This window comes from Alligator mississippiensis, chromosome 1 (genome assembly GCF_030867095.1).
Source record: "Alligator mississippiensis isolate rAllMis1 chromosome 1, rAllMis1, whole genome shotgun sequence".
Lineage (NCBI taxonomy): Eukaryota > Metazoa > Chordata > Crocodylia > Alligatoridae > Alligator > Alligator mississippiensis.
The window spans coordinates 110,731,151-110,872,345 of NC_081824.1; the positions used below are offsets into that span (position 1 = coordinate 110,731,151).

General features: G+C 43.7%; 1 protein-coding gene across 5 annotated transcripts; it reads right to left on the reverse strand.

The window, feature by feature from the left end:
- Positions 1–37,128: 37,128 nt before the first annotated feature.
- Positions 37,129–110,274, reverse strand: MTCL3 (MTCL family member 3). 5 transcript variants are annotated; one of them, XM_059712884.1, is made up of 11 exons: positions 109,549–110,274; positions 108,929–109,058; positions 105,774–106,649; positions 104,905–105,129; positions 100,655–100,813; positions 71,939–72,010; positions 70,071–71,246; positions 65,916–66,251; positions 52,428–52,543; positions 51,191–51,304; positions 48,034–48,135 (listed from the first exon to the last, which is right to left on the reverse strand). In XM_059712884.1, exons 3-8 carry the CDS (start codon positions 106,599–106,601, stop codon positions 66,141–66,143), a joined length of 2,571 nt encoding a protein of 856 aa, XP_059568867.1. In that variant the 5' UTR covers positions 106,602–106,649; positions 108,929–109,058; positions 109,549–110,274; the 3' UTR covers positions 48,034–48,135; positions 51,191–51,304; positions 52,428–52,543; positions 65,916–66,140. The 5 variants fall into 5 exon arrangements, with proteins under 5 accessions (XP_019335128.1, XP_059568872.1, XP_059568867.1 ...); XM_059712877.1 differs by having other exon boundaries at positions 48,034–48,139; XM_019479586.2 differs by lacking the exon at positions 109,549–110,274 and having other exon boundaries at positions 48,034–48,139; positions 108,929–109,126.
- Positions 110,275–141,195: the final 30,921 nt, after the last annotated feature.

A 141,195-nucleotide genomic window follows, 5' to 3' on the forward strand; every position in this document is an offset into this window, starting at 1 on the left:
CTGACCCTTTCAGAGGAGTGAAGCTATTCCTAAAAAAATTTACTATTGTGCAGAAAAGTGATAATGCATTAGGTGAGTCTTGAATCCAAAGACCATCACAGACCATAGCCAATGGGCATGCCAAACATGTTTCCCAGTTCAGGAGGTATAATTATAAATCTCTCACATTATCATGCCAGGGTTTATTGCTCCTGGGTACCACGTTTACATATGCACCTGGGACTGCAGCATGTTGAGCCAGACTGGAGCAGTCCCAGCTGGTAGGGGCCCGGGGGTCAGCTTGCCAGGCAAGGGCTGATCTGCCCCAACTCAATGTGCTGCAGAAGGGCTGACTAGGGCATGAGAGTGCTCCAGTGTGGGGCTAGTCAGCAGGCAGCCCCACACTAAAGCACCCTCATGCCCTAGCCAGCCCTATCAAGTGTTTACATGTGCATTGCTGTGGAGTAAAGTAATCTGTTGCAGGATAGTATTTGTATTTACTCCAGCTTAATAGTGTCACACACTTAGACACTGAGACTTGACTGTGGAGGGAATTACTCAGCTCTGCATTAAATGGCTTGTGTAGATGCTCCCTTTATGTAGCAAAAACATCTACAAGTGATGGGTGCAACCGGTGAAAGCAACCAGCTGCATGATGACTGAGAGTTAAGCCATAGTGAGGAATTTCATTGCTTGCAAACATAAAGGCTAAGATATGTGTTAAAGGTTATGTGGTGGGAGAGAGAAAACCAGGAAAGAATCTTATGTGGCTTTAAGAGGCAGCACAAAGACTGGGATTCATGGGCTCAGAGCTTGCTGGAGTGGCAGACTTGGGAATTTCTGAACAAGGAAACTGTCTCCTGTTGTTTCTACAGTGTTCAGGGTAACAGGGATTTGCACATTTTTGATAAATAAACAGGATTATACCAGAAACTGTACTTGATGCATGGTACTAATTTTTCCCGTAATGTAAATAATCCTGAAAGATCTTGCATGTTGACTAACTCTGGGTCTTTTCTTTCAACACCTCAGTCACCTCCTCCCATTCATGCACCAAACCAAGCAAATCTAAGGAAGTAACGTTATTTTGTCTTGAAACATGTTTTAAATGTTCTATCTCAAATTCATAATGAAACACCCTGAGGGTTTTGTTGAAGATCAGAAAGTAGGCTTTTCACAAATATTTTAATATTTATACAATTGTTTTATTAGACAACAATATGTCACTTAACAACTGGGACTTTATAATTGTGTGATGACGTAATGGTGAGACAGATCACAGCTTCTTCGAATGAATCATAGCTCTTTGGCTATGAAAACTGGGATCCTACATTATTAGGAGAATAAAGGAACTTCATGATTCTTGCTTATATCTCCATTGCAGTTTGAAATGAACATCCAAATAAAGAGTTTCTTTGCCACCAAGCAACAACCTGGTAAAACTACAGCTGGAAGACAGAAATACTACAGGCCAGGGATGTCAAATGCACCTGGCCGAGTGAGCCAGACACGTGGTGCAGAATAGGTCCCTGGGCCAGATGAATGAAGTGGGATTGACTTGCAAGCCAGATTGGACCCATGGACCTCCTCCCCTCCCCCTCCCACATGCCGTATCCAGTGCCCATGGTGCTTACTTTGGCCAGATCAGGATGTAAGTCGCACATGGCATCCACTCCAGCCAGTCTAGGGCAGGTGCCACATGCAGCGCTCGTCCCCAACCTATTGGAGTGACTACTGCATGCAGCGTAGCCCTAAACTGACCAGAGCAGGCACTGGATCCAGCATGCAGGGGGATCCAAAGATCTCACCTTCTGCAATCTGGATCCAGTATCTGCTCTGGTTGGTCTGGGGCTGCACTGCATGTAGCACCCACTCCAGAACCTACGCTGCACATGGTGCCCAGCTGGAGTGGGCATAACATGAGGCTTGCATCCCAGATTAGTCAGAGTGGGTACTGCATGTGGCATAGTCCCAGACCAGCCAAAGTGGGCACTGGATCCAATATGCAGGGACACTTCAGACTGGTCCTGCTCATGTGCTGTGTGCAGCACAGGTCCTAGAGTGGGCACTACATGAGCTGTGTCCTAGGCCTTTCACACACTGTATGTGGGTCACCTGGAGACCCAAGGCCAGAACTGAGAGCTAGATGATGTGGCTTGGCAGGCTGGATCTGGCCTTCAGGCTGTATCTTTGACTCCCATGCTGTAGGCCAACATGTCCTCCCAGTTTGACCAGCAATAAATCCAGAAGAACTCAGTTAAGGTCACTGGAGCTGCTCCAGATAGATAGTGGTGCTCATGAGAGCAGTGTCTGTCCATGTATGGATGTCTGTGTATTTGCTTTCTTACAGCAACATGTATCTTGCTCTACAAAGAAATAAAACTATAAAGCAAACTGGCATACGCAGGTTATTTTTGTCCTAACTTGGCAATTTTTCCTGGGGTTGCTGCCACTATTGAATTTTTCCCTTTGCTGCTCCAGCATTGGAGACCACCCTTAGCTCCACCTGGGATGTGTTTGGCAGCTGCAGTAACATATATGCCAATTGGACTATGTTTTATATCAGCGGCAGCATCTGGAACAGTGTCCAACTTTGGCTGCCTCCCTGCATGATCTGAGCCTCTGCTCAAGTTCTAGCGCTCGTTCGCCTGTTTGCTTAGGACACCAGTCAGCCAGCAGTACAACTGACAAATCCTGTTCTGTTGCCTTCCAAAGAGATAGCAATTATCTTTTTCACATGGGTTTGTGCACTGTGAAAAGTTTCCTTCCTGATAGGGACTCAATCATGTTCCTATTGAACCCAATGGAAGTTGTGCCATTAGCTTCAATTATTACAGGCTTGGATCCAATGTAAGACTATTACATCTGTTTTTGCTCAAGACATGCACTAACATGGTTTGAGGTCTAGTTGGCCATGACCCCAAAGATAACTGAAGTCCCTGCACAGGAACTGCTCCTCTGATGAATCCTCAACTGAATATTGCTTCAAACAAGGCAGGAAGAAACTGTGGCCACAATCTCATTTCCTCTCTATACAGGCTGCTCCATAATGGTGCAGTCCCTTGCTGAGCTCACCCTAGAGTAGAACAGGTCCAGGCCAACAAGTCAATGACAACTGATATCTTTATTCTATTACTTTATTAAAAAAAATCCTCCATTCCCTTCCTTCCAATATATTTGCTGTGGGAATGTGTGCACTGTCTAATCCCTCCTCCCACAAGCATGCACAGACAGCAAGCCTGTTATACTTCTCTCTATGACTCAGAAACAATACACATGCTTTTCTCTGACTCATTCTTTTTCCTTGACCCTGGAGCCCTCCTTACAGCCAGAAGCTCATAATGCAACACGATCATTGAAAACTTCAGTTGGTGGGAGGGCAAAACCACAGCACATCAGAGACTGGCCCTAGTCACAGATGTGATGGAGAACACTGGGGCAATCATGCCTGTGCCTGGTCTGCCTAACAGGTAAAGCTGAGCAATGTGTCTGACCTGCAGACTGGAACACATGGGCCAGGTCCAGATGAGCAGGAGTGTGTGGTTTGTGGCACCAAAAACCTCTTTGGTGCCACAAACCACACACAAGGAATGTTAAAATGTGGGGCCAAAATTTGTCACCAGGAAAACCTGGTAGCAAAAAAAAAAAACCAAAAAAAAGCTCTCGGAAAAAATGTGGCACAGCGCATGTAACTGGAGCATGCATCTGAAAACACAGGCGTGGTCCTCCAGGGAGATGCTTTGTCTGCTGGCCAGATCATTTTCACCCCTTCAGTTGTGCCCCAGCTCCTCCAGCATCCCAGGAGCAGGGAGGAGCTGGTCAAGGGCAGTTTGCCCAAAGCAGGACAGTTTGTCCTTACACAAAGTGCACATGCAGAGGCATTCACTGCAGTAAAAAGTGTTTTTGCTGCTGCAAGCACACGCCTCTGCACATCTGGATGTGTCCATAGGGCCATAGGGCCTGGATGTGGCCATAGGGCCATACGGTCTAATTCTCATTTGTACTGGCAATGCAAAAAGGCCTTACAGTGGGTCTACATGATATTTAATTGTGTTTTGCAGCCAGAACTGTTTTACTGTAAATGAGTATCAGATTCCAAATTTCTGAGACAGCATTACAAAGAGATGAATATCTTTTTACACAGCACAACACCATGGGCTGAAGGTTACCTCCAGGACTCCCACCAAAATGCAGACACCTGTAAAGTAAATCACATTCCTTTAGGACACAGGCATGTTACAGGACAGGAGAAGTAACAGAAAATAGGGGTGTGCAAAATCATCCATATTCGATTTGGATTCAGCCCAAATCAGGGACAGTGATTTGATTCATTGATTCAGATCACTGTCCTGATTCAATTCAGCTGAATCCTAATCTGAAGATTCGATGCTGATTCAGAGAATCAGCAGTTCGGCCATACACACAGCTTTGTTTTTTTTACATAGCTCAAGGTACCAGGCATGGCTCGTGAATGCTGTAATGGTAGGGTGGTCCCACAGGAGTGGTGGGGGCCCCATACATGCTCGGCAGCAGGCCCAGAAGTGGACCAGAAGTGGACCCCCCATGCCCCCCCTGGCTTGGCAATCGGCTGTGGGGGGGGACCCCAGATGCCCCCCCCCCAGACCCAGGAGGCACCAGTGGCCGAGCTGGGGGATGGGGGGAGGTCCCCTGAGCACTCCCTGGCAGACCCAGAAATGGACCAGAAGTGCTTCTGGTCCATTTCCAGGTCTGTTGCTGATTTGGAGATTCCATGTTTGTTGCGGATTTGGAGATTCAGCTGCTGAATCGGGCCAAATCTCTGCCAAATCAAATCAGCAACCAGAGCTTTGGACAGCCCTAACAGAAAACTCTTTCTAAGCTGAAGGACAGAGAAGGTTTCTTAACTGTTTCTAGCACTGTGCAATCTTTTTTGGTTGAGAGCTTTTCTGACATCACATGCTGCACTCTTTGGCCCCCATTCAGCAAAGCACTTAAGTACAATGTATAACTTCAAGCAGTTAATTATGTGCTTAAATGCTTTGCAGAATTGGGACCTTAATTCTTGGTTACCCCCACATCTCTATGAAAGGCTCTGTATTATAGTAACCGTCTCTCTAAACCTCCCCCTAGGACATATCAAGCTACTTAAATCATTAGCCAAAAGAGATTTGCTGGACAGCATTACAAGCTGCTCTCCCTTCCCAGGATCCAAGTATACTGCCATGGCATCACTCCTGGTTCTTGTCTTTTCTAGGTTTCTCTCAATTTTATGCACTTGCCATGTCAAATGGTATCTGTATCACAGGCACAGTGCCATGTTGTGTTGCCACAAACCTACTGTAATGACTCAGGTGAGGAGGCTTTATAACTAGAGCACTTGAATCACGACCTAGGTGTATCAATTTATCCATGTTCTTTGGTGCAGTTGAAATGTATTAGGATAAACTAAATGACCAATTATGAACCACATTTCAATATTCACAATATTTAACTGGCATGTGTTTTTCTACTTTCTTGTAATGGCTAAATATGAAAGTGTTAGGCCAAAGCACAGGTCTTTTTTCTTCCTTACACATATTTCAGACATACTCCCTTTGGGTCTGCAGGTTCATCACGTTTCTGGAGGGAAAACTGCAGAGCTGGGCACAAAGCCACATCTACAAGAGAAAAGACTCATGCAGTGGCATCTGCCCTAAAAATGTCTTTGTCAACGTGGAAACATGTAGCATATATTAAGAATGAAACACTCACATAAAAACTGGCACCCACAATAAAGCCTTTGTTGCTCTGTGACTCATTTGGTTTGATTAGATTCTTTCAGAAATGCTCTTTTTTTTTGCTAAATTCCCTAAATGTTTTTATTTCTTGCCACTTAGAGACAAACACTAGTGTACTTACTAGAATGTGTATTTAACATTGTGTTCATAATTGCACAAATGAGTTAAGAAAGCCTTCATAACTGGCATACAATGTATGCTATAAAATAGAGTACATAGGAAAAGACACTCTGTAATGTAATAATATAATGTATTCTTGTCAATAAGAACAAGTTGACTCTGATTGTATTTGCTTTCTGACAGGAAAAAAAAAATGTATTTACAATTTAGAGTTGGCTCTATCCATTGCAGTGTCTTAGTTAGGGACTGAAATAATTTAATAATACTTCAGACTAATGGCTGCTGTTTTTAAAAGGCACATTTTTAAAGGCCTGCAGGCTCAGACATTGCAGGCACTGTCAATGGTACTCTTTGTAGGTGCTCGTCTCTAAAGCTACATGTGAAACTTATCAGCTTTTTTGCCTTCCAAAGTGCACTTTGGTCAGGTACAGATGTTACGCTTTTAGTGGTATAAGTGATTGGAAACCAGTCTACACCCATAACAGAACAGAAGTTCAACACACACAAACTGGTTTAAAAATGGCGGAACCCAGTCTAAGATTTGCTTCTCCCCACCACAGGGCGAATGAGTGTTGTGTTCACTACCAATCTAAACTAAGCCACTTACAGAAAGCCACATAACTTAAATCAATTCCACTTTGGGCTTTTTGAATGTCTGTACTTAGCCTTTGAGAGTTCTTTGAATGAACAAGTGCACAACAAACAAATGCACACATGTAAAGAATGAACAATTCTTCCCCAAGCACAGCCTAGAGACTCCAGCCCAAATTAGCACCTCTTTGGTTTAAACACTGTGCAAGCATGCAGTAAAAGATAACCTCTGCCCTGAAAATGTTATAATATAAATAAGCCAGTCAAACAAAAGATAGGAAGCAAAGCAGCAGCCAAACTGGCCAAGTGACTTTTCCAAATTTTCATAATACAGGACTTACAACATAGTTGGTTCCTGAAAACCGTGTCTTAAGTCAAAACATTGCAACTCAGAACCATTTTTCCCATAGGAAACAATGTTATAAATGGGGATTGGTTCCTGAACCAAGGCCTGATACCCTGTTTTCACCAAAAATAACCCAGAATTTTGTACTCAATCAATTATAGATGAGTAATATAGCTACACTAATGCATTTATATTAAATAGCAATCAAATTGATTTGGAAGAACTTCTTTGAGGTGACTTTGCTAGACTTTTTGAAGGGCTCTTGGTTGGACTTTTTGAAGGGTTCTTGGCTGGAGTCTTCTTAGGAGTCTTGGCTGCAGGTTTTTCTGGATTCTTGTCTGCTTTCTTAAAGAAAGTGTCCAAGCAACTTTGGACAGATGTTCTTCAGGAACATGGGTGATGCAGTGAACTTGTTCACTGTTGTGGCATCGCGTCAGATCAAGCTTTATAAAATCAAAACTGACATCAGAAAGTTGAAATAGGGTGTCAATTTAAAAACACTGTAAGTACGAAACATTGTAACTCGAAATGTTGTAAGTCGAGGACTGCCTGTAAATCAGTGACAGAGATAAGAGAACCCAGGTGCCCTGATTCCTGGGCTATTAGAGCCTGTAGCCTGTGTCCCTTGCAGTTTAGCTGAGGCTGTTAGCCCATGCCATCCAATGAATACTTTTTTTAGATGTGCATTTGTCAATGTAAGGTAATCCTCTGCAGAATGTGCTCAGTCTTCAGTTTTCAAATGCTCACAACTTCAATGAATCAAAAAAATCAAACAAGTGCCTTAGTTATTAGAGAGGACTATGTCTACACCAAGCGTGTATGTGAGTGGTGCTGCAGGCATGATCTGTCCTGCAATGAATGGGAGCTCAGGCCTCTGAAGTGCCAGCTTTTCAGATTGGACAGCTTGACCCTCAGCATGTCTCACCAACTGAAATTGACCCTCTTGTCTTCTGCCACGCCTTGATCTTGGATACTGCTGTGAGGGTTTCTGGTCATCAATTGGAGTTTGTGTTGATTGCATGCAAGGGCACTGCGTGGGGCTGTACCTCCGCTTCCACTTCTTCCACATGCCAACCAAGTATAAAGAAGTTGCCTAATGTCCTTCCCACAAAATGGTACAACTCTGATGTTAGCTCACTGGATGTTATTAATATGATTCCAGTGAGGGTGTTTTGGTGCTTCCTTTCCCCACCACTTCTCCAAGGGCTTGGGTAACTGCTGTCGGGTATTCCTTCAAGCTCTTGGACCATGGAGGTTCTCCCCTTGTCAGTTCTGTTGGCATTTGCTTGATTCTTACAGCTGTGTGAATCCATGTGCCGTCTTCCCATCACTCTCTCTCCTCCCTTTGCCTGTGCCGGACATCTGGTTATACAGCTGGCTTCTGAGTGTCCTCCAATATGGATAGAACAACAGCTTATGAATCATGGCTCCTGCTTTTTCTGTCATTCACCCACTGCCACCATTCCTGTAAGGATGCAGGAGGACTCTCCAGCTCTTAATAGGCTATGCTGTTTCACCCAGGTACTGGGGGGAAATTTCTAAGAGTGCCTACTCTCAGGTTCCCCTACTTCCACAGTGTATTTTCAATCTTCAACCACTGTCTCCATAACCCCTCTTATAACAGTATAGCCAGAATTTTAGTCTTTCTTCTAAAATGGTTTGAAGGAGTTGGCTCAAGCATGAAAAGAAAAAAAAAAATCACCTACATTCAGAGACCAGTCATAAATTGGAAACATATGGAAGCTGTAATTTAGTGAGCGAAATGAGGATGTTGATGATGATTTTTATATATTTGTTTGCATAGCACTTTCTATATATCTAATTATTGCAGATCACCTGGCAGTACTGACATTCTGTGAGGCCCACTTGTTGGTAGACTAGAATATATTTCATGCTACAGGAAAACATGACCATCTGTGTGATAGTTGCCTATGGTAACTAGTGGTACATGAAGAGAAAAGAAATCTCAAAGTGACAAATCCCTAGATACCAATCTTGCCTTTATCCTACCTCCTTTATTTACTACAGGGTAAAGTGAAGAAAAATAAAGAGAAGAAAGGTGGGATTCTGAGACTAAAAAGTGTAAAGAGGAGTCAAAGATGGAAAAAGGTCACTTGCCTCCTAGAGATTGTCAGCCTTTGGATAAGAGCATATCAACCACAGCATTGAACTATAACCATCATAAACTAGGGCCTGTCAATATGTCCTAGCAGAGTGCTAGCAGGATTAAATAAAAATGTGTATGTTTCCTTTTGAGCAATAGGGAACTAGCACGTTGTTATGCCATGCTTTAAAGCGGAAAATGTATGGAAGTGCTGCAACTCCCTGATCCATGCTAACCTGGGGGTCATGGCAACATCTGGAGCCTATATTCTACTGTATCTACATACTTTTGGGACCAGAATCAGATTTTGTGCTACTGCAGCCATACTGCAGAGCCAGAAACTGATTTTTTGCTGCAGAGAACTCTTGGTAATAGTTACATAGTTATGAGTGCTGAATATTGCAATGCACGCACTGTCATACAACAGATATTTTCATATCATCTAATATTCTTTGGGCACGTCTACACATGAATTTGTGTGTGTCTAAACTTAATGCACATTACCCTAGGGTGCATTAAAGTGATTTAAGCACTTGTCTACACATGCACGTCTTAAGGCACCTTAAAGCAGTTGACTGTGTGAACGTGTTTACAGCCTGCCCTGGGCAGCACCCAAGTCAGTCAGCACACCAACAGGTACCACTGCTGCCAGAACCTCCAGCTCTAGCGTGTGTGTCTTAGAGAATAGCACCCGCTGCTTCTTCTTGGTGGTGCCCAGTGGCAGCACAGGGCCTCATAGGCTTGGCTCCAGCCCGCTCAGTCGACATACACAGCACTAAGTTGCCTTAAGACATCTATATGTCCCTTAAGATGCCTTAAATATTCATGCCTAAATTTGATATCTGCTTTATGCTGGTATAAAATTTAGGCATGATTAGGCTAAAATCACCATTTTTAAGGCACACTAAGGGCACACACATGTAAACCCATGCCCTTAATGTGCCTCAAAAATGGCTAAAGTGCCTTAAATCAGCACATGTGCACACGCCCTTTAAGTAACATTTCCTTAACATTTTTACAGTGCTTCGAAGATCTAAAATGCCATGCAATGCTGTGTCAGGTATTACAATGTATCGGTGCCATAGTATGTTGCATAATAATAAGTATTTATTGGCTGTATGAACTCTGGATGTACAAGCGGTGCTCATGTCTCTGTGGGTAAACAGTATCACCAGAGTAAATATGTCAATCACACTGTTAGGAGGTGGTGACACATGGCATGCTCAATACCATCCTATATGATTTAGTCATTAAGGCATAACATACTGCTGATTTCTTGAACTTGTTAGCTCTCAGAACTGCTTTGAAACACATTTCATCTCACTGTGGATCAAGGTGTTTCTTAGTTATTTGTCTGCATAGGTAGAAAAAGACCAGGACATGTAATTCTTTTTGGTGCAATACATATGCCATAGTGTTAGGGGAAGCATTAATTCTCTCTCTCTCTCTCTGTATATATATATATATAGAGAGAGAGAGAGAGAGAGAGAGACAGAATTAATGCTTCCCCTAACACTATGGCATATGTATTATGGCATATATATATATAGAGAGAGAGAGAGAGAGAAAGAGAGAGAACGATCTATATACGTATATATATATAGTGATCTATCTATCTAGATATAGATATAAATATAGATATAGATATATAGATATAGACTAGCAAATTGCCCATCAAGCATGTTGGGGATCTGGCAGGGATGGAGCCCAGCCTCTGGCCCTGCACCCCTGCTCCCCCCGACCTCGTCCAGCCCCACCCCCATTGCTTCAGGCCTGACCCCATTCCCCCCCAGCAGTCTGGGTCTGGGCCCACTCTCCTCTGTCCCTTCCTACCCACTGCTGCAGGCCCTACCCCCCCACCCCCAGCACCATGGCCCAACCCTATTCCCCCCCTCTGGCGCAGCAGACCTGACCCCATTCCTGCCCCTGGCACAGTGGGCCCAACCCCGTCCCCGCCCCGCCCCCCGGTGGCCTGACGGTTCTCCCCCACAGCATGGCAGGCCCAACCCCATTCTCACCTCCCAGTGTGGCAGACCCATCCCCATTCCCTTGCCCACTACTATGGCCCTGACCCGATTTCCCCCCTGACTGCAGTGGCCTGACCCAGTTTCCCCCCCAGTGTAGCAGGTCTGACCTTGTTCCGCCCTGACACGGCAGACCCAACACTGTTCCCCCTTGGCCCCTCTCCACTGTGGCAAGTATGACCTCATTCCCCCCCAGCACCGGCATGGTGCTGTTGCCTCCATCCCCCTTGGCCAGCACCCTGTCCCACTATTGCCTCCAGGGAGCAGGGCTGGTGGGGGGGCGAGGCCAGCAGTAGTGGCCTTGGTTTCCCCCCCCCTCCCCCCACTCCATCCTCTCTGTCCTTGCCGTCATGGTGGTGCTCTGCTGTGCAGCATTAACAAGTCCACTGTGTGATACATTAAGAAAAAAGTCTATCTCCATCCCCCTCCCCTGCCACTAACGGTGCCACTGGCAGCTGCAGGAGCTCCCAGCTTACCACCACCACACTTCTGCAGCTGCTGCCATGCTCCTGCTGTTGATCCCAGTATTCGCAGATGTCCCCATTCATGGGGATCTCTAGAGCGTATCCCCCGCAAATGGTGAGGGTCTCCTGTATTTCATTGAGATAGACAGACAAAAAAAGGATAAAGGAATTCATTATACAATAGCTCCTTGAGTTGGGGGAGTGTTTCCATTCACATTTTTCAATGTTTGCTGTTGATCCTGGTTCAGGTCTCTGGGTACTATTTCAATATAAATGTTAAATTATAATAATAAGCAGTATGTTAATGCAGTTTTGTAAATAATGTGCTATTAATGATACTTAGTTTTTGACTGCTTGCTCTATTTTCTTTAGAGTAGTGTTAATTTTTTTTTTAATGGGTTTAGATTTCTAAAGGCTTAATTTAGTATACTACCAAGATGATCCACATATACATGCTTTGGTAAAGCAAGAACAGGATCCTCAGTACCTCACTAGATTGAGACCTAAGTATATAGCTCCTGAGTACTGCACTCCTATATTTTGTTTAATTTATTAACAAATATAATTATTAACAAATATGCTTGTGATATATTATGTATAACATAATATATCACAAGCATAGGTGCTGACTCCATGGTTGCTCCAAGGCTCAGGCACCCACTGAAAAAATTAGCAGGTGCTCAGCTCCCACTGGGCTGCTTGTAGACCTTAAAAAAAAAAGTGCTTTATCAAAAGACAGCACATTACTTCAGTCTACCTTTGCAGTGTCTGTAAAGATCTGGTACTTCAGCAGGGCTTTTTAGCAGTTTTAGCTAAAGCCAAGTCAATCAGCTATTAGATAAAAGCTCCAAGAAAGCCCCACTAAAGTGCCTGATCTTTACAGATGTCAGGCAAGCCAGGTTAAAGTAATACACTACCTCTTCTCAGCATGCCTGGGAATTCACCATTTTGGGATTTTTTTTTTACATCTGCAAGCACACACCAGCAAAAACTAAAGTTGGTGCCTATGATCACAAACACTTGCTCAGTTAAAAACAATTTAGCCAGTTCCAGTTACATTATAAGTATAGTTGCTTGTTTACTTTTTGGAGACTTTTTTTTTTAAGTCTGACTTTCAGATGTATTTTCTTCACACATTTGTGATGCTTGTTCCTATCACTCATGGTACTTCTACTAGTGATTGGCAGAATTCTTGTGGACTTCAGAGGAGAGCTGAATTAGGCTCTAGAAAGAGATATATTATTTAACCTACATAATGGGTCAAAGCTTTTCAGTGTCTGCTGATATACAAAGTGAAACAACAAGCTTGTTTAAGAAAAAACCTGTTCATTTGTAGAAATATTTCCCAACTATATAACTAATGCATAACTGCAGTAATATTGCTTCTTGTTAAATGAGTTACCAGTGGAATAAATGTAAAAGCGAAGTGGTTTATAGTGAGGATTTTACAATGAACAATGCACCATCAGTGCTGACAAGCTTCTGCAAAACCTTCAGGGCTTGATAACAAGGACCCTGGTGTTGATCACACAATTATGCAGTGCTAAAATGAGTCAGCAACAGCAACAAAATGATATCAGAGTGCCTAACAATCTTGTTCATCATACCCATCAGTGCTGCTAATACATACTTTGCTGAATTATTTTGCAATAGGGATTTCTCTAGACATAGATGAAAAATACAGTGCAAGTGTAAAGCACATGGTATAGCTTACAATCACAATGTCATTCACATGAGAGACGGGGTCACGCAAATTGTTATGGACTGACATAGAGGGCACTAGATTCAAGAAGGGAATTAGGCACAGCAACACTGAGGCCTTGTCTGCACCACCTCTGTATCAGTGTAAATCCCACTCGCTCCTGCTTTATGTATACCAAATGCCAGATATGAGTCAATGTTGCCACCTTAGAGCAGCTTTGAGTGTAGATTAATAAGCATGCTTAAGAAATGGACCTCACAGCAGTGTGGGGTCCCAGGCTCAGGAGTGTTTCAAGGAAACTATATTGCTTCATTTCTGGAATTTGAAGCATTTAGTGTGGGAGAGAGCAGGCAAGGTGTGCTTCATGGCATTGCTCCCAGGTTTGGCAAAGAGGCTAGGTACAGCACATGTGGCTACCTTGTGTGATGCATGCCACAAGTGTCACAAGCAGCCTTTGTGTGTGGCATAGAAGCAGATAGGGCAGGGAGCACAGGGCAGGAATCAGAAAGCAGAACATCAGATCGGACAGAGGAAGGGGATTGGGGTGGCACTCGAGTAGGGTGTGGGGATAATTTGTGGCACACATGTCAAAAAGGTTGGTCCCCACTGGTGCAGACAAGCCTTGAGTGTTACAAGACTGGGGTGAAACCAGAGGGGATGCAGAGCATGGTCACACCTACCTTTGGCAGCATCACATGTGAACTCTTGGCCCAGGGTCTGCTCAGAGCGCTTGTTTTTGTGTGGCCCTGAAGTCCACAGGAGAATTCCTGCCGTCTCTGCTTGTCCCCTCCTTTTCCCTGATGCTAAATTCATTGGAGAAGGGAAGGGATTCCAGTTAGACCCCGCTCCCATCCGCTGGCGTCCTCAGAGCTCACTGCTTATGTGCAATTCCAGAGGAGCCTGTGCTGACCAGGCAGTGAGCTTAGAGCTCACTGTGCATATGTGGTACAGCCAAAGTATGTGTGTGTGGGGCATTGCACTTGCTTTCCCTGCTATTTCTGGATGCACTACAGTACAAGGGCTAACTCTGAGATTCCTCATAGTGAATCCAGAGTCCTGTGTCAGCTCAGCTCCCTGTATATGCATGATGAAATTTAGTTGTCTTAGAATGGGATCTACAAAAGGCAGCATGCTGAGTAGGGAGCAGCCTAATATCACTGGACATCTTTACACATGCGGTGAGGTGGGGTGCTTTAATTAGGGTGGCTCTCGGGAGCCACTCAAATTAAAATGCCCTCAGCATCTCATGTATTCTGTTTCTGGCACTTCAAAATGGCAGTGGTTGCACTTTAACTAAATCTTGTTCAACGAGCTTCAGTAAAAGAGCCCCCACCACCATTTTGAAGCATGGGAATGCTGAATACATGTAAGGCTGAGGCTACTGGAGTGTGTTAATTATCATGCTTCAGCAGACTTGATTAATTCAGAGTACTCTGACACGTGCTAATTAGGTTTCCGGTATCATGCAGGGATCCAGATTTTCTATTCACCATGGAAAAATATGAGGAACTGCAGGTGTCCCCTTGCAGGCGGGCAGAGTTGCAGCCTGCTAGGGGCTGCTTGAGGCTGGAGGGAGTGGGGTGTGGGGTGAAATGTACACGTGTGCCTGTGCATACATGCACGTGGCTAGCAATACAGCCTGGCAGTGATGGAGAGCAGCTCCCTGAAGGTAAGTCTATGGGAGGAGGGGACATAGAATGGTTGGAGGGGTGCAGATTGAGGTCCCCATGGTGAGGGAGGGAGTGGAGCAGGGGTTGGGGATGGGAGTGCTGCCCAGTTGGGGCAGCAGGCAGGGCTTGGGGCCAGGGTGGGAATGCGTGGCCACAGGGCCCTGGAAGGGAGTGGGACAGAGCCATGGGTGGCTTGTCTGGAGGGTGGTGGAGGAGCTGTCTCCCCACTGCTGCATGCACCCCAGGAGAAGGGGGGAAATGGTGGCATGTGGCCCCCCATGATTTACGCATGGGGCAGGGGAGGATGCGGGCTGCCTGCTGCAGGCTCAGGCTTCCTTGGATATAATTTGGTATTTTTCAGGCCTCCTTCCCCCTGGGGGCTCCAGATGAGAGGCTCAGTTCTGCTGCTGCTGAATGTTCCTCACTGCCACGGCAAGGCACCCCTGCCTGCCTGGCAGCAGCAAGGGTAGCAGGACAGACACCTCACCATGGCGGCACATCTGGCACAGGCTCCTGGGGAGAGGGCACCATGGCGAAGAGCCCAGAGCCCACAGCAGGCAGCCTGCATGCTGCCCTCCATGCCCCACCTCCAGACTCCTTTTGGTGGGGAGACAAACATGTGTCCTGCCTTTCCATTTTGAAAAGGTGGTCACCCTACATGGGTCTAGCTGCCTACTTCTCACAGCTAAGACCCCAACAGGGTCTCCTGGAGCAAAGTCTCTTGCTGCTAGTTTTTTCCTCTATGATACATACAGTATATGTTTCCCATCCTAACCATTTGCTAGTGTTAGCTTTTCTAGCCTTCTTCAACAGGAGCTCTTATATCCCTCTAATGGCAGGGATTCCTAGTCTGTTTTGTTCTTCTTAAAGGGTCCTTTCAAGTTTTCCTTGTAATGGGGACTGATGGACCCTTGTTACAGACAGAAGCAGAACTTTGAGTGCCAGGAGAATTTCAGTCTCAAAAATTGAGGCACCAGTGGAGTTCAGGCACCACTACAGTTGGGCAGCTGCTGAGCATGAGTTCTCAGGATTCTAATATAATAAAAGGTTTAGTACTTCTATCCACCTGTCCGTAACACTGGGGGTCAACTATACATGCACCCTGGTGAGCACAGCCGGCAATTGGCTGCATGGGCCCCACCGCCATGGGCAGGGAGCTGGAGGTGGAGGGAGCCCTTAGGCTTTAAAACTGTATTGACTTGCCCCATCTCCTGTCAAAGCTGATAGGAATCAGAGGCAGTAGGACCCAGGAGGAACCTCAGCAGGACTGGGCAGCCCATCCCCAGCAATTGCACTCCCTGCCTGCCAGTACTGTCCGCACCACATGGCCCACCTGCATCACAGGAGCAGGGAGCATGGTAGGATGTGCGCATCTGGTAGTGGGGTATGGTATGGGTGTGTGTGGGGTGTGTGTTGTGTATGCATCCAGGGGCAGAGAGGGTAGGTGGGTGTGGTTGTGAAGCCAGGAGCACAGTGTGTGGATGGGTGTGGTTGAATAGCCAGGGGCACAGTGGGTGTGTGGATATGGGTGTGCAGCCAGAGGCTGAGTGTGTGTGTGTGTGTATGTGTAGCCAGGAGCAGAGTGGGTGGGTGGGTGCTGTTATGGAGCCAGGGGTGGGGTGGGTGGGTATGTTTGTGGAGCTAGGGGCACAGTGGGTGGGTGGGTGCAGTTGTGGAGCTGCAGGCAAAGTGTGTGGGTGGGTGTTGATGTGGAGCCAGGGACAGAGTGGATCGGTGGGTGTGGGTGTAGGTGTAGGTGCACAGCCACAGGCAAAGTGCATGGGTGTTTGTGTGTGTTCACAGGATGAGTCCCACACCCTTTATATGTACATGCACATGCCACCATACACACGCAACCCTTGCATTGCCATACACACTGGCCCTCACAAGCACGCCCCCTCACACAGCCCAAGCACCCACTCCCCACAAACCCCACACCCATCCACACCCCACATATCCACACACACACACCTACATGCTCCCTCATCCCATATACCCACACACCCACATCCCCCCACAAACCTATACCCACCCCCCACAATATACAAGAATAAAACTTCATTTTAAGCTATTGTACAATCACCTCTATGTGCACTACACAAACACATGTAAATCAGGACAAAAATATTTTTTGAAATCAAATTAATGAATGCTTCAGACATTTTCTTTTAGGATATAATTTGGTATTTTTCTGGTTCCAAGATGGCACAACACCTTGCTGAAAGGAGTACTTCTGGGTGCAAGGGGACGGACTTCTGGTGGCAGAGGTCAGGAGTTAGGGGGTGGGACTTCCGGTCACAAGACAGTGACCAGCGGGTAGGGCACCTGCCAAGGGGTGGAGCTACCCATGTGGCCTTTGGCAGCTTGGCAAAACTTGGTAAGTGGCCCTCCACCCAAAATAATTGCCTACCCCTGGTTTAAGTGGCCGTCCCCAAAGGGTGTGTGGTGGGGGGGCATGTAAGCTTTCCCTGAAACACTCTGTCATTCATGGCGGGGAATTGGATACTCACAAAAGAATCTGCCTAGGTTCTGTTCAAGGTCCTAAGTCCTTTTGGGTATGGTCTATGTGTACTAATGCACCATGAATGTATAATTAAGAAGTGTTTCCAGCGTTTCATCAGCCATTGCTCACAACTGCTGATAAAGGCTGTACAAACCTTATGTATAACTCCTTGACTTCAGGAAAGTCAACTCTGACAAGCTCAGCAGGCTTGTCAGTGAAGCCCTAAGGACCACAACCCCACAGGGAGGGGAGTCCAGGAAGAGTGGTTGCTCCTCAAGGGAGCGATCCTCAATGCACAAGCTAATTCTATTCCATCTCGGAGGAAAGGCAGCAAAAGGGCACAGCACCCCCCTGGCTCTCCAGGGATCTAGCAGACCTCCTGAGGCGGAGGATGGGATTCACCTCCAAGGAGGAATATTCTGCACTGATCTGGTCCTGCAAGGAACAAACCAGGAAAGCCAAGGCTACAACTGGACTCCAAATAGCTTCGAGCATCAAGGACAATAAAAAGTCCTTTTTCAGATATGTGGGGAGCCGGAGGAAAAGCAAGGGCAACATTGGACCCCTGCTGAACCAGATGGGACAACTGACAACTCACACCCAGGAAAAAGCCAACCTATTAAATGGGTACTTTGTGGCGGTCTTTCATCAGTCCCATGGGATGCCCATGTCCACTACAGGACAGGGAGGTCTGGGTGAGGGAGATCCTCTGCCCTCTATCAATGCTGGAACACCTTGAGAGACTGGATACCTTCAAGTCAGCCGGCCCTGACAATCTACACCTCAGGGTACTCAAGGAGCTGGTGAACATCATAGCCCAGGCTCTGGCATGGATCTTTGAAAACTCCTGGTGCTCTGGAGTAGTTCCCAATGACTGGAAGAAGGCCAATGTGGTACCTATCTTCAAGAAAGGGAGGAAAGTGGATCCAGCTAACTGTAGGCCCATCAGCCTGACTTCTTTCCTGGGGAAGATCTTAGAAAAGTTTATTAAAGAGGCCATCCTTAATGCCAACATTTTGAGGGATAGCCAGCATGAGTTTGTTGCGGTAGGCCTTGCTTGACCAATCTCATTTCCTTTTATGACCAGGTGACCTATCACCTGGACAAGGGAGAAGAGATTGATGTCATATATCTTGACTTCAAAAAAGCCTTTGATCTGGTATCCCATGATGACCTCTTGGTGAAACTGGCCAATTGTGGCCTTGGGTCAACCACAATCTGCTGGCTCGGAAATTGGCTCTGTGGTCAGACCCAGAGGGTAGTAAATGATGGAAGTCAATAATCATGGTGCCCTGTGACCAGTGGGGTCCCTCAAGGCTCTGTCCTTGGACCCATATTGTTCAACATCTTCATTAATGATGTGGACATTGGCATCAGAAGCAGACTGGCCAAGTTCGCCAATGACACCAAACTTTGGGGCAAAGCCTCTACACCAGAAGACAGGAGAGCGATCCAGGCTGACCTGGACAGGCTCAGGAAATGGGCAGATGAGAACCTGATGGTGTTTAACACTGAAAAATGCAAGGTTCTCCATCTGGGAGGAAAAACCTGCAGCATCCTTATAGGTTTGGCAGTGCTCCACTGGCTAACACTATGGAAGAAAGAGAATTGAGGTCATCATTGACCACAAGATGAACATGAGCCTTCAATGGGATGCTGCAGCTAGTGAAGTGACCAGAACACTGGCTTGCATCCATAGATGCTTCTCAAGCAAATCCCGGGATGTCATTCTCCCCTTGTACTCAGCCTTGGTGAGGCCACAGTTGGAGTACTGCGTCCAGTTTTGGGCTCCACAATTCAAAAAGGATGTGGAGAAGCTTGAGAGAGTCCAGAGAAGAGCCACGCGCATGATCAGAGGTCAGGAAAACAGACCTTATGATGACAGGCTGAGAGCCATGGGGCTCTTAACCTGGAAAAGCGCAGGCTCAGGGGTGATCTGATGGCCACCTATAAGTTTATCAGGGGTGACCATCAGTATCTGGGGGAACATTTGTTCACCAGAGTGCCCTAAGGGATGACGAGGTCAAACCGTTACAAACTACTGCAAGACTGATTCAGGCTGAATATAAGGAAGAATTTCTTTACTGTCCGAGCCCCCAAGGTCTGGAACAGCCTGCCATCTGAGGTTGTTCAAGCACCTACATTGAATACCTTCAAGAGTAAATTGGATGCTTATCTTATCCTATGACCCCAGCTGACTTCCTGCCCTTCGGGCAGGGGGCTGGACTTGATGATCTTCTGAGGTCCCTTCCAGCCCTAATATCTATGAAATCTATGAATCTATAAGCGTGTTTCAGAAAGTAACAGAAAGTTCAAAATAAAACCATTTTGTGTGCAATGATCATTTACTGGACCACATCACTTCTTTACATAGTCATAAACAACAGGTGCATTTGACAATGCTGCCATTAGTTTTCCCCACTGCTGTGTAGTTTCTCACTCATTGCATATAAAATCATGTTATTTCAAAATTGATGTTGCTTTTGTAAACATCTTTTTATATGCCATACATTCAACTACTATTCAGTGTATCTTCATAAAACATATATTTAGGAACCTGACATTCAGGTTAGACAACCACGTAACATTCTGCTGAATTTGGCTTTTCACTGGCTAACAGGTTTTCACGTGAAGAGAAGGGCCTTCATAAAAAACAACTTTAGGGACTAGCTCTTTGGAATTCTCTGCCATTCTTTTCTGCAGCTAGGCACAGGCAGTTTGACTGACACTTGTGCTCCAACCAAATGTATAACAACAAGGTCTAAGCATAAACACAAAGAGCAGGACAAAATTCTAACTTTACCCACCACTGGAGTGGATTTTGGCTTCACTATGGTTTTACTACAGAGCACATGAAGTTAGAATATGAAGCTCTATATGTACCACTTTAACCACTGCTTGGGCTGGACCTGCACCCTGGTGGAGTGTGCCTTCAGCTGTCTCAAGAGACACTGGTGCACCCTCACTGCCTGCCTCGAGTTTGCTGAGGACAACCTGCAAATGCAGGTATCAAATTTACTTTTGGTTAGGGGTTTTTACAGCCCAGTAAGCATGTGCACATGTATGCCAGAGAGCAGTGATCAGGGCTGCCTTTTGAAGAGGGCTGGCAGCAAATCTGCTCCCACTTCCCTGAACGTGTAAACACTTGCCTGGCACTGTTTACTTGCGAGTAATTTACTCATGAGTAAACTGATGCTGTAGCAAATGCACGCGTAGATGTGCCCTTATTGTTTTAAATTAGCTGTAGCAACACAAGGAAAAGACTTGTGTGTCACTGTGGACAGCTTACTGAAAACCATGGCTCAGTGTTCATCAATGCTGAACAAAGCAGACAAAATACAGAAAGACTGGGATAGAGAATAATATGGAATATATTATATTACACTGTCATTATGTATAGCAGTGATATGCTCTCACCTGAGCTGAGTGTTCAGCTTTGGTCAAACCTGCCTTAGAATCAATTGAGCAGACAGAACAAGCTCTCGTATGTAAAAGGAATTAAAAAATTGGAACTATTTGTCTTAGAGGGAGGAGGAAAACATAAAAATAATGACCATGTCACAGAAGGTAGGTCAGAAAATTCTATTCACTCTGCCTCATACCAGGGCCATTCAATGACATGTCAAAAACATAAATTCCAATCAGAGAAAAGAATAATTTTTTTCCTAGTTAACCTGTGAGATTCATTGCAATATGGTGCTATTGAACCAAATATTAGTAAAGATTCAAACATGAGATAAATGTCCATTTAGCTAACAAGAATGTCCAGAGTCAAAACAGGAAAAGTAAATAGAAGTTTGGAAGGGATATAAGCTCTTCATTGTTCATGGAATAAACTAAATTCTAGTTCTGGTGTGTAGCAGGGAGTCTATTCTAGGCCCTGCTATGCTTGCCACTCTGGGCAAGCTTGACCTGGAAGTCCGGCTTCAGATGGCTACCGACTAAGATATGAAACAGTTAAATTAAGCATCTCCCAACTTGGCAAAGGGGAGGCAAATTCCCAGAAGGCCCTGAGAGTTCTGGTCATTCTGGGGAGGCAGACCGCAGAAGGCCCCCAGGCTGGGGTTGTCCCCCCGAAAGGGGCAAAACAGGGATCATTATCCTGGACCACGTGGTACAATGGCCTGATGGCTGTCTAAGACCCTGGAAGACTTTACTTACTGGGACAGTGAAGAGGTGAATGCTGAGGCCACTGCTGTGTAGGATGACATCACCAACTGGTAGAAAAAATGGTCCTGTAGGTAGAGGGGGTTGGGAATACCAACCTAAGAGAGAAAATGGACTACCCCTGGGAAAGGGGAAATCCAGTGTACTTACGTGGGGTGTGCACGGAGGCGTAGACCAGATGCTGATATCTTGAGCCATGAACTTCAGGCACTGCAGGAGTCAAAAGGCGTAACCTGTGTCAGTGACTCTGGACATGATTTGGGCAGTAAAGGGAGCACAGATGTCCAACTCCAACTCTGGGGGGAAGTGGGTGGCCCTGAAAGGGAAGAGAAAGGAAGAAAGAAATGAGTCTGCTGTAGAATTAGGTGAAAGTGTTTTGGCAGTTTGACCCTAATAAGGCCATTAACTGAAACTAAGTGAGGCCCTGGGGGCAGATTGATTGATCGGAATACAAACTGTGTTGGACACAGCTTGGAGGGTAGTCCATCAAGCAATCCATGGACTGTACCAGAGAAGGCTTGTGGGGGAAGAGTCCTTACTTGAGCTTGAGAGTAGAAAGATGAATTAATTAAGCACTTGGAGTGCAGGTGTTGCTCTGAGGATTCTGAGAGACGGTTGTTGGCTCAAGGTTTGTACTTTGGTAAAAGAACCTGGGAGTCCTTGAGCTTAGGTAAAAATATATAGGAGAATAATTGATCAAGAGGACAGACTCCATTGAGGGGAACTCTGAAGTGTTATAAGAGGAATAGAGGGTGAGGTGAAGATTATCAGGAATGTGACCTGGATCACTGAGAAAGTCTGATGTTGACTGAGCCTGAATTGTGATGTGGAAGTTGCTGAAGAGGTGTACAAAGAGGTCCTACTCAATAATTTCTGTTTTGATTGAATTTGTACATTTGTGGGATCATCCCTGATCAAGATAAACCAGGGGGAATCCCGGTCAAAAGAAAAGGCATTTGAGAGGGTAAATATTAAGATCCATAATTATGAGTGTTGGTGAGTGATGGGCCAAGGTGTAGGGGAGGAGGATCCCTGGAAAAGCCCAATTGTAAAAACTAGCAGGGAGTAATCTCTCTCAAGCCAACGTTCCTTTTGTCCACAATAATAACAGCAAAGTGTCATGAGCAATAAATTAAAAGACAGTGGAGTGTTAACCCTAGCTTGGAGATTGAGTGGGTGATCAGTCAATATCCCTGCTACATGGTGGTTTATGAGAAATGAAGCTCCCGTGGCTGAGATAATAAGTGGGCTCAGTTCACAGGTCTGGCACAAATTTCAATTTGTTTTTGGGAAAGTCACTTAGGGCCATTACATTTTGTGACAAGTCCACATACAGATGTAACAGGAACCATTACAAGTATCTAAGATAAATATAAGGAAAATTACCTGGGGGCTGGTGTCTTTTTCGTTCCTCTGAAACATGTGGTGTTAATCACTATGAATAACAGGGCACATCTACACATGCATCAATGTGCCATTGCTACTGTGTATTAAGTTTAGTACCTGTAATATAAGGTACTAACTAAATACACAGTAGCTGGTGCTATTGCACAGTAGCATTGTCACGTGGTCTTTTTGTGATGCTTAATGCATAGTAGACTAAATCTACTTCATATTAGCCTGGCTTTTGCTGTGATGTGCTAATGTACAGTCGAATGACTCTACTGCGCATTAAGAGTCTTGTATAGAGGTGCCCACTGGATCCTAGAGGACGTGGACTATGGGTATTGCAGTTCTCATGTGCTTCATACCTCCATGTTGGGTGTCTCTTTGGGATATTCCTTAAGGACTGCTCACTGTATTCTCTATTATTAATTTATATCTCAGCTTCTTCCACTGTTTCTTGAATGGTAAATCTTAAATATTGAAGCATTAGAGCAGCAGTCTTAGAGTGAATCCCATGGACCAAATATTCCTATGGAATTCTCAAATGGTGCCTGTAGCTCTCTGTGCCTTCAGTATGGAAGAACAGCTAAGAACTATATCCCCAGCATGCACTATCGTAATGCACTCAAAGGGTACATCTACACAAGATACTTTACTGTGCCGCAGACTAATTTGCTGTGCAATAAAATGCCACCATCTACACATGCATGGCCATTAGGGTACAGAAAACTAACTTACTGTGCTGTTGGATAGTCCTGCCAGATACAATGAGTATCCAGTAGAGCAGTAAATTACTGTGCATAAATGCATATGTAGACAGTGATGTTGGGATTAGTTTACTCTGGCTCAAATTGGGCAGGAGTATGTTCAGTTAGATTAATTGAACATGTAGATGTGCCCAAAATGGAACATATTACACATATCAGAACCCATTATCTCTGCAAACAAACATTTGTATTAATGACCAGGCAGATCAGATTTGATCTTCAGGTTCCCAGCAAATTTTTAATGGTGCTTTTGGCACAGCAAAGTTTGGATAACACTGTATTACATTGTAATAGACAAATTATAAGAACGGGAGGCAACTATATTTTTGACTGTCCAGTCTGCACAAAATCTGTATATAAATCACATGGCAAAATCACAAGACACTGTCTGGCATTATGTTTTACTGCACTTGGATAATCAGGTCATTCTCATTTGTTCATGTTCCAACCCCTTGAACAAATACCAGCATCCTTGTGTCACTCCAGTTCAGGCTGGCCCATCACCATATACAATTTGGCAGCTTTCTCTTAAGTTAGGAAATGTCAACAGGGAAGGGGAGGGGAGAAAAGAAGAGAAGAAGAAAGACAAAAACTTTTCTAGCTGTTGGCTTCTCTTCTTTTGTGGCATGCTCTGTGTGAGCTCTGTTGGCAATCCCCAGAGCTTCATTTCACTAAAACATATGACTCTGTTAACTGTGCCTGCTTGGCACTTGATTAAAGATGTGCTGAGAAGAGCACAATTAAGTTTAAAAGTTGTGTGTATCCAAACTCTTAATTAGAGCAGGAGAATAAGTATTGTAGATTTGGTACCTACTGCATTGAATATGGCAAAAACAATTGACGAAAAGAACCCAGGTCTTCCTCCTTCCAGTTCAGTATTCTGGGCAATATATTCTCTTATTTGCTCTATCTCTCTAGTTCTGTGGCCCATGCACTCTTGGCTGTAAAATGGCCCAACTTCAGTATAAGGGGCAGAGAATGCCCCATGCTGAGTGATTAGTGTGTTCTCCTTAGGCCAAAGTAACATGCCTTCATGAAAGCACTGAGCTCAGCCACTAAGCTATTCTCCCCCAGGCAGGCACAAGCAAGTGGCTGGCTATGTTTTCTAATTAAAATTGTCATGGATGTTGTGATTTGTGCTAACCTCAATGCTGCCAGGCAGTATTAAGTGCCCTCTCAGAATGTATACCATATTTATGGTGTCTCCTGAGAAAGCATATCATATTTGTACCATTCAGGGATCTCAGACACAGGACAGTAAAAATTGTGAATCTCAACCAGCTTTAGGCACAGGAGTTTTAGGTGCTTAGGGGATACCTCAAACAAGATGGCAGTTCCTCTGGGCATATGTAGGAGCAGAACTTCAGGGATGCAAGTAGCTTTTCTGCTGAAAACTTACGCAGCCATAAACTCTCAGGTGCTTAAGTGTAGTACTTGTAGATCATTTACTCGGATTTACATGCCCAAATTCCACCAGGGTTGACCTTCAGATGCCTAAGTGCTTCTGGGGATGGAGCCTGTGTGCCCATTAGAAAGAGCTTGAATTTCAAATTTTGGAGTAAAAAGAGTGAAAGCATCTCCCATGCCATTGGCCTACAGACCATAGGCTGAAATAGGCTTGCACAAAATGGTCATAAAGTTAAATCATATCAAACAGCTTTTCCTTGGAATTTTGTTAAAGCCAACAGTTATTCGTTGCTACTGTGCAGTAGCATCAGCATCAAGGTTTGTGACTGCTGACACTATGTCACCATAACAACAAGCTATGTCACTTTAGCTTGTCACTATGGCAATGTAGCATCTGGTGTAGAGATGCCCACTGTGAAGTAATTTGCCTAATTATAAACTGAACAAATCTGTTGCCCTGTGGCTGCAATCAGGATAACATAGCTTTTAAATATATTCATATATAATAATGGAGAGAAGAGTGTAAAGGCACTGATATACCATGGTGATGAACAAGGTGTACAACTTGGATTTGATACATAGGACAGCTTCTCATCTCCTCAATGACCTAGGCCCATTCAATACAGGCCAGATTTGGTCACTCTTTGTTCATGGTGATTAGCGTCCTGCACTCTTAGTAGTGTGCTGAGAATCTACCTTGTTGCCCCTGTGCCTCATTTCCCTTCAGCTGAGAAGTGGGAGCATCAGGGCTAAGACCTGCTTCAAAGGGGTGTGGAGATGAGCTACCTAGCACTGCTCTTATGAAAAACCTTGTGTCAGTGCATAGTGCAATGATTTAATATCTGATAGAGTTTCTTTTCTGAGAACCATGGCCAGTTGATGCAGGGAGGTTGACTCAATGATCCTGTGGTCTTTTCTGTTTTTAGGTTTATAACTTCTCCATGGATCACTGTAATTTATTCCATCTTCAAAACAAAGTCTAGGTATTAGATATCCTTCTTATGTGACAACAGAAAATAACTTTGCAGTCCAGCACCTGTCAAAAAATTATGGAAAGGGAAGAATGTCCTGCTTATATTCATCCAATGGAAAGCAATGAACAGTATGTTTTTAAGCTATATTAAATCCAAAGAAAATGAAGACCAAGCCTTATGTATTTCTGCCAAATAACTAAGGAATTCAGGAATGGTATTTCCTTTTTTCATTCCTGCTGCAGCTAGCCTTTCTGTTATATTCAATTAGTCAACAAAAGATCATGCCATTGTCGTGAACAACATTTTTCTTTTTTTGCTGCCAGTTACATATTACTTACAGAAAGAAACTCAGCTAGAGCAGAGGTGAGGTTGCATTTTAGCAGTGTCACTGCAATAGTTAAGCTAATGAAAAATCTACTATCCCTGTTCAATAAATGTTAAATCAATTAAACAGGGGACTGCCCAGGTATCCTTTCAAGGTAAAAAGGGTTCCATAAACTAGTGGCTTCTGTCACATAGCCTAACTAGATGCTGGGAACCAATGGGAAATCTCCATTCCTTGAGTACTACAGAGAACATTTCAATATAGATTCATACATTCTTCTTTCTACACAAGAACTTGGTGTAGTGCTGGGAATTTAGTAATGACTAGAGAATAATTCCATTAATACCTTTTTTTATATTTCCCATTGATCAGAATGTTTATTTGAAGCCTAACAGTGCAAGTGTTAGCTCTTTCACTAAGTTGGCAGAAATCCTTAGCATGCAGGTGGAGCTTGTCCAGAATACTGCCACTTCTTCAACTTTAGCTATCAGGTGCAAACCTGCAAGCACATTGATTTCATGAGTTAGGCCTTGTAGGTTAGGAGGATGTGAAACGTTTGCAGAGAATCCTGCACCAGGCAAAATGTTTCAAGTTTCTTTACAAGCTCTAAACCCTGACAATATTTGTTAAAAGGTGTCCAATTCTTGGCTTCACTTCAAAATTATATAAAGTTCAGCTTCAGCCAGGGAAGCCAGGACACACTTGGCAGCTTGACTGGAGGTCTGCTTTGAGATTTTAGGCTGATTCAAACACACTCCCTGTCTAAAAAATGACAGAATTAAAGAGGGACCTAACCACAGCCCTGGAATTAAGTACTCCTTTCCTTCCAAACTGATCCAAATGTGGAACTAAGCTTTACAGCTGGATCCTGTTTACATAATGAAGTGAATCAAAACTCTGCATCCACTCACCTGGATTTGGAATAATTTAAATCTGTCTCCAAATGACCTGTTTGTCTTCAAAATCAAAGCAAAACTCAAGCTAGGAGCAGGTGCAAATAATCAAAATGGCACCAGTGAAGCGTATTGTCTGACCCATTGTGAAACAAATTCACAATGTTTCACAGGGATCTAATGTAGATATACTCATGTGTCAGTAACTGGAGAGAACACAGCACTATAGCTGCCAGTGCCATACATGTACTGTGGATAATTGGAGGGGCTGACCCACTGGAGTCAATGAAATTACTCCCATTCACATGATCTTTGATTTGGTTAAACAGATTTTAGTCACATGTTAGGCTGTACTGAAATCATGAGATATTATTTTTATACTTGGATAAATTGTCAGTGAAAGCAACAGATACCCACATGATGCTCGTCAAAGGGCAATCCTGGGGTTATTTGTGCAACAGAGAACGTCAGAAGCATTCTGAAAAGGCACTTACTTGCAAGACACCTGGATTTGTGAGCTGTTGTTAAGAAGTAAGGCCTCTATGTGGCACTGAGTTCTGTATAAACAGGTCTCCGTAAAACCCCTGTGCAGGCAGTTAATGGGTCAGTACAGAGAGCTCCCTAGAGCTCAGCACAGGTTGTTACTTACAGGACTTAACCTTCTTATAACTTTCTGACTTGACTTAAGAGTTTCTACATGAAAGGAAAAAAGAAGGGAAACAATAGAACATATAGTGTGAGTGTGTGTGTGTATGTGGGGCAGTATGGAGAGAAAGCACATTGAAATACTAAACTATTCTTTTCTTATATATCACAGAACATCATGTGCTGCCTCCAGCATTACATCAGACAGCTTCTCTGGGGCTTACTTCAGTGCATGTCTCCTATTAAACCAAGCAGTCTAGACAAAAATAAAAAGGATGTGCTAATGTTGAATGGCATCTCCTAGGAGAGAAAAAAAAAAGTAGTTGGCTTTTAGCTGTTAATAGGAGGCCTGATGACCAAGATGATTTTTCCTAATCATGAGACCACTGCTATTCTTAGTTTCCAAATATTTCAAATTACTTTCATTGCCCATTTTCCACATGTAAAAAAAAAAAAAAAAAAGGAAGGCAAAAAATCTTGTTTGTTTCTCAGAGAAAAGCTTAAAGAAAAAGTGTTGTTAGAAAAGTCGTGATCAATCTCTTTGGGGATTTTAAATGGTTCCCTTCTCCTCTACTATACTTACTGCCCAGCTTGGCTTGCTGCACTGTGCACATAGCTTAGCTTTCGGTTGAATAAGGAATTCTTCCCACTTGTGCTAGGCTGTCATGAAGTCTTGCTGTGTGCTAAAGCTGCAGAACTCCATCCAAACGGTGCTTGTATTTCAATGGTGGGTGCGGTGATCCCTGCACATAAAAGAGAAAATAATCTCCTCTTGTTTAAGATGAAAAAGCAGTAACAAGCATGCAACAGTAAGTGCTTAATATTGGGGGGAAGACCTTAACCAGCAGTATTCCCTCGGACATAGAAGATACCATGCATTCTAGAGTCTGAGTGCTTGGGGTGGGTGAGGCAATGGAGAGGAGGAAGGGCAGGGCCAGGTGGAGAAGTTGATCCAGCTGATTGCTTTAAGCTCATTCCCTTGCTGACCTCTGGAAATTCCTGTAAGTATTTAAGCTCCACAAAATGACTCTGAGATTTCTGACCTCTAGTGGCAGGAGGAGGAAGCACAGCTTCTAAAGGAATCATGCCAGTTACTCACACGAGTAGTGCTATTCTGGTTGTACTGGGATAACAAAGGGGAAGTCAACCTGTACTCGACCCATGATGGAATGACATTGCATAGACTCTGTAGTGTCTACACACAAAGATTTCTGGGTCTTATCTCCCTAAGTTTTTTTTTCCATACAAGAGGCAAAACCAGGGTCAGAGCTAGTACTTTTAGCCTTCTTTAAGAGGAACTGGTTTATTTGTGAATATAGACACATAATAGATCATATGTCTGTACTAAATGGGGCTTGATAGTGATACTTGCATATGCACACAATGGTATCTTGCACCATGAGTAGCTTTATCAGATATAATGGACTTTTTGTGGAGAGAGGTGCTAAATAGTGTGCCTATCAGCACTGCAAATGTACATCTAGGCCACAGCAAATACACAGGACATTGGAAATTCTAAAGGGCCAGGCTGTGCATCCTTTACTTTCACTGATAGTTACTCACATGAGTAGTCTTATTGACTTTAGAGGAACCATGTATAGCATATCTCACCAGCAAAAGTAAGGGATTTCCAATCTAGCTCAGACTGAATTTGAAAAAAATAATTGGATACAGGGGACAAAAAAGGTCCTCCCATTGGTATGTGCGTATCTGCCTATAAGGGGACTTTGATCTTCAGTTTTCCATTATTTTCCAAAATTCTGCACTATTTCAGTCTCTTTTAACACTAAGGCTGGTGACCTTTTGGGAGCATGGCATGCTGGTAGAAGTAGAACTAGTGGCTCTGCATGGTCTTCTGTATTAGTACCATGCCCACTGTTTGTAGAATGTATATCAGACAACTAAAAGAAATGAGGTTTTTATTGAAAATCCTTTCCTGCTACAAATCTGGTTTAGCTGATTCCAACTGTGGTAATTGCTTCAATGGAGGGAACTTTTCCTTAAATGCATTGTTCAATGATGATGCAATGAACCCATGGCCCAATACATAGAGAAACTACCAGATGTCTGCAAGGATCAAATGTGAAACCTTATGTACCAGAAACACAGGGCAACCTGTTGAGTTATAGGCCCCCCCATCAGTACTGACGAAACAGCTGCTTATGTCATTACTAAGGCCAAACACTAAAGGAGACACAATCCCATGCATTGGATAAGTGCATTTTGTATTTTCCTCCACTAGACAATTTTATCTGGGATGCTCAGATGTTTATGTCCTGTCTCAGGTCACATTTTGTAATGAGTCCTGGCTGTGTACATACAAATAAGCCATCAGCAGGGAACCAACCCCAGGCACCTTTACTGCCCAAAACATAAGTTTTTGTCACCTGAGTTAAATAAAAACACAGCAGCTCATAGTTAGCTGTTGGGAGAAATCATGAAAAAAACTGGAAACCTTTGTATTACAGTTGCACATTTTCTTTTCATTCTCTTTTGCCTAGCAACTAGCATAGAATTTAATACAAAATGACACGTATGTGATCCCAATTTACTATTTCAAATAATAATAACAGATCTCATCATAACAGATCCTGCCATTTGAATGTGATTATTTCTCCAAGTTCATTTCCTGCTCTCTCTGCAAACAATTAAGTATGATAGTACTTGCTGAAAAAGTAACTGAAATCCGTTGCTGGCCATTGATTCAGGCCTATGTATATTTACTATAATTTCAGTTTCATAAGAAAAATCTTAATATAACTATTCTTGCTGTAACTCCCCTGGTGACTCCAACTGCCTCATGAGAGAATAAGTACAAGGTAGTGTTTGTGCTATCTTGAGGAGCAACAAGAGCCACTTAAAAGGAGTGCCTTGAAGGAGCCATACTGCCTCATCCTTGAGTGGGGAAAAGCAAATCAAATACCCTCTACACAGTGAACCAACCTTATCCCATGACAACTCCTGCTACTTCTTAGCCACTTTATGGTGGCTGTTGTCTCTAGGAAAACTACCAGGGAAAAAGTCTTTCCTAGAAGAAAGCTCAGGCATTGCAACAGTGTCCCCATGTAGAAGAGGGTAGCATAGATTTGGCATGAAGCCAAAATCACTGAAGCCTTTCCTCCCTCACTACCTGCCATGACCAATATTTCAGTCCTTAGCATAGTGGAGCAAAATACTCATCACATGACACTTTATAGGAATGCCCATACTTTGCGGTACTAAAAGACTCTTCCCTGTGCAGTGCTGTTTCCTGTGGATGAAAAGGGAGTTCTGGTAAAACAAGGATGTCACTGAAAGGATTTATAATCTACATGCAGAACAAAATGCCTATTCTTACATTGTCAATGTTAATTTTGAAAATATGAGCATTGATTATTTTGTATTTACTTATGCAACAATGTGCTGCAATGAAGAAGTAAAACTGCAATTTGGGGTCTAAAAGAGGTATCTGTGGAAGAAAAAACATACTACTGGAAATTTCACATGACAGTTTATACAGTATAAAGGAGTCTTTTCTTAGGAGTGAAGAATTAGCCACAACATTAACTACTAAATGGGTGTGTCTACATGAGATGCTAACTGTGCAGCAGCCTAATAACACTGCTTAGTAGTGTGCCAGGCAACAACCTTGCTAATATACTACTGCGCAGTAGTATTAGGTTATTGTGCAGCTAGTGTCCATAAAAACCCATGTGCTGATGCTACTGCACAGTAGCACCAGTTACTACACATTGATTTAGAACTTAGTTATGCAAGTACTAAACTTAATGTGCAGTAACTACAGGTTTCCCTTGCTTTATGCTGTACTTGTGTTCCTGGAAAACAGGGCATAACTCAAATTCACATAAAGGGAACCCACTTTACAATGTAACAAATAGGGATACATTCCAAACCCTCGACTGTACTAACCCCCAGGCCCATTTCTACCACTTTTACAAGACAATTTTGGTGCTCACCAACAGCAGACAGACACTACACACAAGCACAGGGCACTATCATAATCGGGATGGCAACTACAGAAACATGTGTCACAGGCAATGAGCATGGGGCACCTATCCATACAGGAGACTATATTTTGGTGTGCATCAATCCCACAGTGCACTGAAAAAAGCAGCTGACTGTGGGCTTCAGCTACACTGATTGCATAAGAATGAATTTACCTCGCATATAAGAAATTTTTGGTATAAAAAGGGTCATTGCATAAGAGCGAATTCACACATACAGAACCCACATAAAGCAAGGGAAACCTGTACAGTGCATTAATGAATGTGTAGATGCACCCAGTGGGTCTACATGACATGCTCATAGTGATGAGCTATGGCAATGTATCTTATCGCTATGGCTATGTAGCATTGGCAGGCACTAACTGTGAAACAATCCATGTGCCACTAGGACTGCACAGTACTAGCGGGTACAGCAAGTACTAAATGACTGTGCAGTACCAACTGCAGAGTGGGGCACATCTGTACATGCACCCACTGTGTAGCATCTTGATATTAGTTCCTCTATTCTCTGATTTTTATTTGTACATTTTGATTTTGGTCACATTGTTCAGGTTGTCTTTCTCCATGGAAATTCCAGTACAATACTGTTTTGAGTAACATGACATCAAAGCACTGTAAGTGAGAACTCCCCTTGCCACATATCTACTGAGTGAACCATATACATTAGGAACACATTTCTGCTAATGCAGGTAACTTTGTAAAGGAGGAAAGAGGAGAGAAAGTAAACCTCAGAAACAGACAGATTATCATTTCAAAGTATGAGAGTAACAAGTTTTATATAGTATATGACATTAACAGTTGATGAAGAAAGTTCATTTCCAGTAATGTAAAACAAGATCTAATATAGTTGTTGATGGCAACAGTTATTTCAAGAGGCTTAAGAACAAGATGTGCTGGGAAAAAATACTTTGACTGCAGTACAAAGAGAAAATCCTACAGTATGGCATATGCATACAGACCAAAGGCAAGGGCCTACATGGAAAATATACATCCACTGGGAATCAAGAAGTTGTAGAAAAGGACAGATGCAAAACGTTTCTTAATTTTAGCGGAGGAAAATAAATGCCTTCCACCTTTCATTTTAAAGAGTGAGTACACAAAGAGAATATTACAGATTATTCCTGTAGAGAATATTGACAGTATATTAGGTAGAATTGTATATTACAGGCCTCAATACCAAAGAAATTATTTGAATAGAAACACTGAGAAAATTGCATTCACTTTTTCATGCTAGGAAATTTTGGGTTGGTTCATAAATTAAATATGGGATGGAACTGACCTGCCTGCTTTGTATGCTGTGGAATTTGGCAAAAAGTGATACTGAAGCCGTTTGGAATCAAGATCCCTATTTACAGAAACACATTCTTAAACTGACAGTTGTGTACATACTTAACAAAATGAAAGGATAATAGAAAGACAACAGTTCTCAGAAGAGCACTAGCAAATTATATTACACTACCTGGCATTTATAGCAGCCAAACAGTAATTATAATGACCCTCCTACAGCATGCACAGTGGACACAGTTAATTCTGCTGCCAACAAACAACTAACAAAGTACTGGTTTCATCACTTTTGTGTCATTTAAAATGTACTCTTTATATGAAGACTATCACAAACACAGCAATGATAAACCATCTGCTGGAAATCTATCACAAGTTAAAGGAAGAGGGAGGATATGTGAAGATTTCTTTGGAAGAGACTTCCCCTCCATTTTTTTCTCTCCCTGTTGGAGGCTTCTGTCTCTCAGCCAAAATGGTTGGTCAAGGATAGTCTCCCTTTCTAAGGCCTGGTCTACAAATTGATTTTGCCCTAATTTAACACAATTGGTTTAGAAATTCATGTAGGAAAATTTGTGCAACTTTTATGCATATACACAAGGCTTCAGGCCTGTTTCTGTGTGTTTTATGTCCATAATAAAATCAGATGGAAATAGAATTATTACTTTGCACTACGTAACAGAAAAAATACCTTCCCTTTAGGAACTAACTATCCAGGAAGAGAGGCAGCTGATTTGTAGAGATAGACACATTTTTCAGTACTTAGGAAGTGCTTGACTCCTCTTTGTTCGAGGGGATGAAATTTAAAGTATTCCTTTCCTGTTGCCATTTATTTATTAGCGATCTTAGGCTTTTATGATGTTGAAAACCCTCTGGATTTATTTCTGAGACAAATAAACAAGCCAGTGCCCTCAATTCAAGCAGTATGGAGACTCTTACAACAGTTCAAGAATCCTCAACAAGAGAGCACAAGTCTACCTTCAGACTTTAACCAACATATGGAACAATAACATTAAAGCTGTCATTTTGACAAAAAGGTTCACAAAAAAGCAATGGAGACAATGCCCCACTCAGGTGACTTATAGTTCTTTGCTGGGGAATATCTTCTCCCACCCCACATCCACCCTGTTCCCACACCCCACCAGTCTTCTCAACTACACCTAAAGTGGGAGAAGTGGAAGCAAACTGCCTTTTTGCAGCTTCAATAGTGTACACCATATCATTAAGGTTGCTTAAGAGGGCTGCTGAACTGTGGATATCACTACAGTGGTTACAGCTACAAAGAAGGCATCTCTAAAATACGTTCTAAAATCAATAGCTAGGTATATAAATATAGCACAAAATCATTGTGGTATCTAAATGTCAAAATTAAGGTATATGCACCAGAGGGATGTGCAAGATCTTGACAAAGCAGACTTACCCGTGACCTGTTAGTTCATCTCCATAACCTTCTTTCAACTAAAGTTACATATGTGAGGGCATGGTGTAGGATTTGGTTCCTTTCTAGGTTATTCAACAAACTGATGTAGATTGCAAGTGGGAGAAAAATTAATTAAACTGAAGAAATATCCTAACTGGCTTGTAAAAGGGGAAATTGATCATCTATGCTGCTTGCTTCAAACAAAAGCGCACACTTATTGTTCAAACTAATACGGAAACTTCATTTAAATTGATTGATCTCAACCTGAAGGGAACTTGAGGAGCATAACCTGCTAGATTAGAAATATGAGTGTACAGAACTTTCTTATACAAACTCACCTTATCTTCAGCTTTAGCACCACAGAGGCATGTTAAAGGTGAATTTGCAAAGATACTTTGGGGACTTGCACAATTAGATTCAATGTTTTCTTCTAAAGCATCCGGAAAGTTGTAGCTGTAGGGAATTAACAGAAGCCCAAACTAGAATTAGGACAAATAGGAATAGTCTATAGGTCTCTTAACCTTTTTTTATTTATTCATACATATTATTATTCTGCCCCCATGCATTTTCTGTGTGATTTCGCTGCAAGATATTTTGTCCTCCAATACAGTGGCCACAAGTCCTACTCATCAACCTCTAGGTAAAGTTTGCGGAAAGAGGTATATGACTGCAGTGTTTAAATATTGTTATGATGTTTCCTTCCTTTTGGTCATGTAACAGACCAGCAAGGCTATACCAGTAAAGTACTCTGAGCACAGCTTTTGCCACATAGGCAGCTTCCTTGTGGATGGAACACTAGCTTTATGGCTAGAATGTCTTCTCCTTCTGATAACTCTTAGTGTCCAGGAAGCTACTGTTTCTACTGCCTGGGCTGCAGTGCTACAGAACATGCCCTGGCCTCTTGTTTTCTCAGGCTTAAAATACCCAGTTGTGAAGAAGGATTGAAGGGTAAAATCCTTTTGAGAAATGACAGCCTTCATATTTTGGATCTTCATGTGCCAAGAGGACAGTAAATCACTACCAGGATAAGCCCATTCATGCTCCCCATGGTACCATATGAACAATTGCACCAATATGTTACCAAAAGTCTATACTCTCTCTGAAATCCTGTTAAGGGTATGTAAGAAAAGGTGTAGTTTTAATGGATTGTGGGATTTTCCTTGAAATTCCCATATGTGTACTGCATTGTTTCAGAGGAAGGGGAAAAAAGTGCAAGATACTTAGCCCACATCCAGCTCACCTTTGGACACATAAATGGCACTTACAGGGTTAACTTTAGGCTTTTGGGCCAAAAGATGGGAGGGTCATCTTCCTCTTCCACCTCTGCTATCAGGCAGTCACTAGTCTGTGACTTATACTTCAGGGGCTTATGCAAAGTTATCTGACTTCCCTGGTGGATTACAACACCACACAAGTGGCTGCAGCCACTCTTGAACATGCTCAGAAGGGTAAAGTGAATTGCACGGGGGAGTATGGTCTAAAGTCTAAGTAGCCTAAAATACCACATTTGTAGCTAAAGGTAGATATCTGATCTGATATTCCATTCAAAATACAAGCAAATCAAGGAGGAGGTCATTCAAAAGCAATTCTCTGAAAGCAATGCTAAATGAGATTTGTCAGATGTGGAAGAAGCATCTTTTTGTTCCTTAGAAACTGTGCTTGTTATTCAAGGACAGTGCCGCTATGCCTCCTGCAAATCACTTTAGCATGGGTACAAAAAACTCAGAAACAAAAGCATTGAAGAAGAGTGCTGAGTAGTGTTGATATTTCATTCAGATGGTAGGAGGGAATAAGCCAGGCTACACACGTAGCATTCTAACAGCCAATAATATAGACAGATGATGGCAAAAACATACTTCTAATGCCATCAGTCTAGGATTTCTGGCACCACAGTGATCACATCTCTCCTTCAGCTCCTGATGTAATATTTATGTACTGTGTGTAAGTGGTTGCCAGAATGCAAGTAAACTTCATAACTGACTGCCACTTATATCATTCACGGGAGCAGTAAGTTAGCAGTTGACTTATACATTTAAGTCTAGTAGCAGAGTAAGAAAGAATATAACTACAGCATTTGGTAATCACAATGTTCCTTGTTTTCCTGCCTTTACTAAAAATAAACACACTAAATTTTCTCTGCCTTAGCCAAACTTTAAATATAGAAATAGAAAGAAAAAAGTTTGAAAGAAATGAGCATGAGCCACCCTTTCCTTCCCTCCATAAATTGTATGCTACACTAAATGAAATTACTAAAGTTCAATCTCTACAGTCTGCAGGATGCTAAATTAAATGGCACATGTAAGCATCTAGGGTAGCTCACTGTTTCAGGAATGTCTGGGGTGTTGAAAAGGTTAATGTCATACAAATCATGTAACATTTTAATTCAGAAAAACTATTTCCAGCTATATTGACCTAGCATAGTAAGGGTTAGAAAACTTAGCAAGAAAGTTATCAAGCTTGACCGCAGAATCCACTGAGCTAGTCTGTTTCTGAAACATATTGTACAAGGTGTTTTCTTGCAGTTATAGTCACAAAAAGGCTTATTTAGTTTGATACATCAAATGCTATGCCTATGAACCTATGTAAAAGATATACAAAATATGTGTTGTTAGGACTGTATATTTTCAAACTTTGAAAATAAACACAAAGTATATATAGACATATATGTTGTAATGTCAATGTCAACACTAGCACATAGTCTGTCTCTTCTAAATACAGACCTGTTTACTTCCTATTCCAACACATGCACCTACAAACACATGATCATGCATACAGCTTTACATTCTGCTGTTTGCAGAAAAGTCAGAATATACAGCACTATACATTGTGTCAACTTAAATATATTGGCAAAACAAGAAGGATGTCATTCAAAAGAAATTCATCATGCCCTAGAAGAAAAACAGAAGAAAATTGGGGTCATAGTTATTTCATCAATAAAAACACTGAAGACTGTGATGATGATCTAAGATTCCAAATGCTTTGTCCATCAAGTCAAGTGACAGGGTTACTTTTGGACAATATACAACAGTGTAGAACTGGTTGCTATAACAAATACAGAACACACAGCTATAATGAGGCATGGAGCTTTCATGTCACCACTTAATTCATCCTTGAGTTCAGACTACTGAGTTCTCTAACCGAAGTGAGACAGAATAATTGTACGCAGTCCTTCTCACAGCAGGTGGTGCTGATGGTGATCTGGACGCCCATCTAGAAGGTAAGCGTCGGTTTGCTGGTCGAGCTGGCCGAGAGAAGCCTTTTCCAGATGAATATTTAGCTGGCACAGATATCTAGAACACAAATGAAACTTCTTGCCTTAACAAGCTATGATATAAAAAAGTCTTTCATGGAATAAAGTAACTTACACTAGGTGATCTCAGAACAGGTGGCCTTGGTCTGTTAAAAGGAACTGAGGATGTATATGTATAGCAGTGTATAGGATGTAAAAGAACAAACACTTCTATCTATAGAAATTTTCACATCAGTTACAGTCTGAGATATATGGAGACAAATTTCACACAAAAAGAAATGTAAGAAACTTTTAACTCATGCAAACTGTGAATTCATTAACTCTGAAGCTTCCTTTTTATTTTTTGGATACACTTTTTTAATGCTGCGCCATCAATGTAACCCAAACTGCAACCACACCGAAGCATGATTCCACGTACTTTTCAGGGATCTTTTGACGAATCCCCTTGCAGCAATCAGGTTTCATTAAACAGCATTGTGTTTCCATTAATGTGACATGTTGATGTACCTCATATGTTATTAATGACAACTAATTAGGAACACAGTGCTATAGCTGTGTTGAGAGCTTCACAGACACAGAAAAGGCCAGATTTAGATCTGGTCTTCAGGAGTAAATCTGCTGTCAATTTGGAGCATTTAAATATGGCCTGGTTCTTCAGTCCATGCACCATGTGCCATGTAGAATTATTTAACTCTCCACAGTGTGAGAGAAGATGGATCTGAAATACTTCCTGTGTAATTAGCATTTATATACATTTGATGTAGGACTAAATGACAATCAGGCAGTGGAGAATCAGGCCTCTTGCTTTAGGAGAGTTATTCTAGATTTACATCAATATTAAAAAAAGCATTATCTTGCTCAATGTTTTAGCTTAGGGTTTCCCTGCTGAAAATTAATTTTCCCATCAGACTTTCACAGAGTGTTTAAAAAAAAAAAAAGATAAAGGAAAAAAGGTGCTTCAGCTTTTTGTCACTATGGTAAAAAAAAAAGTTGCTTCTACTAAATATGATTATGTACTATGACAAAACTGATGCAAAAGTACACAGAAAGCAATCTCTAGTCGGATCCTCAACTGTTTAATTCAAGTTTAGCTCCACTAGTATCAATAGTGTTGTGCCAATTGGAATTATACCACCTGAACATTGGGCGCATCCCCACAAGTGCATGTGTGCAAGGGCATGCTTTTTGTTTGGGACAAATAGCAGTGGGACAAGAGACCTGGATGGGGTAGGGGAGGCTGAGGCCAGCACCCATGCTGGCCCCAGCAGCCTTACCTGAGGTCCTGGGTGCCTCCCAGGGCAGCAGGGTGCCAAGCCGGCCACTTGGAGCCTGGCCAGCAGCCAGATTGTGACTCTGACTGGCCAGGCTTGGGTTTCAGGCAGTGCCACCCCCCATAGAGTTGCTGAGCTTTAAATGAGTTAAGCTGTAATTTGTGAGGCACTTGAAGCTACATGAGGTATGCTTTGTGGTGTTCTAATAAATAGGTTGCCTGGGAAGATAGCAGTCACTGGCAGCGTCTGCAACTTCAAATACTTTTTCTGTAAAACATCTGTTTTGTTTCCGTTTATTTTGTTTCAGAATTTGAGAAAAGGACAAAAAAAACTATATTTTGCCTGTAAACTATAACCAGATATAAAATGTGTCTACCCTCCCATCTTTCCTTCTTTTGAATCAATGCTGAAAAGATTTAGATTTGAAGAATGCATGAAAGAATGCTCCACTTCATCAATTTTGAAATTTAAAGAAGCCAACTCCTTTCCACCAATGGCAGCTTCATGTGATTCATGGCCCAGGGAGAAATATCTCTCTGAAGAATGATGTTCTAACTCTCACAGGCTTTGCCACAACAGAGCATGTTAAAGCCCTTTGAATAGGCTTTACAAGCACTAGTCATATAAGGAAAGAAATGCACCAGATTCTGATGTAAGTTACACCCGTGCTAATCTTACATAACTATGCCTAGGCAAGTGCAGGTAGCAAATTAACTGTGGAGAAGTTACTGTGCAGTAACACATGTGTAGATGGCTGACTGGGAGCAAATCTGCCCTTGAGAGCTGCCTGCTGCTGGAGTGGGCTCAGAGCTCAGAGCCTGGCAGAGACAATGTCTCCCTGCCCCAGCAGCAGACAGCTCCTGGCCCTGGCTCTGTGTTCAGAGTGGAGGCTAGGAGACTGCTCCCTGCCCCCAGGAGCTGCCTGATGCTGGGACAGGTTCTGAGTTCACTTTGGCAACAGATATCTCTCAGGGGCAAGAAGATTGTGAAGCTGATTTGCAGCTGGGTCCGGGAGCTCCCTGTATGGGGAGAGTTCCCCACTGAGCCTGGACCTGCCCCAGACTGGGACAGTTCCCCACCAGCCCCAGGCTGCACAGGGAAGTTTGCATGTGCAGCCCAGAGCTGGCTGGGAACTGTCCCATTTCAGGGCAGGTTTCAGCCAAACTGCAACTGCACACTTTCCTGCACAGTCTGGGGCTGGTCATGAACTGCCCTGGTCTGGGCCAGGTCCCAACCCCACAGCTCTTGCCCAGCTCCATGCCACAATCAGGCAATCAGGGCATGGGGTTTGGAAAGACCTGTGGGGGAGAGGCAGGTCCCAGCCCCCTGCCCTGATCTGCCTGTGGGGCAGGTAGCAGCAAGCCCTGAGCTGGGCAGAGGTTCCCCACACAGCCTGGGGCTTATTGCTAGCTGCCCCACCAGTGGAACAGCTCCTAGCCACCCCAAGCTGAGCAGGAATTCCCTGCCCAGCTGGGGGCTCCCAATGTGTATAGGGAAGTAGACAGCTGTCTTTTGTTCCTGTGATCCCTGCCAGCCCCTGAGCTAGCACCCAGGGGGAGCCTGGAGCTCCCCATGGCTGCTGCAGGGGAGCAGAGCAGGGTGGGAGCAGCCCTCTCCTGGCTACTCCCATTGGGAGCATGTGTAGATATGCTCCCCAGTAGGCTTACTGCACAGTATTTTTACTGCGCAGTAAGCCTACTTCAAATTAATTGCATGTGTAGACACATCCACAGCGATCTAAATGTGGCACACAAGACTTTACTGGGGTCTTACTTATACTTCAGTGAAACTGCTGCTGTTTTATCCATGTGTAAAAAAAGATCAGGATGCAGCCCAAAGCATCTTATTTTTCACAAATACATCAAATATCATTTTGGTCTGTCCCTGGCAAATGTTTGAAGTTTGTTTGAAAATTAAGTTCATTTACTTTTGTCAGCCTTATAAAATATTACCTCTGGTAATTTCTGTCTCTCTTTCCCTTGTTTGATCTGCTGTCTGATATGCCTGGATGAATTCTTCTGAAGCTCTTGCTTTCCTTGCTCTGTCTGGAGTGTTTCTAAATACTGGTTTAATCCCCGCTCTGTACACTCAGATTCTGACTGTGTCCACTTATCTTTGCAGCCTTTTGTCTCACACAGAGAAGTCACTGTTGATTTTTCATAGTTTTTCAACAGCTTTTCAACAACACCATAGTTTGACCTTGAGTCAGCTGAACGAGGACGACCAGATAAATTACTTGGCCTCCAGTCATGCTCATGAAACATGTGCCGATAGCCACTGCTGCTTGGAAGTCCATTTATTTGCTTCTCTCGCCCTGTTGTTTTGACTGTTTTGTTGGGATTGAAGTATTCCTTCTCCTTTGCTGTGGTGAGCCTGGGATTTGAGTCACAAGCTGGATTTACAGTTTCTGTTCTGTTAACAACAGAATCACACTGTGGGCTACCAGGTTTCTGATTTTCTGACGATAGTGCTTGAAGCTTTGTATTTTCCTGAAAAGAAATGTTGCATTTATCTGTATGAAATACAGTCCTATTAAACTCATCAATCTTTGCTGCCAATGTCTCATTTCTTTGGGTCTTATCAAGACTATATCCAGAGTTTCCTATATGGTCATCGTGCAATGTTGTAGGAGCATAAAAGTCACTACTGTGCTGCAGACCATGTTGAGGTGTAGGATAGTATCTCTGGTGTGTTTTCTCACTTGGCACCATATTGCTATCTGAACAGCTTTTCTGGGCTGACAATGGGGAAGACCCATTCTTAGTACTTTTTCCAAACTTGCCCACATCACATCCCCACGTCTTGTGACAAAAGCTTATCAGTCGATTGCAATCAGAGACTCTCTCTTTATTGGCTACATCTACTGAAGCAGTCACCAGTGTGGGGCCTTTCACAGACTTTCCTTCATCTACACATGCCCCTGGAGTGTCATTCTGTTTTGCACAAGTTTTAATGATGTTTTTTTCACTCCTGCACTCCTGAAGTCTCCCGTTACTTCTTTTGCCTGAATCTTTCGTTGGTACTTCGGAAACTTGTACAATTGCAGACAGCGAGTTGGTCAGATGCCGAGAAGTGCTTCGTGGAGGGACAGGTGGGGCTTCTTTCCTTTGACAGGGCATGAAGTCTATTCCTCCACTGCCAGTAAGAGTACTACTGGAGCTCACACTCCTGTTGGAGCTCATCAGATTCTTCCTGTTATTTTGTTCCTCTGTTTCAAAAGGTAGTGAAGCCATTTGAGGTTCATTGCTGAACACATGGTTCCTTTCAGGCATACTTACTGTGTTTTGCATTTCTTCAGATTCTCCCAGAAAAGAAAGTGACTTAATTCTGGAGAAGCATAAAAGGAGAAGCATTTTTAGGGATGAATGATGAGGCTATTTCCCCAGGGAAGCTCAGCAGAGCTTCCTACTCTCCCCTGCACAGGTGCTTAGAGGAAGGACTGTAAGACTGGTAGCTTAGAGAAGGGAGTCATTGCTATAATATAACTTACTCAGGAAAGACTTCCCACCCAATCAGCACAGAATCTGGAGGCAGCTCAGCAAAGGGAAGCTTGTGCGATGTATCCTTGCCCTTTTGCCCCCTTTCCTCATGCTTTATTTTTTGTAGGAAGGAAAATGGGGCCTCTTATTTTGACTGACTTCAGTAGAAGTTTGCCTAAATTAGCAGAGCTCCAGATATAGCCCTTGGCTTGTGTAAATTTCTTAAAATCCACTGTAGCAATTCAAACATGTCCTCATGGTTCTGTTAAATAACCACATTTTCCATCATGCATTAACCCACTCTACACATTCTGTGACTCTATTTCCTTAATAGACATGGATGCTAAAATAATTGCACTTTGATCCACAGATCACATAGGGATATGCCAGGAAAAAAGACCATAAAGGGCTCCTCCATGCTTCTTGAGCCTGAGCAAGCTCCTGGCACAATGGGCACAGGTACCTAATATGGAAAAAGTATATGTTGTTTGGAAAAAGGTAAAGTAAGCTGCCACAGCAGACTGTGTTTCCCACTATCACCAAAGAACTCAAGCAAAATTCTTCCATGATGCCCTGATGAGCATCCTTTTTAGAGGGCTGCCATGCTAAGGCACAATCTCTGCATTTTACGTAACGACTATCTCTGTATATTATGTACAGTCCTGTGCAAAGAGCAGTGCATGGCTGAAGGCCCTCTATTTGCAGTGCATAGGAGGAATACTGTGCTTCAGTTCTTTTCAGGCTGCAGCTTACTTTCCTCCTAAATGATCAGCAGTCTCCAAAACTTGTGTGTCTGAAACAGGGCAGAGCATCACAGAGCAATGGTTCTTCCTACTCCCTGCCCTCATGTTTCTTCTGATGTGCCACTGGCACTCTGCCCATGAAGTTACCCCAACACCTGTACAAAGATTTGTTTTTAAAGCAATGAAACCCTAACATGGCCAAACGCAAGGAGTGTGGGAGGGGATGGAGGCAGATATGGGTATTTATTCCTTTCTGTTCCCTCGCAAGGATTTGTTAAAGCTATGTACAATCCAAGTTTATATTTTGTGTAGATAAAGCTGGATTTTTTACAAGGAAAAAAGACTGAAGCATTGTTCTGTTTTAATTTCTTATACTGTATAAAGAGAAATTAGAGAAGTTAGGACCTAGAAGTACATTCTATAGCAAAATTCTTTTTATTCTGAATGGAACAAGTTTGGACTTTTTGTTCCTTTCCTTCCGCTGATCTAAAGAAGCCAAATGTAGTTTACCTTCTGTGGTTGGACTTCTTTCGAATTTCCTCTTGATAGCTGCATAATTCTTCACTGACTTTAGCGAGTTCTTTAAGAGCCTTTACAAATACAAATAATGTTATTTTAGCATAAACATGTTTTTAAACAACACCTCCAGAATTATTCAAACACAGTCCTGATATACAAGTCAGAGTCCTATGCAGAAGAAAGTAGGAGTGAAAGATACAGAAATGTCTGCAGGTGGTAAACGACATGTGATTTATGCATTTATTAAATGTCATTAAACTCATCAGTAACAAAATGAGGGGGAAGGAGATACTTTCCCCAGCTGCAATATTATTGCACTATCAGAAGCAAGGGATAGATATACTTTGGGTGGGTATAAGTGGAGGGAAAGATATCAGCCTCTTTTGTAGAGTAGTAATTGAAACACACTACTGTTTGTACTTACTACATTGAGATCACTGGTAGAAATCTTGGCATCCTTAGGAGTTTTCAGGCTCAGACAGACTTCAGATTCCTCAGGGTCCTCAAAGGTCAGATTGTCCCTTACTAAAGCACTGTTTTTCTTCTTGGTTCTAGTGTCTTTCCACTCTTCTCCTGTTTTACTGAGTGAACTCTCTCCTTCCATCCTGTCATTTGCTTTGTGTTCATGGTTCAGTTCTGCTGTGTCATTCTGTTCTGAAGCAGGAGAATATACTGACAGCTGCAGCATCTTGCTATGAATGGCCTTGTTATCATGGGCATTCATATTGTTCTCCCTCCTAAGTTTTACCTCCTGGTAAAGCTGAAAATACAATAAAAACCACTATTAAGTGATAGTAGTGTTATAACCTTGTAGATTGAAGGGCTACATTTATATTCTGTTTTAACTTGTGTTATAAAGCTCAAAACATTGTGATTGAGGAGAATCATTGTGGAGTGAACTACACATCTACATTTTATAGTAGAGGATGCTGAGTGGTATGGCCAACTGGCTGTTCTACTGTTGCAGATGTGGAGAGGGGTGATTACAGTTATCAAAATCTTTTGCTCTGTTGTTAATCTCTGGCTTTGAGCCACGGGATGGTGTGCCTGCTGATCTTACAAGTAAAACACTTGTGGGCTGTGTCAGTACTTGATGGCAGTCCTCCAGGGAAAATCAATGTACTACAGCAAATTCTGTTGAAATAAAAACAAGGTTCAGGAATGCTAGTGGTAGGTTCATAAGTTTATGGTCATATAAGTTACCCACAGGTCATTTCACTTTTTGTGGTTCAACTAAATATAAATCAATGTGCTCCGAGACTTACATACACATGGTGTACTCACCACATGCAAGTGTATGATAGCATAAATGTCAATGAATACATAAAATATCCATGACACTTTTTTTACCATAGAATCATAGAAAATTAGGGTTGGAAGGGACCTCAGGAGGTCTAGTTCAACCCCCTGCTCAAAGCAGGACCATCCCCAATTAGATCATCTCAGCCAAAGCTTTGTCTAACCATGTCTTGAAAACTTCCAAGGATGGAGATTCCACTACCTCTCTGGGTAACTTATTCCAGTGTTTTTCTGCCCTTATAATGAAAACATTCTTCCTCTTATCTAACCTAAACTTCCCTTGCTGTAATTTAAGACCGTTGCTCCTTGTTCTGTCACCTGCTACCACTGAGAACAGTCTAGCTCCATCCTCTTTTGAACCCCCTTCAGGTAGTTCAAGACTTCTATTAAATCCCCCCTCAGTATTCTCTTCTCTAGACTAAATAAGCCCAGTTCCCTCAGCCTGTTCTCATAAGTTATGTGCCCCAGCCTCCTCACTATTTTTGTTGCCCTCCTCTGGACTGTTTCCAATTTGTCCACATCCTTTCTATAGTAGGGGGCCCAAAACGGGACACAGTAATCCAGATGTGGCCTTACCAGTGCAGAACAGAGTAGAATACTCACTTCCCTTGATGTGCTGGCAACATTCCTACTAATGCAGCTCAGTATGCTGTTAGCCTCTTGGCAACAAGAGCACACTGCTGACTCATATCAAGCTTATTATCTACTGTAACCCCCAGGTCCTTTTCTGCAGACCTGCTGCTAAACCTGTCAGGCCCCAGGCTGCAGCAGTGCATGAGATTATTGTGTCCAAAGTGCAGGACTTTGCACTTGTCCTTATTAAACCTCATGATATTTATTTGGCCCAATCCTCCAATTTGTCTAGGTCACTTTGAATCCTAGCCCTACCCTCCAGCATATCTACTACACCCTCACCAAGCTTGGTGTCATCTGAGAACTTGCTGAGGATGCAAACCATCCCATCTTCGAGATGGTTAATAAAGATATTGAACAAAACTTGCCCCAGGACTGACCCCTGGGGCTCCCCACTTGATACCAGCTGCCAAGTAGACATTGCGCCATTGATTACTACCCACTGAGCCTGATAATCTAGCCAGCTTTCTATCTACCTTCCAGTCCATTCATCCAACCCATACTTTCTCAGGTTGTTTGCAAAAATGCTGTGGGAGACAGTATCAAAACCCTTGCTAAAGTCAAGGTATATTATGTCCACTACTATCCCCACATCCACAAAGCCAGTAATTCATCATAAAAGAAAACCAGGTTGATCAGGCATGACTTGCCCCAAGTGAATCTATGCTGACTGTTCCTAATCACCTTCTTCTCCTCCAAGTGCTTAGAAATCGATTTATTCTACTCTTTTAAAGTAGAATAATATAAAACACAACATTTTAGTGTTTTGTGTAGGGAAAGAGTTGATTTGCTGGCAAGCCAGAGTGACAAGGATATAGGAAGAACAAAGTGCAAAAAGGTTACAGGAAGGAAAGAGTAAAAAGCTGGGAGTATTAGGAGGTGACTGGAAAAGAAGACGCAAGACAACTGAGCAGTTACTTGATAGTTATTAAGTGGAGTACAGTTGTTATATTAGTAGGAGGTGATCAGTAGGGGCTGCTGACTGAAGAGTGCCCACTTCTGGTTTTGTCTTGTCCATGCTTTCAAGTTCCATATCCCTGCTGCTGGGAATATCTTCGAGTGAATATCGCTCACTCTGGTGAAATGAGGTGATTGCTTAAACAAAGCCCAGCAACTTCACAACATACAAGCAGAAACCTGAGGTGAATATCATTCTCAAACTTAATAGAAGCTAAAGGGGAAATACATAGAAACAAACATCATGGATATGGATATGGATATGATTTATTTGGCTTTATTTTCTTTTTCCATTCATTATTTCCCTGTCATGTGAGAAGTCTCTCTTATTCCTACATAGCTCAGCTACAGGATGGTGTTGGCAGAAAGTATTTTCATGTGCATATTAGAATACAAAATATGGAAGATGCATTGGGTAAATTGCCACCAGGTAGCTTAACCTGTGCATTAACAAGTGGGTGGAGGATTTTGTTGAGAGGATTGCTGTGATTAAAAAGAACAATAAATAATTACAAAAAAAGGTCTCAGGAAGGAAGCACTGTAGACGTGACAAAGGCTGAGCATTTGCTACTGGGTATTAATATTATTTGTGTTTAGGTTTTGGCATGTTGTTTATTATAGACATTTTTTACTAAACGTCATTCGTAAATATAGCAAGTCCATGCCTGAATAAATCTCTCACATCCTGTGCCACTTACTGCTTGATGCATGGCATTTCTGTTGATGTTAATGAATAAAGTAGCATACAGTTTATCCCAGTGGGCATGGTGCATGCAGTTCTTTACTGCTGGAGATTTATATGTGACAATGTCCATACTGGAATTGTGTTAATAAATGTGCATACAATGAAGCCTCACACAGATCTGCCTGAAGACAGTATCCTTACTTTTCTAAAAATTCACTCATTTAATGCCCACTGCAGTTTGTGCCCAAATTGTCTGGCAAGATTATATACTGCCAGCAATATCATGGCAAATTTGATGGGGGACCAATGCTTCAAAGTGACACTCAAGTCCTTCCTCTGTGCCTTTGGGTATAAAATAAGCAATTTCTCAAATGCTGAGTCAGCCCAGACCATGTAGCTGACCTTCAGTCTCTACAAATACATAGTAGCAAACAATGTACAGGCTAGTGATTCAAGGAGAAAAATCAAAAGACTTCACAATAATGTAAATGTTAACCAGGCTGTAAACACTCAGCAAGTGTAAGTACCTCTTCTATCTTCATCTGCATGACCTTCCATTGGCATTCCCATTCCTTTCTTTCATTGTCAAATCTCTCCAGCAGTTCCATCTTCTCTTTATTCCAGTTTCTCTCAGTATTCTCCAGTTGTTTACGTAGGTCCATTGCTGCAGTCTGAGGATCAGCTAAAAGATGTTTCTGCTCCTCTTTCTTTCCTGAATATTTCTTGGAAGTTAGGAGCAAACTTAATCAGAAGAAGTCCTATATGCCTTTGATTCTAGCTTCAAGGAAAGAAATAAAGCAAATAGAACAGACAGGCAATGAATTCCAGTTATGCTGAAACTGGTTTGCAGGAGACAGCACCAGGGTTGTAATTATAAACACACACTATAGTACAGATACGTGGAAGAGCTTGGCAACAGGAGGAAAAAGAGCTCAAACTATCCTAAATGTGATATCAGATATCACACTGAGTCTGTTACTCTGCACACTTCAACTACCCAGCATAAGAGCAAAGGAAATGTACACAAATGGGTAATATTCAAACTTACTGAAATAAAACAGTGGTGCTATGTTAGCACTTGATATTACTAGGTAGTGAGAGCCTGTTGCAAGCTGCTGTGCACCTTTAATTTCTCTCGCAGTGAATTGCAGAGCAATGCCCTAGAATCTTGCAAGATCTGTCCTTTAGGCAGAGTGGCCAAGTATGCTGTCTATAGTTGTCACAAGACAGCTCAGCTACAAATCTAAAGATAGTAAGTTTGCTCAGAATAATGCAGACTTTATACCGCCACGTGTAAAATAAGTCCTACTAGTATATATATTTGTATATAGTATATAGTCTGTGAGTGTATCTATATAACACAGGATTGTGGGTTTATCTATTATACACATAATTATGTATATAATTACTTACAGATAAAAATCTCAAAATTTCACTCACACATCTTCATATTTATGTGTATGTTAGAATGGAGTGTTCTCTGTTAGGTAAAACCACTTTCACACATAAAGTCATCATGTATTTTGGTTTTACAAATGTAATTAAATTAGAGTATATATTCCCAAGTCACAGGTCTCAGAGACAAGGGAACTAGGTCTTATCCTCACCTCTGACACAAATGTAGTATAAGACTTTGAGTAAATCATTTCTCTCTGTACTTCAATTTCCCCATGTTTAACAAATGTAAGTTATGGCACTCAACACCTTATAAAAACTTTGGATGAAAATGTATTAAGAAGCGCTCTTGTATTATGGTTTACATGTACAGGAAAGCTTTTTTTCCTGAAGCTTTCATGGGCATGATACTCCTCTTACTTTCACAAATTATACAGCAGTATTTCATTCACATCAGCAAATGTATTGCTGATCTATACCCATGTAAGTGACATTATAATTCATTCTTAGAAGCAGGAGTTCAGTATCCTTGCATGACATAATGTCTGCTATGCACTGGCATGTAGGTTTTTAAGATTTGGTTTTTAGAACAGACTGTTATGTTCTCTAGGTAAACAGAAATACCTGTGTCACTTCACAATATACTTACAAATTGTATTAGTCAATTAAGAGAGGCTGAGACTATGTTACTTCTCAGGTCACAACAATTATTCATTTTATAGACACGTTTTCTTTGATATGGTGATTACTCACCTCTATAAGCCTCTGCAATTCCCTTTTGAGTCACATGCAAACCTTTGACCAAAGCACCTTTTATTGGGCAAAGCATGTTGGCTCAGCTGTGGCTACTATGTGATCATTGAGTATCAGCATCTGTTTTATTTCAGCCACATACTAAGCTAATGCCAAATACTAAGCTAATGAGCTTCTTTCATTAGCAAGTGAGCTGAAGTCCAATATGTTAACGGCATCTCTCAATCAGATGAAGTCCTGCCTCAATACATTACACTGACACCAGTGAAGGTCCCTCAAGGGATGTTGGCACTTTAGAAGGCAGTATCTCAGTGAACACTGAACCTCCCTGTCACTGTTTTTCAAGATCACAGTAATGTAATGGAATTCTTCACCTGTCCAGTGCAATGTATGAGCTTAGCTCTTTCAAAGTCCCACTCAGATGTGTCACTGGAAAATTGTAAGAGCAACCCGTTTCCTCTTCTCTTTTCCTCTTTTCAGCTCTACCTGAACCACTTCCAAAACAGGCTTCACATCCAGCAAGATCCTGGACGTGGAGGATTTCACCTGCCTAGAAACATTTAAGTCAGCTTAAAAAAATGAAGATCTGTACAACTAACAGAGCTGCTCAAGGACAATGCAGCATTCTCAACATAAAGTCCAGTTTGAGTTTGCTGCTTCAGCCAAGTTCACAGCTTCATATGGAAGCCAACTTGAGTATAGAGCCTGCTTCTCTCCAGGGCCAAAACTCCAGTTTGGCATTCAGGACTGCAATAAATGTTGATCAAAAACAACACTGCACTTCCCAGAAGAGCTGTTGTAATTGAGACATCTTGTTGTTCCAGCCCTTTCGGTGTTTTTACATTTCACTAGAGCAAAGGTTGCAGTTCTTCATTTGGTACACTGCTAATGCCCTTTTTTGCTGTCTTCTTTTTTTATAGACCTTCTAAGCCCCACCCAAGTGAAATCAGAGAAATTAAGTAAAATAATCTCTCTAGTTCCTCACTTAATTCCTCCTTCAAATGTTTATAGCAAAGAACCATCCAAAGGCATAAGCTAGAGACAGGGATACATTCACCTTATTGTTTGCAAAACTACCTTTGTGATAATTACTGCAATTCAATCAGAATCAATGAATAAATATTACTGGAAAAATGTGAAAGCCATATGCTTCAGTTTAATATTTATAGAATGCTCTCCTTTCCTGCATGCATTGACAAAGCAGCTTAGCATATCAAAAGTCTCACAATGCTTTTTTAGGGACATTCCTGATTACTCCTTTGTTCACATCCATCTTCAAAATTTACTATCTGCCTCATATAAGTGGTCCTTTATAAAAATAGACTGGAGACCACCAGAATATAAGCAAGATCTGAAAAAGTTTACTTACCACTATTTACTTGTAGCTCTACAGCTGCCCTCAAAAATGCTTCTTTAGACCCTACTACACATGCAAATTAAAGCTGGATAGAAAAAGCAGCTAGAAATGTATTACACATGTTCCAGCTCTGGACGGACCTTTATATGGTGTGATAGCTAATTTGCGCTTGTAGTCAGCCTAAATTAATTGTACAATTAGCTGGTAAATTGTTTGGTACATGTAACGTGTAGAAGGGGCCAGTTTTTCTCATTCTGCCTTCCTTTTCTTCCTCACATTGCTGTTTGTACTGTTAAAATTTCCCTATCAAGTGCAAATACTCACAGTTTTCTTGAATGACTGGATCACCATATAATTTTGCTGTTACTGCTGTTGCTGGGGCTATGGTGATTAAGTTCCTCAAAGGCCTTTGATTCTTATCTTTTAACTCTTTTCTCCCTGAGAACCAAGAATCACAATTTCTGGTACTGCTAATATAACCACAGCCTGTATAAACCACTGGCCTGTTGCTACAGGCATTCCACAAGGCTTGAGCAGCAGCACAAACACATGGAAAGCCAGTGCTCCTCTTTTTTTATATATTTTTTCCTCTGTAAATTCCTATATTCTAAAGGCTCCCAAATTTTAGTTTGCCATGTGTGGATTGGCACATTGTTTGTTCTCTTGCGGTATTGGCACTTTCCACATGTCCTAGACAAGGTCAGAGGCTCATTACAGGAATTGACTTTAAACACATAATCAATTTTGTCTATATCAACTATATTTCCCTTCTACTTTCATTGGATCCCTCCCCCTCTCAAAGAAAAAAAAAACACTGAGGCTATTCCTAGTCTCTAATGTTACTCATTTTACCCTCCTCTGTGCATATATAAAAAATGAAAAATAGTATGAAATAAATCTCTATCAGATGTATGGCAACTGCTAAAAATAAGCTGCTGTGACATCAAAAGAGAAGGTGTTATTTTTCCACAGAGACTAACTAGAGTGTATGTGCCCAGCTATTCAGACATACAAATCTTCCTCTGATTTACAAGCGAGTGATTAATTCACAAGTATGGATAAAATGCGAGGTAGATGTGAGCAGATGCGGCTACAACCTACAACCCTGGATAAGATGCAAGCTTTTGGATGGATAATGAATGAACTGATATATTTTTATTTTCTTTAAAGAAGGAACAGGCATTGAAGATAGTACACACTTATAACTTGTGAAGACATCAAGCTTCAATATATGGTTTAAAAAACAAATGAAATATCAAGTTTACAAAAAACAGGTTGTCACCTCTCTTGTTAACAAATCAGGTACAGTTTGGAAATCTGCCTGAACCAATGAGCAGCTCTTCCTTGAGGGTAAAAAACTATTACATACTTGGGTGATTACTGACCTACATACAAATATAAACATTAGGCAAATGTTTAAATAACTCTCTGGTCAAACTGTTTATCATTCTTGTAACATTCATTACCCTTATTTTCTATTTTACAAGTTCTGCCAAAAGTCATCAAGAAACACTGTGAGCCTAAAACAAACAAACAAAAGAAAACCCAACAAAAACTATACCTTTTGTGAATTAAGAAGTCCTTTGGAAGTTTTTCAGTCCATTTCGAATGTAGCAGTGAAAGCGGTGAAATGCATAGCTAGCTGGGATAAAGAGTTCCAGTTCTGCAAATCTCAATCTTTAAAAGAAACAAGAAAACCAGGGGAGAGATGGAAACACTTTATCTGGGACAGCATTTGCAACTCTGTTTGATTAACTCCACAACTTTCACAAACTGAAAAACAGTTCCGTTTAGCATCATCCCAGCAGCTGGTTTCTATGTGACGTCAGTACCCGGAGGATGGCTTTAAAGCCATCTCTTCCAACCCCCAGCTCTGTAACTTTATCTCTGCTCATATTTTGTGTAAACAACTTCAAGTCCAGGACATATTTAGGTTTTATGGCACAGCCCAGTATTTAAAGCTTGCCAAGGCAGACAGTGTTAGTATAAAGCTATGACAATGGACATTTTTAGATTTCTTTTATTAGTTGAAGCTAACTCTCTGTTTTAAAGAAGGATTCTTTTATCCATTCTACACCCAGTTTGCAGGCTGCGTTTGACGTTCTTTTGAAGCTGTACAGCTTGATCCCCACACTGAAAAGGAAAGGGCTTTGTTTACAGAGGCAACCTTTGATGATGGCTCACAGCTTGTCTAAAACTCCCACCCTCCCCTGCACTAAACTCATTTCTGTATTCAAATATATATCAGCGGTAGTGAAGTAAAGCATCACTAGCCATTGTGTAATCTTATTTGATGTGTATTCTGGAAATGATGACAAATGCCTTGTTCAGGATATATACAAACACTTCTACTATTTCATAAGGATATGGGATTCTGATTCTTCGGTCTATTAAATCCACTTAACACCTCTCAGCAGAGCAAAGTGGATTTAAATTGACCAGGTATATAGCCCACAGAAATTCTCCCTGCCCATGGGGTGTTCTGGCAAAGATGTGGACATCTCCTGTTCCAGCCATGCCTATTAACCCCGATATAAGCAGGCATATCAAGGACTGGGAACAGATTGATGGACTTGATTTCTGTCACAGATGCAAAGTCAGTGAAGGACTGTATGTCAGCATAACCAATTCGAGCTGCCTGCTGCAGCTTTGATGCACACCAGGACCGGGGCAGCAGAGATCAGGGCACTGCATCCAGCTCCCTGCACCTCCCTTCTCGACAGGGCCTCAGTCAGGATAGAAAGTACAGCCCGTAGTGTCAAATGTTTTTCTTTGCATATCCAGGTGGATTTTATTGTTAACACTTTGTGACAGGTTACAAATTCCATGTACATTCAGTACAGACAGGCCTAAACTTCTTACAGTGCAGATCTAAGCTCTCTCTGAGGGTCCTGTTTGCCTCACAGACTCCCCCTGGTGCACACAGTGGATATGTGCACATCAGCAACAGTGGCATGGGTATAGGGCCATGCCCCTTCTTGTCCCCACTTGCAATTGTAGATGGAGATTATTTGTGTGCTCAGGTGTATTTATGAATTATAACTGCAACTGGTTGCTGTCAGAGGATTCAGGTTACGGGGAAAGACTCCTTCTGCGCATCTGTCGGAGAGGGGAGAGCAGGCATCAGCAGTGTGACCCAGGCTCTGGAAGGACAGTTAGTTTCCATTCAAGCTGACCAAAAGACCAATGGCTAAATTCTACCCTGAAATGCATGAGTACAAATGCCTGGAGTAGGACCCACGTATGGATAGGCATTGATCAACTGATAACAGAAGTTTCTAGTAGGATTGAGAATGTAATGTGTGCCTCCAGGGGCTGCTTTGTTTACTTGGCTTTGCTCCTCTGCCCCTTCCCATCTTCTGTGAGGAACAATAAATGTGCCCATGCTAGAGTTCATGTACAGTAGAAGGGTTTTAGCTCAGGGTGCATTTATAGTAAACATTTAAGTATGTTGCAGGGAAAACACATTTTTTTCCTTAAATGGTCTGAGTGTAAGTCCTATTGAATACATTACTTGCGTACTTTTTCTCCTCCGGTGTGAGATATCCAATGGGACTTGGGTTGTTTATAAGCGTTTCAAAAGCCACTTAGAAAAAGAATAAAGATGCCTGATTACATGACAGAATATTCCCAAAGAAAATCATTGGCCCATTCATTCAAAAAGCCTTCTTTTGTAAAACCTCAGAACTGCTCTCTGCCCTACGTTATACCCAGACAGCCCAGCTGACATCAAGGGCCATTTTTACATGCCACAAAATTGGCCTTTAAAATGACTTAATGCCCTGTTGTAGCTGTTTGCACGTGTTGGTGGCATAATGCGTTTTAATGGTGAGCTGTTTGCACATGTTGGCAGTGTAACGCGCATTAAATGACTTTGGGACACAGCAAAATAAAATATCTCTGAGGTGGTTTAGTTTGCTGCAGAAGGAAGCACTGGGCTCCATGCATCTCAGGGGCTGTGCAGGTAGCCCATGCAGGCAGCCTAGCAGCAGCTTATCCAGGCAGGTTCCACTGAAGGAAAAAAAACAAAAAACTGGCGAGCCTGATTTTTTTTTTCTCCCTGGAGCCTGCCTGCCTGCTTGAGCTGTGCAAGGACCCGGTGCTTCCCTCTGTACCTGTGGTGCCCTCTGGGTCATAGATTTCATAGTTTTCATAGACATTAGGGCTGGAAGGGACCTCGGAAGATCATCGAGTCCAGCCCCCTGCCCGAAGGGCAGGAAGTCAGCTGGGGTCATAGGATCCCAGCAAGATAAGCATCCAAATTTCTCTTGAAGGTGTTCAATGTAGGTGCTTGAACCACCTCCAATGGCAGGCTATTCCAGACCTTGGGGGCTCAGACAGTAAAGAAATTCTTCCTTATATCCAGCCTGAAATGGTCTTGCAGTAGTTTATAACCATTCGACTTTGTCATCCCTTGGGGCGCTCTGGTGAACAAATGTTCTCCCAGGTACTAGTGGTCACCCCTAATAAACTTGTAGGTGGCCATCAGATCACCCCTGAGCCTATGCTTTTCCAGGTTAAAGAGCCTCATAGATCTCAGCCTGTCATCGTAAGGTCGGTCTTCCTGACCTCTGATCATGAGATTGGCTCTTTTCTGGACTCTCTCAAGCTTTTCCACATCCTTTTTGAATTGTGGGGCCCAAAACTGGATTCAGTACTCCAGCTGCGACCTCACTAAGGCCGAATACAAGGGGAGAATGACGTCTCTGGATTTGCTTGAGAAGCATCTACGGATGCAAGCCAGTGTTTTGGTTGCTTTACTAGCCTCAGTATCGCATTGCAGGCTCATGTTCATCTTGTGGTCAGTGATGACCCCCAAGTCTGTTTCTTCCATAGTGCTAGCCAGTGTAGCACTGCCGGGCCTATAAGGGTGCTGCAGGTTTTTCCTCCCAGATGGAGAACCTTGCATTTTTCAGTATTAAACACCATCAGGTTCTCGTCCGCCCATTTGCTGAGCCTGTCCAGATCAGCCTGGATTGCCCTCCTGACTTCAGGTGTGGATACTTTGCGCCAAAGTTTGGTGTCATCGGCGAACTTGGCCAGTCCATTTCTGACTCCAATGTCCACATCATTAATGAAGATGTTAAACAATATGGGTCTAAAAACAGAGCCTTGGGGGACCCCACTGGTCACAGGGCACCATGACAATTGACTTCCATCAATTATCACCCTCTGGGTCCAACCATGGAGCAATTTCCCAGCCAGCAGATTGTGGTGGGCCCAAGGCCACAATTGGCTAGTTTCGCCAAGAGGTCATCATAGGATACCAAATCGAAGGCTTTTTTGAAGTCAAGATATATGACATCAATCTCTTCTCCCTTGTCCAGGTGATAGGTCACTTGGTCATAAAAGGAAATGAGATTGGTCAAGCAAGATCTACCTGCTACAAACCCGTGCTGACTATCCCTCAGGATGTCGGCATCGGTCAGTCCATTAAGGATGGCCTCTTTAATAAACTTTTCTAAGATCTTCCCCGGGATAGAGGTCAGGCTGATGGGCCTGTAGTTTGTGAGATCCACTTTCCTCCCTTTCTTGAAGATAGGCACCACATTGGTTTTCTTCCAGTCTTCGGGCACTTCACCAGAATGCCAGGGTCCGCTTGGGCCAGGTGCTTGTGGGCAGGTGCTGCCTGGGGGGGCACTGCTGCCATGGAAGGAAGCACCAGCCCCCCCCCACCCCCCCCCCGAGAGGCAGGTAAGGGTCAGGCCCGACCCTTGTGTACACATCACGGAAGTTTGCTTTGCCCTAAATTGAAGCGGTGTTTTTAAAGACCCACTGCTTCAATTTAGGGAGAATTAAACTGAAATATACTACCGTGGCGTGTACAAATGCCCTGTGTCCTGGTAACTTAGAGAAGACCTGTACCTCAAATTGGTTTGAGGTAAAAAACTCCTCTTATAACACTATTGCCTCAATGAATTCAACAAGGTTGCATTATGATGAATGAGGGAAGAATATGACCTTACTACTTTTTACTCTGGTGCTTTCTTTAAACATTAACTTTAATACTAATGTATTTATTCAATGCTATTACACTTTGTTTTGAAGTGTGGAATAAAACATTAAACAATGACCAGGACAAAGCCTAAATTAATGTTGTCACTCAGGCAATCTTCACATTCATTTCAGTACCAGCAAGGCTGGAATGAAAACTGAGTAAAGGCTTCAGGATCAGGCCTATGAGGAAAGTTATGCTACTTGGTAGGAGACCAGATCCAAAGCCCACCAAAATCAGTGGGTATATTTTGGACACCTTCAACAGGCATTGCTCCAGGTGTTCCTGGCACTGTAGAGAGAACTGTATAAGGTATTTTACTTGCTGTAGAGCCTGTCCAGGAGTTCAAAGATTGGAAAGACTATTTATTGGGTTGAGAAGGAGCTGGTTTCTAGGCCACCCTTGCCCTCAGCATGTGCAACTGTCACTGAAGTCAAATTGGCATATTTGCCTGAGTAATGGCATAATTTGACCTGTACCTTTTATTTTTAGAGGGCAGTTTTGCTTAGAATGTGACTATTTTAAACTGACAGTTTCCTACTCAACAGAAATTATCCCTGTGTGGTTTCAAGGTCAAACTAGCTGGCAGATAATGCCTGACCTTTATGTGGGTGAGCTTTGTCAGGAGAATACAAAAGGCTTTTCCTGTTCCTTAAACTTTGTGTGTCTAAGCTGCCTTGTTACCTGCTCTGAGTGATTTTCTTTGGTAAACTGTTGACCTGCCGGTGCATGGAGTGGGCATTTAGCTTTTAGACTGATATATCACCTTCCCCATAAAAGGCTCAGGGCAGCTTACATTAAAAAAAATACTCTTAAGATAAATTTGCATTATATAATGTAAAAAAATCAGAGATGATCAACCCAGTTCTGGCCTGTGCCACTATGTAATCTGGCCCACAGGACTACACATAGCTCTAGAAATTTGGCAGCAGGAGGGTGGTGACACCACTACCATGCTGCCAAATTTCCACACTCATGGGAAGCCCTGAGCCCTGCATTCTGGATTGAGTGCCCAATCCCTGTGCACAGAGATGGCCTGGGTGACACTGGGCTCCAGGGCCCAATCCTGGTGGAGAGGGGCCAAGAGGGAGGAGTACCAGGCTCCTGGATCCCAATCCTGGCACGTAGGGGTGGAAGGGGGCAGCATCAAGCTCTCAGGGTCCAATGCCAGTGTATGGGGCAAGAAGGGGGTAGTACTGGGCCCCAGGGCCTGATCCAGCTTGTGGACTGGCCCTGTATCACTCATCTGGCCTGTAGGGCAAGAAGGTTGCACACCACTGGAAAAAGCAGATAAAACTTCAAAATAGAGCTGTGTGTAATAAACAAAGTCCCCAAACAGTGTCCAAACACATAACTCCTCCTGCTCAAAGCCTGCCCATATGAAAAGTCTGACAATGCCTCCTGAAGATGCCCAGGCTCAGGTTCTGACAGGCTGCAAAGGAGAGGGGGTCCAGAGCTGAGGTGCTACCATCAACAATAATCGTCTATGTGTTTTCACCAGATGAATTTGGTGTGCAGATGGCATGAGTGGGCAGGACTTGTTTTTCAACAACTTGTTTAGGCTTGCTCAGGAGGTGTGCTGGACATACCCATGGGTGGATCTAGGATTTAGTAAAGTAGTGTTGTGGCAATCCACCCCATAGACCATCGTTAAATGGGGATGAAGTCTGGTTGGAGCCCCCAGTAGACAGCAGGGTGCCAGGCATGGAGCAGGCTCACAAAGCGGAAGGGGAGGGGTATCTGCCACCATACCAACATTGCTGCCGCTATCCCTGGCTGACCTGAGAGTAGCATAGAGGAGTTCTAAAGCTGCTCCTGTTCTGCTCTAGGTGGGAGCTGTGGGGAGCAGCTGCATGGAGTGCCAGGCTTGACCAAGGACAGTGGTAGCAGTGCACAATTTCCTCCTTCCAGTGCCTGCTCCTGGTCAGAATATAAACCTTAAGGATCTGGAGCAAGGATTCTTACACTTACAATACAATCCTAAAACTGTAGCCACGGAAATCAATAGAGGCAGACTCAACCCTTACTCCAGCCTGGTACAATACCAGCCCTATGACAAGAATAACAGAATTCCCCTGGTTGTCACCTACAGCCCCCAGCTTGAACACCATGGACACATCATTGATGACTTCCAACACCTCCTGGAAAATGACGATCATCTTGAGGTAGCCATGGGGGGGAAAAACCTGTCCTGGCTTACAGGCAGCTCCCCAGCCTCAAACAGCATGTCTCCAGCCACAGACTATCTAACTCCTATTGTCACCAAGGCACCAGGCCTTGCAGTGGACCCAGATGTCAGTTGTGCCCCCTTATTAGCACAGACTACATCATCATTGGAACAAATAACACAGAATATAACATTCAAGGTTCATTCACCTGCTCCTCTACCAGCATGATATACACCATCACCTATACACAGTGCCTCCTTGCTGTCTATATTGGACAGATGGGGTAATCCCTACATGACAGATGCATGGACATTAAGCAGACATCAAGTCCACAAATGTACAAAAACTGTGTTAAAACACTTCAGCTCCCCTGGACATTCTCCCGCTGACTTCAGAGAAGCTGTTATTAAACAATGGAATTTTAAAAATAGACTTAAATAGTAAATTGCAGAACAAGAAATCATCTAGACAGGATTGTGTTAAATATGGTCATAATAGGGACTGGAGATTCTTATTGTATTACCTGGATTCGTTTTTATGTCCCTATAGTTTTCATGGTTTATTGTTCTCTCCAACCTCCTCTGACTCTCAGCATTGCCCTCTCTCCCTCTTTCTCCCTCCTTCCCTGTTTTTTGTATTTATATTGCTAATTCCACTTGATAGCCTGCTCTGTGCATGTTTTTTTCCAAACAACTAATGAAGTAAACTGTGACTCACAAAAGCGTATGCACCTCTGATTCAGTTAGTATGAGGTGCACTCTAGCTTTCTTCCTGACTTTATACTAACAAGGCTAATACCTCTCTCTGGTGATTAGAGGAAATGATGTGCTAAATTTAAAGGCTCTGCTTATTTGTGTAAACAACTCCTGAAGTTCATGTACAGTTCAGCTTGTTTTATAATACATGTTCAGACAGTCATGCTTTTAGCAATTTTATATTTTCCAACTGCTGGGTGTATTTCTGCATCATGGCTTCTGCTTTCTCCTAGTTCTGATTCTGAAGCATTGGTGACATGTGTCAGCAGACACTTATCTTGTTATAGCTGTAACCTAGAGCTGGGGGCACAGATATTTTCAGATGAAAGATATATCCCTGTTCCTGAAGATGCTTCTTCAAGGCAATGCTTCTTTTTCATACACCTAAGTAACTTAGTAGCAAGAATTTAGGAAACATTGCGGTTGTTTATAATTCAAAGGTCTTAAAAGATATGACTCTTAAACAAAAACAGACTTAATTAAGATTCTCTGGGGACATGTCTACATGTACATTTACTTCAGCTTAAATTTACTGCACAGTAAAATACTGTGCAGTAAGCAGGAATAGACCGGCATCTACAAGAGCAGGCATTAAAGCGCATTAACACTGCATGTGGACTGACTTGGGACTGAAATTAGTCCCAAGTCAGTCCACACACACAATGTAACTGCGCAGTAAGGCATCTACACATGCGTTATGGCGCAGTAACTAATCGGGCATAAGTTTGATACTTGCATAATGCAGGTATCAAATTTACGCTCAAGTAGGCATAAGTCACCATATTTACTGTGTAGTATGGGCATGCATATGTAGACACAAGCCAGTACTGTGCAGTAATTTTGGTTACTGCACAGCAAACACACACGTGTAGATATGCCCTGGTTGTATTAAAAGAAACGTATATCCAGAATCTGCTCTGGTGGAAATTTGTGTAAGGTTAGAAAATGGCCTAAAAATGTTGCAATGAAGAATCATAGAATCATAGAAAATGAACGTTGGAAGGGACCTCAGGAGGTCATCTAATCCAACCCCTTACTCATACAGGACCATCCCCAACTAGATCATCCCAACAGAGACTTTGTCTACCCAGCTGTTAAAAACCTCTAAAGATGGAGACTCCACAACCTCTCCAGATAACCTGTTCTAGTACTTTACTACCCTACTAGTGAGAAATGCTTCCATCGCTAATGTCTATGAAATCTAAGACTTTCCTAATATCTAACCTAAACTTCTCTTGCTGCAACTTGAGGCCATTGTTCCATCCTCTTTGTAACCACCCTTCTGGTAGTTGAAGGCTGTTATTAACCTCCCCCCCCCCGGGTCTTTTCTTCTCCAAACTAAATAAGCCCAGGTCCCTCAGACTCTCCTCATAAGTCATGTTCCCCAGCTCTGTTTTTGTTGCCCTCCACTGGACTCTCCAATTTGTCTCATATCCTTTCTGTAGTGGGGGACACAAAACTGGACACAGTACTCCAGATGTGGCCTCACCAGTGCCAAATAGATGAGAACACTGCTGGAAACACTCCTACTAACACAGCCCAGTATACTGTTAGCCTTCTTGGCAACAAGGGCACACTGCTGGCTCATATTCAGCTTATTGTCCACTGTAACACCCAGGTCCTTTTCTGCAGAGCTGCTGCTTAGCCAGTCAGCCCCCAGTCTGTACCACTGCATGGAGTTGTTCCTTCCTAAGCGCAAGACATTGCACTTGTCCTTAATAAACTTCATGAGCTTTCTTTTGGTCCAGTCCTCCAATAGTCCAATTTGATCCAATCCTCCAAATGTCTATTAATTATATTCCCCTATAAACATTTCTTTTGTTGCTTGACTTGGTTCTGTGACACTGTGGGCACATCTACATGTGCACAGTTACTGCTTAGTAATGTAGGTTTTTTGTAACTTAGGTTACTGCGCAGTGTGTATGCCTGTACTGTGCAGTAACTAGGACAACTTACGCTGACTTGGGCCTCAGTAGTTACTGCAAAGTAAGGCACATGTAGACATCTTACTGAGCAGTAACCCTGTGTGTTTGGACTGACTTGGGACTTTACTGCACTGTAACGCCTGCATGTGTAGATACTGGCATAGAAACTGCTTACTGAGCAGTAAGTTACTGCACAGTAAATGCATGTGTAGACATGGGCAGTGTTTAGCACTGTGCTCATGGTATTACAGCAGTTCCACACTTTTTTTTTCATTTTCTTTTTCAACATCAATGACTGAGAAGCTGATGACTTAGCTACCCTAGATTCTTCTAGCTTCTTGGTCTCCCTCCAATCTAGAGTTAGACTTGGGCATGACATGGAGACTGCGCTTCTTTGGTTGGACATTAGCTTTGATAGTGAAGTAAGTAATGGGGTGGGGGAGGGGGGCTATAAACTTATCTGCTGACACATGGTGAATACAAGATCAGTGTACCATTCATCCTTCCTGGGGGGAGCAGGGGCAGAAACATGCAACGGACATCTGCTTGTTCTTCTTAAAGACTTCTATGTGCAAAGTCCTTCAGAGTTCCACCTCATCATCCCCTTTGTTACACACACACACACACACACACACACACACACATGGCCTCTGGAAAGATCATTAGATGATTTGGATTACCATATGTTATGTTGATGATATTCAGTTCTATAGGCCCGGTCCTTAGCTGGCATAAAGCAGTACTTTACAGAATCTGAACATACATTTGTTTCCTAGTCCCTAATTGAGTTAGAGCATTAAATGATCTAATCTCAGTTCAAAACAAAATTGGCACAATACTGGCAAGCCAGGGAAAGCATCAAGAGAAATTGATGGAGCCATAAATTCTCTGGATATGGAGAGCATTCCCATCCCTTGATTCAATGGTTTGCAATTTCAAGGTATCATTAGATCCCTCACTATTCCTGAATTCTAAAGGAGCAAATCATTTCCAAATCACTTCTGAAGCACATTCAATGGAACTGTGTGAACTTAACTTTGGTAGTAAGGACACTAATACACTGGGGTTTTTTTGTAAGCATAGTAATAGTATAGAAACCCTGGCACATTGTTTACTAGGATATATAGTATTTTGGAGTACTGTGATATAAAACTTAACAGGAACATGAAATATACACCAATCAAGAAAATTCATAGTTAAGGTAATGATTTCCTAAACCAGATTTTGCTTTCACACCAATGACATCTAAGAAGAGTTTAGAATCAGGCCCTCTATACCTGTCTGACATCCTTGTTAAATAAGAGATGTAGGTAGCCATACTTTACAATAGTCCAGTTGCTCAGAATTTCAGAGACCGATTCAAATTTAAATTTGAATTTGTTTATGGGATTAAGTCAGTAATACTTAAAACAGACAGATGATTTCCCCTAATGCAAAATATGAAATTTAAAACAAAAAGAAAGCCCTTTGTGCTAAATTCCTTTTGCACAAGGTTCAGCCTGGATAGGTTTTTGTAACTGCAAACATGAGAAAAAATGTTTCTCAGAAAGTTAACAGAGAAAAAGAAAGGGGACCCTTTAGAATGATATTCCTAGGCCAAAATAAAAAATAAAATATTCCAAGTCCTAAGTGACTGTCCGTTTGAAAATGATGTTTTCCTCAACTGGGGGTAGAGAAGAAGAGCATCTCCAGAACCAGCAACCCTTGATGAAATATTTTCTTGGGCCAAAGAACCCGAGTTGTCCATGCAACTATATCCTTCCCTGGTGCACATTCCAGAGAATCTACAGACCTCTCAATAACTTAGGATGGGAAAACACATAACAACTTGAACTATTGCAAGAATGTCACTGACTGGGGACTAGTTTACAACTGTCACAGTTCAGAGATGGCCATATGTACACTACCAGGGGTTTCAAGTAAAATGGTCACCTTGCAGACTTTGCAGTACTGTCAAACTGCCCCAGGGGGTGGAAGTGAGTACCCACCCCAGCATGCCTCACAGTGGCCAGCGCCTGGGGTTTTGGCTGGACTGGGTAGGGCCTTCTGGACCCTTACTTCTACATTTCAAGGGTGATTGGGTATTCCAGGAGCTACCCAAGATCTCTGTCTCATGCTGCACCTTTAAAATGACTATCCCTAGGAAGACTCTTAATTTTGATTCACCTCCACAGACACACTGTGAGGGAAGGTGAGTGGGTGCATCTTTAATGGTAACAGCAATCGATTGCTAGTGAGAAAAAGTGAGCCACTGCACAATGAGCATTTAATACCACAGAATGACTGTCCATTCTATGCTTAGTCAATATGAACTGGCCCATTAACTGTTATTGTTGCCCAGAATCAAGGGCAACTATTTCTAGATCAACCAGTTGCCTTGCAGGGAATTAGGCTTTAGGGGGGCAAAGGAGGGTTCTGAAGAGCATTGCAGTGTGGGCTATTCAGACTACTGACCAGACACCGGTCATGGGAAGTTTGGCATCTGCACATAACACTGAACTGGTTCACAGAGAAGTGGCTCAAAATAATACCAAATTATCCAGGTATAGTTTTATATGTTCTTGGAGGTTTAAATGACTCTAAATTGGCTTGTAGGTCTGGAAACTTGTGGTTTGAATTGTATTTAAATAATCTAAGTGTGTCCACATCCTTAAAAAGCAATGGCAAAAAGTATCTCCATAATTAAGAGTACATTTCTAGATTAGATTAGGTTAGGAGTTTTGATTGAAATGGGCTTTGTTATGCTTTGTTATTGTTGTACATGTATATGATAAGGGCTCTTGCAGCAAAGTTCTTTCATACTTTGGTATGTCCTCCTCTTGTGACTCAGTTCCACTGGCCACCAGTTCCTGATTTTATCCTTAATCCTAGAACTGGGAAAGTATGTCATATTGAAAAGTCAAGCCACAGTGAAGTGAGCCAGCAGCAAGTTTGCAGAAAAGGTAAGCGGCAAAGGGCAAGGGTCAATGACCAACAGAAAAGGCACAACAGGATAAGGCTGATGGGCGTTCACTAGAGAATCACTGGCATAGGGCAGAGGAACCTTCCACAGACCCACTACTGATTTAGCCAAGTTTTAAAAAAAAAATTGTATTATTTTGCATCACCCTAATTTTAACTCACCCCATGGCTCCACAATATCACCACAGTAACAGGGTACAAATATCACATAAAAAGGCTGTTCCTGAAAAAAGCTGGGCACCCACTACCTTGAGTAGTTTTAATGGGTGCTGAAAGTGTTTCTCTCTTCTCAGGTGACACCCATACAAGTGTGATAGACTAAATGCAAAATTCCTACTCAGTGGCTGTATCTACATGAGACACTGACTGCGCAGTAGCCTGCTACTACTGCGCAGTAGTGTCATGTGGCAACAACCGTGACACAACGCTACTGCACAGTAGCATTAGGCTACTGCGCGGTAGTGTCACAAAAAGGTGTTCATTGGTGCTACAGAGCAGTAACTGGGGTTACTGAGCAGTCATTTTGTACTTGTATAAACAAGTACAAAACAACTGCGCAGTAACGACCGTGCAGTCAGCATCTCATGTAGACATGGACAGTGGTTCTCAATTTTTTTAGACTCAAGGCATCCCTCGATAGATTCAAGGTCCCCTTTGCAAAATGCCAGTTCTTAGTTTTCACTCTTTTTTCAACTACAGAAAAATAATAGAGCAATTCTTCAGTTGCAAAAAACTCAAGAGAGACCACAACAGGTCAGAATGTTTTAATATTATAGATTCCTATTCGAAAACTCTGGGTTTATCTTGTGAATCATGTCTGCACACCTGACAGCACTAACACTGTGTGGCACCACGTAGCATCCTTGAAAGGGTCTCAAGGCACTCTGGGGTGCCACAGAACCTTGGCTGAGAATCACTGTTCCTACTAGTGCTAGCAGTATTTGGGTATCAAACACGTATTACACAGTGCTGTGAAACTCCACTGTCCTATAGTTGCAAAACTATACAACCTGCACAAAAGCAGTGTAGTACAATCACAGAATACATATTAAGGTTAGCTTAGATGTTCATTTGTGTTTATGAACCAAATTTTTTAGGGGAAAATGTAAAGTGACCCTAGCAATTCGGTTTTGCTTCTATTTCCATAAGATCTAATAAAGATTAGATATATTGGCTTAATTTCTCAATAACATTTTTATTCCAAAATATAAAACCAGAAAAAAAATCTACTTTCTACTAGCTTACCTGTAATATCTTGGTGAGAAGAATTCTTATTCAGTTGGGTGGCTTTTTTTGGTTTGGTTTTGCTTTTTTGGTTTGGTTTGGTTTGGTTTGGTTTTTCTGCAAACAAGTAGTCTTCAGTGTTTTTACAGCAGTGGCTATTACAGAAACTATATCTCTGATCTTGGAGGGTGAACAAAATAAACAAACTGAAAATAATACTACAATGAACAGTAAATGATGAAAGGTTTACAGTACAAAAAATAGTGTAAAGAGGAAGACAAGTTTAAATATTGTTGTGTAAGAAAGGGATGAAAATAATACAAGGATGAGAATAAGTAAAATGATAGGCTGGAACATCTGGGAAAGTAAATACAGAGAGAAAGAGAACAGTTAATTTATGAAACAGCAAGTCTAATGTTTTAACAGAGTAAGCAGTGAATCTGATCCTAAACCTGTGAATGCACTTTGCATCAACGTCCCATTTGCTTTCTACATGCAACCCATTTGCAAGGGCAAGTTCCAAAATGACTAAATCTAAACAGCTGCATTTGTTATTTTAGAGAAAATTCTCAGTAATTTTATACTGCATGAGGCTAGTCCTTCAAAAGCTCTATGCAGCAGTCATCCTTTAGGTTTATGGGAACTCTATGAGCACAGACCATTTGCTAGATCAGGCCATGAACATGCTATGCTTTTTTCTTTTGATCTCATGCAGGGCACTTATAGCTTTAAATTCACCGGGTGCATCCAGATGTGCATGAATGTTTACTTCCCTGGGGACACGTAGCGGCAGTGCACCTTGTGCCACTGCTACTTGTCCCCAGGGAATGCCAGTGCCATGTGTACTTTGGTGCACAACAAGTTTCCCCGGGTGGGGTAGGGGAGGCTGGGGCCAGCACTGGGCTGGCCCCAGCAGCCTCACCTGGGGTCCTGGGGGCCTCCAGGGGTTGCAGCCATGGCAATCCTGCCAGGTGGAGCCCGGCCAGTAGCCACGGCACAGCTCCAAGCAGCCCAGCTCCACTTTTCAGCAGCTCATGCTGCCCAAGCATGTGCTGCTTTGGGTTATTTTTCTGTGGGTTTTTTTGACCCCTAGATATCCAGGGATCAAAAGAAACACACAGAAAAAAACCAGAGCAGTACACACTCAGGCAGCACACTCTTGCAGCATGGAGAACACCAGACTGTGTGTTATGTGGTGCTGCAAACATGTTTGCGGCACCACATACCGCACAAACGCACTCATTTGGATGTGCCCGTTGGGTGTATCTACAGGAGATGCAACAAGTGCAATAGACTAATTCTACTGTGCTTTAGTGTGGCAGATAGTGCTAATGCAATAACGCGCAGTGGAATTAGTTTACTGTGCATTAGCATCAAAAACGTGTGCACTGGCACTACTGCACATTAAGGCATATATGTAAATGTGTCCACTATGCCTGTGGCTTTCTCATATAAAGAAATAAAAACCTAATTAGTCGGTATACAAAAAAGAAAAAAAATACTTTCAGCTTTCCATAGCAACAGTTTTGATGGTACAACTAGTAGGACTGCATAAAGTTGCCAAAACATAATAAGAGACTTACTAGAAAATCTGGACAATGCTATTTGTAATAACAACATTTGTATGATAAGATGCATGCATGCTAAGATAAAAGTAGTTAGATTTTATTCATCAGGTCATAAGATGATAATCATGAGGATCACCAAGGAATTTCCTCCCCAGATTCTGTATGGAACAATACTGTGGGCGCATCTACACGAGATGCTTTACTCATGATTAGAGCAAATTACTGTGCAGTAAGCATCACCATCTACACATTCAGACTCTTACAGCACAGTAATTTGCTCTGATCATGAGTAAATTTACTACCTGTAAATACAAGTAGCAAATTTACTTGCGATTAGTTCATGCGCAGTACGGCATATATGGATGGCTGATTGGGAGCAAACATGCTTCTGGTCAGCCAGGCAATAGGGGGTGGGAGATTTCTCCCTGCCTCCAGGAGCTGCCTACTACCAGGGCAGGCTCCACCACTGGAGCCAGGGTGGGGACAATGTCCTCCTGCCCCAGAAGCAGGGAGTTCCCAGCCCCCACTCTGCAACTGCAATCACAGAGTGGGGGCTGGGAACAATCTCCCAGCCTGGCTGGGACCTGCTCCTGACCAGAACAGTTTCTGGCCAGCCCCAGGCTGCATGGAAAAGTCTGGATGTGCAGCCCAGAGCTAGCCAGGGACCGCCCATGCAGCCCAGAGCTGGCTGAGAACTATATTGGTCAGGGACAGGTCCCAGCCCTGTGTCCTGACTGGGTGATTGAGGTGTAGGGCTTGGGAGGAGCTGTGGGGGTAGATCCCAGCCCCCTGCCCTGATCTGCCAGTAAGGCAGCTAGCAGTGGACCCCGCTACAGCTCTTTCCAAGCCTCCTGACCCCAATCAGGGGCCAGGAGCTCCCTGCTGCTGGGGCAGAAGGACATTGTCCCCACCTGGCACCTGGCACCCTGACAGCAGGCAGCTCCCAAGTACAGGGAGCAATCTCCCAACCCCCACCAGGAGATAGCAGTCTCCTGGCCCCATGTTCCCTGCCAGCCCCTGGGCTAGTACCCAAGGGGAGCCTAGAGCTCCCCCTGGCTACTTCAGGGGCCGGTGCAGGGCCAGAGAGGGCAGGACCAAACTGCTGCCAGGAGCAACAAATCTGCTTTCTCACCCCCACATGTGTAGATAGATGCCCACCTGGGGTGGGTTTACTCTAGAGTCAATTACTGCAATGCAAACCCACCATAGGCAGGTGTCTACACACGTGAGGATGTGGGGTAAGATTTGCTATAAAGTAAACCCACCCAACAGCTCTTGCATGTGTAGATGCACCCTGTATGTAATATGCAGGATTTTGGTTGCACTGGTTTTGTTCTTCTTCTACTGTTGAGTCGGAATTGGCCATTAATAGATGCAAATTACACTTGATGAACTAACAGGCTAAGCTATTATCAAAACATCTCTGTTCATCTCCTACAATACCCTTCTGTGCATCTGGAAAGTAATTTTTCATGTTAATTAATCCCTGTTGTTTGATATACACTCTTATAATTGTGGCAATAAACTTTTCTCCCCTGGTAATGTCTCCATTTGCTTCTTTTCTTGACGGTTTCTTCCTGTTTTTCAGTAGGAGCTGATACTAAAATGGTTGTTTTTCTTATCATCAGCAGGCAAGGTTCTCTGGGCAGATGTGATATCTTTTATTAGACCAACGGCACTATTATTAAATACTGTCCTCTAACACAAAAGAATATTTGCTCCATGTCCTTACTAGTGATGATGGTGCAACTCTGGCAAGTGCTTGTACAAGCCAAAAAAAATTGCCAAAGGAGACAAATTTGCTGTTTCTGGGTGCATCTTTACTGCACAGTTGACTAATTAACTGCTTAGTAAACATCTTGGCACCTACATATATACCCTTATTAAGCTGGAGTAAACTAATTTACTAAATAGCTCCACCACAGGGCGCATGTAGATGCTGCCCTGGGTAGCTGGGACATGAGTGTGCTTCAGTGCGGAAGCTGCCTGCTAGTTAGCAGGCTAGCTGGTGGGAGTTGCCTGCTGGCTACATTAAAGTACCCTCATGCCCCCGCCAGCCCCTCCACAACACATTGAGCCGGGGGGAGCATCTCTGAGCTGGCAGGCTGACCCCTTGGGTTCCCTGCCACCTGGGGTTGCTCCATCCCAGCTCAGTGTGTTGTACTTCTGGGCATGCATTCAAATGGCAGTAAACTCCACAGTTTATTGCCCTAGAATTTATTACTCCCAGGAGCACATTCAAATGGCACACCCACGACCAATAATCTTGAGAGCAATAAATTCAGGAGTTTACTGATTCACATTAATTGCATATGTAAACACGCCCTTCTACAGCAATAGTATCTTCAGTTATATTTTTTTAATGTAAAACCAATCCTACAATCACATAAAATAGCCATTACTCACATGAGTAGCCCAAATGACTCCATTTGTAGAGTGAGGTCCCTTGTGGTAGACTGGGAGATTTAAAATTAAACCACAGATATTTAGAAACAAGAGACTCTGCCCATGATACTATCATAAATTTAAGGTGCCATAGATGAAATTTTTGGTTGAAATTGTTTGGCAGTCCCTTTTTACCTGTAGGCCATAATAAGTAAAAGTCTACCTGACTCACTGACAAAGGTTCGTCTGAACTTCGGTCATCTGATGATTTTGGAACTTCTAGTCTGTCGATGAAAGTCTGGAGTTCTTTCCTAAATGCCTTCATCTGTGCATTGATCCGATAAAGAAGCTCATGCTCCCGTATTCTGCTACCATCATCTTCTTCATCCATCAGTCCGAACAGATCTCCATTGGCCACATAAATTCTTGCCTCTGTTATAATGGTACTTGTGTCAGAAATCAGACGATCTATTGTCTTTCCTAGTCGCTCAGCTTCTGAGCGGATGTCCTTCATCTGCTGCCGATCAGTGAAGTTTTTCTGCCACCCTGTTGGGGTTGGATAAAAAGACCTTGTGGGAGTCAGGCACCGGATGTTGCGTACCTCCTCAGAGTCACTTTCTCCCCCAATGGGCCCTTCCCTCTTTCGGTGAGGAGGGCGGGAATCATCATCGCTTTCTTTTTTTCCCGCATCACTTTCAGCATCACTGTCTCTGGGGCTGCCTCGGATCCCAAGGTGAGAGGCCAAATCATAGCGTTGCATGTTGGACATTAATACCCTGTTCTCATACTGAAGTTGCATGACTTTGCCACTAAGCTCATTGATTTGCATCCGGGCAGCTTTTAGCTCTTCCTGCAGTGCTTCTGTCTTGGCATTATCATGATGCCTTGAACTCTCATGGGCACCAGACTTATACTTGTACTTGTTTAGCTCAGCTGTGACGCGTTTGTTCTGCTCCTCCAGGTCAGCCAAGTTTCTTCGCAGCAATTCTGTTTCATCTTCAACTAGCTGCAAATGCTGCCGTAACTCTGAGAGGGATTCACTCTGCTCCCCCATGAGTGGGTTTGCTGTCCCTGAGAAATCATCTCCCCTTAAATCATCAAGCTCTGCTTTCAGTCCTCTGTTTTCTACTTCTAGTTCCACTATTTTTCTTCCAAGGATGTTGGCTTCTTCCTCTACTAGTCTCAATCGAAGTTTGAGTTCTGCTTCTCTGGTGGTTGGGGGTCCACCTGCTTCTCCTTTTGGTAAGGGGCTGTCTAGATCCCCATAAAATGATCTATATTTTTGCAGTTCATGTTCAAATCTGTCTTTCTCCTTATCAATTTTAGCCATTTTTTTCCTCATCAAGGCAGCTTCTTCTTTGACAAACTGCAATTGGCATTTCAGATCTTCATTGTCCTCCTTACGAAAAGAAATGAAAGATTTAGCATTCACTTGATGTCAGTAAAGAAATAATAATCTGACATCACAAATGACTTTTACATTGAGAAGTCAAATAAAATTTTTAAGTTTAACAATAAAAGTGATCAAAATTTCAGATGCTAAAAGATTACTATTGTTAATACTGTTCTACTCCTAAGGAGTGAGATTATATTTAAAAACATATATCTACTTTCTTTGATATGAATATCCCTAAATATGTGTGAAAGTCTGGTATGAAAGAATGAGATTTTTTAGTAAAATAAGGGGTGGAAATTGAAGAGTGAGATTATACATTTTAAAATTCTATATCCAAAAGCTGAATAAATAAAATTAAAGCTACTTGCGACCCAAAAACTCTCAAATCAGCACACAAAAGTCCTGAACTAGGTAAAATGCTCATTTACTTAATGGGAGTTTTGTTTTTCACCCTGATTCTACAACCTGGACCCCTGAGACCATGAGGCACCATGGACAGGCCCAATTTGTATGGCTTTCACTATAGGACTGAATTAATGTTAAAACTGCAGATTTGGGCCCAAGTTTCCCATACACCTTTCAGCAATATGATATAATAAAATATACCACCACAAACACTATAGGGCCAGGTACTCAAGTCATCTTAATTGACTTAGATTCAAGGAAGGCATAAGTTGAGGTATCATTCACCATACCTCTGTGGGTGTCTGTTGTGACTTTTTTTCTGATTTCTGCAAGTCTTTGCTCCCTCTTCTTTTCAATGACTGCTATAAAAAAAAAAGAAGAATTACATCGAAAATGTCACTTCAGATGTATCTAACTCAGCCTCGTTTTTTAAAACAGCACTTTGCATAGATATTGAGCTGGAGACATAACAGAAATTCCATGCAAGGCAAAATAATATAGCTACTATAGTTGACTTCATTTTTCATATAAGAACATTTCACAAACAGCAAATACAGAATCCTTACAACAGTCCTAAAGGTAAGCACCATTACCTCATTTTTCAAATGGGGAAAAATGAGACAGATGACAATATCTGGTATCACTTAAGTCAATGAAAGCTTTGCCATTACCCTGAGTGGTGTCAGGATTTCATTCAGAGTTTAGACTGCAATCCAGAAGTATGACTGTAGCTTGCACACACATATTGGAGTTAGCTTTAGTCTGGTTTACACAGTTGTACAGCAATATAGCTGCAATAACACTATCCTTATGCATAGTCATAGTTGGGTTCATGTGGCTACACCAGTGCTGGTATCCAAACATACTGGCTTCAAGTTTGCACAAGAACAGTTGTATGACCCTCAGTGACACCCCAGTATGGTAGACTAGACTAACTTAAGTGACTAAAACCAAAGAGGGAATCAGAAACCAGCAGTTCCCAAAACTGGTTCCTTTTCAGTAAGGAAAAAAAATAAAAATAAATGTTAAAACTAGAGCTGGTGGAATAATTTGATGGAAATAAGTTCTCTCATAGGTTTAGCCCTTTTTTTTTGTTCAAATGTGCAAAGCAGTTCTAATGTCTGTGGGTGTATCATATATTCACAAGTATTAACTAAATCATTTGATTGACTAATTTTAACCTGCTGGGTTGTTTGCAAATGGTTTGCTTGGACTGTTTGCTATACTCCAAGAAGGATGGGTTACCAGAGTCACTCATAGTCATTTATGCTGTCTGAGTAGATAACACTGACTATAGAATAATGAAAAATGGGTCAGATCCTGCTTTGTGCTCTATTTTCTTTGAACTACTCTACACCCAGGGATTTTCTGTGCCTGGTGAACCCTTGGATGGAATAGACAGAATATTAACAGCTTCTAAGATATGTTCTCTATACCCACTCCTCTAGAGCAGGAGATGTGCTTAGAAAGAAGATATGATCCTGGAAAACTCTGGCTTCTAGAACTGCCTGCTGGGCCACTTAATTATAAGCTAAAACAGCCTCTCAGGCAAAGGAGGATAATGAATCTGGGTCTCCCACTTCTTGAGTGAGTGCTCTAGCTGCTATGCTATTGTGCAAAATGTGGGCACAACCAGAAGCATAACAACACAGCCAGGTGCCCAGGGCAGCTGCCACATGCAGGCAGTGGCAACTCCTGGTTGCTGCTATACTGCCTCTGTGATCATGTGGCTATAGCAGCAGTCATTTTTTTTTTTGCACCTGCTCTTCTCTCCCAAGTTGGGCTGGGACAGCTGCCCTGGTCACCCCTCCCTAAGTTACACCACTGGGCACCACCATTACTATGACAGGTATCCCTTTGTAGGAGCAAAATAGAGGCACTTTTGATTTTTAAGTGCCTAAGAAGTTCTTCAACCACTGGAGTCAAGCCAATTTGGATTACTTTTTGTGAGCTGTGTGTCTAAAATCCACCTACAGCCCATTTAGGTTTACTGGAAGCATATAAATTTGGCCCTTTGTCTCTCAGTTTAATACAAGCTCATACTTTTAGTGCAGCTTCAGCATCACTTAGTATATCCACAAAGATTCCTCCAGCATATACTGGGATTCATGGCTACTAGTGATGGAGAATCTATTATTAGAGGTAGCAGTAGTGGAGAACAATGACAACTCACATCCTCTGCTTCTGCCAAGCACCAATTTAGCCTGACAACTAAATGGGTCAGGCCAGGAAGGAATGTACTGAGAATGTACTGATTCAGAATGCTCCTTCTGAAGCATTCCTTGTCTCCTATGCAGCTCTACAGCAAATTTTAATATATCCCAACTCTGCACAATCTCTAACATAGGACAGAGCTATCAACAGTCTTGATCTTTCTTAGATGGGGTGCCCTTCTCTTGCACAGTGAATTTCTGTCCCACAGGCAGCCAAGACATTTAGACTGTCCTTCTCCAGCAAGAGGAGAAAACAACCGTGTCCAAAACCAAAGCCAGTTTTGTTCGCTAAAAGATTGAAGTTTGTAGACCATGAACCTCAAGGATCAGAACACAATTGCTAAGTCTACCATACACAATAGCCCTATGCATTACAGCCTTTTGAGGGTAGTTCTCATAGCAAATGAGAACAGTGCTAAACTAAAGTTGATAACATAAAAACCAGAAGCAACTATCAGTGGACCTATAATAACTCAGGTTCAGAATTCCAGTTTGAGCCCAATGCAGATTTCAATTTGAGCTAGGAGGTGCAGAATTAGGAGAGGGTGTACCAAAACACAGAGTTACAGTTTGGAACCAGCTCTTGAAGAAACAGTGAATGGTGACTGAATGTGAATGCTGAAGACACAACAGTATAATGGAGCAATTAAAATGTATTAGCTTCCTAACTGGGTACCTATGAGTTACAGGAACCTGATGAATCCAGAGAAACGGAAGTTTAAAGTAATAAAATTAATGTATTATATTTTGAAAATGTAAGAGGCTGGTGGTTTAATTTTTTTTTTCTGTATTGATGATCCATTAATACAAGATGCAGAGCCAACATCTCATCAAGATAAGAAGTTTGGCAGTGTTTTTTTATATAATGAGAAAATAAGTCTTCCTAAGGCAGGAGTCCAAACTCAAAGATGAATAAGGAGCTGAATCTTGAGAGGATCAGCTTCCCACTTTTACTACAGGAAAGGCACTGGAAACTTTCTTAAAACAGTGGCCACATCTACACATGTGGTGGACTGTGCAGTTGCTACTGCACAGTCATTTAGTACTCACTTATGCAAGTATTAAATGATTGTGCAGTAACTGGCATTACTGCACAGTAATATCGCCACATGGCATTTTCCTGATGCAACTGTGCTAAAGCAATGAGTTGCTGTGCAGTAGCTTGTTACTACTGCACAGTAGCAGCACTGCATGGTTAGTGCCCAGGAACACTACTGCGCGGTACCAATGAGTTACGGCACAGTAACTTGTTGCCACTGCGCCTTAGTGTCTCATGTAGATCCACCCACAAAGTACTGGAGACAGTAATATAGCTCTGCTTAATTACCCATTTTTCCCTCTTGCCCATCACAGAACTCAGAACCTCTTTAGACATAAGGAACTTTTCAGCTCTGACTTCTTCAGTATGCCCTGCAGTTCTTTAAAAATTAAAGATGAAAACTGTATAACAATTTCTCATTACAAAAATAAATAAATAAATGAGATAACAAACATACATTTTTTGAGGATTGTGAAGAAACTATTTTTTTTCTCCAGCCTTTTTTTTCTGCAAATGCTAATGTCATTTTTAGAGTCAGGATACGAACATTTTAATAAAAAACATTTGTGTTTATATGTTACATTTTATTCTGTTCTACTTATAATAAACTATACCCGGGGCACACATCAACCTCTAATGAATTAAAGCAGCTGTTTAACTGCATCAGTAACATGATGTTATAGGTGAAAATCATGAAAAATGCAACAAAGGCAATTAAAATAAGGTGATTATGCCCAGCTGGAATTTGGGCATAAGCTTTTCTGTTATGTACACATGCTATCCTTTTATTTCCAGGCTTCTTATATTCCATAAAAAACAATTTATCATATTTTTGGTATGTTAAATTGCCTACAGCTAATACATACTAAAAGTCATAGAAACTGAATTTGTAACAAACTAATTAGGAATGGTATAAAAATGAACAAACTGAACTTTCCTCCTTCCTCTGATAATCTTAAACCCAAGTGAAAGGAGAGAAAAAGAGGCATATATTGGAGATATATTCAGCATAGCAAAAGAGTCGTAAAATAGTGTATGGAAGATGAAAGAAAGTGTGAGGTCAAAGAAGAGACTCACTCAGACTGAGTGAGAACAAAAAGAGAAGGGAAAAATTGAAGGAGGGAAAATTAATTTAAGAGCAAAACAGATTATAACAGATTTTTCTGGCATGATTTTCAGATTATGATGTCTACTTGGCACATGTAAAGTTGTGTGCAGGTACTCTGTGGATATACTTAGAATCACAGAATCCTAGAATCGTAGAAAGGTAGGGCTAGAAGGGAAATTCAGAGATCATCTAGTCCAACCACCTGCCTGAGGCTGGGTCATATCTAACCAAGTCATCCTATATAAATCCATTGCCTAACCCACTGGTGTCCAAACTTTTGACTAGTGGATGGATTGCCAGTGCCCATTCTGTCAATGGGCCAGATTCAGCCAGTGCTCCCAATTTAATGGAGGCACAGCAGGCACCATCTGGCTGCATAGAGGTTGTGGCAAGAGGGGACAGGCTAGCCCCAACTCAGCCCCGCAGAGGAAAGGAGCTCCAACCAGCCTATGGAGAGGAAAGGGGGATGGCCCAGCCCTGGCAACAGGGGAAAGGGGCATGGCCCAGCCCTAGTGCGAAGGAAGGGGGCATGGCCTGGCCCTGCCAGGAGGAAGGGACGTGTGGTCTGGCCCTGGGGAGGGAAGGGGGCAAGGCATGACCCAAGTATCTTTTTCTCTGTAACTTGAAAAATATATTCAGTATTTCTGGGTAGTCTTATAGCAAATTAACCGTTTGTTCATGAAAAAGCAGATATTGTTATTATTGAAAAAGGATCAACAATATGCTAAAGGCATTGCCCAGCTGAGGTTTTTTTAATATGCCTCTCAAGATTTCTTTTACTTATCTAAAGTACAATTGTACTTGTGTACCTAATAAAACAGGAAAAGATTGAGAAAGATGGTCTTCTAGACTGTGTTTACACTGACAATTTTAGGAAACTCTCCCGCTAGTAATTAACAATTCACCCAGTATCTAATGTGGGATTAGTTATTCAAAATGATATGTCCTTCTGCCCACCAAAAAAGTTCCACCTCTCTTTGTTTTAGAAAATCCTCTTTTCCTGCCAACCATGCCAGCAAAATGGTATGGCTTCCCACAAACAGAAATGTGCACGGAAACTTCATGCTCCTATCTGGAGTAAAGAAGAAGTCTGTGAGAAAAGGGTGTTGTGCAATCCCAGATCTGTGGAAACCAAAGGAACCACAGTATATAATTAAGATATATATGAGACAAAAGCAGGAGATACACAGATCACTGGTTAGGAATGGGATGAGAGAGGTGCAAAGGATCCACCAGAAGGTGATCTTGATTTGGACTTGCCTCCATGACCTGCCCCTTCTGAAAGGCACCTCATGCAATTCTTAGTAGAGACCAAGCTGCCATTCTGGATGCAACTGGGGACTCCTCATAGGACCCCAAGGAGGGAACATCTGCATCCTACAGCAAGGAGAAGGATAACCCTTAGATAAGAAGGCTGGAGGCACTAAAACAAACTAACTTCTCCCCTGGACAGGCAGCTACTATTCCAAACAGGACAATCAAAGCCAGAGCCCCTCCGAGTGGATAGAGAGCAGCAAAGGAGGAGAGGGCAGCTTAGGTAAGCACTGCCTCCCCCACCACCCCAAGTGCATGGTCTTCTTTCCCCAGTATTCTGCTCTAGCTGTTTTGAAAACGATTCGACTTCCTGCGTGCACAAAACAACAAAAATGCTGGGGCAACCAGTCCCAGTTCATTTAATGGAGGTCTGCAGGACGGTTAACCATAAAGGTTTAGAGATTTGAGCCCTCAGCTACATAGTGGTCATGTCTACATGAGATGCTGACCTTGCAGTAATGATGTGACACTACTTCGCAGTAGTAAGGAACTACTGTGCAGTCAGCATTGCAAAAAGGCTATTCAGCTTTTACTGCACAGTAACTCTGGTACTTATACAAGAGTTAGTACCAATAACTTGTATAACTACCAATAACTCTGGTATTTATACAAGTACTCAATGACTGTGCAGTAATGACTGTCCAGTCAGTGTTTTGTGTACATGCGGTTGCTGCCTACGCTCTTGCAGTGGTACAGTAGTAGTTTTAGGTAGACCACAGTGCCAGTGTGTGCAGTTGATCTAGGCGGGATTTGTGGACCTGCCACAGTGGTAGACAGTTGGCCTGGTGTTTTTCCTGGAAAAGATGGCATATAGAATTGGTCTATCCACAAAGATCCTAGGCCCAGATATTTCACTCATGCAACTTGTTGAAGCAAACAAAGAGGGAGAGCAAGGGAAATAAATGTGATGCCTTAATCTCCAGGCTTCCAGACTGATTCTGCCCACCATGGCTGGGCTGCAGCCCAGGCATCCTTACCCCGAATTTTGTTCATAATCATACAAGTGAACTTTTGACCCTCTGAGATGATCTCAAGAAAGTGCTCAAGTAAAAACTCCCTTACCTTTGAAATGCCTGGGTATAACTGCCTGTTTCTTTCAACACCATAGGACATTCACCCATACTACTTTGGCCACCTACAGCAACTGCTTTCTTTGGGCCCAGCCACCTCAGCAGTGAGGTATCAGGTAAAACTACAGCAGCCTGTAATGGTGCTGTCCTTACAGAGATTCCCTAATGTGCCTTCCTCCTGGGCCAGGAGGAAATTACAGGGTAATTTTATTGCCTCAGTAAAATTACCTACCTCCTCAGTAGTCATTAAATTGCCACATAGTGAACAACCCTGCAAGCAGTCCATCCCAACAACTTTTATCATTACAACTTTATAGCACAAAGGAATTTTTATACATACCTTTTCCTTTGTGCTACCACTTTAAATCTTATAAGCTCTGTATCTTTTTTATCAGCATCTTTGACTGGAATGTCCTCAAAAGGTGCCCCTCTGACATAAGGGACAAGGCTGATCCTGATAAGGAAGTACAAGAGATGGTTCAGGGAGGATGTATTCATGGAGCTACTGAAATGCAATGACACAGCCAAGAAATAACACAGCTGGAGACCAAGAGTAGAAAGCAAAAAGTTTAAAGAGAGGCTGGAAGGGAGGAATGTGTACAAACACATGCATGAGATTATGAAGTTAGTGGAGCAGCAGATGGAAATGTTGCACAAGATAACTGTTGACTCCAGCATACCACATCTCTTCAACCAACTTTCACGTTTGCATAACCATCACCTCCAAAAAGCCACACACTACCATGCTCTAAGTTCATTCAATACTACCAGTGACTGAACAACTGAGAAATAAAAGAAGAAAAAGAAAACTGCAAATTCATGTGCATCAAACTTGATGCAAACCTACACAGGCACTGTACTTTAAATAGCCTTGTACTTTCTTTGCCTCTTCCCTCCTGATTCCTTGATCTTCACACAGAATCACATTACCCATTTATTTTGTTACCCAAATAAAAACATAATTATTAAGTAACAACTTTCTTTAATGAACAATATTCATAGACACTTTGTGTGCCTCTATAGGCCCACTACTGCTGGCAGTTTGCTGCAGCTTCCATTCATTCAACTCTTGTCTCCTTGCTATATTCACATTTCTACAGCATCCAAACACCTAATGGTGCACATGCAAATGATTTGTGAGGCCTGCTAGCAAGATAAGACTTAATCATAGTGAATGACTTTGCAGTATTCATGCTGATGGTGGGAAGAAAAAATGTGAGGGATTTGAGGCTTTCAAAAAAACACTCTAGAAATTATCGAAAGAGACAGCGAGACTGAGGGAATGACATTCTGGGAAGATGATCCTGAGTCCCCACAACTCCCTCATCATGCCATTAGCCTTCTATAATAAGCTATTTCCAAGACCCACACTGCATTGCATCACAGGTAGCTCAAGAGCCATTGGAAAGCCTACCCACCTTCAAATGATATGACTTGGGTGAAGGCATGCAGTGCTGGCACAAGCTAAAGGGGATGTATATACATTGGAAGCTCAGTATAAATTGAGTCAGCCCATAAAAGTCAGCTTTCCAAAGTTCTCTGCATGAGATGGTCATGCAGACCAAATTTTAATTCCTGTTTCCTGTTATGCGGTCTGAACCAGCAGGTTAGCAGTGTGGTAAAAGTATTGTGTTCCTTCCATAAAAGGAGAGACACCTCATTCACTTAACACCATATCTTTCAACTGATTACTGATCCAAAGAAAGCTAAATCTAGCCATACTCAGCTCAGCCAGAATAAGTTTGCAGATATCAAGGTCACCAACAGTACAGTCCTTAAATTCTAAGGTGCAAGGGTAAATCTCAAGAGCATAGTGATCCCTTCATTCCAGGGTCTTTTGCAGTGTGGTGGCCAGCATTACATGTGTTTCATAGTATTCCCCAGCCTGCCTGGGGTCTCTACCTGTTCTCACTTGTATTATATGTAGGTTGTAAGGTTACATATTTCTGTTATGGATTGTTACAGTGCTGTACACAATGGGTCCTGATTAGCAACTCAATCTACCTCAACAGGTGCTATCTCAGTACAGACTAAACAACAACAATGACTTCATTGCCCAAATACAGGGCTCTTCACTTTTCTTATAGTAAAGCAAAAAGCAGACTATAAGCAAAATGCATCAACAGAAATGAGAAGTAGAACAGCCAATCTAAATCCCCTGCCTTAGTAATACAGTACATACATAAATCACTGGGTGGTTACAGTACTTTTACCAATTGGACTGAAGCAAAAATGAAAAGTTAAGCAGAGGGAAAAAAATAGAAAGATAGTGTTCAAAACTTAGACATATACATACCTTCCTAATAAGAAAGCAATATGGTGTATGGTTTTCAAACTCTAGCTTCCTCTTCTGTGCACTCTGCTTTATCCACATGGATTGTATATTAATAAATGTTATTACAACACACAGTCAGGGGTAAGACTCTTTTATTTGACTGCAAAGATGTCAGTGCAGCAAAAACATGCATATCAGGAGTATGCATATTATTGTGAAAATGGAAATGAAGGTAGAATGAATGAAAATAGGATCTGAATGAAGAATGAAGGTAGGACCTGAAAGCCAGGTCCTTATATCCAGAGTGATGTACCTTGGACAGCTACCATGGAACATCTTGTGGAAGTAGTCGAGAGAAAAAAACAGATCAGAATGCAGGGTACATTCAAGAGGATGAAAAAGCCTTGAGAAGCAACCATGTGGAGAAAGTTCTGAACTCATCCCTTGATTTCATCCTCTTGACTCCTCATAAATATAGCATACAGGGTTCTCTGCGGATAAAGTGGAGTGACAGCAAGCCCACTGTGTAGGATTAATAAAACCTCAAAGATGGAGGAGACCCAGTGCTGCTTTATTCAACTTTCACATTTAGGGTAGAGAATCTTCATAGTTATAGATCCACTAAGCTTTTGCTTCCTTCAGAAGAGGTATCTGAACTATACTTACATACCACTGACCACAAGGCAGCCTCAACTCAGACTGGGGCCTCTGAACACTAGTGTGTTACTCATACCATGAATAAACTGTTATGAATAACATTTTGAATAAAATATAATATTATGAATAATATTAATGAAACAGAGAAAGCTTGACGGTCTCCCACAACACATGCATAAACCAATTAAAGTGTGCAGTTATATTAGATTCTGTGTGCTCAGGACCAGAGGAAAGAAAGAAATTTGGGAAATCTGGGGACAGATCTTCCAGTTCTCTGCATATCCATCGCTATGAACATAGCAATGAATAGAAACTGAATCAGGATAATCTTTCATAAAAGAATATAAAATACAGAGAGACATTTCAAAAGGGACTTGTTCATCAATTTGTTTACTCTGTGTTTGTCCTGTTATTTGTTCCCATTCAATGCTGGCTCCGCACCATAGTCTATAAACTGTTATAGTGCATTAAACTTCAACAAACAATACTCAGGCATAACTGCATGTCCTAGATTAGGGATTGGCAATTTATGACCTAGAGGCTGGATCTGGCCTGCAGAGACATTTGATTCAGCCTGTGGACATGGGGCTACAGCAGCATTCAGTGGAGGGGAGCTCTGGCAGCAGTCACTTTCCCCAGCTGCTGTGGGGAAAAGCACCAGCATGACAGTTTTCTCCTGCTACCGTGAGGAAAAGTAATGGTAGTGGGTGCTATGCCAATGCCACCACTGGCAAAAGCAGTGACAGAAGCAGGTCCTGCCCATCTGCCTGCCTTTAACCCAAACTAAGTAAATCCAGCCTGCGGCCCTAAAGAGATGCCAACCACTGTCTTAGATGGGCCTGGGTGTGAATACCTGCTGACTCACACTTGTTCCTGGTGTCTGGGGAGAAGGGAACTTCCATCTTATGTGGGAACTGGAAAGAATCAGTCCTCATGTCCTGATCCAGTCTTCCAGATTGTCCACTAAGGTACTGAAGGGGGACACTATCTCTGGATAAAGACAGCGCCATCTCACTTTTATCTGAACAACCAACAGCAATCACCATCTGACAGCTGTCCATGAAGCAAGGCCTTCTTTTTCTTTTTGCTTTCCTTTACCTTTTTGCCATCTTCAGAGAACTGATTTGGTCAAACTGGGATAATGGGTTACAAGCTGGTGTAAGACAGAGTAGCTTCAAGTCTGAAGCATCTCCATACTGCCACAGATATTGGGAAAGAGTGGTAGATATCTTTCAGTTGCCCCAGCAGATCTTGTGTTAGGAATAGCCTTTGCAGACCCAAGGATGAGCTCAACAGAGATATAAATAAGCAAACTAAGACAATGATAAGTATAAGGTAGCATCAAGCAAGCAAAGACAATTTTATGTCATATAACAGAAGGGGATGAAACAAGCTGTTTTTGTAAGTTGCATTTTCCCTATATATGTAAGCTAATACAGAGACAACATCAGACTTTCCTTTTTGAATTGGAGGCAGTTTGTGCTGTCCTATCAGTGTCACAGTCATACCTATATTCTTTGGATATCTGCCTTTACTCTTGCCCCTCAGCAGCAGATTACTGTGCTCCAATCTGGGCCCATTCACCCCACAGCTTTATCAACAGACAGTTTCATGTACACCGGGTATAATATCAAAGAATCTGCAAATCACACATCTACCTGGTTGCCAGTACCGAGTAACACTGTTCTAGTACACTTTTACCAGGAATTAGCCCGTGGCATTATATAAACCAGCTTACCATTTCCTCTTTGTTCTGGAAATCCTAAATACACTAACAATTTAAAGTCTGCTGAAAGTATTCTCATTTAGTACATATTTGCAGTTGTGTTGAAATCAAGATTCAAGATGGCAAAGAGGCAGAATAATCACAGTGACAAATTCATGACTTCATAGATTCAGAGATTTTATGGCCAGAAGGGACCATTAAATCATCTAGTCTAACCTAATGTGTAACACAGGCCATAGAAATTCATGTAGTTACTCTTGCATTGAGCCCAAACTCATGTTCAATGACGGTGTTTAAAATGGAATAGCCTTTAATAGGGGCATAGTCAAAGACTGACATTAATTAAGTAGTTGTGTTAATCTAGAGTGTAAACAAATTGATATTTCAAATTTGATATCACAGTCGGACTGTCTCTTGCAGTAGGCTTATAATATATCCAGCATATGCGCCCCCATTTACAAAATGGCTAAGTGACATATATCAAAATGTAAATAGGGAATTGAAAGTGAACAAGTACTTTTCCACAAAGGATCCCACAAGGAGCAGCTCTTAGCTCTACGATTTTAGTATTTTATCAATGATGTCAATGAAAATATAAAATCATTACTGAGAAAGTCTGCAAAAAACCCAAAGGCTGGAACAGCAGTAAACTAGTGACCTGAAGAGGACAGGTCACTAATTCAGAGCCAGATATAATCATAATATGATATAAAGTTATACATCCAAAAACAAAGAAAGGAGGCCATACTTAACAGATGAATGCTGTCCTGGTGAGCAGCGACATTTAAAAAGATATGGGAGATACGGTGGACAATTTGCTGAACACATGCTCCCACTACACTGCTGTGGTCAAAAGGACTATTGGGATCTTTGGCTGTATAAGAATTTAGATATCACGTAGGAGCACAGAGGTTAGGTACCCTTATAATTGACACTGGTGTGATGGCTACAGGGATATTGTATCTTGTTCGGATGTCCACAATTCAAGAAGAATGTTGATAAATTATAGATGATTCATAAAAAATTCACTAAGATGCAGCAAAATAACTCAAGAAATTCAAAGAAACACTCAAGGAAGTGAAAAACTCAAGGAATTCAGTAGAGTTATGTTAACAAAGAGAAGGTTAAGTGGTAATATGCCCAGAATCTAAAAATACCTGTGTGGAGAAGAAAATTTTCATAATGGGCTCTTGAACCTTACAGACAAAAATAAAGCAACTTCCAGTGGCAAGAAGTTGAATTTAGACCAGTGGTTCTCAATGTTTTTGGATTCCAGGCACCTCTTGTTAGACACAAAGCATGCTTCAGAAAACACCAGCTCTTAGTTTTCACTCTTTTCTTTTCACTATGGAAAAGTAACAGAGCAATTCTTCTGTTGCAAAGAACTTGGGCCCCAACAAGTCAGAAATGTTTTTGACACAGTGGATTCCTATTTGAGACCTCAGGTGCTGCTAATATTGTGCAGCAATAAACTGCTATATCCCAGGGTGTCACGGTACCCTGGTTGAGAATAACTGATTTAGATGCATCTGACTGGAATGAAGGTGAACATGTTTAGCAGCAAGACTAATTAACCACTGTAACAAGAGATTCTTCATCACTGGCAAATTTTGAATCAAGATGTTTTTCTCTATGATATACTCTAAACTGGAGCTATTCAACTCGTTAAGGCCCCAGGGGGGCGAGCATGGGTTACAAGCTGTATGGGCCATTCCAGACAAGCCACAGGACAGCAGGCTGTGCAAACACTTTGCCCCCCTTTCCCTGTTGTACCACATACCCAGGAGGGCAAACCCCAACCCCATCCACCAGTGTTCCAGGCACTGCCCCCCCTCCCCGCTGTACCATACAGCCACATCAGTGCAATTCTCTTTGCTCCAATCTACAGGCATGTGAGTGTGATTCCTCTCCCCTCAACCCTGCACTGCTGCACCATGCAGGTACAATTCCTCACATGCAGCTCCATTCTCCTTCTCTCCCATGTGGTGCCCCATATTCACCCTCAGTTCCCTGTACTGCTTACTGCACTACCCTGCCCCAATGGCAGAGGCAGGAAGCAGCAGCTGGAGGACGGTGAGGGAGTCCTGAGACTCTGGCCATGGTTGCAGCCAAAATGACAGAGGGAAACAGCAGCGAAGCAGGAGCCTGGGGGGCACAACTTAATTCCTTGTGAGCAGCATGTGGCTTACAGGCCACCAGTTGGACAGCCCTGCTCTAAATTCAGCAACAAGAACAAGAAGTCCTTTCTCCAGACTGGAAATAACCTTTTAGTCTGCCTCTGCCTGCATATCATCATGGTAATGTTCAAAATACACCCTGCTGTCACTGGTATTGCCTCTAATAAATCATGCCACTGGAAGTCCAAAGTGCTACTATCTGTTAAAATCAAAAAGGTTTAGTCAAGCCTGTAGCATCATATGGTTCTGGTAATTAAGCAGCCATAATGGCTGCCATAAATCATGAACTAGATAAATGCAAACTCCTTTTATTACATTCCAAAGAGATGAAATCCAGTGCACAGAAGGCATCCAAAAGCACTCATCTGTGACATAAACAAGCAGGTTACTGGATCCTTTAGCACACTCACACATAAGAACCTATTTCACACAAAACATAATTACTGTTATATTTTGGTAGCTTGCTCCACAACTATGATACAATTATGATCACATAAGGCAAAATTTAAGTGGCTATCCTTTGGTCTCTTAAACATATCTTAGATTGTGATGCCCTAACTAGCGATGATGGAAAAATTTTCACATAACATATAAAAGCAACTTATTGGGAGAAAAAAACACATCCAGGAAGCTCAACATATGTCTCCTACTTGAGAATAATGGATGTAATGTTTGATATTGATTATGAAATGTTACAAGGACCTGGATCTGCCAAGACACTGAAAATGTCAGAGGTTTCTGGTTACTTGATGTTACGAATACTGAGATAAGTTCAGAATAAACCTCCAGCTGACAATAAGCAAACATCTAAAGCCCAGCATTCAGACACAGGCCCCATTCAGTATTAATAAAACATCAAACATTCTGCATTCAGTAGAAGAGGCTGAACACTCACTGGTCACAGTGGAAGAGTGGCATAACCCACAAAAGTGTTGCACTCTGAGGCCGCGTCCACATAAGCAGGGCTGTGCATTTGCAGCAGAACAAGTAGTAGAGGCACAAATTTGTGAAGCAGTGCACGCCCTTATTCATGTGTTTTGCAGCAGGACACCTTGTCCTGCTGCTCCATGTGCTGCCAGGGAGGGGAGGGGGGAAGTGGCTGGCTGGGTCTAAGGTGACTCAGTAAAAGTGCGGCCCTGCCCTGCGCTGCCTGCTCCCCGGTCTCTGTGTTTGTCCTGGCACAAAGCACTTTGGTGTGCTTTGTACCATTTTTTTTTTCCAGGGGAATTTTTTGCTACCAGTAATTACCAGTAGCAAGTTTTACCCCAGCGCTGCTAATTAGCAGTGCAGTGCACAGTTTAATGTGCAATATGTGCAGTTTGGTACACTGCAAAGAAGTTTGCGGTGCCACAAACCGCACATGCCTGCACATCTGGATCTGGCCTCAGTGGTGCAACTAAGTCTTGTGACTATAGCCACATGATTTTCAATGACATATACTAGGGATATATACAGTAAATGCAACGTCCTAAAGGGCTAAAGGTACCATGTAATTCTGCAGTGAATATTACAAGTAGGACATGAATGAGGTAAAGTACAGACATGCTAGAAATGAATGAAGAATTGCCACAAAGGTGTATGCACTGTCCTGAGTAGTCACTTCTATCCTCATACATATAGCCTAAGCAAGTATTTTACACACAGTATTAAACATTGCCACTAAATGCACCATCCTTTCTCTGTTGTGCTTCATTTCTAGAAAAAAAAGGGTAAGATGGCGCTCGATATGTTATATGTAATGTATTTACTGGAGCTTTTTAGCATACTCACACATATGAACCTACTTCACACAAAACACAATTACTGTTACATTTTAGTAACCAACTTCACAATAAGCTCAGTGCTGCAGAATAAAATGCCACATTGGTAGGATTGTAACACTCTGTAACCTTCAGTGCATTGGCTATGATTGTGATAAAGACTGAGTTAAATAACCTGCAAACAATAACCTGTGAAGCATTCCTGCCTACCAGCAGTAACCTGGCAACAATCCCCCTGTCCTTCTCTCAGAACAAAGCACTCTTCCCCCTTGGTATAAAATGAGAGAATACATTTTGCTTGCAATTCTCTAAGCAATATCCTTGCTACACTGCACACTGTCTTATTTCTGAGTCCCCTGGAAATGAGTTATCAAGTGTGTGCAACAGAACATATATATTAAACTATTTCACCTTTGAAAAGGAGATTATTACTGTAAAGACTGTAGAAGAAAGGACCAACATTTCCACACCAGACCTTCTAAATTCGTACCACTAGATGAATACCCATGTTACACTAGCACACAATATCACATGCCAGTAACGTACTGGCTTCTAAATAGCATTCTGTGTCCTTTGGTTACTGAGTACAGCAAAAGTAGGTTCAATCACCTTAACGCATTTTGCAAGCACTGGTACTGTATATCTTACTAATGGAAACTCAGCTATCTAAAGCATTATTTACAGAAAGTGATAAACAAGTGAGCTATTATATAACTACCATGGTACTATTTTATGTGGCAAGTCTCAAGTACTGCATACTATTCATCCATGCTCCTGTGGCTGTCTTGCCATTTTTTTCACCTGGTTTTGTACATATACTGTATTAACATATTCTTGGAGGGGACGGGCTATAATTTAAAGTAATATGTTTCTTATTTCTAGGACTGTTAGCAGAAATGCTGTATAACCTGGCAGTATATCCTGTTTTCCAACCTGAGGCACTGGGAAACATCCTAGAGTTGAGGTGCTTCATGCAACTGTGATCAAGAATGCTGGCAGCTTGGGCTCACTGCCAGAGTGGGGGCATAAAAAATGCACTGACAAATTCCATGTGCAGAAGAAAGGGAACGTCAGTGCTGCTCACTTGGGTCCTGAGACCTGATTCATTCACCCTACACTCTCTTCCCAGAAGCTCAGGAGAAGCTGCCTGAAAATGTTTCTGTACATTCACTGAGGGTTTGAACTTGTGGGCAAGTGAAAAGAAGCCCTAAATAGAGCAATAACTATAGGTATACTAAATAACATCATATCTCTGATAACTTCCCTTTGATGTAAGATTTTTTACTTTCAGCACCACGTTGCACACCCTATTTGATTTTTCTAGCTTTTCTAAAGAGTACAAGGGGACTAAGACATATAGGTTCATACACCATGGTTCAAGAGGTTGAAATTCCATTATAATTATTATTATTTATGGCTCAGGTTATGTTCATTAAACATAAACATAGTCTATTTTGAAATTTGTACTTGTTCTGCAAAGCAATGCATACAGGAATCTAGAGCTCTGGGTAGGCAATTATTAATAAATTAAAAAAAATAATAACAACATTGGTTCAGAATGTCATCTTTCCTAGATTATCAAAACATTTCTAAAGGAATTATGGTTCAATACATGTCCTAAAATCTGCGCACTGTCTGCCCTATTGGCTCACGATTGCAGGAGAGCATTTTTATCAATTGTTGTTCTTATTTATTCATTTTGTAATAGTGCTTAGAGGTCTCTGTCCCAATGAACAAGGCCTTATATAACACAAAGGTGCTCCCTAGTTGAAGAATGTAAATAGGCAAGTTAAGTTTATAAGTAACGTGCTCTGACCCAACACCTATTACACACCAACCAAGCCCCAGTTTTACATGCCTACATGCACGCGCAGATCCAGGATTAAAGGAGGATGTAGGAGCAGTGACCAGTTCTTCAGGGGTGGCTGCACCCTGGCTCCCAGGTTCTCCCTTCTCTCCCACGCTGGGCCTCTTCCCATACAGACTACACTGTGGAAGCAGCAGCCAAGGACTTTTCTAAGTCCACAAATCAAGTAAGACTGTCCCTCACACCAACTCTTGGCACTCACTCCCTTCCCCTCCATGCTCAGCAGAACCTCCCTTCACCTCCCATTCTATGCTCTAGCCACAATAATAATAATAAAACAACCACACAACCTAGGGTTTCCCATACCAAGCAGAGAAAGGATTTAAAACAAAATGCAATTATCTTGGCAATAGTGAGGAAAAAAGCAAAGCTGGAATACGTAGTACATTACAGGTTCAATGATTTATGAAGGTAATGCTTTGGAGCAATTTTCTTTCATAAATTATCAGCACTGCTTGGATTACTTTGAAAGTGTGCCATTTCCTTCTGTAGTAAAGGTATTCAACTTATTTTTATTATACTTGCCATTTTTTTTATTTTTACATTATCAGGAAAAGTTATTTTCTTATAAACTTGGGGACAAGGGAATGATTATCCACTGAACCATACTTGTGCAGCACTGACACCTGAAAATGTATCACTAACCCTTTTTGTTCCAAATTAAAATTTTATCAGAAGACATACTTACAGCTTTTAAAAAATCTTCCAGTATTATTTTGGAAGTGATTTGAGTCTGTATTTTTAATGACCATCAGGCTATTGGATTTCAGCTTGGCTAAACTCAATTTTCATCACACTGCTCGTATGAGTTGCTAATGGCTGACAGATAAAATGGTATATAAATTACCTTTTAATTAACTGACATTTGCTTTTCAAATACACATATTTTTTTCCTTGCTTGTGACACTTCATTAACATTACCTTCAAATGGCAGGGCACTGTTGCATCATATTTTGTTGGAGGGATTAAATTGTTTCCCAGTAACAGCTATATAAGGCCAAGTTCTAACACATTTTGTTACAGCAGAATCAGTAGGAATACTCAGAAAGCATGTCTACATGAGATGCTTCACTGTGCAATAGACGAATCTACTGTGCAGTAAAGCATCACTGTCTACAAGTGTGCAGCATTTCCTGTGCAGTAAATTAGTCTACTGTGTGGTTGGATACTACCTGTAGGTACAGGTAGTAGATTTACCATGCAGTAGCTACTGTGCAGTAGTGCACATATGGACAGCTGACCAGGAGCAAAATGTTCCTGGTCAGCCCAGGCAGCAGAGGGTGGGGGAACTGTCTCCCTCCTCTGAGCAGCTGCCTCCCAGCCCCCGCTTCGATCAGATCGGAACGGAGGCCGAGACACATCCGCTGCCCCGGGTAGATGCCTGCTTCCCAGTCCCTGCTCCAATTGGCCAATCAGCATGGGACCTGGGACATATCTCCCACCTCAGATAGCTGCCTGCTTTCCAGCTCCCACCTCAATTAGCTGCAGTAAATCTATTACCTGCTAGGGAAACCGGCAGCTGCCTGGGGCAGAGAATGGTGTTCCAGCCTGTTCCAATCCGCTGATTGGGGCGTGCGGCTGGGAGGAAGGCAGCTGCCCAAGGCAGGGGCTTAGGGCTGGGAGGCAGCTGCCACAGAGGCAAGATAGTTCTCCCCACCCCCTGGAGCCCAGGCCTGACAATGGTACCCACTGCCAGCCTAGGGCTAGCACCCAGGGGAGCCTGGAGTTCCCCCTGGCTGCTGTGTGGGGGCAGAGCAGGACAGGAGTAGCAGATTTGTTCCTGATGGGCTCCCAACGGGTGCATGTGTAGATGTGCTCCTGGGGAAAGTTTACTGTGCCTTATTTTACTGTGCAGCAAACTTAAAATGCATTAATAGCATGTGTAGATGCACCCAGAGAATAAGGTATTACTTCCTCTGGTGTCAAGATCATACTTATAGATCTCAGTAATATCCATATATAACCTTGTTTCAATCTTGTTTTTACAAACAAATATTTGGGGCCCCAATCATAGAAAAATAAAGCTTAACGTGACCTGACATGGTTGTCTAGTCCAGGATCATCCATGCCTAAACCATCCTGGGCAAATGTGTCTAATCTGTAACTAAAAGCATCCAGTGACAAACATTGTACAACTTAATTAATGTGTTATAATGCTAACCTAAATTTAAGGTAAGCATTATAACACTTTAAGTTGTAGAATACTTTCAGTTTTGCAACTTAATCTCACTACTTCTTGAGCTGTCCCCTGTTGACATGGAGAAGAGTTGATTACCACCCTGTTTATAACAACCTATTTTGTATTTGAAGACTGTTATCAAACACATATATGGCTTAGAGAATCGCTGGGTTCTAAGGATTAGACAGTTTTTTTCTTAACTTTATCCTGGATTTGTTTTGTGCTTCAGGACTTCTGCAACTAAATCTCTTTTTATATTTTTAAGTTAACTGAGTTTTAATAGAAGATGTCAGGTTGTGAACTTCAATAACTAAAAATCTCCATTAAAAGGTATCAATAGCAGAAGTATTGACACAGGATAGATTAAACCTATAAATTCAAGCAGACCCCAGAAGAAATTGAGGCTCAGAGGGCGCATCTACACAAGACACTAACTGTGTCGTAGCCTAATAATATTGTGCAGTAGTGCATCACAGCACAAACAGTGCTAATATACTACTGCACAATACAAGTAGGCTACTGCACAGTAGCATCACTAAAAAGGCATTCACCTGCACTAATGTGCAGTAACTCTGGTTACTTTGCATTTATTTAGTACTCGATTATACATGTACTCAATTAAATGCTCAGTAACCACTGCACATTAACAAATGTGTAGACATACCCAGGCAAACATAAATCCTCCCCTACTGCCGTCTTGTTCCAGGAGCAGGTAAGTTATTGTTACTCTTAAAAGACAGGTTACTTTACCCATCCTGTGCTTGGCCAACTACTCTAGTAAGCAAGTAGTGGATGGAAGCCAATGCCCCATCCACTACCTGATACTCTCTACTCCATTCCTTCTTGAAGGGTAGTGAGTATCTACAGAGAGGTTGCACTTCCCACAAGACTCAGATCCAAAACCCAGTTAGGCCAAACAAAAACACACTCAAATGAGTAATGTTCATTGTTTGAGTGCAGTTGATCATATTTAAATCAGCAAGTAAGTGGATTCCCCCATATTTTCTCATACTAACCAATACATTAGCAGGGAACAATTGTTAATGATTCTTATTGGATGATTTCTGTTGTAAGTATACCTGATGATTTCTGAGCAAAGGTGGCAGAACCAAACCCTAAGCTTGTTCATATTTTTTTTTTTAAATGGAACATGTTCCTAATTCAGCTGGTTAACTATAAAAACCTGAATATTCCTAAAGACAACTATAATGGCTATGAACACACATTCAAATTATCTGGGAGTATTCTCCAAGGTTTGTTCTCCTGGTAAGGAATAAACCCAGAAATAGCTAAACAAATATTTTAATTCAGAGCCCTTGAAGAACAGAGAGGTTGCAGCCATGGGGTCTCTGTGCACACATTTCGATCTGCCCAGAGACAAAGAGCAGCAGTGTACAGGGTAGCCCTGACTGGCTGACCCAGACTCTTCAGAGTCAGCCTGTGTCTTTCTGCAGCACAATGTGGGATTTTGGCTGGAGCAGCAGTTCAGCAAATGGCAGTTCCCCTGGGAGAAAGCATAGGAGCAAAGCACCCTGGGATGCTGGAGGACAGTCCTGTAGCTTCTCTCAGAGCTTAACTCTTGGGAATGATTTAACCTGGTTGTTCCCAGGTTATTTTTTCTCCTGGAGTGGCCATTTTTGCTCTGGTAGAGAAATCTTGAACATTTGTACACTTGTGGTTTCTTCTGGGAGAGAAGCAACTCTTCCAGGAGAACTGAAAGTCTGTACATGTCCAATGCATACAGATCTGTCATAGGAAATAAAGTGAATGAAATCTATCATGCAGACATCAAAAGCCCGACCTTCTACACATCATTCTTACCCTTCCTGTGGACCTCTAAATAGACAAAGACCTAAATGTGCATTCTTTGTGCACTGAAGCTGATAGGAGTTTTGGCTGAACAAAGAACATAACATTATTCCCTAAGTGATAACAATATTTGATTACAATCGACTGAGGATGCACTTGACCTAGCAAATAGGGGTAAAAAGTGCTGTGTTCCACTACTAATTTTCCTAAGGCATCTAGTATAATAGATATTATATGTGGGTTGTTCATATCACTTGTTAATACAGTTCAAAGGAATATCAGACTGAATGGGATGATCTGGGTCACTGATTTCAGTCCCCTGCAGCTACAGGCAATGACATAAGTAAATGTTAAATCCAGAAGGGCATCAAAATACCTGTTCTGCAACCCCCTACATAAAAGCCTTGCGCATTGGCAGTGGCAGGTGCACATATGCCTCAAAGCAGACAGCAGGGTTGGGCAGGGGCTGCACTGCCACAACTAAGATCAGGCCCCTCATGGCTCCCCCACTATCTACCCCTGGCATGCCAACATCTTTCAAGTTGAGGTTCTGGGTGTTTATGGCACCCTGATCTAGAGTACAAAAAAATCAGTGGCCTCAAGAAATTTGTGATAGCCAAAAATGCCTGGATGATCCAAAAAGTGCTGGTTTATGGAGATATTGCTCTCAGTTACTAACTTCAGCTTTGAGATGAATCTGGCTGATTACTTTTTTTTGGATGGGTGGGCCAAGTTTCAGTGGTTGAGGTTCAGCTGTTTCGAAGAATAGGCTAGGGAATATTATATCGTGAGAAGCTGTTATGCTCTATACATAATATTACATCTGCATGCTCCTATGGTGATATAAGCACAGGAAAATTATTATGACTTTTAACTTTATTTCATTCAGGGTTAAAAGCTACAATGATTTAGCTTAGTCACAGGGGCATGCAGTTAAGCCATAATAGATGGTGTTTGCTCCCTCAGCCACTAAGGTAGCTGAAAATTACATCCATCCAAACGTTGCTTAAAATACATTAAACATTTTTGCAAACTTTTCTTTGAGAAGTTCTAGCAGTCTTGTGCTTTGGAGCAGGGACTTGAGACTGGGATTTCATGCCAGAGATGTATCTTTTTGCATTTCCTGTAAACATCACCCCATATTTGGCTAAGTTCCATGCCTTTGGCAAATCTCAGCACACAGAACTGAAACCTGTGAATATTCCATGTACACTGAACCTTCCACTTGCACCCCACATAGCTCTGAGTGCCAGACCACCCCCTGGAGGGACTGAGTATGATCCAACCCAGGGCTACAGGGATAAAATGTGCAATTGCAATTGCTGAGATAAAGCCAGACACCAAAACTGAGACCAGGACTTTGATTTATCCTGTAATCTCTGTGACTCTTGTGTTGATACTCTGGCAGACAGGAAAAAGGCACCTGACTCAAATACAGATGGGACAAGAGCCAGACTCAGGAAGGGAAAATGAGAAGGTTTGATCAAGAATCCCAAGAGAGTTTGAGCTAGAGAGATTGAACTGGGAGCCAGTGAGGGAACTATAGAGCTGGAGAAACCAGGAATCAGGTAGGGAGGACAAATACTGAAATCAGGTGAGGACCTGGGACTCTGAATCACTAATGGTATGCAGAGGAGTAGAAGACAGGTATCACACAAGAAGCCAGGATGTGAGAATAGAAGTCTGAGCAAAGAGACTGATTTAAGAAGGCAAGGAAGTTGGAAATGAAGCCAAGGAACTGGGGAGAGGGTGGAGGAGACTGACACTGAGGGCATTTATACATGTGCTCCAGAAGGGGGGGTGGAGGTAGGGGGAGGCAGGGTTGATTTAATTAGGGTGGGTCTGATAGCCACTCTAATTAAAGCTCCTGAATCATCACATGTATCAGTGTCCCTGAACTGAAAAATGGCAGCATCAAATGAGCTTTAGTTAAAGCACCACTACCACCATTTTTAGCACGGGATGCTGTTACATGTGACACTGGAGTCTGGAGTCTGCTGATTAATTGAGCCATAAGCTCAATGTAGTCATTAACTACAGCACATCAGAATAACCTCAATGCATGTATATAGGCACCCTCATGAGGAACTCAGGAAGGAAGAACAGGAGATAGTGGTGAGATAGGGCAAGTGAAATGGCCGGGAACTGATGAGACATAGGAGCTCAGAGGAGACCTATAGGTTGGAATGTCAAAGGAGAATGGGACTGAATCAACCTGTTCCTACCAGCCTGTCCCTGATCCAATCTTCTTCAGTCTTCCTTTAGCTACTGTCTCAGCCCACACCTTCTTGAGATCATTGGAAACACAAGAGAGACAAGTTCATGTTCTTGGAACAGATGTAGGGGAAGTTTTTCTCAATACTGGAGACTCTGAGGCCAGCATGCTAAATCATTTCATGGGCATGGAGCATGTGCAAAATGACCGTCATACAGGTACTGTAAGAGTATGTAAGGATATAGCACGTATGGTGCAAATGAATTTTTAAGAGAAGTTGACTGCCCAGATCCCCCCAAGTTTCTGAGGATGGTGTGTGAACTGCAGAAGTGTACAAATTGGCACACACCTCTGCCATATTTCAATTCCCTGTACCAAATCATAGCAGCACAAGAGCTCTTCACTGGAACGCTTATAAGCATTTTTTATATAGGCAAAAATATCTTTCCCTAATTTCATTCTGAAATCAATCATTGTTACTGACTCTTTCAACAACAAAAATTAAGCCTGAAACAGATACTCAATGTGAAACATTTCAGCCCAAACTATCATCTTTGGAAAAATAATAATTGATTGAAAACAGGGTCTTTTAATCTTGGGTAGCATTAACTATAGAACTCTCTATAGTTACCAAAAACATAATTTAATCCAATTTTGCACGTTTTGATTAATAGGTTTGTGTTTAAATAAATCTATATATTTTAACATGTAAAGCACAAGATACATGTTAAGTATTAGGGGATAAAGTATTACTTCCATTACTCTAGCACCTAAAGAGCCCAACTGAGATCATTGTTCTATTGCACTTGGCAATCTTCAAACCCATAATATGAGATAGTCTCAGTCCCACAGACATTCTGATTAAAAAAACCGAAAAAAACAAGGGAGAAGGAAACAGAAAACAGAGAGGTAAAATGACTTGGCTATGGTCAAAGAGTGGGTCAGTGAAAAAAGGTGGGAACAGAACCCAATTTTTTTAAAACTGCTAGTCCAGTACCATACTCAGTGGACCATGCTGCTTCACAGTTAAAATGTTTGAACACTAAACAGAAAGTGGGCCATGACTGCATCCCTCACCAGGAGGCACTACATTAAGAAAGTCACAATGTTTCCCAAGGCTCCATCTTCGTATGGAGGGAGTGATTTCTGAAACACTGCATGAGGTTTATCATACTCCACACACACACAGCTATTAGCTTATTTCTTACCTACTCATTTCTCCCAAAAGGAAGCATCTAGTAAATGGCTCCCATATACCCTTGGCTGCTAGATTGTAATAGTATTTGGCTTTTTTGTAGCTGTACAAGTAAGAGAACCTTTCCTTCCTACTATCACCCTAAGAAGTAACATAAGGGCTGAACAAAATCTAGTCCTAAATAATTAATTATTACTTTTCACTTATTTTTCTATCTTTTTATGTTTTAAATATGGATAATATTTTGCTGAACTTGGTCAGTGGCCTTTAATAGAAATTTATCATTAAGTTGCATAGGTAAAGATGAAATGAAGTGGTTAAAAAAATCTTACAAAGGTGTTGAAGAATTGATAACAATAACCAAAGCAATAACAGAATGCATAGTTCTAGCAGTGGATACACAGTGCAATAAAAATAAATATCATTATTAATAATAATTAGTATCAAGACTGACTACATTCACACAAGCAATTAAGCATAAGTTGTTACATACAAAGGCTGGTACCGCACAGTGCACATGAAAAATATGCAAAGTATACTAAAGCTTAACTGGCCTGATTCCATCTGGAGATGTGAGGGAATAAGATTGTTAAGCAAAATACTTTCAGAGTGCATTAAACAGGGCATCATCAGACTGTAGGTGGAACAATTGGTATAAAAATACTTATATCATATGCTATGGCGCAGAAGAGTTCCCTAAATTCTGATCTTCAACAGACTGCAGGTTGGTTCTGCCATTAGCAACATTAATTTTCACTCATCTGACAATACACCACCGTTCCTTTGATTTTTCAAGATATCCAAGTGAAATAGGAATCAGCTGCTATGTGTTTATGTGCATGTGTATGTACTGCCACATCAGTATGAGTAAAAGTTTCCAGTAAAGAGCTCAAATCCTTCTCTGCATAAACTCCTAAATGCTGGTGGCTGCAAGTAAAAGAGGAACAGTGGAAAAAATCCTGGTCATACCTGTTCACGTTGCCTTTCAGCATCTATTTTCTGCCATTGTGTGACACAGGATACTGGGCAAGATGGACCTATGGTCTGACCCAGTAAATGGCAATTCTTATGTTTCCCTAATCATATGCACACTAAATCCATTCTTGAATTTTGGATCTTACATTTTCTTTAACAGTAACCTCACAGTTCTAACATCTTCATGATGAGGATTTAATTACAGGATTCAGTTCTGTTCTAGTTGGAGATTAAAGCATGCTCAAGAGTATGTCATGTTCCTTCTTCCTCCAACATCCTCTTATACCTCTTTTGGCAGATCACTCTTAGCTGTACATTGTTTTACAAGGAAAACAAATTTCCAACAGAAGTCACCGATATGTTAATTTTAAAGAAAATACAGGTTTTCTATTACCTGCCAGGACAAGAATTTAGAATTCTGTATATTTAAGGCAAATGTATAAAACATCTCATTTTAAAATACTCAAATCAGTCCCATTCTGTTCATAATTACTCTGGGATGATCAAGGTAACTGAATTGACTGGTGACTAAGGCTGCGATGAAAGCTGGAATAACTGAGATGGGAATCGGATTTTAGGAACTTGATTCTGCAAACTTTACTCACACTGAGCAGAACTTACTCATTTACGAAACCCCACTGATTTTGATGAGACTACTGAAGTGAGAAAGTGCTGCCAAGCAAAAGAAGGACTCACAGAAGAGAAATGATTTTCACAAACAAACAGCAAGCTACCATTATGACAGTCTGAGGATGTCATTTAAGACTCATGAAATGTCTATCAACATCTGAATCTGTGAAAGGCAGCAAACCAAGATTTGCTGTAGGTAAATTGTATTATATTGCAGATGGGTTTAAGAAGATGTCATAATAGGTTCACACATACTGAACTTCTGAGTCTGTAAGAAGGGAAAGCCATACTCTGTCCCAAGTTCCCTTCATTGCTTTTCCAGCTGTTGGCAAAATGATCACATATTATCACAGTAATAGCATATGTTCTTAGCGTACACTTTGCTTCTCTCTGTGTGTATGTATTGCCTCTTCCCAACCATCCTTCAGCTTTCTGTGATGACAGTCCTAGCCACAACCAGCATCTTTTACCTCAGGTGCCTGATTCATGAGACACAACAATCTGGTCCAAGAGGTGCAGTTTTCTTCTTCCTAAGGTCTCACCTTAGCTTGATAATACTCATCTACTCAGGCTCTGATAGAGCACAGTTCTCTACTCTACTTCAGGATAAAGTCCAACATTGCCTCTCAAGTTCAGCATCTGATGTCCAATGTCTACCCCATTCCTACTACTAGTTTTCTACTCTACCCTAGTTCAATCATTTTGACTGAAGGTATCATGAGTCAGCTTCAGCTCAGATAACAGTATCAAGAAAAGCCAAACCACAGAGTGTCTTTTTCCTTCTTCCTAGAATCCAAGGATCTTTCTGCCGGATCAGGAGCAAAGACTGGAAGCATCAGATGCTCAAGTTAGGAGAGAAGTGAAGATAAAAGGAGCAAACCACTGCTTAGTGATGGTGGCTAGAACTGTATAAAATAGACTCAGAAGTTAGCAGAAGGAGATGACAGACAGTAGAGGTGATAAAGGCCTATCATTAAGTTCACTCTCCTACATGTACAGGATGTAGCTTGCTGATAAAGGATGTGAGATAGCAAATTGATATTATACTTGATAATTCACAGCCCAAGAAGAAACAAGCCATGAGGCAGAAGCTCATTGTTGGCACAACCTGCAGTACTGGGCAGGAGGAAGAGAATTATCTGGGTTATCTTCCCTAAACACCAGACCAGATTGAAAGTGGAATGGAACAGGGACAGGTTTGGAGGGGAGTTAAGCCCAGCAAGAGTAACCAGAAAAGAATCACATGTGAGCCAATTATTTTGGCAGTTCCAAGTAGTGATGTTTTATAGTGAAAACCAGGATGAAAACAGAAAAGAAGGAAATAGAAGAGGAGGTAGAAGCTGGAGCAGGTCAGAATTTCATGTACTTTGCAGACCTGCTACTAGATGGAAAAGCAGAAAAAAGAAGCTTGTAGTAAGGTGGCAGTGGACACCATTCTATCCTCTACTGAGAGTTTTACATATCAATATCTGTGAAAAAACATAAAGGGATTGTTTACAAAGCACCACTGCTAAATTATAACAAAAAAATCTAAAAGTAATATAACTTACCATATAGCTTTCTTCCTGACTTTATCAACTGAAATGCATTTCTTCAGTCTTAAACAATATCAAGTTAGAAACTGGACTTCCTGCTGGGAAGTATTTCTATAATGGCAATCAGAGGCATTCCCTGAACAGATGTACTGGAGGGGTGAGTTATTCCCCAAATCTGTTTAGAACATTCATTTTTAAATCACTCCTTTTCCTATTAACATATGGCTTGTTATCTTGCCACCTACTGCATGAGGTACTGCTGTTGCACATGTCTATTTACTTAAGTAGCAAAATTCTGGGTGCATTTGCAGCTAGGGCCTGAGGAAAAGGATGAAGAGAGCATTTTCCTTGCTTCAGCATCTTACATGAGACTCAGGCATTATATAGATTGAACATTTCATTCCAAAATTCAAAGCGGATGGGACTATCTGGAATGGGAACACAGCCAAAACCTTCCTCCACTGCAGGCTAGCAAGTGTCTGGCAGCATTTGCTAAAGGAACATATGCTGCTTCTTAAAAAAGCAGGTATGAAGAACACCATTGAGCAAATTCATATGCCTAGATCTCCCATAAGCATTCTTCCTGCATCTGTCATGCACAGGCAGAATCCCTCAGACCCTCAGCCACAGCAGCTTTATATCACCAGAGCTTCAGAGAAAAGCAAGGTTACAGTCAGTCTTTCTATGGGCACCTATACACATGCCTGCTCCAACATGTTCTAATTAGAATGCATTGGAGCAGGCTTGATTCATTCAGTCACTAATAAGATTGCTCCAACAGCCTCGGCATTGCATGCATTCAGTTAGCACCCCTGCATTTCAAAATGGTGGCAGGGGCGCTTTAACTAAAGCTTGTCAAATGAACTTTAGTTAAAGTGCCCTTATCACTATTTTGGAGCTCAGGGTGCTGAATACACAAGATGCTATAGGCGTTTTACTTAGACAGGCTCCCTAGAACCACTCTAATCAAAATGCACCCCTGCCCCCACCCCAGAGCATGTGTAAAGGTGCCTTTTAAGAGATATTTAAAAAGCATTTTATTTTTTCCAATTTGTTTACAACTTCCCCAAACCAAGGTGCCTTACTCTAGTATTTTTAGGATTTGTTCTTCCATATTTGAGCACTCAAAGTTCCTCTTTGACTGTAGCTGCTATATGAAATAGAAATTATTTCAGGAATGACAGTGTCAGAATTTCAGGCTGGCATAAATTATCTTTCACATACTTTGAAGTATCAACAGTAAAATTACAGTACTAACTAACCTCTTTCATTTTTTCCAATTCATTCTGTAGAGCCTGCTTGGCAATCTCAACTTCTATAAGCTGCTGTCTTAACTTTTCATTTTCATCTTCTGTTATAGTACGCTTTTCTTCCACATTTTCTAATTCATGATGAAGTCTTACTGAAACATCCTTTGCAACCTAAATGGAATTGTAAGTAAAAAGAAAAACAAGGCGAGAAGTTATTACAGTAATTCTAATCACTTGGGCACTGATTCTGTCTCTTGTTTAGTAGAAAATGTGTTAAGGGAATGCATAGAGGACAGTATTCAGAAGGAAATCGGATGACCGGGAATTCTGTCTATCTTTCACTAACTTTCACTATGAAAGAGGATTCTTTCCACTGTCTTCAATGAGAGTTGCATCAGAGCCTATATCTGTATGACACCTTGGGGCTACTCAAAGCAAAAAGCAGAGCAGCAGCTTCATCACCCTTGGAGACAGTACAGATTGTGCATGCTTTCAAACATAGTCAGTTCTCCCTACTCCTTCTGCTCTACCACTTACCCTCTGACTGCACCCGAGTACGATCCTGTTAAGCATTTATTATCTATGGGAGTGCTAGCTAAGTGAAGAGTCCATGTTCTCTATAGCCCCATGCTGTCTGGGTATCATATGGGACCAAAAGTAGGGGGAACAATTTCTTGCTTTCCTCCCCATTCACAATCAAAGTCAATTAAAATTCCATCCTTATTTCTAATAACATTAATAAAAAAGAAAAATAGGATAAATCACAGATGTCTTTGACCAAGAACCTGTGTTATTCACCAAAACACAATAAAATTTTTTTAAGTGAAGCAATGACTCAGCATTTTTGTGTTACATTTTGAAATGCGCTGTTACAGGAGCAGGGTTTAAAGAAATAGAGGACATAATCCTTTTTCCCACTTCAGCATTAGCTTTGCCTCTCATGTCACTGCACTGTAACTTAATGGCACTAATAAAACTAGAATAACACATATATCAGGATCTGGGGGAACGCCTTTTCACCAGAGCGCCCCAAGGGATGACAAGATCGAACGGTCACAAACTCTCTCCATGACCATTTCAGGCTAGACATAAGGAAGAACTTTTTTACTGTCTGAGCCCCCAATGTTTGGAATAGACTTCTGCTAGAGGTGGTTCAAGCACCTACTTTAAATGCCTTCAAGAGACATTTGAATGTCTTTCTTGCCGGGATCCTATGACCCCTGCTGACTTCCTGCGACTTGATGATCTTCCAAGGTCCCTTCCGGCCCTAATGTCTATGAATCTAAAATATTGAGGTAAACATCAACAATGACTATCATGATGATTTTGATATCATGAGAGTCATTTTAAAAGGTTGGACTTGTGGCTTTCTTTAAGAATGGAAAAACATAGTTAAACCCTTCTTGGTGTTTGCAGTACTTAGCCTGAGATCAGAGATCTATCTTTTATGAACAAGACAATATTACTAACAATTTCAAAATATGCTTTCTAATTTACTGCATCTCTAAAGGAAAACAAAACATTGGCTAGCAGGTAATCAAAAATAATCTTCATCAGAAAGCAGCAGCAGTAGCAGCAGCAGCTAGTGACTCACTCTCTTGACAGAAAACACAACCATGAGTGAGTGTACCAATACAACTGCTGTATGCTAGAACACAATCAATCAATAACCTTGCCACCATGCACACACACAAGACACATTCATACTGCCCAGAGGATGGAGATGAAGAAACCATGCTAGTTGAATTCTAAGTGTATCCTGTGAAAAGGGACTGTGAGATATCAAATCACAGGGGCAGATTCTGACTTGCTTTGCTCAGCTGGACATTTCACCGACACCAGAGATTCCTCAGCTACCAATGAGCTAGTGTAACTAGCTCTTTGTTACCCTGCTTTCTGGTCCTGACAGAAGGATAAGGCCTAGGTTCCTTACACTAGATGCCATTTGATAAAAATTTTGGGGGAAAGTAGAAGTTTGATTGGCAAGGGTAAACACTTTGACTCAATGCATGTAGACTTCAATAAGGCATTTGTGGAGCACAAGGCCCCACAAAATAATCTGATCAAAAATAATGTTATGCAAAAACCAAAGCAGCACAGTGGATTCAAAACAGGCTATCTCAAAAAGCAATTGTGAATGGGGAATCCTCATTTCTAAAGGGTCATTTGTAGTGAGGTCCCAGAAGTAACTGTTTAACCCTCCATTATCCAAAGTCTTCATCAGAAATATCAAAGAAAAAGTAAAAAGATTATTGGTGAAGTTTGTACATAACAGCAACATTAATATAATGACAAATAATAATGACAGGTGAACACTAGAGAGCAATCTGGATCACTAGGTAAATTGGGCTTCCTTGAACAACATACATTTTAATACAGGTAAATGCAATACTATACATCAGGGAAACAAAAATATGAGTTACCCTTGTAGGATGGACAGCTTTATTTTGGAAAGCAATGTCACTTAGAGGGCATCATGAATTTAGAGGACATATGGAGGACTAGTAAAAAAAAGGTCAAGGTTTTGGCATTTGCTTCCATTTTGATGCAAAATAAAGCCAAAGCTTTTAGAAATTTTTCAGGAAGAAAATAAGAAAGAGACCCTTACACATCAGAATATGCAATAGTCTGATGGTTAGAACATTCAAATGGGATGTGGGAAATCTAGGATTGGATGATTGCTGCACCTAATTCAAACCAGGAACCTGAACAGAGTTCTACCATAATTTAGGTTGGTACCCTAATTACTGGACTACAGAAGCAGTTCTTTCTATCAGGCCCAGTGAATATTTAGTAATTAATAAAACATGGAAGAGCTGAAAAAAAAAAGAGTGACTCTAGCCCAGACTTAGAATATTCACTTGGGATGCAAGAGACCCAGATCCAAGTTCTTTTTTCAAATGAGTAGAGCAGGAACTTGAACATCAGCTTCCTACATGCCGGCTGAGTACTTCAACCACCTGCTTGTTCTCAGGTGTGAGGCTGACTCTTAAATATTTTTCCATAAGCTTTCTCATACACCTGAGAAAGCTGCATCAAATCATTATGTTTCTGTCCAAAAAAAAGTTTGGTTTGGAAAAAAATGTTTTGGCAAATACCCCTGACCACATCTACCCCCCATGGAATGAGATGGGCAAGGCAGAAAATGCAATCCTTGATAAGAATGCAAATAATAAATAGAAGTAGAAAGATGTTAGTATGGCATTACATGGCATCAGTGGAGAAAACCTATGGGAATACCATACCTCATTCTGGTGTCCACATTTTAACAAGGAACAGTAACAAGGATACTGTACAAGCTGGAAGGGGTTCAGAAAAAGCCCTATAAATAACCTACATGTGGAAACACCCTAACTGTGTGTGACTAAAGATGCTTATTCTATTTAGTTTCTAACAAAGGAGATAAAGAGGTGACTTGACATGGTCTTTGTGTAGAGATAAGAGTTATGAGAGAAGAACAAGAATTAGTGGATGAAAGCTGAACCTAGACAAATGAAGATTATAAAACACCATTTTTACAGCAATGAACTTCCATATTGAGTGTGTTAGATTTTCCATTGTCTGAAGTCTATAAATCAGATCTGAAAGTCTTTCTAAAACATCTGTTATAGTTCAGGCAGAAGTTATCGGTCATATGCAGAAATTGCCTGGTAACATTCTAAGGCCTATACAATGAAGGAAGGCAGACTAAATGATCATAATGGTTCCTTCTGTCCTAGGATCTATGGGCGAAATCTTGGCTCCACTATAGACAAGGGTTTTTTTTTCCCCATTGATTTCAGTAGAGCCAGTTTTTTGCCCTATGAATAACTTACGCGAATAGTTCCATTGAAGCTGGACTGAATGTTATAATATTCTCACAGCAGTCAATGGGACTATTCAGTGGGGTTTCAGGACCTGGAGCAGAGTGTTTTGGTTTGTTTTCTTGCAATGACAAACAAAGGGCCATATCCTGTCAGCCTTACACAGATCTTAAACACTTCTCACTCAAACTTCCACTAAATTCAATAAAAATGGGATTAAGTAAAGAGTAAAAGTTGAGCCCAGAGCCCTATAAAATACTGCTGAAGACCCAAAAGTATAAATCTGGCCTTGGCTATCCTGTGGTCCCATATTGCTCTCAAGGGTGCATGTTTCAAAATGGCATTGAGAAAAATGTCTGAGTCAAGGCTCACTTGGGAACAGGCATTTGCCTCAGTGAATCAGTTCTCCTCCCCATCTTCAACCCCACCAGCAGTAGCTAATGTGAGAGCCTTCTGTACCTTGAGGTCCTGCTCCATGCTTCGCAGGAGCTCTCCATCAATCTCCCCGGTCTGGGCATAGCGGAGCCGCTTGCGTTCAGCCTTACGTAGCCGGTACTGTAGGATCCGGCAGTTCTTGTTGGCTCTCTCCAATTCGTGGCGCATTTCCTGAAGCTGACAAGCGTCCTCCTCGAAGAAACTGTCCCTCATCTCATCCATCTCAGTCCTCAGCTCATCTATCTCATTCTGACACCCAGTGGGAAAGGAGAGGAGGCCGCACAGCGACCAACCAAGAAAATAAACATCAGAGACAGCAAGAGGGTTGGGAAACATGGCTCAAAAGGAGCTGAGAAATAGACGTTCTCCCTCCTGCCCTGTGAGAGCAGGTCAAGGGAAGCCAGCGAGGCCAGGGAAAGAACAAACAGGCACGATTGCCCTTCCATGCTCTCACATCGGTGTGGTGCTCAGCCCTCCCTGCCTCCCTCCCATCGGCTGGCACATGAATAATGAATAAGGGAGAAGCCAGGATTTGACCCACCATGCTTTGTTGCTGCTCTGCAGCAAAGGCCCAGCCCCAGGGAGTTCCTAAGGGTCTGGTGACACCTCCCTCCCCCCAGGGCCCCTGTCCCACACTCCCAGGTGCACTCCCAGGGCTAAGAGGAGGAATCCAGCTCCCTCCAGCCCCATCCTGCCCTCTCCCAGGGCAAGCAACGCCCCCCCCACCTTTCCCTTCTCTACCCCTCTCCACCCCCCTCCCACACCATCCAGGAGGAAGAAGCGGCTTCTTCTTCCACCTCCTCCTTATCCCCCGAGGGAATAAAGGAGCCTCCCTGCCTCCCAGCTTAGCTGCACACCCCCGCCCCTGCCTCCCTCCCCCCCTCCGCGCTCACCTTGAGAGTCTCGTTCTCCTCCCGCAGCTTCTCCATCTCCTCCCGCAGCTCCTCCTGCTGCTGCGGGCTGAGGCTGAGGCCGGCCTCGGGGGGGGCGCCGCCGCCGCCCTGCTGCAGCCCCGCCGCCGCTGCTGCCGCCGCCGCCGCCGCCATGGGAGACGGGGAGGAGGAGGAGGAGGAGGAGGAGAAGGAGGACAGCGGCGACTCGGCGGGAGCCGGCCCCGGCGGCGAGGCGCTGGCGCCGCCGCTGTGCTCGCTGCCCTTGGTTTGCATCTGGCCCGCGGCCGCCGCCAGCCCCTTCCTGAGGTGGAACTGGATGAGCTCACTTTGCAGGCATCCCTCCCGCCAGTAGCCGCCTCCCGCCCGCTTCCCAGCGCCGCCCGCCTCCCCACCGGCCCGCCGCGCCGCTCTCCCCCGCCAGCCCCTGCCGGGCTGCCCCCACGGCCCGTCCCCCGCCGGATCGCCCGGCTCCGTGTCTCTGCCCGCCGGCTCCTCCCCTGCACCAGCCGCCGCCCCTCCCGCGCCGCCGCGCCTGCCGCCGCCGCTGCCGCCGGGCTCAGCCGCCCGCGCTTCAGCACCACCGCCGGCCTGGACAGCTCCCCGCGCCGCCGCCCGGCCCCGCGCCGGCGGCCCCCGGGCGGCCCCGGCTCTGCAGGCGGGCGCGGGGGCGCGGGGGCCGGCGGGGGCAGGGGCCGGCTGCCGCGCGGGGGGGTCCCGGGGCCTGGCGGGGGAGGATGCTCGCTGCTGCTTGCTGCTGCTGCTGCTGCTGCCCTCGGGATGCAGGCGCGGCTCGGCTGCAGCAGCGCCCCCGGCCGGCGCCTGGCTCATGGCCGCTGCTGGCTGGCGTCCATCACATCAGCCGGGGCATCCTCCGCCCTAGGGGACACAAGGGCGCCCGGGTGCCAGCGACGTGTGGGGAAGCAGCCCCGGCAGCAACAAGGCTGCCCCCACACATGACCCTGGGAGGGATCCTAGCGTCCCGGATCGCTTTGTTGCAAGCCCTTTCCTCCCGGGGCTTGTACCTAAACGGACACATCAAGGCTCATCGCCCGGCACGGGAATTGGGAGTCACTGCAGAGTTCAGCTAGGAGCTATGGGGGGGGGGGGGGGGTGCTGAGATCAGCGCCTGGGTCTGCCCTAGGGGCTCGCTTTCCGGCTGCCCTCCTGATCTCTTCCCCCCCCCCCCCCCGACCACCCCAGAGCTCTTCCCTGGGGATCCCCAAGCGCCGGGGTATCCTTTTCCAGACCTAAGGACTCAGCTAGATCTGGGAAAGGACAGGGCAAGGGATGCTTCCGCAGGAAGGGGCTCTCCGGGCAGAGCCGGGTCCCCTAACTACCAGCCCTGCCCTAGACTGCTGCTGCTGAAGTCACCACATCCATTTCGGATTCGGGATGTGCTAGGAGCTTGCTGGCTGTGCCCTGAGTCCTTTGCACGTTTAGGTGAAAGTTTGCTTGTTTTTTTTTTCCTTTTCCCTCGGATGAATCTGAACATTTCCCAATGACCCCTATTCTCTCAGGCTGGTTTTCCCCAACTGGTGTGTTTTTAAGTAGAGGAGAAAGAGAGTCACAGAGCAGTAGGGCTGGAAAGGCCTTCTTCCAGAGGTCACATCCATCCCCCTGGAATCAGCCCAAGCCAAACCATCCCATACAACGCATTAGCTCTTCATAAAACTACCCTCAAGCCTGATGTAACACAAGACCTAATGCCCTCACCTCCCACAGGTAAAGCAGGGGGACCAGGGCAGCCCATGTCATAGAGAAACGGGGCTGGAAGGGACCCCCAGAGGTCATCTGGGACAACCCCCTGCCTGAGGCAGGGTCAGCCCAAGGCCACCCATCTCATACAGTCCATAATCTCTAAACTCTACATAAGACTACCCTCCTCAACCTGACACAACACAGACCTAAACAGAAAACATCCTCTCTTTAAGTAGAGGTTCTGCCTGTTCTGCCTGTTACTGTGGTTACCAAATCCTGCTCAGCTGGCAACTTTTCTTCCCACATAAGCAAAGCGATAGTTTCCATGGTCACAGCCGCATATAGCACTGTGCTTGTTCCCGCAGTGTTACAAAGACGTGTCTCAAGACAGGCTGAAAATGCTGGCTGCGATTCACAGGATGGACCTTCACAGCCTTTGTCCAACTTCTACCCACAGGAGGAATTAATGTAAGGAAAGCAAAAAAAAAGCCTCCGGGCTCCCAGGACATTTCGAAGACTCTCAAATCAGCTGCAGTCCGCAGAGCATGAAGCAGGAAAGGCAGAGAACGGAATTGGGGAAGGTTAGCCTAGGTAGCGAGCTGGGCTGTGTCAATGAATCAACTCCGGGAACATGACACACAGAGTTTGCGCTGTGTTTAAGTGCCAAGGATGTGGTCATTCCTGCCTTATGCACTGTCATCCATAGCCACGGTTGGATATTATGGTCAGAGAAGCACAATGTGGGCAAAAAGTTCCAGTCCAATGAAGTGCCTAGAGGAGGGGGGAGGGGGGAGAAGATCTGGTACCATTTAACCTTAAAGGTAAAAGGCTGCAATTGAGAGGGGAAAGGTGGGAAAAACCCTGCCCCTACCCAGTTCACTCTCCCTTTCAGCATCCACTCTCTGCTTCTGTGTGACCCAAGAGACTGGGCAAGATGGACCTACGGTCTGACCCAGCAAGTGGCAATTCTTATGTTCTTATTACCACCCCTTGCTTCACAAAAAGAGAAGCAAAATCAATCGGCTGAAATAGGTTTCTCCGCATCTCAACTGCCTATTACAGCTCCCTCATACCTAGAGCGTCTGAGGCTGCTATTGTTCAGCACCCTCTTATAGAAAGAAGCCTCATTCTTGCAAAGAAAGTAAAGAGAGAGAGCAAAATAATAATAATAATAATAATAATAAGTTTGGAACCACCTTGATTTCTGTAGCTTGTGAATTACTCCGACTTTTACTCAGAGCTAAAAATAAAACCAAGTACACCTAAGAATTTCTCTCAGCCCCTCCCCTATCCTGCGCCCAACGTGCGGTGCCTGCTTCCTGTATTCAGAGCCCTGATGAAGAATGTCTTATACTGGAAAGCTTGCCTAACTTTCTCCCAACTACACAGCCGGTCCAACAAAAGACATCACCCGAGAAAATCCTTGCCATCAACAAATCTGTCACCCTGCACACTACCTGGATTTCCTCGGGATGTTTCACTGCAGCAAAGAGCAGAGATTTCTCAGGAGAGTAACCTGGATCCCTCTGTCTGTCACAAACTCCAGCCCTGGCTGGCACCTCTCCCGTGGCAAGAGCTCTTGCAGTCCTACAATGGAAACGCGTTTCAGTCCCAGTCCGACTCCTGCAGCTGCACAAACTCGGCAACAGAAGCAGATCTCCAGAGGCAGGAGTCACGTGGCTCAAAGAGGTGGCAGGACGTTAAGTCCCTGCAGGTTTTCCGGTTGGAAACAGCTGCCAAGGAGGGGGATGCACCAGCAACAAAAGAGAGACATGAACTGGTTCCACCTGCCACGCGGAGCTGGGATCAACCAGGGATCCAGGCAAGGATCTCTGCTGAACTGAGTGGATCCCCCGGCAGAGCTCATCCCTCTCTCCCCCTGGCAGGTTTCAATCTGCTGCCCATTGCAAGGGTGCTTGACAGCTGCGGCTTTCAGCAAGCAGAGGGATGGGAGCATTTCCGCAGGGTTACCCTACACTGATTGGATCTGAATCCTGTTCAGGGCTCCCTCTCTTTTTCTCTCTTTCTCTTTTTTTAAACAACAAAGGCTTTAAGACAAAGCATCTGCGTTACTCACCAACTCTGTCTGCTGCTGGGCTGGTCAAATTCATGCACACACGAGGTACCAAGCAGTGCCAGAGCCTCTCAGGGAAATGCAGCAATATTCATGAGCTGACCTCACTGGGCCTGGGAGAAGGAGGTGGAGGAGGGAGACAAGCAGCCAAGGGAAGAGAAGAGAAGAAATTAAACGACCCCCCTGAAACAAGAAAGAAAGAAAGAAACCACGCCCAGGCCTTGAGGATGAATTCTAGTTCCTGTTCTCTGCACCTGGTAGAATTGGATTAAGGCACAAATGGAAGGAAGGCATTAGGTAGCCAGAGAGGTGGACAAAATTCATTACATGGAAACAATCGATTCTGATCAATTATTTATTCTGCTCTTTCAGGGAGCCTGCTTGAAAAAGACAGCAATACCAGATGCCTTCTGCCACAGCAGCATGACGATAGCTGGATGTTCCTTTGTTCGGATGTATCCTTTATCTGCACTGGAAGTGCAGCAAATCCCTATTGCTCCTAACTGACAAAGTCCCAGTACCCTGAATTAAGGTAGAGGCAATGCCAAATGGTGAAGGGGAATTTCTGTGAAGGGGAATTTCTCTTTTTCTTTCTTTCTTCCTTCCTGTGATATTTTCCTGACAATGTCCTGACTTACTGGGTTAAAAATAGAGATGATGCCATTCTAATCTATTAAGGCTGATTCAATTACTTATTTCTTCATGTGAGTGTAGAGAGCATATCTCTCTGTGCTGAGTATTTATTATGGGCTTTCTTACTTCATCTAGGACCATCCCTCAAGTATGTAAGATAAAAATAACAGAATGGATGCCCTCTTGCCCTCCACTCCATGTATGGAAGAGAATGGCTTGATTAGTTCATAGACCAATTACACATGTGAAGAATTTGTCCAGGAAAAGCAACATGGAAGAAATAAGTTTTATCCTTTCGTTTTGGAAGTGCTGAGTTTTGTGGTCATTCTGATGTCTTATGTAAAATGACTTCCGTAGACTTTGTCCAGCTCCTACTAAAATTCTGATTCCCACACTCCTATGGTCTCTGTTCTAGTAGAGTATAGCTGTAATCTCTCAAGTAACCAGAGACAGAGCTATGTAGGTGGGTGAATATCAAAACAGATACCTGGAACTGAACTTTATATTAATTGGGTAGTCAGGGCAGAATGAAAAGCTTTGGGCTGATGTGCAAAAACCTTTTTTGGTCCAGCTGGAATATTTTTCAATATACCTTGCAGAAATACTTCAACATACCTTGCAGAATTCAAACCTAAAGGGTCAGAAGTGCATGGATTACTGTGTCCACTATAAGAAGTATGATATTCGGCAAGTTTGGGATGGAACAAGGCATTTTTTTTGCCATAGCTAATTGGGGATCTGACATTCAAGAATCCAAAAAAGTATCCTTGCTCTATGCTGTGCATGTGTAGACTTGGCAGAATTCAATTTTCATTTTTTTTTTATAATTTCAATGGATAATAGCAATGTTTATTTTTAAGCATTTATTTTTATTTTGATTTTAAGTTTTCAGTATTGCATGAAATTAGGGATGTGGGGGGCAGACAATTCATTAATGACAGTATGCTGTTGGACCACTGCCAGCTGAGGGGCAGAGCTACCACCAGTCCCAGCTCTGCTTGCCCATGGCTCCCTTGTCTGCTTTGTCACTTCCTCTTCCTTTGTTCCCTGTCCCTGGGGCTTTTGGGAGTTGCAGTCCAAACTACAGTCAGCATGGTTCTGTAAAACTGCTCTCCATGTCATCATCACACAGTACAACAGCCATTATTTTTCTTATGTCACCTTTCCATAAATTTTGATTAATAATAATGGAAATACTTTTTTGTTGGTCTGTGAGGGCGAGGTGAAATTAGTGTTTATCAACACTTACTGTTAAAAATTTAATCCTGTTGAGACTATGTATGGGTTGGAAGATGATTTCAGGACTTTTCCCTCCACCCGTTATAAGCACTTGCAGCATAACAGGGCAGGTTATTTCCAGGAAGTCTGCTGATGATACCAGATTATGCTATAGTGATAACAACCATACAGTATCCCAAAGAGAATAGAATGCCTCTGAGTGCACCTGTTAGTACACCCACAGTTCTAAGGAGAAATGTTCTGCTAAACTAAGAGGCATAATTAAGCCTCAGCCTCCTTCGCCTCAGTTTGGCTAGGACCAAACACTAGACCCAGCACACTTTCCTGCTTATGCAGGGGGTCGGACTCAATGATCTATTGAGGTCCCTTCCGACCCTAACATCTATGAATCTATGAATCTATGGTGTAATGAACTAATGGAGGATTTGTTGCTCCTTTTGGAACAACAGAGAAATATTCCCATCCTCCCATTCTTTCCTCCCCACACCAGCTCTGTGGAGCAGGGTGGCTCAGGGATATGACTTATGCAGGGAAACCTTTGCTAAAATGAATATCTTTGGAAAGTGAAAATAAGCCCACAGGGGTACCACATGTCCTCCGGAAAACAGAGTTCCATGTGGGCAGGAATTTTATCAACACGACTAGCAAATTGCCCATCAAGAATGACAGTGGGGGCAGGGAGGGATGAAGCACCCCCACCCACCACCCCACGCTGCCACCGCCTCCCAGGAGGCCGTCCCCTCCATCCACCTCCACCAGCACCCCACACTGCTGCCACCTCCAGCACTGCTGGCCTCATCCCCTCCCTGCCGGCCCTGCTCCTTGGAGGTGGTGGAGCACCGCCATTATGGCGGGGACAGAGCACAGGAGTGAGGCCAGTGCTGCTGGCCTTGCCCCTGCCCAGTCTGCCCCCTCCATCCCCACCGTCATGACTGTGCTTCACACTCTGATTGGTTGTTTCACTAACCAATCAGAGTGCTCCAAGAGCATTATGGACAGACAGACTAAGCCCTTTATTATATAAGAATACTGACCTGTTCACCTGGAGAACTTTCAGAAAGCAGAACTTTGACCAGTGTTCTGAAGAACAACTGAAATATGAAAAACTCCTTTTGGAATGTACAATATTTCAAGTACTTCATTTGAACCTTTAAACATGCACCTGCCATAAAATTAGTCAGCAATTATCCAATATATACAATGAAATAATACCAGGTGTTTGAAACATGTGGAATGAAGAACATGAAATACCTTAGTGTGCAGTACTTAAGAATAAATCCAGTGCAATGTGCCACCTTCATTCAGCCCCTTATATCTAGCCCCTAACAAATTTAACAGATTCAACTGGTGAAAACTAGATTGCCTGCCTCAGTGAAAATACAACTTCATAGACAGTGTCACAGAGATATAGCCATTACAGCTGCCTATAGATGTGCTTGTTCACATTCTAATCAGAATGTGTCAGAGCAGAGTAATCGAGCGTGCTCCATGTTCTAACTAGAATGCTTCAGTGTCTCATCATCACATATATTAATCCCCCATATGTTTCAAGATAGCCGTGAGGGTACTTTATCTAAACCTCATTGAATAAGATTTAGATAAAGCATCTTGTGGCCATTTAAAATTGCATGGGGGCTTAATACATGTGACCGTGAGTCATTTTAATTAGAGTGGCTGTCCAGGAATTACTCTAATTAAAATGGCACTCTCCCAACCATGAACATGTGTATAGACTGTAGCAGAAAGCTCCCTTTATACATTTCCCTTCTGGACATTGATATAACAGAAGCCCCTTCTTGCTTGCACACCCCACTCCCCACCCCACTGCATATTGTGCATTTCTTTTTCTTTCTAAATATTGGCAGAGACCTAGCATACACATTACATGGGTGTGGCAAGGCTTACAGCAAGCCAGAAAGTTGAAGTGGCTTTCTGTAGGGGAAACCTAGAAACTACATCTACATATCAATTAAGCTCAGTGTCACTAAAGAATACAAAAGAACTAACGTATCCACTTCAAAGACTGTAAATATATCCTGTGCTAACCTAAATCACTTACTGTCCCCAGTAGCCTTTGATCCTCACTACCTCATATTGCATTTTTATATATTTTTCACAGCGCATTTTTATATTTCACCTGTCTCCTCATTACCATGGAATTTTGTATTTTATATTTTATACTTTTAAACCCTTAAGGAATGTACTCCCTGTAGAATGAAGTTACACCCTAGACCATTGTTAAAAACTGCATTGAAACTGTAATTGTAAAGTGATAAAATCTGCTATATTGGACTGGTCCCCCCTGAGTGAATGTGAGTGTATGATTATCAATAGGTGATTAAATGACAATATCCTAGCCAGAGGAACTTACCATTACAAAACTCTACTCTACAGGCCATTTTAGGCTAATTAAGCCAAGGAACTGATTCCTGCAATTGAGCACCCACCCTACTGGCTATTTCTGCAACCATTAACAATACCATTGTTAATTAATCAAAATCACAAACTGACTCCTGAAACTGCACTATGGGCAGGCAAGAACCCTGTGACTAACAGCTGTTGTGCACTGCTCAAGACCCACGTGGGACACTGACCTCTGGATTAGGCAGCCAAAATGATGCTGGGGAATCACACAAGTCTGCCAGAAAGGGGTAAAAGGCAGTGAAGTGTGACCCTTAGTGGTGCCCTGACCACCGCAAGCACCTGACCTACCAAGACAGAAGGACAAGCAGGTGACTCTCATTCTGGAGAAGACATTGCCTTGAAGGAAGCTGACCATTGACAGCAGACTCCAGAGCCTCAGATAGGTAGAAATACTAACACCAGTGTTCTCACAATCACTGCAGCAGCTACTATTCACTTTACTACATGAGTCTAAGTGACATAGGCTTGAATGAGTGAGTGTATGTGTGTGTATGTGTTAAGGTGGCCAGTACCCCTCATAACTCAAAGTTTGCAGTTATGATATTATTGGTAAGTTCACATCCCGTACAATAAATTAGAATTCATTATGATCCCATGAGTTGGTCCTTTGTAGCCAACAAGACAGCCTACATGCTTCAAAATCACACATCCTTTGATCCTGCCACAGAAAACGAGGAAAATAATTTTAGCTCATATTTTGAAATATTAAAGAGTTATTGGGCGCATCTACATGAGACACCTTACTGTGCAGTAGACCCAATTACTCCACAGTAAGCATCCATGTCTACATGTAAAGACACTTACTGCACAGTAATTGGCTTTAATCGTGAGTAAATTTTCTACCTGAAAATGCAAGTAGCAAATTTACTCATGATTAGTAACTGCGCAATAGCGCACGTGTAGACCCCTGACTGGGAGCAAATGTGCTCCCAGTTAGCCGGGCAGCAGGGGTGCGAGATTGTTCCCTGCCCCCCAGGAACTGCTTGCTACCAGGGCAGGATATGCCACCAGAGCCGGGAGGAGTGGGGGGGAGAGGGAACAATGTCCCCCTGCCTTAGCAGCAGAGAGCTCCCAGCCCCCGCTCCATGATCGCAAGAGTGGGAGATTCTTATCAGGGAGATAAAGATTTCCCAGCCCAGGTCCCACAGTTGCAGAGTGGGGGGTGGGAGCTCCCTGCTGCCACGGCAGGGGGACATTGTCCTCACCTGGACTCCGGTGGCAGAGCTCGACCCAGCAGCAGGCAGTTCCCAGGGGCAGGGAGAAGTATCCCAGCCCCTGCCAGGAGCCAACTTTCTCCTGGCCCCTGGATGAACATCCAGAACTCCTACTGGCTGCTGCAGAGACCCATTGTAGGGCCACAGAGAGTGGGAGCAGTCTGCTGCTGGAAGCAGCAAATCTTCTCCCATGTCCCTGCACATGTAGACGTGTACCCAGGAGAGTTTACTCTTGAGTAGTTCACTTGAGAGTAAACTGCTCCCAGATTATTTGCATGTGTAGATGCACCCTTATCATCTTTTTTAAGGATTCCATATCCTTGGCCTTAATAAGGTTGACCCTATATCTATGGTCATAACAATGTGTCTTAACAGCTTTTACCTAGTGCAAAGAATATTACTAAGACATTGATAATAGCTAGATGCCTGTCTCCCACGACCCCATTCCATTATCTCAGTGGAAATCATATTTAGCATCTATTCACTTGATGAGGAAAATAACATTGTAACTAGCCTGGATGTACGTTGGAAACCTCTGTTAGTGTAGTAATGCTGATAAGGGGTGAGATTTTCTGACACTTCTAAACCCACATGAGCATGGAGCCAGAGCTGCCTGCAGTGGGCCCAGGACTACATGCTGGCCCTGCTGGCCCTGAACACTGGCTTCCAGAGAGGAAGTCACCCACGCTGAGGGGCCAGCAGCCACCTCTGCCCTTGGACAAGCCACCCACCCACTGGGCTTGCTACAGCATGCACACTCACAGGGGAATGGCCAGAAACTGGAGTGTTGACTGCCTGTTCCTGGGCTCTGCCCCCTAGGTTTCCCTACCCCATTGCCACTCATGCTGAGAGGCCACATGCACAACCATAGCACTTCACTTGAAAATAGTTCACGCAAGGAACTGGGTGTTTTATTGTTGGTGGGTGGGGTGGATGGTAGAGGGGCTCTGTTTTTGGGGAGAGAGAGGGGGTCTGTTTGATGTGAGGAAAATAAAAGCTGTTGTTCTTCTGAGATGGCTGTAGTGAGTATGGTGCTGAGGTTTGCAGGGGGAGGGTGAAGGGTCCATAAGCAGCTGTCCAAGCACACTACAGTGGGGAGTGCAGGAGGAGGTGGTCATCCAGCATCTCTCATGCCTGGTGCCCTAGCCCCTACTGGTGGGTGTGCAGCTCACCCAGGGCCTTGTCAGGGGAGCACAACACAGTTGCTGCTGCAGCAGCTGGTGCTCCTACTGCCCAGTGTCCTCTGCCCACCACTCCTCCTCTCATCAGGCCTCAAGAATCAGGTCCTCCCAGGCCTCACAGATGTTATGCATGATGTGATGATGACTCAGTAGATGGTGTGCTCAGCAAACTCAAGGCAGGTGGTGAGGGTGCACCAGCATCTCTTGAGGAGGCTGAAGGCGCATTCTACCAGGGCATGAGTCTGGTCCAAGCACTGGTTAAAATGGGCATGGTGGGGGGGTCCAGGTGGCTGGTGTAGGGCCACATAAGCCAGGGCAGGAGCAGGTAGGCAGGGTCCCCAGTGAGAAGGGGTGGGACAACCACAGATCCCAGCTGCAGGTCCAGCACTGCCAGTGTGAAGCAAACACTCTGCACTAGGCCTGACAGGCTGGAGTTGTGAAACACATGGGTGTCATGGGCACTGCTCGCCCAGGTGGCACTCACTTTTGTGAAGGTGCCATGGTGGTCAATGATGGCCTGGAGCAAGACAGAGTGAAAGCCCCTCTGGCTGTAGTAGAGGTGGTCATCATGGGGTGGGCAAGTGACAGGGATGCAGATTTCATCCAGGGCTCCAATACACTGGGGGAATCCCAGAGCATGGAACCACTGCCCTACCACCACTGCCAGGGAGTCATGAACCTGGAACACTGTGTGGCCCAGCTCATCCTGGAGGGTGCCACACACCTCCAGCATGGTCTTTCCAGCAGTGGCCTTGTGCACCCCAAAGAGATGGCCTACATAGCAGAGGCTGGTGAGCATGGGCAGGTTGAGCAGGGCAAGGGCCAGCCAGGTGCCTGAGGGAAGGGGTGGCCACATGGAAGTGTCCTGATGCTTCAGGTGTGGGCAGACCTGCTCCAGGAGGTCCAAGAAGGTGGCCTGTCTCATTCTGAATGTCATCCACTGCTCATCATCCAGGTCTGCTGGATGACATACAGCTGCCAGTCCAAACTGGCTCAGTGGGCCCAGAGGCAGTGGGGCTAGAGGCCAAGAACGGTGAGGATAGCCCTGGCAATGGCATCCAGCACCCCGTCATCAGCATCCCCACTGGAGTCTAGCCAGCAGAACAGGGTCCAGGCAGCAGCTGTGCAGCAACAGCAGCCCTGGGACAGTGCAGTGCAGCCAGGCAGGCAGTCACTACACATGGGAGAGCTGGTGGGGCCCTGATGGCCATAGGCCAGCTGGTGGTCAGCACAGCGTGTCAGCAGGGGCAGTGCAGTGGCCAGCAGGAGCCTGGGGTGCAAGACATCGCTGCCATGGGCAGGGGCTGGAGCAACCATGGCATGGGGAGGCAGAGATGAGACAGCTGCCACATGCTGCCCCTGTGCTGTGCATGCTGCTCCTGACCAGAAAAGTGGCTGGTCAGGGAGCAGAGAGTGGGGCTGCCTTTTCAAGATGGCTGCCAGCTGCTGGCACTGCAGCGGGAGCCTGGAGCTACCCCTGGTGGCAGCAGGGGGCCATTGCAGGGCCACAGGAAGTTGGAGCAAATCTACTGCCATGTCCCTGCATGTGTAGACGCCTGCCCAAGAGTGTTTACTTGCAAGTAGTTTACTCACAAGTAAACTGATCTCTGATCAAATGCATGTGTAGACACACCCCCTGTTGATTTCCAGCATCAAAATTAATAATGTTATACAAAAATTAGAATAATTAAAAATATAGGATCTCATTCTGTTGCTATGAAAGCAAAACTAGGAGAGTGAGGAATTATTTGTCATTACTTTATTTATTAGAATTTATTTCTAATAATTAAGAAATACTCTTGGCTGTATTCTTGCTGTCAAATCATCTTGCTGAGGGCTGCAGGAAGTTTGCTCTCTTCTGCTGTTCATGTCACTACAGTAAACCATTGTACCCATTGTTTCAGCAATCATGCTTGTACTGAGCATGCTATGAAACAAGCCATAAAGTTCCTTTCAACCATTTCTAATTATAAGACATAGCTACAAAGTGCTCTCTGCCTTTCTCTCTGCAAGTCTCTGGACTTGCTGTTCCCTGCTTTGTTTTGACAGAAATAATTTATCTTGGCGATAGTGATTCCTATGACAATTCCTGAATAAAATGGATACAAATTATATTTAGGCTGAGGGACTATTTTTAAAGGATTCTGTGCTATTGTATTACTTCTGGTTATCCTTCTTGTTCCATGTCCCATATTTGGAGGTTGGAGTTTTGCCAAAACAGCACTTTTGCAAATATGCAGAAATCTTATCAGCCACACATTTAGGGGAGGTGGGATGAAACATTGGTCTTCATTTTGCACTTATACCCACAGCACAGTGTTCACAATGTGAATCAGCCCTCCCCACCTGTTTGTCAATTCATCAAAATACTTGTATTATCCAGGTGCTGGATACATTCAAATACATTATACATAGCCTCTAGAGCTTGTTGGCGAGTTAGAGAAGTTCTGGTTCACATCACAATAATAGCAACCAAGTCAATTTAAGCCTTGTCAGTGAGGGAAGAATGTCAATAGGAATTTTAAAGGGTTAATGTAATAAGATAGTTGTCTGCTTTCTGATTCAGCCACAAGAAAGCAGTGCTTTCAGACTCATTTCCTTGAATATTCTTTCTTACGCTGATACCACATTAAAATGTTTTGAATCATAGGCAAATTGTAAAGGACCTGTTATTATATCTACAATTGCTTCTGTTCTCACTCTGGCCTGCTGGAGAAGCAGTTTTTGTGTGAATGAGGCTGGAGTCATGGTTTCTATGGATACATCAACTGCACGTCACCTCATCAAACAGTTCCAACCACTATTCCACATAGTGGTTGGCTTGCATTCAATTTAATCCTTATTTCATGGGGGAGGGGAGCACTTAAACAGAGGGAAAGGAAGAGTCTTAAAGAGCAATGTGGAAACAGGAAAAAAGGGTGCTACAATTCTACAATCCATTTTATTTTTAAATAACATAAGAAAAACAAATTGTAGAGACTTAATTCTTCCAGGGCAGGGCCCCCTCAGAAAACGTACCTCACTAGGAAGACTCTGTTTTGTACCAACAGAATGTGGCATAAATATAGTGAAGATTAGATACTAAGGGACTAGATTTTATTCTTAGTTATTGTAAAGTAAATTTGCAAGATTTCTGTCAAACATGGTATATTTGCTATGATGGAAACCTGGTATGAATGAGATAAGAACCTATAGTGTGACTTTGGCTTTGCATCTATTAGTGTTTGTCAGATCAGAATCTAGCTCACAGATTCTGTTTCAAGCTGATGATAAACAGATGCAGGAGCTGAATGCTGAAATGCTGATGCGGTCACCAGTAGGGAACAAACCATCAGAAGATAGACTTGAAAAGCTCCTTTATTGATTTGAAGGTAAGGACACTGGAGACTGATTCAGGAGAGTTCTCAAAGACTGGAGCTTTAAGTTAATGCATTTGGATGGAGGAGACACAAAAAAACAAACAAACAAGTTTTCTCTTTAAAATGTAAAGTACTGAATTAACTCAGTACCTGCCCTGCTAATAAATCAAGATATTTCTAATTCAGTGTGAAGAATGAATTATTTGTTAATGGCATGTATATTTCTAAGAGGATCTTGAACTGGTTCCAGTGGGATTAACTGAGGAAGCCATATTAAAATGCCCAGGTTCTTGAAAAGGTGAAAACCCCTACCACTCACTAAAATGTTTGTATGGGGCAGAGATATGATATACAGTTTTAGCTTTTGAAAATATCTTTCCATAAATTCCTTGCTACAAGTGTCATCTTTATTATGAAATGAACCTCTATAGGAAGCACTGAAAGCTGATATTAATTACTTTACCTTTTCACAATCACCTGGCAATTCACCAAGTCTTAATTGTTCAGATGAAACACTTCCCTCTATCCAAAATCAAGGACAAAACTTCTCTTAGCATCAATGGGCACATTCTGATGAGTGGAAATGTGCTTTTCCCAGGGACAAACAGCAGCAGCACAGCTGCTGCTTATCCCCAGGAAACACCTGAGCATGCATGCTCTGGAATGCAGCATGTTACCCCCCAGGTGAGGTAGGAGAGGCTGGGGCCAGCACCTGGTCAGGCCCCACTAGCCTTTCCTGGGGTCCTGAGGGCCTCTGGGGGCTGTAACCACAGCAAGCTGGCAGCACGGAGCCTGGCCAGCAGCCAGAGCATGGCTCCAGCCAGCCAGGCTCTGGTTTCTGCCGCCACATGTGCTGCCCCACTTTTTTAAGGCACAGGTTTTTTTGACACTGGGATCTCCTGGTGTCAACCCTAATTCCCCACCCCTACTACAAATTAGCAGTGCAGAGAATGCCTGCATGTGTGGTACATGCAGTATGCAGTGCAGACAGATGGGTCTGCACACATGCACGCTTATCTGGATGCACCCAATAAGGCCAGAATTTTACCCCTGATTTCTAACATATTTTGATCATTTTGACCAAATCCTTGTTTTCAGGAGACATGGTTGACACTGTATTTATGACCCAGATACCTTGTTCTGGGTGGACCCAAAACCCTCAGACTGACCATGACTTCTCCATTCAACAATAGGCAAATTTAATTGATACACAGTGATAGCAGATAAGAATAATGCAAACAATTCTATATCTACCAGTCCTATAGCTGTTACAGAGTCAAGGTATGTCTGGCCAGTATACGAGCTTCTCCCTGAGGTTCTTTCTTGAATGTCAGATGTCAGCAGCCTGGGGGTCAAAGGCTGAGGCCCACGCCAGCCCCAGTGCGGTGAGTGAGACAGGCTGGTGATATGCGCTCTGTCCATGGCAGCCTCTGGTTTTCCTGTCGGGGACCCTTTGCTGCTCTGAAATATCTCCTTTTGTGTCCTCCCCCTCCCCGCCCCCCCAATGACTCTTCATCTCTGGGCATCATTGATTGATCTTTCTGTGGTCATCATACTGTCCATGTTCTGTCCTGTCAGCATATCCCATTGTTTCACAAACTCATCACATGCATAAATCTTAATTTGGGTCGTTCCAGTATCCTCCTAATTTGGTCTGTTCCCCAAAACCAGAAATTCTAAGGGCTCTGCAACTGGGCACTGTGACCTGGCCAACACAGCATGTTATGGACCAGTGTGGTACATGTCTTCTATTTCCCAGCCTGTGCATCTGTTTGCTGCTTGCCTTTGTCAGACACAGTGGGCCAGGAAGGATAACAACAGGCTTTTAGAAATGAATTAGCCCTTGCCATTGCCCTGGATCATTATTCTAATACATATCTTCTTTACCTACAAGCCAATTCCCAAAAACAAATCTCTAAATACTATTTTCTAGCTATCAGATATTGGCTGACTGACTAGCCTAATCTGAGCACTGAAGTATTTTATGTTAATGTCATTACTAAATAAATCCTCAAAAATATACTTTTCAACATACACTTTTCTAATTAACAACTATTTCAGCATGACATAGAATAAAAGGAAATGTTCTGTTTGTTATAAATGCTCCAGATAACCTGCAAAATTATGCGCATTCATAATATGGTGTAATATTACAAATTCCCAAACAAGCTGTAAAAAAGACTCTATTAAAGGAGAGAATATCATTACCATGCAAATATATTAATAGAATATTATACATTTAAATAAAACACACGTAAACATAAAAAGTCGAGATATTTGAACTAAAAGTTCTTATATTGACTTGAATTTTGCCCTGTTCCCATCCAGCATTCCTATCAGGGAATATAAAGGAGTAGTGTTAACATTACAGTCAGAGCCACACCCATTTTGTGGTTCCAGGGCCAAAAAACTTCTTGCCACAAAATAGTGCTCCATAAACTCAGCTTTTTGTTAAGAAAAAAGACTTTTTAAGCTTTGGTTTCAAAGTAAATCAGCTTTATCTTAAGTTACCATTCTGACTTTGCAGGTGTTTATTTCAGTGGGCCATTAAAGTGGCAAGGAAATAAAAAATGTGGGTATAGTATTAAATACATTTAATTTAATTTTAAAATTAATTGCAGGAGCTACTGAACTGATTGTATTATTCCATTTCATATTCAATCATTATCAACCTAGATTTTTAAAATGTGTATGAAGCTGCCAGATAATTCGCATTTTGCAACTCTAGAATCCACAGGATCTAGGAATCTAACCATGACATTCAAGTAGCTGCAGATTACAAGATTCTTTCACTACAACTTTAGAGACCAGAAAAAATATCTTCTCCCAATGCATAAAGTTTACCATCAGAGAGATTCTTCTATTTTACAGCTCTGAGTATACAAAATAGGTACTAGCAATTCAGTTCCCCTCACTCTGTCCTATTAATGTTCTGCAACCTGATGTGATGGATGTCTGCAGAAATGGAAGGAGTTAAGTCTCCCTATTAATTCATTCTTGGCCTCTGTCTGGATACTATCAACATATCCATCTGTATGTTGACATGGATACCTATCCAGTAGGGACTTAACTGAGCACTTCTAGAAACTTTATTACTCCTGCTTTATAAGTGGAGTAAGTGAAGAACTGAATGAGTAAATGATATATGCCCAAGGCCACATAGCAACACATAACAAAGTTAGGACTAAATCCTATATCTGATGACTTCCAACACAGTACAACAGCTGCAAATATTCAAATTGTAGTTTCCATGTCAAAATAGCTCTATGATTCCATGTCAGCATCATTAGATTCTTCTTCTTAGTGGCTTAACAGATAGAGCAAAGGGCTAAGACTTAGAAGTACTGACGTCTAGTCCCATAGATAGAGTAGAGCAAGTTGCTTTGCTTCTTGGTGCCTCAGTTTTGCCATAGGTAAAATGGGAGATAGTAATATAGTTAAGGGAATATACTCTTTATTATATATTGTTTTGAGAAAGTAGAATGAAAATTGCTATTAAATATTTATTAATAACATATTCAAATTTTTTTATCTATTAAAAAGATAAAGCATATTCTATTGCTTTGCATGGTACAAAGATATGAGATACAGCTTTAGCTTTTGAAAATATATGATATTTTGAACTTGTATGGAACTTTTCATTAATTCATGGTTCCTTTCATAAATTTTAGGCATGCATGATTTCAATTTTAGAGACTGAAATTATATGACTTTATCATACATTTGACTGGGGGGTTTTGTACTGTTTTCAGACCCTGAAGTTTGAATGGTTGAAAGTTTAACTATCAATAAAACACAGGAAGTATATTTGCATACTTCTCTTGACTCCAAAGACATGCTCTGTGTAAAGACAAGTAAGTGGCTTCTTCTTCATCCACTTCTGCAATGATGAATCTTAAAATGAATCTTTCTCATTAACAGATAGTTTGTGAGCCTTTAAGAATATGAATAGTGAAGTGTAAATCTGTGTTGATTATGCTTATTTTCAATGCCTTTCTGTATTGTGTTTTCTACGTGTTAATTTTGACTGGTAACCTTACTGTATTATTGGAGAAATCTAAGTCTGCCCATCTGTAAAATGGGGATAACGATACCAGTCCATTTTTTTAAGTGCTTTGAAATGTACAGATGAGACATGTTAATACATGAGCTCAGGGGTAGCGGTAGTTGTATATCAACTCTTTTTCAAGAGATAGAATAGGTAATCATTTGCCTGAATTTTGAGTACCTCCTAATGGTTGCAAGCATCCTCAATACCAATTAATGCCAGCTGAAAGTGCTTATTGGGAACAGGTATTAAGGGTCAGGAAATACACAAGAGGCAATTGCACAAGCGTATGAAGAAAATACTACTGTTTGATCTAGCTTTTTGTTTTCTTCGGATGGTAGATTTTCAGTTGTAAGTGATAAATTTCAATATCCTTGATGCTGTGTTAGTGTGTTAGCTGTGATGGTCCAGGATACATGTAAGAGACAATTAAAAGTAAAAGTTCATCTATTTTATTTATCAAAAAATAGGCAACAGACAGAAAAACTGTATCAGGAAATGGAAGCATCCATTATTTTTATTAAAAAACTGAAAACTTACAGTCACTAACTGAATTCTTGTATCTTATAAGAATCTAAATAGAAAAATGAATCTTTCCCCTTTAAATGTAGAAATGAGAGCTTGTTCCTAGGTTGGAACAAACATTTTTTTTTTACCTCTGCGGACTCCTTTCTCTCTTTCTCTGAAAACAATAAAAGATACAGTGCATACACAGGCAAATATACCATCTATTTACCTATTTTGTCTTCTGTTAATGGTACACCCCTTTGCTACAATGATAGTTCATTTCCAATATCATGCTTTGAGCTTATGAATCTCTGATTCAGTTAGTCTATAAAGTGCACTTCTACCTTGCCTTCTGCCTCACTTCAGGCTAACACAGCTAAATATCTCCCTTTGTTCAAATATCTAAGGAAAGGAAAATGACTAAATTCAGTTATTTCCTTTTTCTTCTCATAGGTACTTTCGTGTCTCCCCCCTACTCCCTTCCTACACATGGATATTAAATGAACAGAAGCTGCAATAAGTCCTAGCTATAAATATAGAAGCAGATGACATCTTATGGGAGAAAGATAAATGTGCACATGTAAAATTGCTATATTAACATATTTTTATGAGATATATTTAAAAAAAACATCCTCTCAGATATGACAAATCCTGGAAGCAATTTGTTCCTTTCCTGCACTTAAATGGTAACAAGAAGCATCAGAAATTTGCAATCCTATTTTCTCTCTTTTCCTCATTTTATTTTGTCATTTTCCTCTGTACAAATTGATGCACTAATGGAATTAGAATGACTTCTCCATGGTGACCAAATACATCACTAATTAGTCATGATGAGATCAGGTAAGAGATGTTCAAATGTCTCCAAGGGCTAGGAATTCACACTTGAAAGGACAGGGGGTGCTTCAAGCACCAGATGGTCATGGTAGATTCAACATAGAAGGAAGGAATCCAGGAAGGAATATCCAGTATCTACAATAGGAATAAAGAGAAAAGGAGACACATGGGAATGCAAAACTGGCGGAGTAGGGAAGGGGCAAGAAGAAAAACTAGTGTTTAAACATTCAAGTTTATAAATGTTATCTCTTGCACTTAACTTCTAAGAGTAGTGGCACATGTGGGGAATTCCTATTGATGTGTGGTCATATAAGTACCTTCTTAAATCAATATAAAAGCCATTTAAAAAGAGATTAGCAAATCTTACACGTCCTCTCCTCTCTGAGGATTCCTCAAACAAACCCTTTCATTATACCATCACATATATGCAGGACCATAATAGAATCACTGTAGCCACACCCTTGTAAAGACTCAAGTAATGAGAACACAGTAATTTCCATATAAATACAAATGTGATTAGATGAGATGAGATCAGCTGGAACAGATGGAAAGCTAGTGGTCCAGGTTCTTATCCTATCCTGAGAGTTAGGACAGGCCAGTCTCATACTAGCAGCTTAATAATTACAAAATTGTATTGTAGTTTGAAGTCAAATCTTGTAGCATCAGACTACTGAGAACCGCAGCAGGGATTGGTGCAAACTGGCAGAAATCTCCTGCTATTCTGATTACCCTGATCTATTCTATTCTAATTACCCTGGGTGGAAATTCTGGCCTACTGGTAGGAAAAGAACATTAAGATTACTCTGTCTAAACAGGTCTAAACTGGATTAAGAATTTCATCCACAATTTAATGTGGGAATATTAAATTAAATTTGGGGGAATATTGTATTTTTTATATTTACTCAACTCACAGATAAAAACATAAGAGCCATTGAGAGAGAAACTTAATGATTACATTTTTATCTGAGTCAGTGGTTCATGCCTAGTAATGCTACGGCACAGTAGCATCTTTTCTTCTTACTATGAGGTACACTATAGCTGCTGCCAGTAATAGTAAAGTGCTCATTTAGCTATAGCCATAGAGAGAATCCGAAATATGTAACATTTTACAGAATTAATTACATTGCAAAGGACCTCTACAGGGTCTTCTAATGACAATCTATCCTGGGGCAGGCAAAATATGGCCCATGGGCTGCATCCAGCCCTCCAAGTTTCATAGATTTCATAGACATTAGGGCTGGAAGGGATCTCAGAAGATCATCGAGTCCAGTCCCCTGCCCCAGGGGCAGGAAGTCAGCTAGGATCATAGGATCCCAGCAAGAAAAACATTCAGGTTTCTCTTAAAGGCATTCAAAGTCGGTGCTTGAACCACCTCCAGCGGCAGGCCATTCCAGACCTTGGGGGCTCGGACAGTAAAGAAGTTCTTCCTTATGTCCAGCCTGAAACGGTGTTGCAGGAGTTTCATAGTTTCATAGTTGGTAGGGTCGGAAGGGACCTGAGCAGATCATCAAGTCCGACCCCCTGCCATAGCAGGAAAAAGTACTGGGGTCAAATGACCCCAGTGAGGTGTTTGTCAAACCTCCTCTTAAAGACCCCCAGCACCACTTCGCTTGGAAGTTGGTTCCAGATCCTAGCCGCCCTGACAGTGAAGTAGTGCCCCCTGATGTCTAGTCTGAATCTACCCTCTGCCAGCTTGTGACCATTATTTCTAGTCACTCCTGGTAGTGCTCAGGGGAACAGGGACTCCCCCAATGCCTGCTGGTCCCCTCTGACTAGTTTGTAACAGGCCACCCTGTTCCCCCTCAGATCCCCCCTCAGCCTTCTCTTGTGGAGGCTGAACAAGTTCAGGTCCCTTAGCCTCTCCTCACAGGGCCTGCCCTGCTGCCCCCTGATCATGTGGGTGGCCCTCCTCTGAACCCTCTCGATGCTGTCCACATCTCTCCTGAAGTGCAGTGCCCAGAACTGGACGCAGTGCTCCAAATGCGGCCTGACCAGTGCCGCATAGAGGGGGAGGATCACCTCCTTGGACCTGCTTGAGATGCATCTATGGATGCATGACAAGGTGTGGTTGGCCACACTGCCGGCCCATGTTCATTTTGGCATCAATAATGACTCCAAGATCCTTTTCTTCCTCTGCACTGACAAGAAGGGAGTTCCCCAGCCTGTAGGTATGCTGCTGGTTCTTCCTCCCCAGGTGCAGCACCTTGCACTTAGCAGTGTTAAAACCCATCCTGTTCTCATCTGCCCACCCCTGTAACCTGTCTAGGTCCAATTGCAGCCTATTCCTCCCTTCTAGCAAGCCCACATTCCCCCACATCTTAGTGTCATCAGCAAATTTGAACAGGGTGCTTTTTACCCCCTCGTCCAAGTCACTGATGAAGATGTTGAACAGTGCAGGTCCGAGGACTGAGCCCTGGGGGATCCCACTACCCACATCCCTCCAGGTCGAAAATGACCCATCCACTACCACTCTCTGGGTGTGGCCCTCCAGCCAGTTAGCGACTCATTTGACTGTGTAGGTGTCAACGCCACAGTTCCCTAGTTTGTTTAATGATAATGGGGTGAGAGACAGTGTTGAAGGCCTACCTGAAGTCCAGAAAGACTACGTCCACTGCTACCCCTGCATCTAAAGATTTTGTGACCTGGTCATAGAAGGCCACCAAGTTGGTCTGACAGGACCTGCCTGTAATGAACCCGTGTTGGTTGCCCCTAAGCATAACCTCCCCTGCTGGCCCCTCGTGGACATGCACCAGGATAATTCTCTCAAAAAGCTTACCCAGGATCGAGGTAAGACTAACTGGCCTGGGTCCTCCTTCCTCCCTTTTTTGAAAATGAGAACCACGTTGGCCCTTTTCCAGTACTCTGGCACCACACCAGAGCACCATGAGTGCTCGTAGAGCCGTGCCGGGGTCCCGCAATGACCTCTGCTAATTCCCTCAGCACTCTGGTGTGGAGGTCGTCAGGACCAACTGATTTAAAGACGTCCAGTCCCTCCAGAAGTTCCCTGACTAGATCCTCGCTCACCCTAGGCCTGGGTACACCTCCCCCGGGGTCTGAGTGGGTCCTGGCGGATGGGCTGATCTGGTCCCTGCTCAGGAAAATAGAGGCAAAGAAATCGTTAAATAGGTTAGCCTTGTTGTCTGGTGCAACAACCAGATTTCTTAGCGTGTCTTGCAGAGGCCCCACGTTACCCGGTACCTTCTTTTTGCCCCCTATGTATTTAAAAAAGGATTTCTTGTTGTCCTTGATCCAGGTAGCTAGTCGCAGTTCCTTCTCTGCCTTGGCCTTCCTGACCACCCCCGTGCAGCCCCGAGCAACTGAGGTATAGTCCTCCTTGGTGATGACCCCTCCCTTCCATTGGGTGTACGCCTCCCTTTTAGCTAGGAGACATTCCCATATGCTTTTGGTGAGCCATGGGGGCTTTTGTGCCCTCTTGCCCCCATTAATCCTTGTTGAAATTACCTTCCTTTGGGCATGGAGGATTGTCTCCTTAAGGAATGACCACTCTTCTTGGACACCAACCTCCCCTCCCCTCCGAGACCTCAGTACTTCCCCAACTATTCTTCTTACCTCATTGAAATCCGCCCTCCTGAAGTTTATAACCATTAGACCTTGTCATCCCTTGGGGCACTCTGGTGAACAAACATTTCCCCAGATCCTGGTGGACACCCCTTATAAACTTATAGGTGGCCATCGGATTGACCCTGAGCCTGCACACTTCCATGCTGAAGAGTCCCATAGCTCTCAGCCTCTCATCGTAACGTCTGTTTTGCTGACCTCTGATCATGTGTGTGGCTCTCCTCTGCACTCTCTCAAGCTTCTCCACATCCTTTTTGAATTGTGGAGCCCAGCTCCTTGAGTACCCTGGGGTTTATATTGTCAGGGCCAGCTGACTTGAAGGTGTCCAGCCTCTCAAGGTGTTCCTTCACAAGGTCAGCATCGATGGAGGGCAAGCAATCTCCCTCATCCGGGCCTCCCTGTCCCGTAATGGACAGGGGCATCCCATGGGACTGGTGAAAGACTGACGCAAAGTACCCATTTAGTAGGTTGGCTTTTTCCTGGGCGTCGGTTGTCAGTTCTCCCATCTGGATTAGCAGGGATCTAATGTTGGCCTTGCTTTTTCTCCGGCTCTCCACGTATCTAAAAAAGGACTTTTTATTATCCTTGATACTAGTAGCCAGTTGGAGTTCCATTGCAGGTTATTCTATCTGACCTGCAGGGCCCCTAAAAAGTTTAGAAAAATCAATATTTATCTCCCCCTGGCTGCCTGTCAAAAATGACAGGAGCCAGGGTCAGTAGGACCGAGGAGAAGCCTCCAGCAAGATCAAGTGGCCAGAGAAGCAAGTCCGGCCTGGGCCTGTCCCCACTCCAGCCCCCTCCCCATCCCAAGCTCCAGCCGGAAGCTTCTGCCTAGCAGGGGCTGTTGAAGGCTTCTGGCCTGGAACTGTTCCTGCCTCCCCATGCCAAGGGACATACAGATATGGAGAAGGTGGGGAGGGAGGCAGAGGAGGACCCTGGGAAGTTGCCCCAGGCCTGACCAGGCTGGCTTCTGAAGTCCCAGTACTGCAGGAGCTGTGTGGTGCTGTCAGCCTGCGGGGGAGGGAGGCAGAGCAGGGAAATAGCTGCAGTGGAGGGGGGAAGGGGCAGAGAGCAGGTGTGGGGAGCAAGCCTTCCCCCTCCACAAGCCACAACCCTCCCCCACACACTCACAGCCCCCCACAAAACACATACCCACCCACAGCCCACATACCCACACCTATCCACAAATCACATTCACACCCGCCCCCACATCCCCACAAACTTATACCCACCCTCCCACCCACACCCCTCCCACAATATACAAGAGTAAGACTTCATTTTAAGCTATTATACTATCACCTCTATGTACACTACACAAACAAATGTGAATCAAGACAAAATATTTTTTTGAAATGAAATTAATGAATGTTGTAGTACAAGTTTAATTTTTAAAATATAATTTGGTATTTTTCTGGTTCAGAAATGGCAAACCCCCTAGCTGAAAGGAATATTTCTGGGTGGCAAGGGGAGGGATTTCTGGTGGCAAAGGTCAGGGGTTGGGGGTAAGACTTCTGGTCCTAAGACGGAGAACAGGGGGTGGGGCACCTGTCAAGGGGCAGGACTACCCATACGGCCCTTGATGGCTTGCCAAAACTCAGTAAGCAGCCCTCCACCCAAAATAACTGCCCACCCCGATCTATCCCTTTCTACTTCAGAACTGAAGAATCCAGGTGGAAAAGGGCCAAAGAAAGGAGTGTGCTGAGGCCCACTTGAGCAGAACAGGCACATCAGGAAAGACATGTAGGCAATGTAGACAATTTTGGCTTTGTGAAGGATAGCCAAGAGCATCAAGAGTCTACACTGTGGGCACATCTACATGAGATGCTACAGTGCAATAGCAATGAGCTACTGCACCGTAGCATCACAGGCATGAACCATGATGGCAAAGCTACAGCGCAGTAGTAACAAGCTACTGTGCAGTTACTGTGCAGTAGCTTGTTGCTATTGCACAATAGAAAAAATATGTGTGGTGAGAGCACTGCGCAGTAGCACTGGTTACTGCACAGTCATGTAATACTTGTTTATACAAGTAATAAATTATGGCACAATAACAACTTCATAGTCCACTGCTCATGTACACATACTCAGTCTGTAACAAACCCATCCACAGGATTTTCTCCAGAGCCCCAAGTTTCTCCTTGCTGTTCCACTTGTTCTAAAGAACAGACCAAAGTTTGCCCTGGGATAACTCCTTAGCCTCAGCTCCCCCGTCCTTATACTAGATCTCACAGGTACAGCATAGGAATTTCTGCCATCTCTAGTTGGATTCCCTTTGTGCTGTGGAAGAAATTTAGGTCCCCCTTTCTGTAGAGCAGGCTAGCCTGGAATATCAGTCACCCAGAGATCCCCCTCTGCCACCGTAAGTAGAAAAACAAGAGGATTTTTTCATATGGGAGAAAATAATTATATACAAGAAAAAATGACAATAAATTTTAAGACAGAACAAAAAAAGCAAACAAGTTTCTTACCCTCTCAGCTGGCTACCTAACCTGTGTATCTTTCCACCAGTGGCCCCATCTCTCTGCTACTGGGAGTGGCTATTGATCTTACCCTAGCACATGATGACAGAGGTATTTAGCAGTTGCAACTTTTCTCTTTTCCATAAGTATGCATCCCTCAGTTCCCTTGATTAAACCATATCCCAAATCATAAAATGTATACAGGGAGCATAACATAACTCATACAGTGATGTAAATAATATATGGATACAGAATAATATTGGCTTTCCAACACGACCACAAATGCCATACCAGTGAAATAAACACCAGAAAATATGTATTACATGCCATAAATCCTCCAGCCTATGGTGGTATTAGTAAAACTATCCAATGCAGATTTCCATTCAGATACTAGAGGAATCTAGAATCCTGCAGATGTTGGAGGCATATGAAATCTGAGGTCTTCACTATCTACTGCTACAGACCTGTAAAGAAGTACCATGAAGAGATCTCAAGAAAGCAGACACACTAAGATAGATAGCAGCTCTTTGACCTTCCAAAAAGGAGATAGCACCAAATGGAAGCAGAAGAACCCATCTGTGTCTCAATCCCTCGGTGCCCCCAGAATGGGGGACTACTGAAAAGGGGTGATTCCAGGTGGGACAGAGCCAACAGGGTTGCAGTAGTGAAATTGCACTCTTTGTTCACTCCTGCTGCACCCATACTTTAAAATCAACTGCCCGGAAGTGGCAACAACATTCCTATTCAGGTGGTAGTGGGGAATCAATTGACTTCATGGGTGTGTCCAGATGAATGCATCTCTTGCAGCATCTCAAATCCCTTTGACAAAAAAACCAAAAGTCAATGCCAAACTATAGATATTTAGAATTTATTTTATTATGATGACAGAGGCACTGGTAGGTTTCCAAATTGCTTTAAAATTGTAAAAATATCAATAAAACATTGCCCAACTGATTTGATCTCTCTCTCTCTATGTCTATATATATGAATGTCTAGTGGTCTTTTGTTTTACTTGTGGAAGAACATAGATTTGGTGGTATTTTAAAGAGTGACTTCAGGAAATTTTGATCAGGGATTCTGCAGTTTTTAAATAGGGAACAACAGGATTCCTGCTAGTGAGCCAAGTGGCAGAACCCAGGCAGAGAAGTCTGTTTAGAGCTGGCATCCAGGACCAAGCTGGAGGTGGCTGACCTCCTGGCCACTTGGGGACAGGAGGACATGCTTTGACAGTTTACACTGAGAACATCTGGATGATAGCTGCCCAGATGGCCAGGTGGTAGCACCAGATGGCCAGGTGTGGCAGTAGTGCCACACAGAAATCAACTGTGCTGCCACAGCCCACTGGCAGCTGGCCCAGGGGTTCAGATGCCTCTAATGGCCATGCAGTCACCATCTGGGTCTGGTAGGCATGCAGCCTTTGGGCCACATGATGTCGCAGGTGGCTGCAGGTCACATCCAGGCAGCAGTCCCCACTGCCAGACTGCTGTAGTGGGTAAAGGTTGCAGGGAACTCTCAGGGCTGCTTCAGCAGTCTAGCTAGCACAAGGGGTAGTGTCCCCAGGTACCAGTTGACTGAGCTCCATCAGCTCCTGTCTATTGGTCCATCTGATTACCATGGGCAAGGCCCACCTGGCTAACTAGTAGCCCCTTTTTACGGGGGCCAATGGACAAATGGAACAACTAAATTCTTGGGACAACTAATGAAAAAAACAGGATAGGAGTGTTGTGTGGGTCAAAACATGAAAATAAGTGCTCCTGAGGGGGACACTAAGCACAGCCCCCCCCAGAATGCACCCACCAATCCTCAAAGGTATCCAAGTAGCCAGTGGATCTGCCCAGAGATGTACATGGACAAATGAGAGGAAGGTGGCCCTGCAGTCTCCAAGCACCTTCCTGGCCAGAGCCTCCATCCCAGTCAAGTACAGGGCCCACTTGGCCAGGGCCAGGAGGAGGTTGACCAGGAGGTCCTGGGACTTGGTGGGGCTACTGATGGGGTGACCAAAAACAAAAAGGTGGGGGGTGAAATTGAACCAGAACCTCAGGAGGAGGTTTTGGAGGCAGAGTTGGAGGGGCTGCAGCCTGGCGCACTCAAGGGTCATGTGCACCATAGTCTCCCTCTGCCCGCAGAAGGGGCAGGAGACCAGGGTGTCTGTGAAGCTCACCACATACACGTCGATGGTGACAGCTACATGGAGGAGCCACCAGCTGAGGTCCCCAGTGGCTGAGTCTGTACTCCACCTTCATCCCACAAGCCACTGGAGTGCGCCAGCCATGCCCTTGCAGAGCAGGTCCTGCTACTTGATGTCTGGGCAAGACATGAGGGCAGCACAATGGTTTGTGCAGCTCATGAGCTTGTAGAGGTGGCAGAAAGGTCAGTGTAAAAATGGACCAGTCTGATGTCCTCCCGCTGGCTTAGGTGATAAGGCAAGGTGCCAGCTCCACAACCAATTCTGGTGGACTGGCGGCCATGGGGGTGGGGAGGCGAGTGGGGAGCCATCACTGAGCAGGACCTGGTCAACAATGGCAAGGATGTCAGGAGGTAGGGCAGATTTCACCTCCTGGACCAGACAGCAAGTCGCACATGTCCTGGATAGACCCATGCGCCAGGCCAGCACAGCAGGGTCCACCCACTCCTGCCTATAATAGTCCAGGAGGTCTCCGATATGGGTGACACCTACCAGGATTAACCTCTGTTGCAACCAGGGCACCTTTGTTGTTAGCACCTCCAGCTGGGGGTTCCAGAGGAGGGGCTTGATGAGCAGGTTGGTGCCTTGGGTGACTGTTGCAGGGGACCTGGAGGCAGAGACCAGATTCCAGGCTTGGAGAAGGTCCTGGTAAAACTATGACACTCCTCGCAGAGCCTGTAGGGAGAGGCACCCTATGAGCCAAGTAGCTGCCAGTCATATTGGAGCCCCTGGAAGTGGCAGGGGAAGGTGCACCCCAGGTGGCCCCATGCCACATGGCTACCAACACTGTATAGCAGTCGCTGCAGGGTCTGAAGCTGAAACAGCGAGACCTGGCTGTGGAGGCAAACAAGGCCCTGGCTGCCCTCCCACAAGGGGAGGCTCAGGACCTCTGCAGAAACCCAGTGCCATCCCAGCCAGAAAAACTCCAGCATCCATCTCTGGAGCCCTGCCAGGACCTCAGGGGGTACAGGCTGGGTGTGTAAGTGGTGCCAGAGCATTGACAGGACCAGCTGGTTCAGCACCAGCACTCTCCTATGCAGGGAGAGACACCTCAGGACCCCTGCCCATGCCCAGAGTCACTCCACCACCCTTGCTCCAGCTGGTGCCAGCTCTCTGGTGGGGAGGAGTCTGTAGGGGACAGGTAGACCCCCAAGTAGAGCAGCGCACCTGCATTCCAGTGGATCCCACAAAGCACAGGTGGGAGTGAGCCCACCTGCCACCCATCACCCACTGCCAGGCCAAAGCCCTTGACACAGTTAACTTAGGCAGAGGAGGCCACTGAGTACATTGCTTGGCAGGCCTCCACCTGTGCCAGGCCACCTGAGTCCTGGATTGTGAGGAGTATGTTGCTGGCATACGCTGACAGGACGAGCCGCACTGTCAGCTCCCAGAGCATCAATCCCTCCACCTGCCTCCGCAGGAGGATGAAGAAGGGCTCCAGGGCCAAGGCATAAAGCTGGCCCAACAGTGGGAAGCTTTGATGCATCCCTTTCCTGAATGAGATGAGCTCCGTCAGTATCCAGTTGAGCTTGACCAAACCCTCTGCAGAGGCATACAGCACCTGGAGAGCCCACACGAAGATAGAGTGACAGGAGCCTCAAGCCAGTCCCAGTCACCCACACTGACCTGTGGGAGTCCCTGCCACAGGGTCTGACAGGCTTCGGTGTCGGTTTGATCCAGGGAGAAGAGCTCTTCAGAGAAGGCCTGCATGCACCAGTGCATCTCACCTGGATCCATGAGTGGGGTGCTGTCACCCTCCATAAGGCAAGTGATTTACTTCTTGACCCCCCCCACCCCACGGAATAGAAGCAGGAGCCATGGTCCATCTCCCAAAGGAGCTGAACGCACCAGTGAACAAATGCACCGCGGGTGTGATGGTTATCCAGAGCATGAAACTCTTCCCGCCTCTCCTGACACTCTCCGCAGAGGCACAGGTTGCTTGGGTTGGTGGCCAGGTGCCTCTCCAGCTCCAGCACTTCCCACTCGAGCTGCTCCTGGACCACCTCCCTCTACTGGGTGTGCCCCAAATGTAGCTGTGGCAAAAAAGCCAGATGCGCATCTTCCCCATGTGCCACCATCCCCAAGCCAAGGGGAAAGCTGCTTGTAGCTCCTGCCAGACCAGCCAGAACTCCCAGAAGGCCTCCTTGAAGTCCACATCCTTCAGCAGACTGGCACTGAAATGCTAGTAAGCTGACACCAGACCCTCAGGCCCTAGTATGGCCTGGGCCCAGACCAGGTGGTGATTGCTGAAAGGAGTCAGCCAGAAGCTAGAGGAGTGGGCCCTAGCAAAGTGCAGCAAGGAGATATAAATCCCTGAGGACACGCACAGTGGCCTGGTTCTGCTCCCTGCCCGACCAGTCTCATGCATCTAGGGTGACATTAAAGTCCCTTCCAAGGACCAGGCACTTGCAAGGGTTGAGGGTGCTGATGTAAGTGGTCACTTGGGTCCTTTGCAGGGGGTACACATTCAGAAGGTTCAGGACTACCCCTGCACTTGGACCCAGAGGTGCAGCAGGTGGCCTAGCACCACCTCAATGTCCTAGAGAACCTCCGGCTGCATGCCTGGGGAGAACAGGGTGGCCACCCCGCAGGAGGTGAATGAGAGGTGATTAAAAAAGACCTTGCCTCCCCACTCCAGCCACCAATTAGGCTTATTGACTGGAGTCATCAGGGTCTCCTGCAGGAATACCATGCAGTACCTCCCCTCCTGAAGGAAGGAGAGCACCTGGCATCTCCAGAGACCTTTCTTGAAGCTGTGGACATTGTGGGTCACAATCTTAAATAACCTCATGGCTGAGGGAGTGAAGTGGACAGTTCCGCAGGGGCCTCGTGCATCTCAACTCCAGGTGTGGGGTTTGCCGGCTAAGGAAGCATACTCCCATAAGTATAAAGGGCATCTATGTAACTGTGGGCCCACCTATAGATCCAGGCATTGCAGCTTCTGGAACCCTTGCCTTCCCCTGCCAGCACCCTTACAGTGGCGAGCATGCTGCCAAAATCTCCCCAGTGGTCCAAGGCAAGTTGTACCTTGGTGGTGGACCACTGGGTGTAGTCATCATCAAGAAATGCAAGTAGCTCACCCCTGGGGACCACTGGGACTGAGAGGTCTGCAGATTGCATGGAGCCTGCCGGTTCTTCAATGTCCTCCTCCTCATCCTGGGGCTCAGCAGGTTCCTTAGGCACCATCTGAACCCCCCAGTCCACTATGACCTCAGACTCTGGTTGGGATTGGATGACCCAAAGGAAAGTCCAGCAGTGGAGGCCTGCCCCAATGATCTGGGGAAGACAGGGGCCATGGGGCTCACCTCAGTGAGTCCTGAGGAGGGAGGTCCTTTCCCAGGACCCTGAGGCAGACACCAAAGCCACCCCTGTGCATGATAGGTCTCTTCCCTCCCCCTTCAAGAAAAACCTCACTTCCAGCCTGCCCCATGGTTCTGCACCAGAGGAGGTCAGGGTTGGGTCCCCTAATAAACAGGCCAATCTTGTTTGTGACCCTGCACAGACACCCTCAGGGCTCCAGCTCTACCCTACCATCTTGTGAAAGAGCCCCACTCCCACCCTTACCCCCACCCCTGTCCCAAGGGCCTACAGAGCTCTCCTGAGGCCTCAGTCTTGGGGCCCATGGTCTCAGGGGGTAGACCCAGGTTGTTCAGCAGCCCTGAAGTCTCCTCCACTGGGATAACCCATTTAATCTTTCCCAGGGGTGGGGTGTCAGTCATAGCTGGGTAGACCCCCAGAAGCTGGGCCACTCCTTTTTCCCCATGTGATGATTTTGGGAGGGGTGGTGGTCCTCCATGTCAGAGGGCTCCAGCTGCACCCAGGCCTTCCTCTTGACTTTGCAGCTAGAGGGGATCTTCACCCACTCAGCCACGGGGTGGCCCTCAGGTAGACAGGCTCCAGTAGGAGAAGGTGAGAGTTGGAGGGGTGGGGCAGTTACAGCAGCGACATGGGGGGGGCGTTTCCTCTCTTCCCTTGGCTGCTGCCCCCCTCCCTGGGACTCTGCCAAACTTGGTTGGGGGGCGGGGTCCCCTGAGCTCACAGGGGAGTTGGGAGTTGTGGCTAGGGTGCCAGGGGGGCTGGTGGTAAGGACACCCTTCTCGCCATTGGGACCCATGGATGCCTTCCCTCTCTGGCCCATGGGGCACTCATGATGCAAATGTCCCAGGGCACAGCACCAGAAGCATTGCAGGTCCCCCAGTGTATAGAAAATCCTCACTAGGGCCCCCAAAAAGGAATCACAAGGCAGCTTCAGCCTCCAGTCGTGCTCCCACTGCCAGCTGGATAATGACCTGAGAACGGAATGAGCACATGTGGCTGAGGCCAGGGTCTTGACACCCCAGTGAGAGGGCCACCACTCTCTCCCCAGGGTTTAGAGATGCGGGAGCCCAATTGGGGATATAAAGTGGGACAGAGCTGAGGACCACTCTGGTCCCCAGGTCTTCTAGGGGGTTGAGGGAGATGTATTTGCCCTCCACCACAAGCCCCCTCTCTACTGCCTTTTGTGCAGCCGCCTCAAAGGCAAGGAAAAAGACCCCCTTGGGAGACTGCCACAATCTTGGGGGCCCCCTGTACCCAAGCCAGGGCCTGCACCCAGGTCTCAAAATGAAGTTTCTCCCAATTGGGCAGTTGGCACTTCACCCTGTGCCTATGGGTGAGTGCCAGAAATTGGGTCCCACTGCCTAAGCTGGAAAGGCTAGTGGTGGAGGGTCTAAGCTCCATGCCTGTGGGTCACCCCACAGCCACCTGTGCATATCTGTGGATCTCCTGCTGGGGGGCTGTCTTGGTGGGGCCAGGGACAGGCTGAGTGGGTGTGCTAGTTGGCGTGGTGCATCTGCTCCCCACAGGCACCGGTGGTCTAGGCTTGGGGTGGGGCCCTTGGCCTTCCCACCCCAGCTGTGGAGGAGGCTTAAGAGGAGCCCTTTCCACTGCCCTTGGTCCCTGATGGTGGGGAAGGGGGCTTGGGAACCCCCCTGGGAGGGGTCTGGCCAAGGAAGGCCCTCTGGCCCTGCTAAAGTCTTGCCTGCCCTCACAGCAGAGGTCTCAGGCTTCTCTACCCCTGGATGAGGTTGTTTGGACTCTGCCTCTGGGGTAGGGGCTGTAGGGGCATAGATCCCCTTGGAGACGTGCCTGGGATCTGTCCCCATAGTGGAGGATGCAGAAAGTTCTGTGGGGGCATCTGGCCCCCCAGAAGTTCCTGCCCTGCCATTTCTTCACATAGGGGGAAAGGAAATCAAGAAAGAAAAGCAAAATACAGTGTGGCTGGTGACTCCAGTAAGGGCAAGCTGGGGCTGTGGGGGAAGGGGCTGAAGCTCACTGAGCTACAGCCTCACAGGAAGCCAGGAGGGCTATGCTTGGGGAAGGTGGGGGAGGGGGGACACACACATAGGGGCTAGGGAGACTCCAGCTGGCTTACTCAGTCATGTAACAAACACCAGGGCAGGGGGAGTGGACCACAGGACTTACTGCATGAGCGCAAAACACACAGAGAAGCTGCTGAGGCAGTTGTAAAAGATGGCTGGAGTGGTGGAGGGGCTTTGTTTGTAGTTCAGTCTAGAAGCCACTCAGGCCTCCAACCAGGCACTCAGCAGCAGGCAGGAACACAAACATAGGAGTAGATATGATGAGGCAGCTGTGGGGGAGTGCAGACAATTAAGGAAGTAATCCAGTGCAGGTGTAGTGTAGGGTAGTGCATGGTTGTGCAGCAGGGAATCTCCCTCTCCCCTGAGAGGGGGCAGCAGCAGAACAGGTGGCAGCAGCAGCAGCAGCAGCCACAGTAGTAGCCATCCAGTTCAGCCACTCAAGGTGTGCTTCATGTGAAAGTGGAGGTGAAGGCGGGTGGCCTGCCAAGGCAGCTGGGGCAGGCAAAGCACCTTTAGGCTCCAGCAATGATGGTGGGGTAGGGACCCACAGCCAATGCAGGCTCCCTCCCCAGGCTGTCCCCTGACCGTGGCTTTGCAGTGAGCTGGGCAGCAGGCCAGAACAGGAGTGCAGAAGCTGAGGTTCGGTGCACTGCAGTGGCCACCCCGCCATGGGGGTGGGCAGCAGAGTGAAGCAGAGGACTCCCCCACATGGTGGGGCAGCAATAGCAGCAGCAGCCCAAAGCAGGAAGGGGTGCAGCCAACTTTCACCCAAAAGCTCAAAGAACAAGCCAGCAGCTAGCAGTAGCCAAAGGCAGGAAGGGGCCTAGCCATCTTCTCCCCAGAAGCTCCTGAAACCAAGCTTGGAGCAACAGCAGCCTGGGACAGGAAGGGGTATGGCCAACTTCCTCCCAGAGGCTTCTCCCTAAGTGGCACAATTTGTCCCACACCAACGTGCATGTCTGGGCACATGTTCTGAGGCAAAAAGCCCCGACTCAAATTTGAGCCACTTCTATTTGAGCTGCTGCAAGCGCACGTGTCTGCATGTGTGGATGCACCCCATGGCTCATTATAATTTACCTGATTCCTTCTAAACTCTTCATGCTAGTGGTGTTAATGACCCACTCTTCTTTTTAACTATCTTGATGTTCCATCATTCAAGATAGCCTTTCTTCTGTGTTTTTGCTATCTGTCAGCTAGTCCTGGTAATATCTTTTTTCTATTTCATTGCCTTGCAGCTTCTTTTTAGCTCTAGCTAAAAACCTTATCTCAGGCAAGGTAATACTAACTCAGGTGAACATTAACTCAGGTGTGGGAATGACTAACGTTGAAGAGTTGGATATATTGTCACAATGCTCAAGAAGGCTAGATTTTGTTTTATGAGTCTGAATAAGAGATGTATTATTTTGGCAGCAGACCCGAAAGTGGACCAGAAGTAGTTCTGGTCCACCTCTGGGTCCACCGCCTCCACTCCTGTGCGACGCTCCATCCGCTCCAACATCGCAGCATTCACGAGCCACTCCTGGTACCTTGAGGTATGTAGAAAAAACATTTAAAGTTGTGTCTATGGCCAAGTTGCCGATTCTCTGAATCAGAATCAAATCTTCAGATTCGGATTCAGCTGAATCGAATCGGGACAGTGATCTGAATCAACTAATTGAATCGCTGTAACTGATTTAACTGTAATGACTACAGGACTAATGAACCAATTCTTTTGACTATTTTTGCTTAGTTTGTTGTACTTTTAAAACTTTATATATGATCTAATTATTATACCTTCCTACAAAGTTACATTTGTTTTTGCTTTCATCTTAAACTCAATAATATAGCATTAAGCCCCTACTATATTAGTAAAGCTTCTAGTTTCTCTTTAATTTGGAGAAAAACATGTGTTGTGTTATATGTGATGATGCACCACACCCTCTGTACCCCCTTTTCAAAATCCTAGAGCCACCCATGATTCCAGGTACAGGAACATGACAAGCTAGGTAAATGAGGGCTACAAACCCTAGCAGGATAGGTACTGCCATTAGCTAATGCATAATAGATAAGTGATGCCAAATCAAACAAACATGTCCCAAATATACAGTAGTTAATTTTTTATCCCTAAGCAAACATATGGATTTGTGCATGAACAAGCATGTAATTTTATCCTCAAGGAACTCAAATACTTGATGACTTTTATAAAGCTTGGCTCATTCACATTCCCCTGACAACTGCAAATGTACTACACTTCTATTTAATCCAAACTGTCTATATATATCATGTACCTAACTATTCATCTACAAATGGACAACTGTCTGTAAAATGACTTGCTGTATAGTAGCACAAGTAAGCTGATCTGGTTTAACTGTTTTAACTATCCACTCTGAGCCTCCCAGCAAGAGAAGTTGAATTGTAGCAATTTACCCCTGACAGGTCTTTTTATTGCATATCAAGAGCAGTCAGATTAAATAGTTGCACCAGATTCAGATGCACCTGATAATTGCAGTAATCCTCCCCTTCAAAATGATGGGGAGGATTATTTTGCCTGTCCATGCCCTTAGACTCTAAAAGATTTCACAGATTTCATAGATATTAGGGCTGGAAGGGACCTCAGAAGATCATCGAGTCCAGCCCCCTGCCCGAAGG

Coding starts and splice junctions, on each gene's coding strand:
- MTCL3 (XM_059712884.1), bottom strand. CDS start 106,601: ATGAGCCAGGCGCCGGCCGGGGGCGCTGCTGCAGCCGAGCCGCGCCTG. Junction 105,130..105,773: donor AGGAGAACGAGACTCTCAAG/GTGAGCGCGGAG, acceptor ACTGGGTGTCAG/AATGAGATAGATGAGCTGAG. Junction 71,247..71,938: donor CACAACAGACACCCACAGAG/GTATGGTGAATG, acceptor TCTTTTCGTAAG/GAGGACAATGAAGATCTGAA.